Here is a 130,073-nt window from a genome sequence, read left to right as displayed (position 1 = left end):
CTGTGGTTCTCAAACTTCACCACGTGGTCGTTCTGAGGCACGACCTGAGGCAGGCGGTCCCAGGCACACTTTGAGAAACACTGACGCAGGTTCTCACAACCGCCCTATGAGACAAGTTGGTTGCCATTGTCCCCATTTTTCTGGTAGGGAGACTGAGGCTTGGGGAGCTTAAGAACACGTTCAAGGTCACAGATTACAAGAAGTAGCCTCAGGCTTCCTCACTCAGGGTCACCACACTGACAAGGATTCTAGGATCTAGGAAGGCATGAGTGGCAGAATGGACGAGCTAGCACCCCTGTCCACTTTGTTTCTCTGCCTAGACTACTCCTGCCTTCCAGACCCATCCCCCCAACCCCACCCCAGATGGTTTCCTTTCAAATCAACCAACTGCTTGTTGTCCAGGTTCTAAAACCCTCCTGTTAGTGAAGCAGCTCAGAGACCTTAATTCCTGGAAGGAAGGATTCAGGCTGCTGGTGTGTGGGCCTGAAGGTCAGGTGGGCAGGGCCACAGCAGAACTTTTGAGGGCCCTTCCTCCATAAAATAGAGTTTTAAAATTATACATTACAACTGCATTGGTGCAAAGATAAGTATACTAATATTATATATTAAAACATTTTCTTTAACTGAAAAGTTCATTTATTTCTTCTGGCATTGAAAGAAAACATTTTCGTGGTCCTCTATGGTGACAGAAAAGCAGCTTTCAAAGATGTCCACATCCTCCTGTCCCTAATGTGTCCCTCCTGCCACATTAGACTAACGTGGCAATGGGGAATCGGGGTTGCAGATGGAATTAAGATTGCTCATCATCTGACTTTAAAATACAGAGATTATCACAGATTATTTCGGGGGCTCAATGTCATCACACGGTCTTTACGTTCCTGGCTTTTAAGATGAGCAAGGAGTGGGGCAGTCTTTAGACGCTGGAAAAGGCAAGGGAACAGATTCCCGCTACAGCCCCGATAAAGGAACACATCTGCTGACACCTTGAATTTAGCCCATTGAGACCTTGCAGACTCAGAACTGCTAATAAATTTCTGTAAGTCTGTGGTAATTAAAGCAGCAATCGGAAACTGTCCCTAAAAGTATGGTGGTTCAGGCTCTGTGCCTCCTGGCCTGACGGATGGTGGCCCCTGGGCAGTCGGTGTGTATCCCCGCTCTGTTACTAAATGGCTGTTGACTGCACACGTTGCTTAATTTCTGGGCGCTGCGAGATAAGGATTGCTTTCCCCCAACTACCTACCCACCCAAGGCCGAGAAGTAAAGCAAGTCGCCAGTGAGCAGCTCCAGACCCCAGCGCCAGTGTGCTCCGCGACCCTCCAGATGGATGGAGGGCAGTTCTACACCTGAAATGAAAGGGCCGCAGTCACTGGTCCTAAGGCCGCCAGAAGGCAGCAGAGGCCCGGCCTCGCCCTCCCGGGATCCGACTGCGCCTGCGCGGCGGCCCCAGCGGCTGGGGACGGGAAGTGGGCGGGGTCGACCGGGAGCCGCTCCAGGGGCGCCGAGTGGCGGAGTGGCAGGTAAGGCCCACCGGGACTTGGGGGTGAGGGAGCCCGGGGCGCGGGACCGGGGGGTTGTCCGCGCCGTGGTGAGGCTCAGGTGAGGGCCCGAGGTGTGCAGGGATGAAGTGGGGCGCTGAAGATCTCGAGGGGGCAGAACATGGGGGCTGCGGAGACAGGGAGGCCGAGATGGGGAGACTCAAGGGGTTCCTGGCCAAGCGGAGAGCTGAATAACCAGGGGATCAGCTGGCGACCTGAGGAACCTGAGGCGGGGAGTTGGGGAGCTAGGGAGCCAAGGGCACAGAACTGGGGGGCCGTTGGCCCGGCGGGGGTGTGGCCGGCCAAGGCCAGGTGGGAACCGGAGGGCCCTGAAGCAGAATTGAGTGCTGAGGGGTGACGCGCCCCCATTTGCTCAGGGTTTGGCCCCTCCCACCCCCACCCCCAGGAGCATCTGGCGTGGCCCACTGCCCTGACCCCTACCCCACCAGCCCCGACCCCTACCCCACCAGCCCCTGCACCATTGCAGAACTGCATCTCTGCTGGAATGCCCCCACCCCTGGCCTGCTCCAACCCTTGGCCCTCCCCCAAGTATTAAGGTGAGTGTTTTAGTTAAAGCAAGTGCTTGGGCTGCAGCAGCTTTAGCGGGACATGTGTGAGATAGAACCTCAGGCAAAGAGGCCATGGGCTCCACCACTGCAGCTGTGTGACCTCAAGCAAGCCCCTTAACCTCTCTGTGCAATAGGAAGAGATGGCACCTGATTGTAGGGATTTTAATGCAGGGCCTAGCACATAGTGGGTTCTAATGAATGGTGATGGACTCCTCCCTCAAAGCTTTCCACCCAGCTGGACACATGTCCTGAGTGACACATATCCTCAGGGCATCCCCTGGCGCAAGTTCTGTGGGCCAAGCTGTGCTCCCACCATGGGCGATAGTCTGTGAGGCCTGCACTCTGAGGTCATCTCCAGCTCACTTCTGGTCTTTGTCCTTTTATCCGGCGTATTGTCAGATTTCACTCTTTTCCTCCTGCAATCAAGGTGGAACTGATAAAAGCACCTGAAGACCCCACTTGAGTCTGGCTTTGCCATTTCCTACCTTTGTGACCTTAGACAGCTTGTTTACTGTCCCTGAGCTTCTTTGTTTATCTGCAGTGTAACCTGATAGCTTGTACTTCTTGGCATAGTTGTGAGAGGTAAACAAAAGCAATACTACTTTGAAAGCTGTAAACCACACAAGTTCATTTGTAGAATTCCTTTGAGATATCTCCTGAAGCCAACCCTTAAAATCTTTCTCTGTTGATCTTCATGCTCCACAGTGCCTTAGCTTCCTCTTTGAAGGTTTCAGGCCTCAGGCTGCACATCTCAGCCCACACCACCCACCAGCGGTGGTAGAAGGCAGCTGGCACCTTCGCTCTGCCATTACACTTGCCAGTTGCCATGCACAAAGGCTGTGTTACGCCTGAGAGGACAGGGCTGGGCTCCCTGACCTGGTGAACTTGTAATCTAGTGAGAAAGTCAGCCTGTGAAAAGCGGTGGTTGCACAACAAAGCAACTGTGTTTAATGCTACGGAACTATACATTTACTTAAAAATGGGTTGAATGGTAAATTGTACGTTACATGTATTTTACCGTAAATTTTTTTTAAAGAAAAAATACATATATAGGAAGTGCTTATTCATGAATAAAGAAATAAGATTCTCCATTTGTAGAAAAAATTTTAACAATGCATACAATACTTTTGTAATAATGATGGTTTCCTTTTCTAAGGATTGCTCTTTTTTTTCTTGACTCGGATTCTGAAGTAAGCAAGACTCAACAAGTATTTTGTCCAGACCTAGAAAAATGCAGTTGTACAAATATGTGTTAGTTGAGCTTATGAGTCAAAACTAGTAAACTAGAGGAAAATAAATATTTTAAGTGGAAAAGAAATGGTCTTTTTACAAGTCAGGTGCCAGCAAAAGTGCCCTAGAGCCATGGCAAACAGAGGGCTGGGCCCCAAAGGTGTGATAATTTCAACAGAGCTTGGATCAGAGAAGTCTCAGGGGAAAACGGAATGCCACCAGCAATGCCCAGGAGCACGGAAGTGAGGGGCTGTGCCGGGGCAGGGGGTACAGAAATGAAAGACAGTGCCCATGAGAGGCCGCATTCCGGTTTGGTGACTGATACAGGATGGGTGGGGTTTCCATCGCAGTTAGGAGCGAGGCGTGAACTTAATGAACAGTGCAGAGGGGTGTCATTCCAGGAGCCGAGAGGATGTGGAGGCCACATTTAGCCAGACTAGTCATGCAGGTGTCTGTGGGGCCTGGGAGCCCAGTGTCCCTCCCATGTCCACCCCAGGTCCTTGGTGACTTGCACAGACTCGTGCACAAGCCCCCTTCTGAGCCCTTCACCAGCATTCCCAGTTGGGACACTCCTGCTCCTGGCTCAGCTCTGCCTCACCTGCATCCCCGGTCCTGCTGCCCACCTGCTGGCCACTGCATTGCTCCTGAGACTCTCTTCTCAGTTGGTCCTGTGAGAACTCAGAACCATGGCAGTCCTAGGGCTGCCTCTGGGTCCCCCTTTGGGTTAGGAATTCCTCCCTCCCACAGTCTTTGTGCCTTTATCTCTAGGCCTCAGGCTCCTGAGGGCAAGGATTATTTTGCTCATATCCATGTGGCTCCATCACAGAGTCAGGAGTTTGTTAAAAAAAAAGGAAAGGCAGGGAAGGAAATTACTTGTATGTCCTATACCAGCTGGGCCTCAGAGAATGGAAGCCATATCCTGGTTCTTCTTGTCCCTTGCCCCCTCCAGGTAATGCAGAAACAAGCCTGGTTGGTCCTCAGCAGGCAGGGTGGCCCTGGGCCACCCGCCTGACTCGTGAAGGTGGGTGGCTAGCCCTGAGGTCAGCCAACCCACAGGATGCAGGCTGAGCCTGCACACGCGCACCGTCTCACCTGTGCTGCCTTGCCCCTCCCCCGGCTCTCCCTCAGCACACGTCCAGGCCCACGCCAGATCCTGGGCTCGGGGCAGTGGGCACAGGGCACATGACTGCAGCCCCCTGCGTGGTGAGCAGGGGCATGGCAGAGACCAGGTCTGCAGTACTGCAGTGCAGAGAGAAGGGGCCCCCAACCATCAGGGAAATGGGCCCATTGGGGGCAAGGGGTCCCCAGACATAGGAAACAGCATCCCAAGGCCGGGAAGCAAGAAGGAGTCTCCTGCGTTCCAAATCGTCCAGCAGTGCCACCAGCAGCAAGTGAGGTTAAAGGTGAGGGGACTTGAACTCTGCCTTATGCTGTGAGCCAGGATTCTCAAACTGGGGCCCTCCTGTGCATTCTGGGGAGGTCAGGGAGTACACTGCTCTCTCGTTGGATCTAAGCACACGTGTACACGAGGCCAAGATTTCAGTGCATGTGGAGTGTTTCTGGACTCAGCATTTCTCAATGCGGGGGCACCCACTGTTGCTTGGGACAGCTCTGCATTATTCACATTTCTCTCCTCTAAGCAACAGGACGCCTGAGAGGTTTGAATGCAGAGGAGGAGAAAGCAGAGGAGGCCTCTTTCTCTGCCCAAGGGTATTCAAGCCTGCTGGGAAATTCTCATTCCCTTGTTGTTTTCATTGGCTTGATTCTTGTATCTTCTGGAGCTGGTGCGGCCTGGCCGGCCTTCTCCCCAGCTGACCCTCACCACCCCCATGGGGCTCCTGGCCTTTCGTGATTTCTCCATTTCATAGTCTTACCCTGGTGGTTATAATGCAGTTGTCTGTCCCGCTCACGTCTTGGTCTCCCTTCTTTATTTTATGTTCTTGACCTTTTTACCTGTTTGCCTGTGTAACCCAGGGCTGCATTGTATTCACTTCCAATGGTAAGTAAGTGGAAGGATAACAATAAAATTAAGTATGTTCCCATCACCTTCCAGCACCAGTGACCCCATTTCTGTACCATTTCTGTGTGTTTACTTTAAAAAATTAACTCTTGATTCCTGTCTTTGGAAGAAGAGAGGTTTTCTGGTTTTTTAATTGACGACTGTTTGCCCTTTGCCCTCGGAATCATCCTCTTATTAGACATTTAATTCTCCCTCTCTCCTTTACCCCCATCTGTTCTTATATTTTCCATCTTTATTCTTCCAGAAGACTTGTACTAAGTTAGCTCTTGACAAGGACAGCCCTTCCCCCGGCTCTGTTCTTCAGCGGGCTGTGAGCTGCCTTCATCCTCCAACTTCAAAACTGCCCACAGCTGCCCTTTGGCAGTTCGCAGATGTGGTCTGTAGATAAGACTGATGATTCCAGAAGATTCTCTCCTATGGTCCTGCCCTCTCTAGTCACTCATCAGAACCTGGAAAGCCTCAGGAAGGGGATGGGCTATTGTCCTCCTAGAACTTGGAGTGCTGTTTGGGCTTTCAAGTTAATTTGTTACTGTCAGTAAACACTTGATTTTCCTGGGAGATAAAATTATGGGATTTGTTCCTGAAGAAAGTTTCCCAGCCTGGATGCTGTGGAGAGAAAAAGAGGAAGGGGCAAGAGCGAGGGGCCTGTGTTGAACAGGTGGAGGGGAGGTGACGTACCCAGGTGTGTATGTTAGAAAGTGGGACCCAGAGAGGCCTGGGCTGCAGCCCTTCAGTGGGATTGGGGAGGTGGGTGTGGGGGGATGGTAGAGGCTAACCCTGAGGGGGGGATGGAAGGAAGACGTTATGGGACAGTTAGGTCTGGAGGGCTGAGTGGGAGCCGGGAGTCCAGTGGGCCCTTGGGACCATTGGGGTGTCTGACAGGGCTTTCACTAGCATACTAACGGAGGTGGAGAGTGTGGACTGGCAGTCCATCAGTGGTCCTGAGCTGGGGGAGAGGAGCTGGAGGCCCACCTTGTGTGGAGGATGGGGGTGAGTGACACTTTCCAGGTGTGAGAGGAGTAGAGTGGGGGGAGGGGTAATGACAAGTTTGGGCTCCAGAATCCCTCCAGTATCCCATCCATTCTCAGGCAAAGAGCTGCTTGTCTCCAAGCCTCAGTCTTCCCATCTGTGAAATGGGGGCGCGTCCTGGCTGCCAGGGGTGTTTCGGTTAATACACAGGGCCTGGTAGCTAGTAAGCCCTCGGCCATCCCAAGGTTGCAGGGTGGAAGAGCCTTCAGGCTGGAGCTGTGCCCAGGGCACTAGGTCAGTGACATGTGCCGTCCACAGCACCTGTGCTCTAGCTGGGTCTTAGGAGGCTCTGGGCTCCTCCTGTCAGAGAGGACTTACTAGGCATGGCCATGTCCCAAATGCCCCCTGACTATCCTGCCTTAACCCTCTGCTTCCCTCCTGCCCATATTCTGGGGTGCCCTTCCTGCTCCTCTTCTAGTCTGTTTCTGAAACAACCCAGGGCAGACCGTCTCCTGCATGTGGGCCCTGCCGCTGTCCCATCTAAGACTTCTCTTCCTTCCGCCAAGAGGTGTCCCTTCTTCCCCCTGGGCACCATTTGTAGGCTCACAGACCTGGTGGTATCACTTCCTCACCTCCTGGCTGCCCAGGTCCCAGGTCAGGTGGAACCCCTTCACCTGCCACATTCATCTACCTCAGTGGCCTGCTCCTGGGGTCCCTCTCCTGCCCACCCCCCATTGGCCACTCTGACCATCTCTGCCAGGAACCCGCCTTCTCCTTCAGGACATCCATGCAACCGCTGCTCCTTCCTCTGTCTCCTGAAGCCGCTTCTCCAGGCTCCCATGTCTCCTCTCAGACCTGCATGGGGACACCAGCGTTGTCCCTCCTGATTACTTGGGCCTCCTGAACTGTGTGTTAGGCCAGGAGGTCCTGCCCTTCTGCCGTGAGCCCTGGGCTTGGTGCAGCCCCTGCTGTGCGATGGTTGGAGGTGCCGAAGAGAGCAGGCACCGGGTACTCAGCACCGCAGGGCAAGGGCGTGGTGACCCCAGAGCTGGACACCGAGCACCTTAACGTTTTTACTCTTACATTTCTCCCCAGAGTGAAACCTGACTGGAACCCCGGCAGCAGGCCCGCCGTCCCCGGGATGCTCTGGGCATGGCCTCTGGAGCCCCACAGCAGAGCAGCCAGATGGCAGAGGAGACCCCCGGCTTCCTGGACGCGTTCCTCCATGACTTCCCAGCCCCACTGAGCCCAGAGAGCCCTTTGCCATGGAACGCCCCAGGGACAGTGCTGAGCCAGGAGGAGGTAGAGGGCGAGATGGCCGAGCTGGCCGTGGGCTTCCTGAACAGCAGGTAGGCCGTGCACCTACCGGGAGGGGACAGCACGGGCCATGAGCTTGGGGCACGGTATGTGCCACATGCTGACCTTGGCCCCGGCGTTTACCCTACACGTCCTGCCCTGTGCCAGTTATGTTCCCTACATGAATCCCCGTGACAGGACTGTGTTGGTTTCCCAGGGTGGCTGTAACAAAGCCCCACAAGCTGATGGCTTAGAGCAACAGTAATGTGTTGTCTCCTCTCAGGCTGGAAGTCAGAGATCAACGCGTAAGCAGGGCCATGCTCTCCAACAAAGGTTATTGTGGAGAATCTGTTGCAGGCCCTTCTCTTAGCTTCTGGTATAGTCAGCAGTCGTTAGTGAGCATTGGCCTAGAGACGAGGCAGGTAGAGCAGAGTGGGCCTGGGGCCTGACAACTCCACGTTGTGGGTGCTGGATGGGTGCTGGGGGGTAGAGGAGAGGGGAGAAGAGGGCTCCCAGAGCTCTGCTTGCCTCAGGGCCAGAAGCACGAAGAATGGGAGGACAGGGAGCTGGCCAAGCACAGCAGCAGCTCTCAGAAGGGAGAAGGAAAGTCGAGGGGCCTGGGCCACCAGGTCTGTCCTCCCTGCAGCCACTGGGCCTCCCATGGAGGCTCATGGGCTATGGGAAGAAAGGGAGGCCCGGGAGGCCTGGCACACCTGTTGGGGGAAGAATGCCGAAAAGGGACGTGTGAGAGGTGGGCGCTGATTTTGCTTCACAAGAGTGGAAATGGGAGGGGATGAGAAAGAGGAGGGAGGCTGCACAGGAGACGACCACCCTCCTACCCAGGGAGGGGCCTGAGCTGGAGAAGTCAAGGGTCAGTTGAAGGAACTGTGGGGCGCAGGGCTTTAGGGAGAGTGAGTTTTATGAAGGAGGGCAGGTGACTCAAACTAAATGTAGGGAAAAGCAGGACTTGTCTGGGGTGGAGTGGGGCCCCCTGAGGCCCTAGCAGCAGATGAGGCTGAGAGGGCGGGAGGAGGCCACAGGCCCTGGGCTCAGGTGTTAAATGGGCACTCGTTAATTAGCAGGACGACAGAACAGGCCTGAGACCATTAGTGACAGGAGAGACCAGGAGGGGGTGGCACAGGCCTCTCCAGAGCTCCCATGGCCACCTTAGGCCCCCGCCGCGACTCCACCTTAAAGCACCTTAAAATGTAGTATTTTAAAGTCTTAAATTTTTCAGCCATCTTACTGGATTTACTTTCAGTTACTTTTGTCCTTTTCTAGTAGTTCTTTCCTATGTAGACTCGGATATTCTACACTGTATCTGACTATCCGTACACGTTCCCACTGGGCGGCCTCCCATCCCTGGAGCTCAAGCTCGAGGGCTCTTGGGTGTAATGGGCCCAAGTATGTAGGTCCGTGGAGTTTTTCAGATCGTAATGGTATGTTTTATGAGACTGGAAGTCACATCACTGAGTTCAAGGGTGTGATGATTTGTGTCCTGTTTTTCCCCTTGTTAGCAGTTCCATGTCACATGTCAGGTCCCCAAGCAGTGCACACCTTACACTGTATTATTTATGTGCGTTTTCATCTCTGCTGCTAAACTGGGAACTCCTTGAAAACCCCCGAGGTGGGCGGGACTAGAGGGTGTCTCTGCTCCCTGGGCCTTACACACACCTTGTCCCATTCACTGCAGCATCTTCTGGCCACATTGGAAGCCCCAATGAGGCAGGGCCTGAATGCCTTGTGGGTGTATTGGGCGGGACCCCTGGATGAGGCGGGAGGGGCGTCCAGGAAGCAAGCCTGTGGCCCACAGCCAGGCATTGTGTGGGTCCCTACTGCCGGAAGCTGCTCCTTTGCCCTCAGTGGCCTCAGTGGCGGGGCTTCAGAGGGCCTTCAGGAAGCACAAAGCTTGACCTCACATGGAGCAAGGGGAACAGACACCCTTCTCTCCTGTGAAAAAGGAAAACCCAGCGATTGGCAGGAAATCCCCAAACGGCAGAGGAACTCATTTCTCATGTCTTGGCTGGTTGTTTTTCAAAGATAGTTCCAGAGGCTTCTCTGCTGAGTCACCCTCATTCATCGCTGTAGATTCCTAAGATCATAGACACACCACGAACGTGCAGCCCCAAAGGGACGTGACCCGTCCTCCGGGCTTTTGGGAGATCCTTGCCCTCTGGGTGAAGCTAAGAGTGTGAGCCCAGAAGAGAATCACTGGCCACCTGCCTTGAGCCTTGGCCCAGCCCTCAGTGAAAGGCACATGGGGGTGAACACACGTCCTCTGGCCTGCGAGGGGCTCCCACTGGTGGGGAGGCAGATTCTGGGGTCAGGATGCATCTTAGAGGCTGTAGGGGCGGAGGGAGTGACCCCTATTGCTGGGGGAGCCAGGGAGGGCTTCCCAGGGACATGGTGTGGGAGCCAGCCCCTGAGCCAGGCAGGTAGGCCTGGGAGCCCATGGAAAAGTGCGTGTGTGGCAGGATTTCCAGTATCCTTCTCCACTGGCCTCAGTCTGTCCTCAGGACTTCCTACTAGGAGCTCCTATTTCCTCCCTCCATTTGCTTCCCTACTCCTACCCATGCCCACCCCCAGCTCTATGCTGGGTGTCTGTGACCTTCAAAGCACTCAGCCAACTCCTGCTTCCTAGAATCGTTCCTCCACAGCTGCCTCTGGAGTCATCCCACTTTTCCAGCTGCTCCCGGCCCCCAGGCTACTCCGCCCAAGAGGGCTTCTTGGAGATACAGCCCCCACCCCCGTTCATTCCAAGGCCCCGTCTTCAGTCCAGACCACATGCCCACCAGCCGCAGACCTCTAGACCTCAGCAGAAGCTGAGACAGCTGAGACTCGCTGTGGACATGGAACCCGTCCGGCTCCTGCCCAGCTCCTGCTCTGTCCCCTCCTGTCCACCACCAGGCCCTGTTCTGCTCGGGCCTTGGCCTCCCCGCAGTGTTTACTCTTCAGTCCATCCTCCGCAGCGAGGCCAGAGAGACCAATCCCATCATGTCACGTCCCTCCTCAAAACACCAAGGTCATGGCACCCCACTGCCCTGACACCTGCCCCCCTCCTCCCAGTGTTCCCTTGTACCAGCTGCCCTGATGGACAGGGGACCCCCTGGGCTGTGCACAGCTCAACCTTCCAGATGCAGCCCAGGGGTCTCACACTCCCTTGATTTGTTTCTTGGGGTGGCTGTGATGAAGCACCTCAGGCTGGGTGCCTTAAACAACACAAATGTATTGTCCTAGGGTTCTGGAGGCTGGAAGTCCGAGATCCAGGGGCAGCAGGGCTGGTTCCCTCTGGTGGTTGTTGGCCTCCCTTGGCTTGTAGGCTCATCACTCTGGTCTCTGCCTTCATCCTTCCTCACCCATTCTCCCTGCATGTGTCTGTATTTCCCCTTTTGATAAGGACACCCGTGTTACTGGATTAGGGGATCACCCTACTCCAGAGTGACCTTTTCTTAACTGATTACATCTGCAACCAACCTATTTCCAAATAAGGGCACATCTGAGGCACTGAGGGTTAGAACTTCAACATACACATTTTTGGGGACATAATTCCACCCATAAGACTCCCCAACCCTCAGGGGTCCCCAGCCGGGATTGGTGACCAGATGCTGTCATCAGGCTGGACGTTAGGCAGTTTATTTGGCCTGGCCACTGAGGCCAGTGTACACAGCTCACACATCTGTGACGCCCCTTCCCCACCAGCCCCAGCACACGTCTGGTGCAGTGAAAGCCCTAGTAAATGGCATTGTGTGGACATCCATCCAGCTCCCCGTGAACCAGAGGTCAACCTACTTGTCAACCTACTTGTCGAGGCCCCATGTTGGGGTGTGAGCAATTATCACCACCTCGAGAAGGGCTTCCCTGGGTGAAGGGGGCCTGAAGTCTCCCTCTGGAGGATTTGGGCAGGCGCCGGGGCATTGGCTTCTGCCAAGGAGCCATCCCCAGTTCATTTCTTATTCCCATCCCAGGAACGCTCCACTACCACTTGCTTCATCGCTAGCCCACGAGGCAGTTTCCCAGCTGCTGCAGATGGACCTTTCTGAATTCAGGAAGTTGCCCAGGCAGGAGGAGGAGGACAATGAGGAAGAGGAGAAGGAGAAGGCCCCTGTGACCCGTGAGTTCTCGCTCTCGGGGCCCCAGACTTAGCCGGAGAGAGGCTTGCCAGCCAGGCAAGGGACAGGCCACCAGGGAGCAGCAGGGTGGGAGAAGGCGGGGCTCACTCGGTTTCCATCTCCTTTCCCGTTCTGCTGGTGGAAGGGCGGTTATGGCAGCATGTGGCTGATGGCTGTGAAGGGGCAGTGCCGGATATGCGTGCTCGTGACAGCGTGGCAGGATCACGATGCAGAGGATAGCACTCCGAGCATGAAGTTGGGGGGAGCGCAGCGGCCGCTCACGGCGCTGCAGAACAGCCAGGGGATGAATGACGCATATTCCATTTTACACAGAGGACACTGACCGAGGTGCTCCCCGTTGTACTCTTGCTCTTCTGCCTCAGGCAGCATCGCCCCATGGTGATGTGGGAGCGGGTTCCCCAAGGCAGCCTTGAGGTCCAGCTGGTATTAAATGCCAGAGCTGGCCCAGGGCCTGGGCTGACCCCATCCCATCAGGTGGAGAGTCCGTGGTGTCTGTGAGAGCTGGGGGAGGCAGCCTGCCTCTGGGACAGTGGTCAGCGGGGCGGCCCTGAGCCATGTGTCCAGAGGAACCCCGAAACAGAGAGTGAGCGTCATCCTAAAAAGGCCGGGCTCTTATTTTGCACGTCTTCCTGTTACTATGCTAGTAATTCCTTTCTATCGTATTTCAACAAAGTGTCCGTTCATGTCAGATCTGAACTACAGTGAGCAAGAGCCTCCGGAGTGTGGCCCATGGCAGAGTGTGTGGTGGGCCCAGGCTGGCAGCTGGCATTTATTCCACCCTCACTGGGGAAAAGTGGAGCTCAGGCCACAGGCAGGGCTGTGGGCCAGTCAGGATGCAGAGCACATCCGGGGTCCTGGGGCAGCCTGGCCCTGGAGGCAGTGGGAGGGAGTCTCAGCAGATTTCCCTTTCTTTGCCATTTCCTTTTTGACTATGTTACTTTATTATTCTTGTTTAATGGAGATATGTTGACATCTAACGTTGTGTAAGTTAAGGGTGTAGTGTGTTAATTTGGTTCACTTATATATTGCAGATGATTGCCACCATAGCGTTGCTCATGCCTCCCTCAGGTTACTTAATTACAGGCAGACCTCAGAGATATTGTGGGTTCGGTTCCAGGCCACCACAATAAAGCGAGTGGTGATCTTTTTGCTGGTGGGGGGTTTTGTCTTCAGTTTGTAATCAACGCAACATCTGTCAAGTACAATAAAGGAAAGCATAGTCAAACAAGGTATGCCTGTATTATCTGAGCATCTCAGCATTAGTGCAAGCATTGAGGGCAAAGTGAGGAACAGGTGGAGAAAATAGAAGAAAAACACGGAGCTTCTCCTTGCAGTAGGTGCAGGGCCCTTCTCATCCACGTCTCCTGCCCTTTTCCCTGGCTCCCTGCCTGTGCTCCATCCCAACACAGCCTCGTGTTTCCGCCTGGGAGGTGCAGATAGCGGCTCAGTGACAGGCAGCAGTGTCCTCTGCAGAGCCCGCTGGCTCTCCTCCTGGCCTGGCTAAGGGAGCACTCGTGGACCCCGCCCGGACCGCCGCCCCGCAGGAAACCAGCACCACCTGCTGGCGGGAATGAACAGTGCGTTGGCTGACAATGACGGAACCCTCCACTTGGGGGCTCCCGTTCGCTGCTGAAGGAGGGAAGGGCCCACGCAGGAGGAAGTTGCAGCCTGCTCCTGCCTTCCATGCTGGCCTGGGCTCCCCGCCTGGATAAGCTCGTCCTTGTCATGGGAGCAGAACGTAGTAAAGTTTATCGGTGGGTGTTAAGAGAATCACCACCCAAGGGCAGAAACGTGACTAAGACCTTTGTGCTGCCGGGTCAGGTGGAGCCACCAGCAGCTCCTCCCCAGGGAGCAGTTGCCAGGAAAGCAGGCGTGCCTTCTGAGTGGCATCAGGAGTGTGTGGGTCAGGTGATCGTCCCGCAGCTTATTCTCGTTGGTAATTGCCCTTTGCTGGAGCCCAGAGTCAAGCTTAAACACGTTGACAGGAACACAGTACTCTCTTAAGGCAAAAGAGTAAACACTACCGTGTACCTCCCTGGGTGTTTCAGGCCTGCCAAAACCCAGTTCTCACCAAATGCCTGAATGGCTGCCGAATGCTGGTGTGGTGGCAGCAGCCAATTCTAGAAACTCCTGCCTTGATGTGTGGATTCCCTCGGATGTGTCTTTCCAAGGGCTCCTGTGCTCGCAGACCCTCCATGCCTCCCCTGGCTTCCCCTCATTTTCTTCTGCAGCCACTGCCTTGGGCAGGAGCTTTACTCCAACTCCCCAAGTTGGCCTGTGGCCTGTGACACTCCTGAGTCTGCCCTGTTTCCCGTTACTTGCCTTGGGGCCCCCCTCCTATGTGACCAGCCCTGTACCTGCCGCTCACACCTGGGCCAGCAGGGTCCCAGGAGGGGTTTGTGCATCGAAATGAACTGAGTCTCTGAGGTGTAGCACCTGAGGTTTCCTTTGGACCTGTTCTTTGTTAATCTTTCCTTACCAGCCAGATTTAGGTAGAATTTGCTTTTTGTTTGTTTCGTTTTGTTTTAAATCCGTGTTGTGGGGCGTATTACCTGTTGCTGCACAACAAATTGCTCCAAAATTTAGTAGCTTAAGACAATCAACATTTATCAATGCCACAGTTTCTGTGAGTCTGGAATTTGGGAGCCTCTGACCTGGTGATTCTGGCCCAGGGTCTCTCATGAGTTCAGACAAAGGCCCGTGGGGCAGAGGCTCCACTTCCAAGATGGTTCAGTCACACAGGTATTGGCAGGAGGCTTATTTCCACACCATGTGGACTCTCCACAGGGCTGCTTGAGCTTCCTCCTGGCATGGGAGCTGGCTTCCCTCAGAGGCAGTGATTCATGAGGGAGACAGAGAGAGGGTGAGAAAGACGGAGGGCTCTCAAGGTGGAAGCCACAGCGTCTCTTAGGGCCTCGTGTCTGAAGCCACTCATGGTCACCTCCGGTTTCTTCTATTTATTAGAAGCAGGTCACTAAGTTCATTAAGTTGCACACTCAAGGGGAGGGAATTGAGCTCCCAGTCTTGAAGGGAAAAGTATCAAAGAATTTATGGATGTATTTTAAAACCATCACCTGGGACTAACACTTATAATGGAAAATTAAGAAAGCACTAAAAAGGTGTACTTAAGAAAAAACATCACCCATAAACCACCACCTGTAAATGCCCACTGCTGACTATGGTTTCGTGCCTTCCCTGCCTTTTATTTTCTGGGTCCAGGTGGTTGAAGGCTTTTTCACGTACTCATGATTAAACTGTATGTGGAATTTCCCAATTTCCTTTTTTCACATTTTTTCTTAATATCAGTGTTTTTCCTCAATATCATAACATAAGCATTTTACATGCTTGCCAGCTCTATAAAAGTCCATTTTTGTTTTATCCTTTAGTTTTCAAATTTAACTTTACTTTGAGAGAACCATAGCCTCAGTTACACAACACATTAGAATCCCAGGCATTCTTTACCCAGTTCCCTCCAATGGTAATGTCTTGCAAAACTATAGTGATAGATCATGACCAGGATCCTGACATAATCAAGATACAGAACAATTTCATCCCACAAGTTTCCGTCATGTGCCCCTGTGTGGTCACCCTAACACCCCCTCCCTCCCCACCCCCGCAACTCCTGACAGTCACTAATCTCTGTTTCTATAATTTCGTCATTTCAAGAATGCATAGAAATGGAATCACACAGTAGATAACTTTTGGGGATTGGCTTTTTTCACTCAGCATAATTTCCTGGAGAGACGTCAGTTTTCCGTGTGTGTCAATTGCTCCGTCCTTTCTCCTGCTGAGTGATGTTCTGTGGCTTGATGCACCCAAGTTTGTTTAAAGGCTCACGCGTTGAAGGACATCCGGGCCGATTCCTGTTTTCGGCTTTACAGATACAGTTGCTGTGTACATTCGGGCACAGCTTTTTGTGTGAACGTAGTCTTAACTTCTCTGGGATAACTCCCCAGGGGTGCCTGGCCGTATGGCAGTTACCTGTTGAGTTGCAAAAATCATTTTTAATAGCAGCTTAATTCTTCATCAAGAGAATAAACCATAATTTACTCTGTCATGGATATATGTTGTTTTTAATTAATTTACAATTATAAGTGATCCATTCCTTTGTCCTCAAATCATCTTTCCATTGGCATCTGTTTCCTTGGGGTGGCTCCCATGAGTGGAGGTGCTCCACTGGGGGGCAGGAAGCCGGTGGTGCATATTGCCATATCAGACATTTCTCACTGCTAGTGACGCAGCCTGTCACACGTAGTTTATTAGGCTGGTATGCCCAGAATGTGACAGGCTGGTGGGGCCTGTGCTGGCCTGTGAAAATTCAGAGGCCACAGGAATGGGGTGAGGGAGAGCGAGTGGATCGTCAGCTGGCCTGTGTTGGTGCTTCCCTAACGGTCCTCTGTCTTGCCCATCAGTGCTGGATGCCAAGGGCCTGGCACGCAGCTTCTTTAACCGGCTCTGGGAAGTATGCAGCCAGTGGCAGAAGCAGGTACCCTCAACTGCCCGGGCTCCACAGCAGCAGTGGCTGGTCTCCATCCATGCCATCCGGAACACTCGCCGCAAGATGGAGGACCGGCACGTGTGCCTTCCCACCTTCAACCAGCTCTTCGGCCTGTCTGTGAGTGTTCCTCCTCCAATGCTCCACCTCCCGGGCCCCGGGGTAGTGCGTGAGGCTAGTGACCCCAATCAGAACAGCCTAGAAGAGCTTGCACAGCTGGTGGGGTGCTGAGCAGAGCTTCCGGACAGAGCCGCTGCAGGAGTGATACCTGCAGCTGCTATCTGAAAGCCGAGGTGCGGGGCAGCTCTCAAAGCGCTTCCCAGAGGTCTAGGAGGCCCAATTCATCATTCTAGTGCTTCTGGGCCACTGGCCACCTTGCTTTCCTACCTGAGGGACTGAGACAAGAAGTGCTTTTCCCAAGTCTGTTAGAAGCGGAGGCCCCGAGCACCATGTTCGCCTGGACTCACGATTGCTGAGCCCTGCTCTGTCAAGCACTAGGAGCGACCTGGTGCCTCTTTCCTCAGCTTATGTTCCCAGCAACTCAGTATAGAAGGTGAAACCGAGGCTCCAGAGGGTTGTCTGATGGTAAAGGCCATGCTGAATCTTCCAGACCCTTCCAGTCAGTTCCTGAGCTCCACCCCCAGACAAGAGCCTCTGGCCAGGTCAAGGCCTAGGTCAGACGTGAGGCCAGCAGGGCGGTGACTCCCACTGCATTCCCCACCAGGACCCTGTGGACCGTGCCTACTTTGCTGTGTTTGATGGTCACGGAGGGGTGGATGCCGCAAAGTACGCCGCTGTGCATGTACATGCCAACACTGCCCGCCAGCCAGAGCTGCCCACAGACCCCGCAGGAGCCCTCAGAGAGGCTTTCCGGCACACCGATGAGATGTTCCTCTTGAAAGCCAAGCGAGAGGTGAGAACCGGCAGGTGAATCACATCCTGTATAGTTTGGGGATCAGTAGCCATTGGCATCGGAGAGGCCCGGCCCTGCAAAGGGATAGAAATTGAAGTGGTTAGTGGTGTTGGAAGGCCTTCACTAAATGCTGCTGGCAGTCGTGTGATTTCGTTCTTACAATCAGAGGGGGCTTGTTTTTCCTTTGAATAGAAGCAGCGTAAGCTTGCCCCTGATCCAGCATGCCTAGCCCTGCAACAATGTGGACCCGCCCTGAAGCAGAGGGTGTGCAGGCTTCATGGGGAAGGGCAGGCTGTGTGAAGATGTGCTCAGGATCTTATTTTAATCAAGCATAATAAGATGACAGACACAGTGATAACAGTTCCCAAGAGGAGCTGCCATGCCATGCAGGGCCACACAGGGAAGCACCATGTTGGTCAGGAGGCCAAGGGAGAGAGGAAAGCATGGCCAGAGCCTTCACTGTGGCCTCCACAGGGAGGCATGTGTGAGGCAGGACCAGCAAGTCACAGCAAGCTTAGAATTGGATAGTTGGAATCACCTCTATGGGCTCTGAGCTGCAGCGGTGGTCCCCATCCATCCAGGCCAGGGGAGCAATGGACTGGCACGAGAGACAAACGAAATAGTTGGGCACGTGGGCTTCCAACTGGCTGGCTTGTACAGGAAAGGTGCTGGTGGGGGAGACATTGGCTATCCTTAGGAATTAACTGGCCCTGGGGGTGCATTCTCTCCAAGATTAGCAAGGCCCCTGATTTGTCAAAGTATCACAAAATACAGAAAAGAAGACTCGTGATTAGTACACAGCCCCACCTGCCCTTGCTCTCCTGGGCAGGGTCTCGGCAGGTGCTGGAACCCATTGGGAGCTAGAGCCATGCAGGGAGGAGGCATCTGTTTCTGAAAGAAGAAAGAATGCATCCGGCCCCCACTGTGAACTTACTCCCAACTGAACCTTACCTGTGTTCTCTTCAGTGGGTCCTCCTGCAGCCCTGTGGGGTAGATACTAAGACTGCATCCACTTTATACATCAGAAAACAGAGGCTCAGAGAGTTTAAAAGACCTGCCCCTGTTAGACAGCTGATGAGGAGACTTGGGGTGGGGGCTGCACTGTCATCAGATGCTCTGAGCACAGAACACAAATCAGCAAAGCTGGACTTAACAGAAAACTGTACGGCATCTAAAACCATAAGCTGAGAACCAGAGAAAAGCTGCAATGCCTCAGCCCTCCGGGCCACGGTCATCCCTGGGAGGTAAGAAAGACCACCAGGCTCAGGGCGGCCTCTCAGAGTTGAGAATGGATTCTCTGATGCAGGTGTTTAGTTTAGTGTATTATTATTTTTAAACAGCTTTATTGCGATGAAATTGACACATAGTTAATTAATTGCACATGTTGAAAGTGTACAACTTGATAGGTTTGGGCACCTGTGGAACCCTCACAATAACGGACATATTCATCACCTCCAGGAGTTTCTTCCTGCCCTCCTGCCCACCTGCTCCTCAGACAACCACTCCTCTGCTTCCTGACACAATAGACGATTGGGTTTGCATTTCCCAGAGTTTGATATAAATGAGCTCACACAGGAGGTGCTCTCCTTCCACGCAGCGGAATCCTGTGACACTCACGGTGCCCATCGTGCATCCGCACTCCGTTCTTTTTTCTGGCTGAGCGCGTTTCCAGCAGTTGCTCAGTCTGGACCCCGTATGCCTGGGGGGCAGGTGCTCAGCCCACTCTCTCCCCTTGGGCCTTCTCTCCCCACAGCGGCTGCAGAGCGGCACCACAGGTGTGTGTGCGCTCATCACAGGAAAGACCCTGCACGTCGCCTGGCTCGGGGACTCCCAGGTCATCCTGGTGCAGCAGGGGCAGGTGGTGAAGCTGATGGAACCGCATAAACCCGAGCATCAGGTAAGGGGCTCCTCCCACCCCCACCTGGGACATCCCTGTCCCCATTGTGCTGGGCCCATGGGGGAAACAGATGGTCAGGGGAGCCCTGGCCAGGGGTTGCTGGGGCAGATTAGGAAGGAATAGGGCCTTTGGACCATCCTCTCAGAAAACTCCTGGCACTCCTCCATAGGGAGGGCTCCCTTGCCTGACTCGATTGGCCAGAGGGTCCCCTAGTGGCATGTTAACAGCCGGGGGTCCCAAGTGAGCCATTCCTTCCATGAGCGACAGGGGAGAGCTGGGCCATCTGCCCAGTAAGCAGCCCAGTAAATGGGATCAATGTGCAGGGTTCTGTTGTACACACAGGAAAGGAGAAGCCGGCCACCTGGGGGAGGAGGGCTGCAGGGAGGTGGTGACGCTGGGCTGGAAGGAAGCAGGCTTAGGGCTTCATTGAGCAGAGGCTGTGCTGGGACCCTGAGGTCAGTCCTGACCTGAACATTCCTATTTGGACCACATCACATTGAAGTGTCCAGTCTGTCTCCCAAGGGGGCGAGCGAGAGTTTGCACATCGGGAGAATGCCCATAGGTAGGCCCCCCACATGCTGCTCTGCACCAGCCTTTTTACCTAACTTGTGTCTGGTGGGTGTTCCACGTTGGCACGTAAAGTGTTCCCACCCTTTTACAGGGCTGCTGGAATTCCATTCATTCCCATCTCTCCTTGCTGGACGTTGAGATTTTCTTCAGTCTCTTGGCACTGAAAACAAGGCAGCAATAAATAACTTAGTACAGCAGTTCATTGTTCAGGGTCAGGTATAGCTATAGGGCACATTCCTAGAAGTGTGTGTGATAGCTGGATCAGAGTGTACAGATGTGCCAAACTGCCCCCTCAGGCTCTGTGGGCTCCTGCTATCTGAGAAGTGAGAAGGCCTTTGGTTAGTTTGTATTTCTCTTACAGAGCTAGCTTGAGCATCTTTTCAAAAGTCACCTTACCTGAGAACACTCCATTCCTGTCCTATGCCTAAGCTGTTGCTATTTTTCTTATCAATCTGTAGGCATTTCATATGTGTTAGGGAGCTTGGCTCCCTGTCTGTGTGGTGATTTGCAAATTCTCCTTTGTCTTTCTTTATGGGCTTTTCCACATGTAAGTGTTGGTTTTATGTAATCGTATGGAACTGTCTTCTCTTTTGTGGCTTCTGCAAAGCACTGCAGGGAGTATCAGGCAGTGATCGTAACAGCCAGGGTTGACAGCGTTCCCCGGCCCGCCGTGGCTCACAGCCTCCTACACGTGCTTTCCCCATTGTTTAGAGGAGAGAACTGAGGTCCAGAGAGGTTATGTAACTTGCCCAGAGCACATAGCCAGGAAGTGGCAGGTCTCCTCTGTCACTCTGAGGCCTTCCGTGCCTGCTCCCCGGTGGGCCCTCCTACCCCAGGACAAGCAGGCAGGTGAAGTTTGGCCCATGTGAGGACTAGATGCAAACCTCGGTTTCTGCTGGTTCTGCTCCTGCCTGCCCACAGCCATGTCAGCTCAGTGTCCAGCGCCTCCTCTGAGGCCCACTGTGGACTTTTCCCAGGCAGCATTTTCCAGACACTTTCGGAGCCTGGCAGTGTGGCAACGTGGCAAAGAGCAGCGACAGATGGCTGTGTTCAGTCCTGGCTCGGCCCCTTCCAAGCGTCGGGCTCATCATCTGTGAAACAGCAGACGCTGTTGTTACCACCCTTCAGGCAGCAGGCTCATACCTGGAAACCTCTCCTTCAGGGGAATTTATAGGACCAAAGACATTTTTAGGACTCATGGCAAGACGGGGCCTCTATCCGTTCTCTCCGGCCTGGAACATTGCAGTCCTGTGGGGAGCCAGGCAGTACCTGGGGGTAGAGGAGAAGGCCGAGGACCCAGGGGCACAGGGCCTGTCCAGGGCCTGGTTCAGGTTTCATCCAGCCCTGCCGAGTGGCTGCACATGGCACACCCTTGGTTTCACTGTCCCAGCAGTTTACAGGGAAGGGACAGTGTCCTGTGTGAAAGATGAGGCAACTGAGGGGCCTGCCGTCTGACTCCGGCCGGGGCTTATGCTCTTTCTGCTGCCTCGTGAGCATCTCCCTAACCCTGAAATGCTGCTTGGGAACTGGCTGTCAGTCGGTGCCCGTGGGTGGCCCGTCTGTATTTGCACCATAACCTATTTAGCCGTTCCAACAAATGAAGGACAGGTTATTTATAATTTCTCACCGTGCTACTAATGCCGCTTTTGGGCATCGTTCAAGAGCTGTGGCTTCCAGCGCTGTCTTAGAAACCAGCTTGTCTCCATCCAAGTGGCAGTGCTGGGCACCCTACCTCATCGGCTGGGCACCCTATGCCATCGGTGTGCCCAGGCCCCCACTCTGCTGTCTCCCACAGGAAGAAAAGGAGCGCATCGAAGCGCTGGGTGGCTTCGTGTCTCACATGGACTGCTGGAGAGTCAATGGGACCCTGGCCGTCTCCAGAGCCATTGGTAAGGAGGTGCGGGGCGGGAGAGAAAGGTCGCCCAGGGCCCAGGCCTCTAGACCCTTCATGGTCCACAGGCTCACCCAGCTGTTGGGGATGGCAGTGTCATGTGCTGAAAAGGCAGCTGTGGTCTGTGGGATTGTGTTATCGAGCAAGTTGTGCAGGGACTCTGGGGAACTTAGCGAGTGCAGGAACAGATACCTTAGAAACTTGCATTTCACACCAATAATTGTGATTCAAGTCGTATATCATTAGCTCTTCATTGAGACACGTAGAAAAATCTAGTAGGAAACCCATGGCTACCTAGAAGACAATTTTAAAATATTTTATAAGTGAGGTTTATTCCCCCCATTCATGCTAATGATTCTGTCTTAAAATCTGAAGTAAAAGCACCCCATTCTTGGCACCCGATCCTATTTTCTCAGCATCCCTTTACTGCCAGGCCAGTCTGGGGACTTGGCAGTCACACCTCTCCTCCAGGTACTTAGAAATTACCTGCTTTCTGCTAACCCCTGCGATGGGGCATCCATCCCTCCAGCCTCCTGAAACGCGTGTCCTTGCTAAACATACTGCCTCCTTTACAGCCCCTCTCCCTGCAGCTTCTGCTGTTGTGTCTCAGGACACACCAGGATATAGAGCTTGGGGAACCGGCTCCCTCCCCAGGGGAGGGGAGCTCTGGGCAGTTCCGTGTAAGGGGCAGCATGGTCTAGTTTAGGGTCCATGGAGATGTGACTGTCAGGACCAAAGCAGAAGGCGGGGACCATCTGGAAGCTCTGTGGGGCCTGGGTGAGGTGTGAGTCGTAGAAACAAGGCAGAGAGGTGGGTTCAAGCTACATTTGAAGGTAAAGCTGACAGGACTTCCTAACAGATTGGATGTGGGATGTGAGAGAGAATCAGAAGGAACCCCAGATTTGAGCATAAGGACCTGGGGATCTTGGTGCCGGTTTCCACGATGGGGAAACTGGAAGAACAGGTGTGACAGAGGAAAAGTGAGCATTTGAGCACGTTTAGTTGCGTGCCTGTCAGGTGTCCGAGGGGAGCTGTTGGGAGCTCAGGAGGGCCAGGGCCAGGGCCACAGCCTGTGTAACGTCCTGGGCCGCTCACGCTGGGCCTCACTCCACAGGGAGAAAGCTGCTTTGTGGAGCTGAGCCCTGGCCCCGCTAGATTTGGATCCTGTCCTCAGGGACATCAGAATAAATCTGTCACGTCACCCTCCATGTGAAGTTCTTTTTTCACCCTGTGTCCTCGTCCATGAGCGCGGGTGTTGGAGGACGGGTGACGTCAGTGAGGCCAGACCTGGTGGGATGGGATGGAGCAGCGAGCAGCGCAATCCTCTGACACAACGTGCTTCTCTCCCACGCTCAGGGGACATCTTCCAGAAGCCCTATGTGTCTGGGGAGGCGGATGTGGCCTCCCGGGAGCTGACCGGCTCCGAGGACTACCTGCTGCTGGCCTGCGATGGCTTCTTCGATGTTGTCCCTCACCAGGAGGTGGCTGGCCTCGTTCGGAGCCACCTGGTGAGGCAGCAGGGCAGCGGGCTGCAAGTGGCCGAGGAGCTGGTGGCTGCAGCCCGGGAGCGGGGCTCCCATGACAACATCACAGTCATGGTAGTCTTCCTCAGGGATCCCCAAGACCTACTGGAGGCTGAGGCCCAGGGGGCAAACGGGAAAAGCCGTGACTTGCCCTCTGACCTCTCAGAGCCAGAGAACAACACTCCACAGAGAAGCTAGGAGGCTCAGGCCCCCGGCCCCCACCTCGTGACCCTCCCCCTCAGATGCCTTAGGACCTGACAGGCAGCGGTGGGCAGGTGGGCGCCACCCGAGCCGTGCTTTCCTCTGGGACCCCCAAGCCTCTCGTGCTGCTTACATCATCAGCCCATCCTGGTGGCTGCGGAACTGCATTGGGCGGTGGGTGTTACACCTTGCTCGTGACAGGCAGTGGGATGGCCAGGTTCTCTGAAGGAAACCTCACCAAAGAGAAGATGACCCAAAAACTGGACCAGCTCTTGCTCCCACAGGCGCTGGCTGCAGCCAGACCAAAGATGCCGGCAGTGTGTGGGGGGCAGCAGGACACTGCGTGTGGGACCCTCGTGCAGACCCAGGAGCCATGGGCATTTGCAGGCATGCCCTGGGCGCCCAGTACAGGTTTCTCAGCCATTGCTCATGGGCCGCAGCTGGGAGGGCTCGTGTCCACAGATGCGCCTGGCACTTTCCAAAGAGGGGAGAGAATCTGGAGCTGGTCTGCAGTGCTCAACTGCCCGCTTCATAGCAGCAGGGACATATGTGGCCCTGGCCTCCCTGGTCCCCTCTTGTCCCCCAAGCACGAAGGTAGGGGATGCGCAGAAATGCCGTACTTGTTTGTGGTCTTTTTTCCCCAGGGAAAAGCCTAATGCAGAAGCAGTATTTCAGGTTTTTGTCTTTGTTCTGTCAGTGCCAAGGTAACCTGTTGTGTCATATAACTTAAGCAGAGCTTAGCATTTATTTTATTTCTTAGAAAAATTAAGTATTGATTTTTTTAGGGGCACTTCTTTTGCAGTATTACTGAATTTCTTTTCTTAAATCAAGATTGAAACTATCTTTCCAGGTAGTGTTTATAAGCCATTCAAGTGCCTTAAACAGCTTTAGGGAAGGCTAGATCTGCCTGGCCTATGGTGGGTTCTAATAGTCATGTTTCAGTTTTCCCAAAAGTAGGACTTATTTTGTTACAGTGGCATGACTTGGGCTAGAATTCTTCCTAGAAGAGGTCTTTCTGCCTCTTTGTGATGCACTGTTGACAGTCAGCATGGGCTGTGCCCTGTGGCCTGGGCCATGCCCAGGGCTCTGGGAGTTCAGGGTCACTGGCCCCTGCCTGCCTCCCTCTCCCTTTGACCCTGCTGTTCAGTGTCTGGCTGGACCCCAGGCTGAGGGCCTGAGCTCCATGAGCAGACAGGGCCTTGCTGCTGTTTGCAGTGTTCCAGAATGTCTTGTGTGTTGGTAGATGAACTGGTTTCATAGGGAAACACACATAAGAGGCTCTGGCAAGTCCAAGGTAGCCTGTGGGACTGTTTGAAGGCAGCGGGGATGCAGCTGGGAGTCTGTTCAACCTGCAGGGCCAAAGCCTTTTCTGCCCATGGATGGTGGGCTCTGATGCCTTGCTCTGCCCCCAGCCTGACTGCCTGTGAAAGAGCTCATGTCCCCTAGTGCCCTGGGAAGGTGAAACTCAGGTGGCTACACTTGTTCACATTGAGTGGAGCAGATCAAACTCCTGTGTGGAGTTGAACGTGGCAGAGCTGGGTGGGGGCCCCAGGTAGAGGTCAGGCCCCAGGTGAGAGGGGTCTCTGGTGGGAGGACCGGGGCTCACAGTGTGGGCAGTGCTGCTGCAGGCAGAGGCTGACAGGTCTGGGAAGGGCAGTGGGGAGCTTAATGGAGGCTTCAGGAGAAGGGGGAGGGGGCTGGGCAGTGGGAGGGAGCTTGGTGCCAGGTCCTTGAGGTCCTGTGGAGGCATTCAGAGTCCACCTGTGATAGAAGGAGCCCCGGAAGGTCTGCCCAGGGAGCCCACTGTACTTGAGGGCAGCCTGGGAAAAGGGAGGATGGTGAGAGCTGCCTCTCCTGAGGTGGGTGGGCTGTCCAGCAGGAAGGCAGGGAGCCATGGGCCGCCGCCTGCAGGCTCCACATTTACCCCAGTCCCACAGCAGGATGAAGATGCTGAGGCCATGCCGTTGATGCCTTGCTCAAGCCTTCACGATAGAAAGCCTCTGGAACATGGTCACTAATTCAGAGAATGTTTGGCAGCTAACATGACTAGGGCTTGCCCCATTTAACTAGAAAGCCCTGCTACCTTCTCTTCTGGGGCTAGAAGCCCTCTCATCAGCCTCTCCCAGCACAAGCTGGATGTGGTCCCTCCCTTCACTACCAGCCTGGCATCCCATGGGCAGGACCTTAGTGGAGGAGGGAGAGGTGGGCTTCTGTGTTTCTCTTTTCTTTGCTGATTTTATTCCGTCGGTTGCTGCCAAGAGCGGAGCTTCACCTCGTGGAGTCTGGATCACATCACTTGGTGGCCGGATTCGTGTCCTGGCCCGAGGCTCCCCCAGAACCTCTCTCCAGGCTTGTCCTGGCAGCCGAGGGAGCCCTTTTCTCCCGTTGCACAGGGACTGGCCTGTGCAAGCACCTAGGCACGGAGCAGGTCTCCTCCATCTTGACTTGGCTGCACAGGGAACTACTGGGCGACCTTTAACCTCTGAGCACCCTGGTCCACTTCCTCTTCAGGACAGTCCCGAGAGGGCCCCTACCAGGACGCTGGTCTGGAAAGCTCAGTCCCCTTCTCAAGTCCCACCTTTGCCACTAGGTCATTATGTGAGCTAAGTTGTTGTACCTTCTTGGGCCTCAGTTTCCCTTTGTAGGACACAGGGTTGCATTGAGTCTGTGCAGCAGCTCCTGGAATTCTGGAAGTGCCGGGGCCACTCAGGGTGAACCCAGCACATCCTGAGAAATGCTACCAGTGCTGCGGGCCCTTCCCCCTTTGCCAACGGGGAAGGGTGATTAAGTATTATTAGTGTCTATTCTTAAAATGAAGTGGGTTGGAAAAGAATCAAGCTACTGATACCAGCGCCTTATATGGAATACAAAAGATATAGCCATGCTTCAACAGGTAGGGCTGATCCCCAGTCAGCAGGGGTGGGAGAGGAGGCAAGGCAGCCAGCTCCCTCTGCAGTTGTGAGGTGGGAAGGCCTGGAAGGGGAGCTGGCGCAGCTGGATTCTCCAGGGCTGCTAGTCAAGCTCCCAACCCGCTGAAATCCCGGAGGCGAATGCATGGCCTCCCAGAACAGCCTGTCCTCAGCATCCAGGACTAGGAAATGGGTCTGTTTTAGGGAAAAAGCAATAGGGGGGGACCCCAGGGAGAAGCACAGGCTCTCTGCGGGCCGTCCCTGCCTTTGGCAGCAGTCCTATCTCCTGCCCTCCCCAGGCCAGAGAGTACTCCCCAGCCTCACCCCTTCCTCAGCTACTACAGCAGTATTCCCGGGGTGGGGTGGGAGGCACAGCTCTGACAGCTCCTAGGCCTCGCCCACAGGCCAGCTAGGCAGAAACCAGGTGGGCCTGTGCAAAATAAGCTGTTTTGCTTTGATTCTGGCGGTAGCCCAAAGTGGGCAGCCCCAGAGGCCTGCACTTTTCCAAGTCTCCATGGCTTTGCCAAATTCGCCAAGCTTTGCCATTCACACGCCGTGCCAGTCTTGCCAAGGGTTTATCTGCACACATCCCAGTGGGGTTCCTGGGAGTGAGGTTCTGCGAGAGGGGTCTTGTTCCAAGACAGGATGGCTGTTTCCCCTGTCTTTAGGGATAAGTCCCAGGGTGGGAGACCAGAAAGGTGGTTTCCTCCCAAGCCGCTGTGCTCAAGTATCAATAAACCATGAGTTCTGAAACCTGCCTCGAGTCCTGAGTCCTGCCGCCTCCTCTCACCTCTGAGCTCCTGGTTCCCCTGCGTGACCAGGATGTCTGGGAACTGCAAGGGTGCAGGGAGACCGTCTATGAATGTCCTTGCAAGGGGTATAGCCAAATTCTGGAGGGAGCCCTGCAGGCCCAGCCCTCGGGCCAGCCTGCCCAGCCTGGTTCTCAGTCCTGGGCTCCCAGCCCACCCACCCCAGCAGCAGGAGTGCGTGTTAACCGTGGGCCTGTACAGGGCTGACTGGAGAGTGGGGAGGCCCGTAGGGAGCCCGCAGGTGTCCTTGATGTTCTTGGGCCACCAAGAATGGAGAGCCTCTCCACACAACACTCAGCTGGGAGGTTCTCATGCTCCTGGCTGAACTCAGATCTCAAGGGAACGTGGACATCAAAAACGCCTCCGTGCAGAAGCTGCTGAGCCACAGCCCCAAAATGCTGCCTGGACTTCTCCCCAAAACATAGGGTGCGGTAGTTTGTACTTTAGGGTTAGTTGGGGCCAGCTAGCCGGGGATTGCTGCATCCTTCCTGCCCCAGATGCCAAGCCTTTGCCTGCTTTCCTTGTCTGTGGGACCCGCTTGTCCACTTTAGGGCCTTATTGGCCTGATTTCTCCTGCTCCTTCCAAAATCACCCCTGAGAGCTTTCAGTGCCCCCTCCTGCTCTAGGCAGTCTGGGGCCGTGGTCTCCCACCCTCCAGAGGGAGACAGCTTGATCTCTCTCCATCCTGTCACTGGGGGTTGGGGGAACTGGGGCTTCCCAACCAGGCCCTGCCCCCCCGCCCCACCTACTCACACATCTGCCTTCCCCTCCCCTGCCCTCTCTGCCTCTGAAGCTCCTGCTGAATCTGCCCAGCAGATTCTCAGTCTTAAGTATATGCTGTCTTGATTGTTCCTTAATGAGTTGCCTCACGTGTCTGAATCTCATCTCTAAAGCCAGATGGTAGCTCTGCACTCCCCCCACCACTACCAGGGAGGCAGCTTGGAGCCAGGGAGAGCATTCTCTCTGAGGCCACTGGATAGGGTTAAGGGGAGGCCTGAGGGACCGGGCTAACAGGGCAGGCAGGAGCTGAGTGGCCCCTTCCAGACCAGGCCATTGTGACGGCAGGCGGAGGGGGGAGGGAAGGGACATCAGCCAAGCACCCTGCCAGCAATAGGACAAACCTGCACCCAGAGGTCAAGTCTGGCACAGACATCTAAGGGCACATGGTCTGCCTGGGGGAGGGGTGGGAGCTGGGGCTGTGGGGACTGGGTCTTATGCCCACCAGATGGGGGCTTCAACCTGGGGAAGCAGCCAGGGCTGGGGAAACAGAGACAGGAAGCCGGGCTAGGAAAGCTGATGACTAGTTTATCCCCAGAGTTTCCCTCAGAGGGTCCCAGGCTCCCCAACCAGCTGCCTCTTTTGGGCCTACACAGCCCTCTGCCACCTCATCAGGCTGGTCTGGGGCAGAGGCAGATTCTGAACCAGTTAATGACGGAGCCTCAGCTGGGCCCACACGTGAAGCCACACTTCATCTTGGGATTGGGCTAGGGAGTCCTGGACATCTGGACACCCAAGGCCAAGGAGTGGGCATAGCCTCCGCAGAGCAGCTTTGAGGTTTGCTTCAACCCCAGGAGACAGCACGGGGTAGGTGCCAGCTCTAGGCACAGTGTAGGGGGCTCTGGGGGCTCCATGGCCCACCCCAGGCAGGCTTTCTCAGACCACTGTCTCCGTCAGTCGTTCTGGTTACGGCAGGGGAGACCACCTTTTCTTCCTCCTCCTTCACCACTTCACCCTCCCACCCCCCTTCACCTCCTTTCTTAAATTATAAAAGCAATATGACAACATGATAAAACTTGGAAAACAGAGAAGAGGAAAACAGTTTGATTTGCAGTATGGAACAAAATAACCAAGGTAAGTGTTTAGAAATTCAATTTAAAAAAAACGCCAAAAAAAAAGCAACCTCTTGAAATGAAAGGTACTTCTTGCCCAGAGAGATTAAAACAATGTAAAGTCGCTGAAGATGAAACAGGTTAAATATAAGAGTTATACATTTTAGAGTCAAAACTTATGAGTGTGTTTCATTGGCAAAAACGAGCTGCAATTTGGTGCATTTAACATCTGCTTGCATCGTCATGTTCGAGAATTAAAACCTTACTTCATGAAGCTGGTTCTCAGCAGCCGCCGCTAAAGCCCAGGAGGGCTGGGCCTCAGCGGGAGAACATTCCCCTTTCACAGCAGCCTCTCTTCAGCCTCCTGGCTCAGCCACGGTGGCAGACACAGGCTGCTGAGCCGTGCTGCGTGCCATCCATCTCTCCATGCCTGATCCCGACAGTGTGGCACACATAAGCGGGTTCTTCCATTTTTTAAATATGAAGTATTTGATATAAATACATTGAGAATCAATGTCAGAGATCTGATGTGAAGCATAATAATCACAGACCCACCAACCAACCTCAAACAGCATCTGGCCAACAATGTCGAACCTCTGGGTGCCCCTTTGAGAGCTCACCTTGTCTGTCACCTTTAAAGATGATTTCTTTATAGATTTACCACATGTGTATATCTCCTTACACACCATTATTCCTTTTTGCTTGTCTTTTTATGAAAAGATATAAAAAGAAGGAAAATGAAAAGACTTGATTGTTTGTTGTGTATATTCTACTTCATGTTTTCATCCCTCAGCGTTCTGTTTCTCAGATTCATCCATGTGTGCTGTGTGGGTTTCTGGCTTTTTGTAGAAACAGAACTGCCATGAACACTCTCAACAGGGCTCTCAGTGCTCCATATATACAGGTTTCTTGGGCATATACCAAGGAGTGAAACTGCTGGGAAAGATGGCTCTGGAATTTCCAGGGCCCAGTGCAAACCAAAACATGGACCCCTTGATACATTACTAGGAATTTCCAGACAGCAGCAGTAGAGCACTGTGCCAGGTGTGGGCACCTGTAACTCAGGTGCACCGCCAGGAGGCTACCTGCGTCTTCGCCCAGCCGGTGGAGTAATGCGAAGGGCTTGTGCCTTGGGGATGGCAGTGCAGAAAGTGTCTGCTGTTCTCCATCCTCAGCAGCATTTGCTGCCATCAGACTTTTTAATTTTTGTCAATGTAATGAATGTAAAATTCCATCTCCTTGAGATTGCACTTGGCATTTCCTTGGTCACCCTAGAAAGCAAGTAACTTAGGTGGGTATTGACCATTGGGTGACACTTTTTTAAGGAACGGGTCAGAGTCGGACGATTGTTCTGTTCTTGCCCCTAAATGACCATGTGGGCTTAGGTAGGTCACTCCCCTCCTGGGGCCTCATTTTTCTCATCTGAACAATAGAGACAAGCTGCTTTGTAGTTCTGCCATTACATTGTACCTCCTTTGGTCAAGGGCCATGTTCTTTTCATCTTTGTATCTTCAGCTCAGGGCCTGTCCCTGAGATGCTGTCATCATGCATCTGTGACATCTACTGAATGAAGGCTATCATTCACCAGGTGGTTCTGTGTCAACAAAGGTGCACAGGAGGGGGACTTGCCTCTAGAAGCAAGAGGTATGGCAGGCAGAGGAACAGAAAGCAAAGACCTGGTCAAAACCAGCCTCTGCCAACCCCTGCAACCTTGGGCAAGGCAACTTCACCTCTCTGAGCCTCTGTTTTCTCATCTGCAAATGGAGAGGATGGCATCCCCTTCCTACGGTTACCATGAGGATTGAATTAGATGTGAATCGGTGGTTATACTTTTCACCCTGAGTGCTAGGATGCATTCCATAAACCCAATCTTGACCTTGAGAAATAGCTCCTTTCTCTAGGCCCCAAGTCTTTTCTCTGTCAGTGAGGAGAGTGGGCCCATTACTGATGCCCCACTGATGGGCCCTGGAGCTACGGACCAAGACAGAGGTTCGAAGTTAGAAAATGAACTAGAGATCCAGCTGAGCGTTGATGGAACGCTTGGATGGCTTGATTCTTCCACCAAGTTTCTGAGTGACCCCAGGTAAGTGAGAATGAGGATCGCCAGCGCCTCACCCCATGCCGAGTGACCTGTGGTGGGCAAAGGCTGCATCTCCAGCTACCTCCCAGACAATGTCCCTGAAAGTCATGTAGACACTTCTGACACTGTGGGTCCAAAACTCACCACCCTCCCACCAAGTTCCACCTCATCTCAGGGATTGGCATCGCCATCCTTCACCCAGTTGCCCACAACAGAACCCAGGAGCCACCTCCGCCCTCCTCCCCCTATCTCATCAGCTCCAGGTACCACCGAACCTTCTTAAGGAGGGTTCATGTAATTTATTGTCCCAAGGGTAAACCTTTGAGAATGAGCAAGGGCTGACAGACCCTTAATGATTGACCTGGGACAACAGGCAATGACCAGGACATCTGGTCACTGTACATAACAAAAGGCATGGACAATGAATAACGAAAGTAGTAACTCCAGAAATGCCACAGTAGCCAAAAATGGAACACAGCCTAGCTCTCCACCAGCTGGAGTTGTTCCTAGGATGGAATCTTACTCAGCATTTAAAAATGCTATTCCTAAAGAATTTTAAGGAGCTTAAATAGAAAAATTAGGAAATATAAATAATTAGAAAAATGTAAAAATCAGGGGGAAAACTTAAAATAAATGATGTTAAATAACAAAAGCAAAATATGAAAACGTGTCTAATTATGTACATACATGTACAAATATACAAAGAAATGCATATATTCTACACACACATAGAAAATTGGAATCATAATTACCTCAGGGTGGTTGGATTTCTATTTTAGTTTTTGCATTTTCCAAATTTTTATGAGTATGTTTTACTTTTAAAATCAGAATTTAAATTTTAAAAAAAGAGCTTTAACGTTATTTCAAGATACCAAAGTGGTGCATTCCTTTACAAATGTTTGCTAGCCCTCTGGTCTGAACTTTGGGGTGGGGAACTGGCAAACAGAGGCCCCTTCTCCATGGAGCTCTGCTGCTGGCAGGGCAGTGTACCCAGGAGTGAGCGGGATGTGCCAGGAGGACCAAGCAGGTGGACGGAGGCCAGGTGGCCTGCCTAGTTGGCCACACCTTCTGATTAGAGGAAGGCAGGCCCAGAGAGACCTGGAGACGGGGTGGGGATCCTGAGCTTGAGGACAATGACCAGGTGGCCACAGAGGGAGGCCTAGTGACCTGTGATATTCTGAGTGCACCTGGAAGTTGCTGGATGGGTCTCGCCCTGACACTGGCTAGATCGATGCTTTTCAGAATTCCCTTTGGCTGCTGTTGGAGAACAGAGGGGGAAACCGGGGACCAGGGGGCTGCAGGGGTCAGAGTGGCCCACTGCCAGAAAGGGAATCCTGGAGCCTGGAACTGGACATGGGGTGGGGGCAGGTGGCAGGTGCATTTAGGAGTCCTGGGTGTACTAGGGCCAGGAGACATCTTTTCTTTTTTTTTTTTTAAAGATTTTATTGGGGGAAGGGGAACAGGACTTTATTGGGGAACAGTGTGCACTTCCAGGACTTTTTTCCAAGTCAAGTTGTTGTCCTTTCAATCTTAGTTGTGGAGGGCACAGCTCAGCTCCAGGTCCAGTTGCTGTTGCTAGTTGCTGGGGGCGCAGCTCACCATCCCTTGCGGGAGTCAAACCGGCAACCTTGTGGTTGAGAGGATGCGCTCCAACCAACTGAGCCATCCAGGAGCTCAGTGGCAGCTCAGTTCAAGGTGCCATGTTCAATCTTAGTTGCAGGGGGCGATGCCCACCATCCCTTGCGGGACACGAGGAATTGAACTAGCAACCTTATGGTGGAGAGCCCTCTCTCCAACCAACTGAGCCATCCCAGAGGCAGCTCAGCTCAAGGTGCCGTGTTCAATCCTAGCTGCAGGGGCGGAGCCCACCATCCCTTGCAGGACTCGAGGAATTGAACTGGCAACCCTGTGGTTGAATGGTCCCACTGGCCCATGTGGGAATTGAACCGGCAGCCTTCAGAGTTAGGAGCACGGAGCTCTAACTGCCTGAGCCACCGGGCCGGCCCCAGAAAAAATTTTTTTTCAATCTTTGAGTTTCCACAATTGGAACATAATGTGCCTCAGGGTGGATCTTTTTTAGTTTATCCTGCTTGGAATTCATCGACCTTCTTGGATGTGTATATTCATGTCTTTCAACAGATTTTGGAAATTTTCAACTATTATTCCTCAAATATCTTTACTGCCCCTTTCTCCCTTTCTTCTCCTTAGATTTCTAGGATGTACATGTTGGTATGCTTGATCGTATCCTACAAGTCTCTAGGCGTGTTTATATTTTTTCATTCTTTTTTCTTTCTGCTCTTCAGACTAGATACTTTCAAATATTTTCATGTTCACTGATCCTTTCTGCTGCCTGCTCAAATCTGTTCTTAAATCATTAAACTTTTCAGTTCCAGAATCACTGTTTGATTCCTTTTTATAATTTCTATATCTTTATTGATATTACCATTTTGTTCAGATACCATTTTTCTGATTTCCTTTATTTCTTTCTCATGGTTTCCTTTAGTTCACTGAACATATTTAAGGCAGTTTATTTAATATCTTTGAGTTATAATTTCAATGTCTGGGCTTCCTTGGTGATGGTTTCTGTCCATTTTATTCGCTGTGAATGGGCCATTTTCCTGTTTCTTTGTATGTTTTATAATTTTTTATTCAGAACTAGAAATTCTAAGTATTGTGTTATGGTAGCTCCAAAAATCTAATTCTCCCCCTCTAGTGATTGTTGGTTTTTGCTTGTTAATAACTGAAGTCATACTTTTGTGACTTTCCAAACTATTTTTACAAAAATGTGTATTCCTTGTCTGTGTTCACTGAAGTTTCTCTTCTATTGTTTCTAAGATCAGCTAGCGACCTGATGAAATTTCCTCAAATTTGGATCCCAAGAGGGGAAAAATAAATAAGGTCTAATAAATAGATCCTAAATAAAGAATTAAATCTTCTTATGGCTGGAAAGCTGCTTCAGCCTATGGGGGTAGAAACAATGGCCTACCTCTGTGCCTGTCAGTTATCAAAAGCAGCAATTAGCAATCAGAACTCACCACCTTAATTTTGGGAGGACAAGGTCCTTGTTGCTCACCCTGAGTCCAAAAAGCAGTATCAGTCCCTACAGCTGCCTGCCACCAGGAAAGGGGATAGGAATGGCAGCTGCTACCACATGAAAACTGAAATTGACCGTCTTCTTAATCAAGCCCTCCCTTTGTTGCTGCAAGTGTTCTACTAGTTCCAAAATATTTGCTTCAGTCAGTTCCTGACAGTTCAATTGTTGTTTCTAGTGATAGCTGGACTCCTAGCACTTCTTATTCTTCTCTCCTCCCTGATGTCACCTCTTTCCAATTGATTTTAGACAAAGCTGCAAAGGCAATTTAGTGGAGAAAGGATAATCTTTTCACCAAATGCTGTTGGAACTATTGGTACTCCAAGGGCAAAAAAAAAAAAAAAGAACCTCAATCTAATCCTCACATGTTATGCTTAACTCAAAATGGATCATAGATCTAAATGTAAAATGTAAAACTATAGAAATTTTAGAAGAAAACATAGTAGATACACCAATTAGAATAGTCAGAATTCAAAAATATATTGATAATACATGTGCTGATAAGGATGTGAAGTAACTGGAAATCTCACATACTGCTGGTGGGAATGTATAATGTAGTCACTCTGGAAAACAGGTTGGCAGTTTTTTATGTTTAAATATACACTTACCATATAGCTCAGCAATCCCACTACTGAGTATTTACTGTAGAAAAACGATAACTTATATTCATTCACACAAAAACCTAAACACAAATGATTACAGCAGCTCTATTCCTAAACACCCAAAACTGAGAAAAATAGTGTATTTCCACTGGTGAACAGATAAACAAACTGTGGTACATCCAGGCAATGGAATGAAATACTTGTCAGCAATCAAAATTAACAAACTATTGATACATGCAACAACCTAGATGACCCTTGGAGGCATTATGCTGAATGAAATAAGCCAGTTGGAAAAGATTATATACTTTATGATTCCATTTACATGACATTCTTAAAAAGACAAAACTATAACAATGGAAAAATCGATCATTGGGTTGGCAGGGATTAGAGATGAGGGAGTGTGGCTATAAAAAGACAGCACAAACTGAAGTGTAATATCGAATGTCAACTATAACTAAATATATAGGTATATATACAGTAGTCACAGGATGTGGAGTACAACATAGGGAAAATAGTTGATGGTATTGTAGCAGCTGTATAAGATGTCAGAGGGATAGTAGCCTGGGGGGTGGGTTATCACTTTATGAGGGGTTTAAATGTCTATTATGTTGCTTTGTTCACCTGAAACTAATAAAAATAAATTAATTAAAAAAAAGAGATAGTACATTGTGGGTGATGGAAGTGTTGTACAATTTTATATATGTGTTTATTTAACACACACACACACACACACATATATATTCATGTTAAAACTCATAGAACTATACATATAAAAGTTCAATGTTACTGTGTAATTTTAAAAATGAAAAAAATTTAAAACAGTTCACAAAAGACAAACAAAACAAAAAACACATGGTCGTGAAAGATGGGGAAAAAGACCAAGGAAGTGTTGCAGACTGAAAAAGACTAAAAAGGCACAACAACTAAATGCAACTCATGATCCTGGATTGAATCCTGGACCAGAAAAAGTAAAAGAGACGTTGTACAGCAGTTGGTGAAATTTGAATGGAGTCTGTGGATTGGATGGCAGTGTTGTACTGGTGTTGAGTTCCTGATTCCAATGATTGTAATGTGGGTATGTAGGAGACTTCTTGTTTTGGGAAATACAGGGGTATTTAGGGATAATGGGACATCAACTCTTTAACTTTCCCTCAAATGGTTCAAAAAAATTATAATGATCATATATATATATATATATATATATATATAAAATTCTCTCTCTCTCTCTCTCTCTCTCTCTATATATATATATATATATATATATATATATATATATATTTGAGGTTGGTGCAAAAGTAATTGCGGTTTAAAGGTTAAAATAATTGCAAAAACCACAATTACTTTTGCACCAACCTAATACATATATCATATGCATATATATATGTATATATATGGGATATATGTATGATTTGTATACTATTCTTGCAACTTTTAAGTTTGATGTTACTTCAAGATAAATTATAAAAATCGAACAAGATTAGAGATGGATCTCCCATGCGGAAAAATTCCAAACAATTTCTGTAAGATACACCACCCTCAAGAAGGTGGAGCATCATAACTCCCCACTCCATAAGAATGAGCAGCACACAGTAACTTCCTTCCAAAGAGTACAGTATGGAAACAGGCAAAAAAGAGTAACTTTATGGGGGAGAAATCTGACAAACACGAACTCAGCCAGGTGATCAAGATCAACATCAACAGTGTTGTCACATTGACAGTATGCAGCCTTGCTATTGTGTGATAAAAATAGCACTTTAACTCTGTGGTCTTCCTCCCCCAAATCCACAGATCCAGACGTATTATGAGAAAATCATTAGACAAATCCCAACTGAGGGGCAGTCTACAAAATACTTATCCAGAACTCTTCAACATTGTCAGGGACATCAAAAACATAGGAAGTCTGAGAAACTGTCACAACCAGGAGGAGCCTAGGGATGAGTACATGTAATGTAAGATCCTGAAACTGAAAAGAGACCTTAGGTAAAAACTAAGGAAATCTGAATAAGGTATGATTTTAGTTAATAACAAGATATTAATTCTGGTTCATTAATTGTACCAAATGTACCATACTAATGTAAGATGTTAATAATAAACCTAGGGGTCGGCCCGGTGGCTCAGGTGGTTGGATCTCCGTGCTCCTAACTCCGAAGGCTGCCGGTTCGATTCCCATATGGGTCAGTGGGCTCTGAAACACAAGGTTGCTGGTTTGACTCCTCAATTCCCCGCAAGGGATGGTGGGCTGTGCCCCTTGCAACTAACAATGGCAACTAGACCTGGAGCTGAGCTGCGCCCTCTACAACTAAGATTCAAAGGACAACTTGACTTGGAAAAAGTCCTGGAAGTACACACTGTTCCCCAATACAGTCCTGTTCCCCTTCCCCAATAAAATCTTTAAAATAATAATAATAATAATAAACCTAGTGTCGGGTATTGGGAACTCTCTGTACTATCTTTGCAATTTCTCTGCAAATCGAAAAAATAAAGTTTATTTTTAAAATATGCAATTCAGTGAGCAGGATCTGGGCATAAACTTGATGTCGGGATTGGTAAAGAGTGAGGTTGAGGAAGATGTTTACTTTTTGGCTTGGGGACCTGGGAAGATGGAGGGGCTCCTGAGTAAGAGAGGAAGCAAATAACGGGCAGGTGAGTAGTTCAGTGGAGATTTGTAATGAGGGGTTTATACTTGAGTATAAAGCTGATGCATGAGATTTGGGCTAGAGAGAAGACTTGGGCACCTGGATGGTGAAGACAATGAGCTCCCATGGGATGAGTGTGTCATGTGAGAAGTGTAGGACGGCCCTGTTGGTTGCCCATCCATTCTGTCTTGCTTCCTGGATGCTGGAGACCTGATTTGATCTGGGCCCACCCTTCCCTGATGTGACTAGGCGAGGGTCATCCTCTCCAAGGTTCCAGGGGTAAACCTTGATTGGCCTAAGATACTTATGGTAGTCTCATTCTTCTCAATGATGACTAGATGGGGTTGGCATGTGACCCCGTCTGCCAATGAGGCATGAGAGGGAGATTGCTGGGTTACTTCTGAAAAGTTTTTCACTCCTAAGAAGGAGATTCCCAAAGAGGCAATCCCTTTCTGCCTTTGAATAGTGTGGCACCTTGTGTGGTCTGGAACTGCTGCAGCCATCTCTCTACTTGTCTGAGGATGATGCCCAGAATAGGGCAGAGCCTAGAAAAGGGCGAGAAGAGGAGCAAGAGCCTTACCTGTGGCTCAGTATATATTAGGTGAGGAAGTATGGCTCCTCATCTAATACATGGCTCCTCACCTCAGTATATATTAGGCGAGGAAGTATGGCTCCTCACTGTTTATACCAATTTGGTTTGGCAGGGCCAGGACTAAGGTTAGGCAATTGAGGCACCTAGTATGCAATACTTAAGGAGACACTTGTTCTCAGATGTTAATACTGCATCTGCATGACCCTGAGAGTATTTCCTTAAATGTCACATCCTAGGTGCCTCACTCACCTTATCCTAATCCAGGTCCTGTTTGATTCAATGTTTTCTGGACCCACAGTTGAAAGTTTCTAACTGGCAAGTGGAGGACACTGAAATTTAAGGAATGAACAGATAAGAGGAACCCAGAAAAGGAGATGAGAAACAGTTGCTCTGTTTGGGTCAGAGTGATGACACAATGGTGTCAGCAGCCAGCCCAGCCTTCAACCTAATATTAAAGAAATTGCCTTCCAAGCTTTCAGTAGTAGTCATCTTATTTTCAAGATTTTCTAGAGTATTTTACTGTGTTCATGTTTCCTCCCTGACTGAAACATTATTAAGTAGAATGTTTGTTAATTTCCCACTGGTTGGAGATTTTGATATTTAAGTTTGTGTGATTATTTGTCAAATTGTACTGTGATCAGCGGATTTGACCCGAACAATATTTTGCTTATTTGAATTTACTAAAACTTTTTGTGGTCCAATGTAGGATACTTTTTTGTATTTTATGTAGGTGTAGATAGAATTCAGCATGTATTCTTATGCCTTACTAATTCTGTTGTTTAACTCATCTTCATTTTTTTTACTTTATATCTCTGTCTGGTAGTGGTGTGTAATATATTTTACTATCACTGTTACTATTGAAACTAACTGTATTTCTAAAGATTTTTGTTTCCTGTTTTGTGTTGCTGTGTTATTTGGTGCATTTGATTTCACAATGCTTTTTTACACAATATATATATTTTGGTACATCTTTTTTTAACAACAGTATATGTTCAGAGTTTGCTCTTTGAGCTGATCTGAGATTTTCATATAGAAATTTTGTTACTCATACTTTCTTCTTTATTTACATTTGCCTTATTTGTTACACCTAGTATCACTTTCCATCATCAAATTTTCTGGTCTTCTGATACTGTTTTTGTGATTCTTTGCCATTTCTTTTCCATTTACAATGTGAAGAAAGTGTCTAGTACACTTCTTGGAACAGAACTCTTGATTTTTGCTGTATAAATTAGATTTTCCCCTTCATCTCCTATAATAATTTATAAAGTAGACATAAAGATTTTTATGCCACAAAAAAGCTTTTTACACTGAAAAAATATATAAAATTATACTATTTTTTTAAAGTAACTTTTAGCTTTATTTATGTAAAACAAGACCTAGTGCCTTGCTTTTTCTACCTTCTTTCTCCCTCTTTGGTTTTCATTGCATTATTCTGAGGTTAAAAGCTCTTCTATTTTAAAAATTCCTCTTTCAATTTTTTTCTTTTGCATTTTATTTGTTACCATAGCAACAATTATTTCAACTTATCAGCATCAAACAGGCTATACTGAGTTGTGTTTTTATTCAGTTACCTCTCTATCTTTAGCTAGTTGCAAGGCTCATTGTCAGTTCTTTTCTCATTTCATCATTCATGAGTTTCTGATTCATATCTTGGTGATGTATTGTACAATTCTGAGCAATTTTTCCAGAAAAGGGAGTTAATTGGGTAGTGTATTAGTCAGAAACTCTGTGGTTTCAAGTGATAAGAATCTAACTCAAATTGACTTCAGTAAAAAAAGAGAATACATTGACTCATGAACCTGTAAAGTCCAGGCTCAGCTGAGTACAGCCTCAAACTATGTCATTAGAAAATTGTCCCCAAATCTGGATTCTGCTTTTCCTTCTCACCTACATTCTCAGAGAGCATTTCTCACTTTGTGGCATGTTTGACTCCAGACACATACTCACTGCCTCAGCATCCCAGCAGAAAGGGAGCACCCCCTTCCCAATTGTTTCTTAAAAGGCTGAGTGTCATTGTCTTGGATCAGGTCACACACCCATCCTTTGAACTAATATCTGTGACTCTGATTGGGGAGCCCTGGGTCACATGCTTACTCACGAGAGTGCAGAAGAGACAGAAGAGACAGTTCACCAACAGAAAATTTGGTTGTGCTACCAGAAGGAGGAGTTGATGCTGGGCAGACAAAAATAACAGATGGCCATTGTTTTCTAAAATCTGTGAATTGTTACCACTCTAGAGAGACAATAAGGAAGACATTCAGGTGGCCAGCTAGCCATCTGACTAGGGTCTTATGCTTTGATAGTAGTTTAGTTTTATTTCGGTGAGCCTAGTTCGCAGCTTCGTGCTTCCAAAAGTTTGTTATTGTCACTGAGGCTAGATAACCTTTCCCTCTGGGCCTGTATCATGCTGATCTGACTCAGTAGAGACTGATGTATAACTAAAGCCCATCTTAGAACGAATAGTAATCGCCAGAGGACCTGAATAGTGCTGTCCTCTGGTCAGTGCACTTTCCCTGTCAGAAAACCACAAGCGAAGCTAAACTCTAATTATAAGGTTGCTTAGTGCCCATGGAGCCAGGCAAGAGAAGTTCTCCGGAGAAAATTAGTGGTCAGGTGCATCATGCCATGATAGTGTGGTGGCTTTAAAAAGTCCACAAATGCTGGGAGGGTGGAGGGAGATTAGTATGGAACATGGAAGGCAGAGTAAAAGGAGTTGGGGTGGAGGGATGGTCAGCATAGACCTCAGTCTGAGTGCAGTGGGGAGCCATTGACTTGCTTTAAGAAGGGGAGTGACATGGTCAATTTTGTTATGGAAAGACTACCTGGGTATAAGGAGAAGCCATTGGAGATGGGCAACACTGAAGGCAGAAAAGTCAAGGTGAATGGCAGTGGGAATAAAGTGGATACATTTAAAACAGTGTTTTTCAAAGTTTAATGTGTATACGAACCACCTAGATCTTGTTAAAATGCAGATCCTGAATCACTAGGTCTGAAGAGGGACCTGAGATGCTGCTGGTCTGGAGACCATGTTTTGAGTAGTGATGATTTCAGAAATATTAAAGAAATAGAATTTACAGGAGTTTGTGATTGTTTGGATGGGGGGAAGGGATGAGAGGGAGGTAAAATGAGTCATTAAGGATCATACCCAAACTTCCAACTTGAGTATCTGGGCGAAGATGATGCTATCCACAGATACAAGATGAAGAACAGGTTTGGTGGGGTAGATAATAACATAACATGTATTGGATACTTACTATGTGCCAGGCTCTTTATATATGCTGTTTTATTTAGTCTGTACAACAAATTTATGAGGTTAATACTATTGTGATCTTCATTTGAAGAGTGAGGAAACTGAGGCCAAGGTCATACAGGTGGTATGTGGAGCAGCCAAGACTCAAACCCTCTGGAAGTGTGAGTGCAGAATGCGTGCAGTTAACCATAGGCAGTTTGGATATGTGAAATTGAAGCACCTGTGGGATGTCATGTGGACTGTCCAGGGGGATATGCTGACCTGGAATTCAGGACCGATATTTTGAGTAATGGTTAAAGATCTGGGAGGAATTAAAGCATTGGAGGGAATGAAACCATCCATGGAGGTTTATAACATACCCCCTCAGAGTGCGATTAATCTTATTCCATTTTCCGTGGAGCATTGAATTATTACAGAGGAGTCTGAAGACAACTAGTTTTTAGCTTTTTTGTAAATAATCTTTTTTCCCCCCTCTGATTGGATTCCATTACTGCTTGTTCTTTATCCCTGAAATTTAAGAATTTTTCCATATTTCCAGACTATGTCTTGAAGTTGTTTTCTGCTTATTAATTTTTCTGGATCCCAGTAAACTCACTCAATTTTCTACCTATACCTCAGATCTTTTTACACCTAAGGGAAGTTTTCTTTTATTATAACTTTAATTATTGATTTGCTATGCTTTCATTTGGGGGATGCCTATAGTTTGAATCTCCATGATATTCTTGTATCCATTTTCTTCTCTCTTACAGAATTCCATCACTTTGAATATTTCTTATGTTTATATTCAATATAGTTGATTTGTTCTGCATTGTCAAATCTGCTCTTTACTGCTTTGACCAATGAATTTTACTTTGGTTATTGTGGTTTTAGTTTCATATTACTCTCCATTTTTCTTGGCCTGTTTTTTTTTGTGTTTTTGTGTTGTTGTTTTTTTAATTTATTGGGGTGACAATTGTTACTAAAATTACATAGATTTCAGGTGTACAATTCTGTATTACATCATCTATAAATCCCATTGTGTGTTCACCAGCCAGAGTCAGTTCTCCTTCCATCACCATATATTTGATCCCCCTTATCTTGGCCTGTTTTTAAAAGATGCAATGTCCTCTTGAAACAGAGAATAAGAATTAGGTGTTTTCTAAAATTGGATTCTGCTTCATGAACTAAATGTATTTCAAAGTACTAATTTTTGGCTCTAGCACTTTCTTTTCTCATGTGCCACATAAGTTGTTTCCCACAGGGCTTTTAAAAAAAGTTGCTCATTCACCTTTGAGATAGACTAGTTGATCTTGGCTGATGTCTGGAAGTCCAGCATTGATGACTTTCAAGACCACAGTGTTGGACAATCAGGATGCAAGGTCTTCCACCCTTACTCTAGCCAAAGATGGTACAGGAAATGGTTCAGAAGCAGTGGCTGGATCATTTTGTCTCGTCTTAGTGATTCTTGGCATTCAACTGCTTCAGGATTCCAGTTTTTATTTTTCAACCTCTGTTGTTTGTGACTATTTTTTAGCCTCAGTGTGTATGTCTCATTTTCCCTAGATCTTGATGCTTTGGTTTAGCGTTTCCATCTTTGTATTTATCAGTATGTCCTCTAAGTTTCTGTCCCTCTGTACCAATCTAGGTGTCAGTCTCTGAATCTCTGTCTTTCTCTAAGCGTCTCAACCTACTTCAACAGGTCCTCAAACAACATGGATTGGCCGCCATGGGAACTTAACTCTTGTTTATATCAATTACCCTATAGTAAAATTGGTTTCCTTATAGCACCGTTTACTTAACATCTCAGACCTTTACCACACAACTTGAGTAATTAGTATATATATATATATATATATATATATATATATATATATATATATATATGTAAATTCGTCCATCTTCTCCCTCTAGAGTGTAACTTGTATGAGGGTGGATGCCCAGGAACTTGGTAGGTACCCAATGAACAACTTGTTGAGCCATCCTCTCTGTCTGATTAGCGGATCCTGCCACCTTTGTGTCTCACACTTTCTCAGTATGCAAATGTCTTTCTCGGTCCCGGTCATACCTTTTGGTTTCTGTCCTGGTCTCAAGGTCTCTAAGTTTGTGTGTGGGCCACAGATTAGCACAGGCCTGGCCCAGGCCTGCAGCTGGTGTGTGGCGGGTCGTTGTCCCTCACATGCTGCCCCGAGTCGCTCTCAGGCTTAATTCGGACCCCGTGCCGGGTCTTTCACTGCCCGTCTCTTAGGATCACTCCTCTGGGTTCTCTCCCGACAACTCGGATACCTCCAGCCTCTCAAGAGCCACCTTCTGCGCAGAACGCCCCCCCCCACACACACACACAAGAGCACGTGACCACGTACGGCAGTACCGCGGCCGCCGGGGCTGGCTCGGCCGCCGAGCTCCGCCCTGAGCTCTCCGCTTCCTTTGGCCCGCGCAGCCACGCCCCCTAGGCCGCGGAGAGCCAATCCTTGCGCACGCTGCTTGGCCCCGCCCGGCGCCCTCCTCGGCGCGCGCCCCTCCCTCCGCCCGCCGGCCCGCCCGTCAGTCAGTCAGGCAGTCAGTCGTTCTAGGCTGCTGTGTGTTCTCCAGGTCTTCTGAGCGGTTCCCTCCTTGCTTCTTCTCGGTCAGCAGCAGCGGCTGCACCAGCGGCGGCGCGGTCCCTCCGGGAGGCGCGGCGTAGGCCGAGCGGCGGCTGCGGAGCGTCGAGCTCAGCCCAGCGCGGCGGAGGCGGCTGCGGCGGCCCGGCAGCCAACATGGCGGCGGCGGCGGCGGCGGGCGCGGGCCCGGAGATGGTCCGCGGGCAGGTGTTCGACGTGGGGCCGCGCTACACCAATCTCTCGTACATCGGCGAGGGAGCCTACGGCATGGTGTGGTGAGTGTCCGCGCCCGCCCGTAGGCCTGGCCGCGCCTGCCCACCCCATCTTTTGGGGCCGCAGGGGACGCAACCGCGGCCTCGTCCGCGCCTGGGCCTCCCGCGCCGCCGCGCCCCCAACCTTGGGCTTCGCTGCGGCCGGCGCCCCTGGGGCTTCGGGCGGGGCCCTGGGGCCGGTGGAGTTTTGGGTGTTGCTCGCGGCACTTCGCGGGCTGGCCCTCGCTCGCCGTCGGGAGGGGCGCGGGGGGCGGAGGCCAGGATCCCGGGTGTTGCGGGCTCCGGCGCAGCGCGGATTTTGAGTCAGGACCCCCAGGAAGGGAACAGAAGCGCCTCCCCCACTTCCCCCTAATGCCAGCGTGGTGGTCTTCTTTTTGACATCCGATTGTAAAGCCGAGAATTCCTTTAGATGCTTGTGGGTCGGTGGTGGTGGCGGCTGGGATCGTGAAAGCGGTTCACCTCGTCTTGTGTGTAGAACACCGAAATGGATCTATTTTCCTTCTCTCGCCTGTTTTCCTCGGATGGCTTTCATTAAATATTTTCAGTGGTACTAATGGTGCTCTTCTGCGCAGGCTTTCTAAAAAGCATTAGTGGCACCAGTGTTGTGTAATATTTCAATCTTGAAGTTTTTAAATGGATTTTAATATCGTACTGTTTGTGTTTCTGGAAGGATAAGCCAACAACGTTCTCTTGATTTATTAAAGAGTCGTTTGGAATTGGGCCTAATTTGACTCTTTTTTTCTTTACCCCGAGTGAGCTCTCTTACCAGCATAAATGCATCCACACGTTGTAGAACAATTACTGTGGTCTTTTTCTGTTAATGTTTTAGTGGTTAGTATATATGCAGCCTTAATGGAGGTCTTGCAGTGTTACCTGCAGGGTTCCTCATCTTAATCTATATCCCTTAGAAACGGGGAACGAGGGTGACGATATTTTTATTAGAACCAACTAGCTAGTGTTTTATGCTGATGAAGACATGTGGAAGTGTAGATTCCCTTACACCTAAATCTTCTTGTGACTTGTCTTTTGTGTTGAATGAAGGAAGCAAACATATTTATTGAACACTAAGTGGCAGGTACTTTGTTAGGTACATTATCTCATTTTATTTGAACAACCACCTTGAGGGAGGAAAAGGTGGTGATATCTGTCTTTCAGGTGAGAAAGTATTTCGAGGTGAAGCGAATTTCTAAGGTCATACAATTAAAGAGTCACACTTGAGATTGTAGACTGAGATCCTAATTCAAATGCTGTAGCTCTTTCCATTACATCTTATCCTTAAATAGTGTTACTACCATTTCCCTGAAAATAAGACCTAGCTGGACAGTCAGCTCTATAAGACCCGGTCTTATATTACATTATATTATATAAGACCCGGTCTTATATGATAGTAAAATAAGACCGGGTCTTATATATTAATTTTTGCTCCAAAAGACGCATTAGAGCTGATTGTCTGGCTTGGTCTTATTTTTGGAGAAACATGGTATTAGTTTTAGAATTTGAGCATATTTTGTTGTTATGAGCAAATCTATTTCAGAAACACATTCAAATTTGAATTATCATAATTTTAGAAACATAGAGGGCATAGTTTACCAAATATGTTAGCTAGATAAAAAGACTAGTTTAAATTCTGGTTTTAAAGAAAGACTACTTGACTCTTGAGTATTCTCATTCTGTTCAGGAGCAAAATGCTGCACAGTATGCAACTACGAAAATGAACGTGAATTCAGAGGCTTATGAGCCAATAGAGAAATTAAATTAGGTCAGGCCTAAAAGAAATAAAAGCCTTAGGAAGTAATGGCGAAAAAGTACTGCCCACAACATCACTTCTCTGTCATACATCTGATTGCTGTTGCACCTGCTGGTTAAGTATGCCAGTAAAGATGTCTCACTATAAGAGGCTCAGAATTGCCCATCACATCCTTCTGCCCTTTTTAAAAAATTAGCATCCAAAATATGGACTGAAGGGCCGGCCCGGTGGCTCAGGCAGTTGGAGCTCCATGCTCCTAACTCCAAAGGCTGCCGGTTCGATTCCCACATGGGCCAGTGGGCTCTCAACCACAAGGTTGTGGGTTCAACTCCTTGAGTCCCACAAGGGATGGTGGGATCCGCCCCGTGCAACTAAGATTGAACACGGCACCTTGAGCTGAGCTGCCTCCCAGATGGCTCAGTTGGTTGGAGCACGGGCTCTCAGCCACAAGGTTGCCAGTTCGATTCCTGCAAGGGATGGTGGGCTGCGCCCTCCAGTAACTAAGACAGAAAGGACAACAACTTGAAGCTGAATGGCACCTTCCACAACTTGGGGAAAAAAAGTCCTGGAAGTACACACGGTTCCCCAATAAAATCCTGTTCCCCTTCCCCAATAAAATTTTAAAAAAAGAAATATGGACTGAAAAAATCTTAGGACATTTCATTGAAAGGTTTTTTTCCCCTTTCTGATAGGATTTTTACTAGTCTGAAGATGATTTTAGTGGTAACTTTTCTATCACTGCTGTAGACTTGTTTGACCTTCTAAATCTCTTATCAGATGAAAGGCCAAGTCTTCTTACTGTAATTTTCCTTTCCTAAATAAAATACAAATAACAATTGAAATTAGAATTCTGGGTCCAGATTATAGCTTTTGCTCTTCAGGTTGATGATATATGCTAGTAAGTATTTAATCTGCGTTGCACATTATTAGCATTTAATAAATGTTGATTAATAGTGCGGGGTTTATGGAGGGCTTCTTGATTAAAATGTTAATATTTGAATATCAATATTTTAAAAAGTGTAATGCTTCCAGAAGGATTTAAAGATTTTCTGGGTTTTGTTTCATTTTCATTTCCTGAATCAGTTCATTAGGAATTTTGCCTTTTCTATGCAGAGCTCTTTCCTAATCATTATGTGGAGGATATAAAGATGAAGAATGGAGTTTGAATTGAGCCTTTTATGAGTGGGTGTGATTTTGATAGATAATAGACAGAAGTGACAGTGTGAGCTGTGGAATCTAATCATGGCTAAGTACTTACGTGCCAAACTTTACAGGACTCTAAAGGGAAAACTAAATTTGATTGTATATTTGTGCAATGGAGAAGCATCAGTGTTTCTGGAAAGTTGCAGTCATATGGTCGATTTTGAAATTTTCGGGGACGCTAGATCATTGGTGGTGGAAATAATAAGAAAAAAACTGAGGTGAGGGAATCAGGCTATTGCTGCTATGTAGAGGCGAAGTAATACAGTGGCAGTGGAAGGTAGCAGGTGGAGGTGAGAGACCTTATAAAGAGAATGAGTAATGGGCTCTTGTCAAGAGTGGTAGAAAGACTTAATCATGGGAAGAAACAAATGATAATGCAATCTTAAAGGGTAAAAATCTGAGAGAGGTGGGATTTGGATCTGAGAGGAATTTCTGAGACAAGGCTTGGTGATTTGTTGGTTATAGACATTGTTATTACCGTGTTTCCCCGAAAACAAGACCTAGCCAGACTATCAACTCTAATGCGTCTTTTTTAACATAAGACTTGGTCTTATTTTACTGTAATATAAGGCCAGATCTTGTATAATATAATATAAGACCGGGTCTTATTTTAATTTTTTCTCCAAAAGACGCATTAGAGCTGATTGTCCAGCTAGGTCTTATTTTGGGGGAAACAGTAATTCCAAGGCTTCTATCTTGGGAGCCTGGGCAGATGGTTGTGCCATTATCTGAGAAGGAATACTGTATGCAGAGCAGGTTTGTTAGGAAGAAATACTGTGTTTCCCCGAAAATAAGACCTAGCTGGACTATCGGCTCTAATGCATCTTTTGGAGCAAAAATTAATATAAGACCAGGTCTTATTTTAATATAAGACCGGATCTTAATATAATATATGATTGGGTCTTATATTAATTTTTGCTCCAAAAGACGCATTAGAGCTGATGGTCCGGCGAGGTCTTACTTTTGGGGAAACAAGGTAATAAGCTCTGGTTCAGATTAAGTTTGTGGTGCCTGTAGGCCATTTAGACTGTTTCCGGAAGGTATCTTGAAACAGGGAAGTAGAACCTGGAGATGAAAATTTATGTAAGTGGTAGTCTTGCGTGGATGAGCACAGATTGTTTTTTGAGGTCATTGGTTAGGTGAAATTGCAAGCAGATGCTGTACGTCCATCTGTTTAGTAAACAATCCATATCATTCAATAGATTTTCAAAGGGGTCCATTACCCAGAAAAGTTAAGAGCCACTGAGGTAAAACAGAAAAATCAAAGCGGTATCTTTGGCAAATACTTTAAGATGTAAGCAAAGGAAGAAATCCTGAGGACTGGCAAGATGTGTAAGAATCCGGAAAGGAAAGGGGTATGAGAGGAGAAATCGAAGCTGTATGCTTGATCATCTAATTAACTAAGATAAGAAATAATCCGTGTTGTGTAAATTAGGTTTGAAATACTTTCTGAACGTGACTGACAGGTCATAGGATCATCTCCATAGAGATACTAATTGAAGCCTTGAGAGTGGGCAAGATGAGGAAAAAATGTGAGAACTGAGCCAAAGGAATGCCTGACTTTTAGGTGTCAATAGAGGGCAAGTTACTGAAGAGGACAGAGGAAGTGTGGTCAGAGAACCGGGAGTGTACCTTTCCAAAGGAGCCAAGGTTGATAGTGGTCATTAAGTGGTTGGTATTGAATAGTGGAGGGCAAATGAAGCAGCTTGAAGGAGACAAGCTAGCCATTGGATTTGTTGAGTTTCAGCTCTCCTAGAAAAACAGATGGTACCAACCAAAATTTCATTGTGATCATGTTCCTGATGGTATGGTATCCTGTCCTATTAAGGTTTTTGCGATTTTTGACAGCTTAGTAGAACTACCATTTAGTCAGTACTTTTTAAAAAAAACACCACACATTAATTAATCCTCATAACAACACTGCAAAGGAGGTTACTTTGTAAGTGAGGAAACTAGACACAGAGAGTTTAGTTAACTTGCCCTAGAACACACAGCTAGGAAGTGAGAGAGCATCCCAGTCCGTCTGGTACCGAAGTGACACTCAACCAAAGATCAGATTTGAGAAAATACATGCTTTCAATAACAGAAAATAACTGTTGTCTGTTTTTGCTGGTATCACTTTTTGGTCTTTTTGAAAACATTTCATGCAAGGCCATTCACTCGGAAAATATTTATTGAGCACCTTTTATGTGCCAGGATTCACATGGTCCCTGCCCTTTAGTAGCTCTTAGTCCAAATAGTGGGATTGTGTTGGACAATAATACAGAGAATATACCAGTGCTGTACAGAAGGAATGTGTGAAATGCTGTGAGAAAAGAAGAAGGCCTGAGTGGCATGGGCCTCTTTGTATGGTTTCACAGACTTTTGAGTTGGATGTTGATAATATGAATAGGAGTTTACTTTGAGGAAATTAGTTAGAGGAAAATGTACATGCAAAGGTACAGAATGTGAAAACAGCACATCAGATCAGGAAAACCACAAGTTGTTTGGGATGGCAGGAATATAGTTGCCTTAGGGAGAGAACTGGAGTTGAGACAGTTGGGATGGACAGGGTCAAATCCTGAAGGACATTGTTTACGAAGGAGTTTGGACTTGATTTTGTAGGTGAGAGTCATTAAAGGTTGGTGCTCTTTCTGCCAGTTCCTCATCTAATTTTGTGAGTTGTGTTCCCCTCTCATGCTTTCTACCCATTGTGCTTACTCTCTTTTCTTTCTGCTTATCTAGGGGTATGTTTTTACATCCTCTCCAGGGGTATTTTGAAATGTATGTGGGCTTTTTTTTTTGGCGGGGGGGTTACATTGATTGGGGGTTGTTATTGGCCTTTGGTGTGTATGTGGCAGAGGCAGGCGTTCTAAACAACTTGCAGTGCTTGGTACAGTCCCTCCACTGGAGAACCGTTCTTTCAAGATGCCAGTAGTACACCCCTCCAACACACCCCCAGGAGACACACTGAGCTCTATTCAAGTCCTACCTTCCTTCCTCTAAGGCTCATCTCCTCCATAAACTTGCCCTTATTACTCTCTGCTATAGCACTCCCTCCCTCCCTGGAAAGCTGCTACCCTGTTTCCCCGACAATAAGACCTAGCTGGACCATCAGCTCTAATGTGTCTTTTGGAGCAAAAATTAATATAAGACCAAGTCTTATATTAAAATAAGACCCGGTGTATTGTATTATTATATTATAGTATATTATACCTGGTTTTATATTATATTAAAATAAGACCGAGTCTTATGTTAATTTTTGCTCCAAAAGACACATTAGAGCTGATGGTCTGGCTAGGTCTTATTTTCAGGGAAACACGGTAGGTATTTGCACCACCAGCAGTAGTATGTCTCATCTATAAAAGCTCAAAACCTGGAAACATCTGGATTCAGATTCTTAGTTTTGCTTGTTAACTGTTAATTTAATTTTTGATAGTCTCTTATACGCTTTTTGGAGATGAAAGATGTGAGGAGACCAGCTTACATGAGCAAGAGAAAATCCAGTGCTTCTGAACAGAGTTTTGAGTCCAAATAAAATTCAGAACAAAATTAATTTTGACATTTATAACATTTCTAATAATGTACACCAGGTGGTTAGCTATAACTGATATACCATTCCTATGAATTTAATTTGTATGTTTTCAATTCTCAAGTATTTATAAAAAGAATTTTATGAAAAGCATCCAAGCTGAGTTTTCCCAGGAACCATATATAATTTATTCTTCACATTACTGTACTTACTAAGTAAAAAAAACAACCAGAGCTACCCACCCCGCTTCCAGCCTACTCCGCCTACCCATCTGCCTAACCCTGAGGTGCTGTTTTCCCTTTTTTGCTTGTCTTATTCACTTCTTAGGGCTCCTACACATTGAAAAGCAAGCAGGATAGATGTTTTCCAAGGTCCCTCTCAGATTCTCAGTCTTAGAGCAGGCTTTGGCCTCTAAATCCAAGGCCAGTAGAAGCTGAAAGGTGGTGTGTAGGGGTGGGAGTTTGCATAAGACTTGCCACGACCAGCTGACTAACATTTGTTGCAAGCTGCCGTGCTTTAGGTGCTATGGTGTGAAATTCATTTTCATCCTCATCTTTAAGGGTTTTTTTTTTTTGTTGTTCACTTTACAGACAAGGAAATCAGGTCTCAAGTAACTTGTCTAAGGTTCATAGCCAGTAAATACCTAGTAGAACTGAGATTTGTCTAGGTCCCAAAACTTGGGATTTTTTTTTTAAACTACTATACACTTTCCTGTTATGCCAAGCTACCTGGAAACATATTTCCTGCAGCCTGGGTTCCTGCATTGGCATCAAAATATAAAATGATGATTGTCATAGGCAACTTGGGCCTGTTGAAGTGAAAGAGGAAAAAACTGGATACCTGGAAGGGATGAAGGAGGTAGAGTCAAAGGAACTTAGTTTTTTTATCAGGAGGATAGTATTGATTTCTTCACACCCCTCCTACTTACCTCTACTAGTTTCTTGGTTTTCGTTTGTTTGCTAATGCTAAGCATGTACCTGACCTATGTGCTATGTCGTAGGGTCAAAGTGGTGAACAGAAGTGGTTTTTATTCTGGTATTTACAATCCAACGGGAAAGTAATAACTGAGAATGATGAGGTGCAGAGTGCTACCGGAGGATGTAAAAGGAGGGCTGAGATAGTCTGAGGAGTCTGGGAGGATTTCCTGGAGGAAGTGGTGCGTAAATTGGGACCTGGAGAATGACTTGGAGCTAGCTGAGTGAAAAGGAGGGTAGGCTGCTGGAGTGTTGCAAGCACTACCTTGGAGAAAATGGGTTGTAGACATTGAGGAGTTTATGATTGAGATCCAGGGGTCTTTCTCATGGTACCACAGCGACAGGAAATGGCAGTTACAGCTTCAGGTACCGTTGCAACTGGGAACTAGAAAATAGACCAAGGCAGCTACCTCCCTCCCTCTTTACATTTACAAAATCTTGCACCCTGCATCTCTGTACAGCTTGCTGGTTTTTTTTCCTTTGCTCTTTTACCACTTCCCCATGCATTTGGCAGAAGATAGCTGACCCTAGCTTCCCCAACGTACGTATCTTTAGTTCATTGACAACCAGGGGCTGAGAGTGCTATTAATCTGATTCCTGGAAGAGAGAATCTGATCCAGCTTGGGATAATGTCCATCTCAGGTCCAGTCAGCGAGGCCTAAGGTGGGGTCATTTGATATGGCTGGACATCCCTAAGGTATGAGCCATAGGGTTGGGGGTAGTCAAAAGATGTCTCTCGTTGACAGCTGACTTGCCAGGTTAAAGTACTTGGTTCTGCTTCCCCTGCTCTTCTCCAGGCTGGAATTGTTCCCTGCTGTTGGAGCCTGTGGGGACAGAGGGGAGGGGAGGAGAGGGAGAAGTAGTTGAGGCAGGAGAAGGGCTTTGGGCTGCTTTTAGGGTTCTTTTGCCTTCCTGTCCATGGCAGTATGGGGGTGGCAGCTAAACTGGGTGGCATCTTTAAAATTTATTTAATGTTTGATACATATGTAACATGTGACATATATGGGAGTTATGCAACCTAACAACAAATACCTAAGAACCTACCACCCACTGAGTGACTTCTTGACCTGATTGTCTGAGGTCAGTGTTCTGAAACCTGACCACAGCCCTCACCCCAGAGTTTTATCTTCTTTCTGGGAATCTGTACCATGGAGTGGGTGTAAGTGTGGGCTTTGACCCCTTATGTGTGACTTGGGCCTTGTTTTCCTCACCTGTAGAAAGGAGATAGTGACACAAACTTCAGTGTTGTGAAAATTAAGTGAGATACGTAGGGGAAGTGCTGAGCACACAATCTTTGGTTAATGCTCTAATTGTTGTTATTCCCTTGAAGTAAATGGTCCTGGTACAGCCTGATCCTCCCTCACCTCAGTCCCCCAGAATATCCTCTTGGAGTGTAAAGCAGAACGTGCAGAAATAAAAATTTTAGACTTGGGGTCACGTAGGTTATGTGTCGAGTTTCAATTGTGTGATCTTCTGCAACTCACTCTCGCATTCTTTGATTTAACAGTGAGAGCATCTTCTGTGCCAGGCCCTGGGCCATGTTCCTGTCCTCCCTCAAGATGTTGCAGTGTGGTGTTGGTGACAGGCTGATAAGGAAATAAATTACTGTGTAACATAGTAAAACCACTTAGGAGATCATTCTGGACAGAACAGCTAACTCCACCTGGGCTTTCCAGTTACTAATTAATTCAACAAATAGTGCATGTACTGGGGACATTTCAGTTGTGCAGATACATCAGTGAACAAAACACCTCAGGGAGCTACTGTCTGTCAGATCCCTGGCCCAATGGGAGCGGCTCAAAAAGGATTAGAAAGGCTTGCTCAGGTCTCCCTGGCTTTAAGTTCCTTCTAATGAGTTTCCTTCTTTTTCTCTTTATAGCACTTATCACAAACACAGGTCTAGAATACTTATTTCAAAGTCTACTGATACGTCATTTAATTTTAAGTGGCCCTCCGTGTTTTTTGTTTTGTTTTTTGCGTTTGGGAAACTGAAAAAGGTGGTTTATGCACAAAACAGTTTTTTGAGTGGATTATTCTTTCTGTTATTAAATGAACATAAAGCACCTCTGAGCAGTCTTCTATAGTAAGCAGGGATACTTGTTTTCCATTTTCTTACATATGTCCCCTAAAATCTTGACAATTTGAAGCCATATAAAATTCCGCTGCCCTCCCACCCCCCGCTTAAGAATAACATTCTAGTGCAAGAAATAAAACTGTGGTTCACAAATAAGTTGGTGGGACATCCTAACCATGAAAATTAGTAGTTTATTTCTTAGCCAATCAGGATCCTCTACACAAATTCAGACTTTGTTGCTCTGATTTGCAATGCTGTTTTAATTACTAGCGTTGGTGGGTTTGTGTTTCCAAACCCAGGTACTCTCAGAGACTCTTGTCTAGGTGCTGGAGGTGGATGGCTGATATATGAGTCTAATGCAGATTCTGAGAATTCCTTTTAAAGCCAACTTGAGGCGCCAAGTAAATGTAGAGAAAATGAAGACAACAGCTCCGATCAGTTATCAGAGTCCCACATTTTGCAGTTTGGACCTAATTTGGGTTAGCAAGCTATTTTGTTTTATTTTTTTTTAATTTATTTTACCCCCTATCTTCCGCCTCCCCACCCCCCACTCCGGTTCAAGCCGTTGTTTCTCAGTCTAGTTGTGTAGGACACAGCTCCCTGGCCCATGCTGGTGTTATGAGCCTTGCGCTCCCCCGGCTGAGGCAGCCAGTTGGCCATCGGTTGGCTGCTCACGCCGGCCACAGGCCGCTCTTGGTGGCACAAGGTAGCCCGCGGCAGCTCACACCAATCTGACTGCTCAGGGTAGCCCAACTCCAGGGAGAGCTGTTGTTCACAATCTTAGTTGTAGAGGGCGCAGCTCACTGGCCCATGTGGGAATCAAACTGGCAGCCTTTGGTATTTAGGAGCTAGGAGCGGGGCACTCCAACCACCTGAGCCACTGGGCCAGCCCAGGTTAGCAAGCTGTTTTAAAATGCTCATCCCCCTTATTGGGTGAAGCCTTATTCACCCCTTTATACTATACTAATTTTTTAAAAACTTAACCAAACGGCAGGCAAAAGGAAGCTGTCTTTAGTTTTCTTTTAAAACAGCTATATCAGCATAAATTCATAACATTTTAAGTTCAATAATTTTTAGTAAATTTACAAAACTGTACAACCATCACCACAGTCCAATTTTAGAACACCTCCATCATTCCAAAAAGTTTCCTCTTGTCATTTGCAGTCATTTTCCACTCCCATCCAGGCAACCCCCGATCTGCTTTCTGTTTTGCCTGTCCTAGATCTTTCATGAAAATGGAATCATGCAAGATGCAGGATTTTGTATCTGGTGTTTTCTTCACTTACAACGTTTTGAGATTCATCCATGTTGTTGTCAGGATCAGTAGTTTGTTGTTTTTTGTCATCAAGTAGTAATTAATTGGATGACTATACCAGATTATGGACATTTGGAGTGTTTCCAGTTTTTGCCTATTATGAATAATGCTGCTGTGAACATTCATCTGTAAGTTCTTGTGTGGACATATGTTTTCGTTTCTCTTGGGTACTTAGGAGTGGAGTTGCTGAGTCATAAGTGATGTGTGTTTTGGGGGAAGGGGATGGTAAAATTTTATTTTAAACCATAATAAGCCTGCAGATTAATTTATTGAGCAAATATAAATATACTGGCCACTATTCTAGGCACTGAGAATAGAGTGGTGAACATAGTTCATGCCCTTGAGGAGCTAACTTTGCAGTGGAGAAGGAAGACTAAGATGCACTTAACGTTTCACTTACTGGTAAGTGCTATGAAGAAAATTTAAATGGGATAAGGGTATAGAGTGGAAAGGGGAGGGCTTTTTCTGTAATAAGATTTAAAACATTTTAAATGCTACACATTTCTAAAACATACAGAAATATTACAAGGACAGTGCAAAAAAGGTTTTTTCCTGAATCATTTGAGAGTAAATTGCTGATAATCCCCATCTCACCAAAGCACTTCATTGTGTATTTTCACCAAACAAGGACTCTCTCCTACATAATCAGATCGCAGCCAACACCACCAGGAAGTTAATACTGACACCTTCCTACTTCCGACTCTTTCGACTCTGTTCAGCAATCACGTGTTGCATTTAGTTGTCCTGTCTCTTTGGTCTCCTTCAGGCTGGAGCAGTTCCTCAGACTTTCTTTGGCTTGCTAATGCCTTGACACTTGAAAATTGATGTCTTTTAATCTTGTAAGAAACCAGCAAACTATTTTCCAAAGTAGCTGTACCATTATTGACATTGTATGAGGCATTCAGTTCACGTTCTTACCGACTTGGTTTAGTCGGTCTTTTTAATTGTATCTCTCTAGTGAGTTGCACTTTGCATTTCCTTCATGACTAATGATGGTGAGCATCTTTTTATGTGATTGTTAACCAATTATTTTATCTTATTTGATGAAGTGTCTATTCATATTTTTGCCCATTTAAAAAATTCTCATCTCATTTGATTTTGATACAAATATTTCAGCATTCTCCAGGTTTTCCTTTAGAGTAGGAACACCGGGAATTTGAAGCACTGTTCAAATCTAATCATGACACAACATCAGATAAACCCGTTTAGGAATATTCTATAAAATAACTAGCCTGTGATGTTCAAAAATGTCAACATCATGAAATTTAGGGAAAGACTGAGGAATTGTTCCAGACTGAAGGAGTCTAAAGAGATGTGACAACTATTAATAAATGCGATCTGTGATTCTAAATTGGCACAATCAAATGGGGTCTGAAGATTAGATTGTAATAATGTATCAGTTAACAATTTTGATGGTTTCATTGTGTTTCTATAAGAGAATGCTCTTATTTTGTTTGTAGTAAATAAACTCTCAAGTATTAGGGGGTAATGAGGTATTATATTGGTGAATTTTAAAATGCTTCGGAGAGTAAAAGTTTGATGACCCGTATACAACGTTTCTGTAGTTTGAGATTTGGTTCCTTTTCACTAAAGAGTTATTGGTGAGTCTCAGTCTTGTTGGAAAGCACTTGTGTGAGGATGTGCCCAAATTTGGGGGAAGCCGGAAAAGGCATCTTTCAGCCAAGTGAAAGAGCACTAGCCTCGGAGTCAGGGGTCTTGGTCCCTGCCATCATTGACACGTTGTATGGGCTTGTGCTAGTCACTTTGCTTCTGAGGTTTTAGTTTTTCTTTTTTTTTACCCCTTTTTCCGCCTCCCCTCCCCACTCCGGTTCAAGCCGTTGCTTCTCAGTCTAGTTGTGTAGGACACAGCTCCCTGGCCCATGCTGGTGTTGTGAGCGTTGCGCTCCCCCACAGCTGAGGCAGTCGGTCACTAGTTGCCTGTTGGCCGCTCACGCTGGCTGCCGGCTGCTCATGGCAGCACATGGTAGTCCGCAGCAGCTCACGCTGACCTCTGGCTGCTCATGGCAGCCCAGCTCTAGGGAGAGCCATTGTTCACAATCTTAGCTGTAGAGGGTGCAGCTCACTGGCCCATGTGGGAATCGAACTGGCAACCTCAGTGTTAGGAGCACGGTGCTCCAACCACCTGAGCCACCGGGCCAGCCCAGTTTTAGTTTTTATTATCTGTAAAATTAAAGGATTACGGTCATCACTAGGGTTCCTTTCAGCTCTAATGTCACTGCCCTCAGAACATTACATATAATTTTTATTTATATATGTATGTATATATAGATATAGATATAGATATAGATATTTCCCCAAAATAAGTTTCCCTGAAAATAAGACCGAATCTTACGTATTAATTTTTGCTCCAAAAGACACTTATGTTTAGGGGATGTCATCCTGAAAAATCATGCTAGGGTTTATTTTCCGATTAGGTCTTATTTTTCGGGGAAATATATGCATGCATATATATATATATATATATATATGTATATGTATATATACATATACATACGTATATATATATATTTTTTTTTTAAGAGGACTCATGTATCTATTATGTGTTTCTCTGTAATTGGAGAGCTTTCTATTTTAGTGTAGTTTACCTGAGAAACCTCTGGATAATCATCATTGAGATATAACAAAATGGGAAAACTTCCTATTAAACACTGGAAAATGATTTACTTTAATGTTAAAAGCCCCAAATTAAACCCTTGAGGAAAATGACTATTTTGTATGATCTAAAGGTAAACTTGGGACTTATTACTACACTGTACCAGAGTACTTAACTAGTTTATCTCGAGTGATTACATTATTCATGTGTGTTTGAAGAGTTTTTAACCTAATGACTGGAATGCATATTAATGCTCTCATATTGTCATTGGGAAGAAATGTTTAATGAAAAATGTAGAGTTGCAGAAATAGGGAAATACTTAAATAGAACTGATTAAAAGCAATTCTGAAAAAAATTACTTGGTACAGTCTTATTTATAGGAGAAATAGTTTTTGGTGCACAGCTAAAGAAAATAAAGCAAAAATAATTCATTTCCCCAATTAATATGTAAATTGCCACTGAACACAGATCAGGCTTGTAGAGAGTAAAACCTACAGAATTTACCTTGGTTACAAAAATTTATCTCAAGTCAGCAACTAAGTTAAGTTCAGGGTACTGTTATTTATTGCTTCAATAGAAATGTGAAAATGTTTATTTAATTTTAAGGCTTATTTGAAGTTTTTCTTCCCCTTTCAGTTTAGCAGTGCTGAATCTATCCTCAAATAAACTTATATTTCCTTCATTAAATCATCATCGTTTCTGTTCCATGGTTGAAGCAGATGCCCTTTTGTAAGGATCAATGTAATCCTTTCACATAAGTTAATTTTTACTGCAGGACCATATAGGCATATAAAAATATTTGATGTTACATTTCAGACCAGTGAAAAACCAGTCGATAGTAATGCTAGATTAACCAAAGACTCAGTAGGAATGTTCATTCCGTTACTGAACCATTCTGTCTGTCATATGTTTTGCTAATGTTTTCAAGCATCCTTTCAGCGTAACTGATCCCGTACCATTTAGGTGATGATCAAAGTGATATTCTTTAGGACCGTTATAAATTCTTTCTTTAATACAAAAGGAGCTAGAAAGAAAAGACACTTGTGATTATCTGTCCACTCTGAAATAACTGCTAGGAAGGGCCATTTATTTCCTGCCACCAAGAAAGTACAAGACAGAAATAGTCATTAGAAGGCCAAAGTTTTATAGGAACTTTAGGAATGCTTCTGGCTACCCCAGCAGGCAGAATGTAGCATTCAAGAACTGGTAATTGTCTAGCATCTTACTGTGTTTTCCTGAAAGTAAGACCTACCTGGGCAATCAGCTGTAATGTATCTTTTGGAGCAAAAATTAATATAAAGACCCGGTCTTATTTTACTATAAGACTGGCTCTTATAATATAAATAATATAATATAGTATAATATAATACCAGGTCTTATATTAATTTTTGCTCCAAAAGACTCATTAGAGCTGATTGTCCGGCTAGGTCTTAATTTCGGGGAAACACGGTGGAATTTAGTGCTTACCTATAAAAATGTAAATTGGAAAATATTTTGGCCTTACATGGTTTCTGACTTCAGCAGGAAAGGCTCTAGTGTTTCCCTATTAAATAAAATTCTGACATTGGGCTGAGGTGTGTTTTATTTACTCAAGGAAGTGTCCATCACTTCCTGTTTTGGTTGTTTTTAACATAAAAGAGTGAATTTTGTCAAATGCATTTTCTGCCTCCCTGGAGATGATCATGTGATTTTTCTCCAGCATTATTAATAGGATTATATTAATGGACTTCCTTATATTGAGCCTCCTTTACATTCTTGGGATAAATTCTGCTTGGTTATTTTTTATAATGTGCTGTTGGATTCTGTTTGCTAATATTTGAAGATTTTGTGTCGATATTCACAAGTGATATTAATCTCTAGTAGTGTGTGTGTGTGTGTGTGTGTGTGTGTGTGTGTGTGTGTCTTTAAGTGATAGAATTTCCCCATGACATCATTGGCCTGGTGCTTTTTTTGTGTTTCCTTCCACTTTGGTTTCTGTCTGGTCTCTCTGCTTTCACTCTCTTGCCCCTCCAGGTTCTCCACAACCACCATGACTGCTGTTTCTTTGAGAGCTTATTATCCATTAAGCATCTTCATGTGTATTCCCTTATGTGATTATTCTTAAACAATATAGTATTTAGTGTTTCCTGATTTTGAATTTTATATAAGTATAATCATATTGTATGTATTCTTCAACTAGCTTGTTTTTACTCATCATTATTCTGTTTTTTAGTACATTTATTCATTTTGGCTGCTTTATAAATATCATGTATAAACATACTGCAATTTACCCATTCTAGTCTTAATGGACATTTGTATTGTTTCTTGTTATTACACTGTTTGCTGAGAATAACCTTGTACATCTTTCCTGACATACAAGAGTTTCTTTAGACCCATTGCCTGTAGCAGAGTTGCTGTGTGGTAGGGCATATCCACGTTCACTAGGTAGTGCCACCTTGTTTCCTAAGTAGTTTTTCCAGTAAAGTTTGTGCTATTACTCTTGTACATCTTTTGTTAAATTTATTCCTTGATATCTTACATTTGTTGTTGCTATTGTAATTTGTATCTGTTTGTAGCTGATTTACAGAATACATTTGACTTTTATTAATTTTATTTCTCACAACTTCAGTAAACTCTTATTCCAATAATCTGTTTAAATCTTTTTGGACAAGCATAATTGAAAATCATGACAATTTTATTTCTTTGCATTGCTTAGATTTCTTTTATCTTGCTGACTGATGTTTAACGGAAAGCTCTAATTGAATGGGGGACTGACAGTTTTAGTGTCGTTTTCCATATTAGATTTTTTTTTCTTCGGGTGTTTTGACAGTTTTCAAAAAAAAATGGAGCCACTTTAAAATGGAGCTGGAGCTGCCATGCCAGAGCAACTTCCATGCATGTCTTATGCCTCAAATCTTTGGAATGTTAAACAGGGCAAAATAATTTCTGGACTGGGACTTAAGCAACCTTTTTCTTGAAAGAACTGTTTGCAAAGATCAGGGCTGGCCCGGTGGCTCAGGTGGTTGGAGCACCGTGCTCCTAATACTGAGGCCACCGGTTCGATTCCCACATAGGCCAGTGAGCTGCGCCCTCCACAGCTAAGATTGTGGAGCTGGGCTGCCGTGAGTAGCTGGAGGTTGAGTGCTGCCACGGGGCTACCGTGTGCCACCATGAGCGGTGGGTGGCCAGCGTGAGCTGCTGGCAACCAACTGCCTCAGCTGCTGGCAACCAACTGCCTCAGCTGGGGTGGGGGGGTCTCATAATCCCATGGGCCAGGGAGCTGTGTCCTACACAACAACACTGCGAAACAGATGGGGTGGGGGGGCAGAAGAAGGGAGAAAAAAAAGAATTAGTAAAAAATAATAAAATAAAAAGAAAGCAGATATTTATGACTACTGATTGATGATTATGGGACTGAAAATTAAAAACATTGTTTAGAATTAGTGTCACTATGTTATACTATTATCAGCACCTATAGAAATGCCTGCCTTCAACTGATGTAATAGTTCCCCTTTCCTTTTCTCATAAATACCTATTGCCTTTGTCTCCTAATTGGAACACTTTGGGATTCTGCCAGAAATCAGTTTGCTTGTTATCTCTCACTTTGAAAGGCCTTTTATTTTTAGGTTAGACAAGTTTTGTTTTTGTTTTTTCTTCTCCAGAATGATTGTTGAATTTCCACAGGTGCTTTATTACTGCATCTATAAAGTTTTATGTGCTTTTTCTCCTTTAATCTGTTAAAAGTTTCAGGTTACATTAATAGATTTTTCTCATTCTGAACGAGTTTTTCATTCTTGGGATTAAACCCAGCTTGGTCATGATGTATTATCATTATTAGATATTGCTGGATTTGGTTTACTAATAACTAACTAGGGTTTCCTTGTTGTATTCATAAATGAAATTGGCCAGTAATTTTTTCCTTTCTAATTTGGTTTTAGTATCAAAGTTAGACCACCCTTACAAAAATTAGACCACCCTTACAAAATTAGTTAGGAAGTGTTCCTTTTTTTTCTGTTTTTCTACTTCTATTTCTGTTAAACTGGAATGATGGATTTCTTTAAAGTTTGGTAGAACTTGCCTATGAAGCAGTCTGGACCTGAGTGGTTTTATGTTTTGCTTTGTTTAGATGTTCCTTTGTTTTTGTTTTTGTTGGTAACGTGTTAAACTATTCATTCAAAGTTCTTTAAAAACTGGTTATTTAACTTTCCTTTTTCTATTTCTTTTTGATTAATTTATAGTTTTTAGGAATTTATTTTGTTTCTACATTTATTGGAGTATATTTTCGTACCTCTTTTAATTTTATTTTGAAATATTCAAACATATGTAAAATATATACTGTTTTAAAAAATAACGTTAAATACTGAATCATTGTATAAATGATGAACTAGAACATTGTGAGAACCTTACAAATGCCCCGTCATATCCCCTTCTAAAGTTAACTACTATCCTCAATTTCATGATATTGTTCTTTTCAGCTTCTCCCCCTCTTTTTATTTTTTACTTTTATTGAAGTATGAGATACATACAGAAAAGTACACATACCATAAGATTACAGCTTGATAAATTTTCGCAAACTAAACACATCTATGTAACTAACCAGTATCCAGATCAACCATCAGAACCTCACCACCTCAGACAGAAGCTGGTTATACCCTCTTTTCTAGTCCTCCTTCCAGAGGTAACCTCTATCCTGATGTCTAACAGCATAGATTCGTTTTGTTTTGTACTTTGCATGAATAGAATCCTGTTTGTTCTCTTTTGTATCTGGCTTCTCTTACTCAATATCATGTTTGCGTGGTTGTGGATTGTTTGTCCACCTTACTGTTAATGCGTTTGGATTGTTCCCAGTTTTTGATCATTATTAATAGAGCTACCATGAACATTCTAGTGCACGTGTTTTGGGGAACATGTACACATTTCTGTTGGGTATATACCTAGGAGCAGAATGGCGGCATTCCACTTCAGTGGATGTTGCCAAACAGTTTTCCAAAATGGTTAAATCATGTTCACACCCACTAGTAGTGTGTTAGAGTTCAGAGCGCTCCATATTCTCAGCACTTGGTATTTTCTATCTTTGTTTTTGCCATTCTAGTGGGTATGAAGAGGTAAATGTGGGTTTTGCTTGCATTTCCCTGACTATTTTAGCTCTTTTTCATATCAGCCTTTTGGCGATCTTCTTGTGAAGTGTTCAGGTTTTTTGCAAATCTTTTTCTATACTAGGAGTTATGTATAGATCCTGGACCATGAGTGTTTTTTTTAGATTTATGTATTGCAAGTATCTTTTCTATTCTGAGAGTTACCTTTTCGTGCTCTTAATGGAGTCTCTTTGATTCCATTTTATCATTTCAGTTCTCTAGTGAACTTTATCTTGTCATCTATTTTCTGCTGGCTGGATTGTCAATGTTAGAAGAAGGGATATTCATGGGAGGAAGCCCCAGGGAAGCAAAAAGAAACCAGCCTTTGGCCTATATTAAACTTCCAGTGTCTCTGGAGCAGTTACACATGTAGTGAGATTACAGATGTGGATAGAGGAGATCGTCCCCCTTGGCTCAAGAGAAGAAAATAAGGGTGCTGGAGGAACAGATGTCACTGTGGAAGCCGTGCCAAATTGAGTGTACGTAGGCATTTTTTTTGTCCAGTGGCCTTAGTTTCTGAGTCAAGTAGGAGGTAAGTTCAGGCATCTGCCAAGAGTGCATTGCATGAAGGATCAGAGGCTTGGAATGGGTGAAGAAAGTTTGAGGGAGCTGTTGTGTGCTTGAAAGTCAACTAGAGATGAATCAAAGGACTGGCCCTACTCCTTGAGAATGAGGAGTTTATTCCCTGCTGTATCCCCAGTACCTAGTACACGTATTTCACAGAGTAGGTGCTCAGCAAATATTTGTTGAATTAGGCAGATATATATGTAGTAGTACCAGTAATGGGTACATTGAGGCTGGCTAGATCTGTGCCGTCCCTGTTTTCATCTTCTCTTCACATTTACATTCACTTCCTTATATTATTTGAATACCTGAATGAAAGAAGAAATAAGTTCTTCACTTTTTTTTAGTATTATATTAGTTTCAGGTGTACAAAGCAACATAATGATTAGATGTTTATACCCCTCACAAAGTGATGACACCCCCCAAGACTACTATCTCTCTGACATCGTATATTGCTGTTACAATACCATTGACTGTATTACCTATGTTATACTTTACATCCCATGACCGTATACGTGTGTGTGTGTGTGTGTGTGTGTGTGTGTGTGTGTGAGATTATAGTTGACATTCAATATTATTCTACTTCACCTTCAGGTGTATAACGCAGTGGTCTGGCATCTACACAATCTATGAAGTGATCGCCCTGATAAGCCCAGTACCCATCTGGCACCTTACATACTCTTTACAACATTATTGATTATGTTACCCATACTGTATTTCACATTCCCGTGACTATTTTGTGACTATCAATTTGTACTTTCTAATCCCTTAACCACCTCCCCAAGTTCTTCACTCTTAAAAACTCTCTTTTTAAGAGCAGCAGGGAACATGTCTCATTTGTCAATGTAGAAACTGCATTTAAAATCTTAGCTCTGGCACTAATAGTTGGGTGACTTAGAACATGTCATTTAACTTCTGAGACTCATTTCACTCTTTGAAATAGATCGTGCTTTTTGAGTGTTAAAATGACTAAACTAAATCATTATGTAATCCTGAGAGCAATTTTTCTTGCATCCCAATACAGGGCTAGAGAATAAAGCATTGAAATGAATGACTTGGGTACAGACTGCACACCTGTGTAAACAGGTAACTTGTGGAGCTTGTTTGAGGTTTAAAAATTACTGTTTTTTAATGGTAATAAAATGCACGTGACAGAATTTACCATCTTAGGCATTTTTGAGTGTATGGTTCAGTAACGTATATTCATACTGTTGTATAGAAGATCTGTAGAACTTTTTCATCCTGCAAAACTGAAACTACCCATTGAACAACTCTCCGTTTTCCTCTCCTCAGCCCCTGGCAACTATCATTCTGCTTTCTGTCTCTCTGAATTTGACTACTCTTGGTACCTCAAATAAGTGAGCATGTGTCCTCAAGGTTCACCCATGTTGTTGCAAATGACAGGATTTCCTTCTTGGTTATCAATGGACAGTTGGATGACTTACACCTCTTGGTTACTGTGAATAATGTTGCTGTAAACACAGATGGACAAACATCTCTTTAAGGCTTTCAGGTCTTTTGGATAGAAACCCAGGAGTGGAATTACCAGGTCATATGTTAATTCTGTGTTTAGTATTTTGAGGAACCCCGATACTGTTTTTCAAAGCTGCTGCACTATTTTACATTCCCACCAACAGTGCACAAGTGTTCCAATTTCTCCATATCTTCACCCACACATATTTTTTTTGTTTTTGTTTTTTAATCGTAGGTATCCTAATGGGAGTGAGGTGGAAAGCTTGTTTTGCTGGATCTTGCACCCGTACATTTGGTGTGCTGTCAGCCAGCCGCGGATATTTGGCAGCTAAAGTGGGAGTGGTTCAATAAATAGTGTATTAAGTACTTGCTGACATAAAGCTGTGAATAAGACCACGACCCTCACCTCAGAGGAACCTGTATTAAATACAGTAGGAAGTTTACAACTTAGTCTGTGTGTGTATATACGTAGGTGTTTTCCCACCTATGCCCTTTGTTCCTAGACGATTATAAAAGAATTTCTTAAACCAAATGGTCATGTAGTATCACCATTGTTAATGAATTAATGACGTTAAACATTGAAAGTTAAGGAACATTTTATCTTTATTTCCTAGGTTTTTAATGGAATTTTAAAAGTCCTCATGATAAATTTTCCAGTTATTCAGATTAGACTTCATAAATACTCTGATACTCATATCCCACAGGTGACTGGGAGAATTTCCATTTTCCTCAGCCTTGTGATAGGGCCTTCAGCAGCAGGGTTGCAGACACTGAAAATGGAAATTCTCCCAAACTCACATGTGGGATTATGAGTATCAGAGTATTTATGAAGTCTGATCTGAATAACTGGAAAATTTATCATGAGGACTTTTAAAATTCCATTAAAAACCTAGGAAATAAAGATAAAATGTTCCTTAACTTTAAATGCATAATAAACCTTGCAGATGACAGGGTTTACAGCCTCCCTGAGGATGGGGAAGGTGAGCATCACCCTCAAGTTCTCCGTCATCACTTAATGGAGCAGAGGGAGGGGCGTACCCAGAGAATAGTATGTACCAGAGGTTAGCGGAAAGCCCAGCCTGCTTTATCTGTGGATGGGAGGTGGGGCTGGAGAGGTATTTTCCTCCCTACGTGGTCTCAGAGAGAATTTTCTGCATAGAAAGCATTCTTCTCTATGTTCCAGGAGTTAGTATGAACTTGATTTTTTTTTTTTATGATTTTAATGCATATGATGAGACTGCCAAATTGCTTTGTGGTAGTTTTTTTTATGAGAGGCCTGTAACTGAAGAAAAGCATTAATTATGGGGTTCAGTTATTCCTAATAGCAATAATAAATAACATTTTATCTGTTTAAAAATCTCTTATTGAAATATGCCAAGTACGTATATCTTAATTGTTCAGCCCAATGGGTTTTTGCAAACTGAACTTACCTAGGTAATTAGTACCCAGATCAAGAAACAGAACGTTGTTGGTATTCCAGAAACCTGCCTTGTGCTTCCTTTCAGCCACTACCCACCGTTTACCCACCTGAGTAGCCATTATCTTGACTTCTCACATGTAGATGAGTTCGCCTAGTTTTGTACTTCATATAAATGGAATCATAGAGTATGTATTCTTTGTGTCTGGTTTCGTTTACTCAACATTGTGAGAATCATCTATAGTGTGCATATTTGTAATTTAAAATTAGTTTTTAAAGCATACTGCTAACAACCTAGAAAAGGATTTTCCCCATTTTTCTGTAATTGATCCCATTGCTTTGCAGTGCTGTTGTTAATGGTCCAGTTTTGGAAGGAAGAAGTTTTTAAGTAATCTTCATAGTCTCTCTATTCCTTTTCCAGACCAAATGACATCTACAAAGTTTTCCATTATCTTATTTTCCTTCATTCCATTACTAATTATTGCTATATTACGAATCTGTTGCTGTGTAATAAATGCCTTACAACTCAGTAACTTAAAACAGCAATAAACATTTGTTATCTCACTTTCTGTGGGTCAGGAATTGAGGAGTGGGCCTAGCTGGGCGGTTCTGGCTCAGGGTCTCATGAGATTGCAGCCAAGATTCCAGCCAGGGTTGCAGCCATCTGAAGGCTTGCTTGGGGCTGGGGGATCTGCTTCCCAGGCAGCTCCTACTCACGTGTCTGGCAGGTTGATGCTGGTTGTGGGGGTAGGGGTTGGGGGACACAGGGCTAGGAGGCCTCAGTTTCTCCTCATGGACACCTCTTCATAGGCCGCTTGAGTATCCTCACTTCATCGTGGCTGGCCAGGCTCTCCCCGGAGAGAGTACCTTTTTATAACCTGTCCTCAGAAGACATATAGAGTAATTTCCACCCCATTTTATTTGTGAGAAGCTAAGTCTGGCCTATATTCCAGGGGGAAGGGAATTAGATTTTGAGGTTGAGGAAGTCATCTGTTATATCTCTGTCCTTGTGTCACTTCTACATTGTCTTGATTACTTGCTTTGCAATATGTTTTGAAATTGGGCAGTATGAGTCCTGTAACTTTGTTCTTTTGCAGGATTGTTTTTGTTATTTTGCTTCCCTTGAGTTTTCATATGAATTTTAGGATCAGCTATCAACTTCCACAAAGATACCAGCTGGGATTCTGATAAAGATTGTGTTGAATCTGTAGATCAATTTGGAAAGTATTGTCATCTTAACAATATTATGTCTCCTGATCCATGAGCATAGGATATTTTTCCATTTATTTAAATTGCCTTTAAATTCTTTCAACAGTGTTTTATAGTTTTCAGAGTGTAGATTTTACACTTCTTTTGTTACATTTATTCTTAAGTATATAGTTTGATGGCATTGTTTTCATTTTTGGATTGTTTGGAAATATATACAGTAATTTAAATATATATAATTGATTTTATATAGTGTATATTTTATATATTGATCTTATATTCTGCTACCTTGCTGAACTCGTTTATTTTTTTTATTGGATTCTTTAGGATTTTCTAATACCAAATTATGTCATCAACAAATAGAGATAATTTTACTACTTCTTTTTCACTGTGGATATCTTTTCTTTTCTTGCCTAATTGCCCTGGATAGAACCTCAAGCATAATGTTGAAGAGAAATAGTGAGATCAGATATCCTTTTTTTCTTCCCGATCTTAGAGGCCTCTAATTATTTTAAATAAAAAATATTGTACAATTCCCTAGTAACTTAGGGAATTGTACAATATTTTTTATTTAAAATAATTATTATTTAAAAATTATATTTTTATTTTTCTGAAGTTGTATTAGCCAGTTAATCTTATGGTAAAAGACTTTTAAAATCAACAAAACAAGCCTTTTGCTCTAAAACACTTGTTGAAAACGTCAGTTTTTGTTCCTCTATCCAGTACTTTTTCATTGTTTAATTTAGTCTTGAACTTTGCCCCAGAATCTGAAAGAGGGAGAAAGAGCCCCTTTTGCTCCTGTCCTTACAGCCAGAGTCTCTCAGGAATGGTCTGTACTGCTTCCTTTGCTGTCTAATACTCCTGCGCTTGCCTCTTGTGCTCAGACCCAGCACTGCACTCAGAACTGATGCTGTGCACGTAATGTGCAGTCTTTCTCAGTTTTGATCCTTCTGGATTGGTGGCTTTTTCCTGAACGTCCCCATAGCGCCCCTCCCCACGTACCCCCCCCCCAATTTGATCTTTCTGGAGATTTGATGTTATAAACCATTTTCTTTTTTTAAAATTTCTTCTACTTTGTTGAAACATACCGAATTCTCCAAGTCTTTGACCCGTTGTTCTTAGTTCTTGGGCTCTCTCACATTCCATGCAATTTCTCTGTGTGACCTCATCCAAATTCCTACCTCCTGATGACTCCCCTCCTTAAAAAAAAAAGGCCAACCCTTCCCACCACCACCCCCCCATACCCTTTCAGGCACTGATTTTCTTCTGTTTCCAGTTCTTGTTCACTGTTCTGCCCTTCAGCTCCCTCTGCTCTGTTGGACCTGTTCTCAGGAAGGTCGTTTTTCTCCCCCCCTTAAACCTGCTTAATACTTATACTATACTATTGTGTTCTATTTTTCTCCCTTTCCATGTATCTGAAACCAACATGGAATGTCAACATAACATTAAATTTTATTAAAATCAGGTACTTTATATAACAGTTCCCCATTCTATAGACACTTGGATTGTTTCAGGTTTTCACTGTTTTTAAGTGATACTTCTATAAACATTTGTAGAACAAACAGGCTCCCCACCCTTAACCCTTTGAGTAATTTTCTTGGAACCTATTTCTCAAAAATGAGATGACCAGGTCAAAGTATAGCTTTTGTAGTATGTGGCCAGATTGCTCTCCAGAAACAGCATTTGAATTTGTGCTGCTACTGTTATCTTTAAAAGTCCCTCTTTGCTATGACAACATGATATTCTTTTACTTATGATTGAATAGAGGTGAGATAGAACCTTATAGGTGCCTTGTTTTTGTTTTATTTGTAAAGCTAAACATTTTTTTTAAGTTTTACTCAAATTTGAACTGTATGCAAATTTTTGGACCATTTATGCACTGGGTATTTAATGTTTATTTTCTAAAAGCTTTAAAAATATGGGCACATTCATGAACTAATTATTTGCTGTGTCCTTTTATTGCTTCAGAATTGGTGAAATAACGCTAAGGCTTTTAATCTTTAAATTTAGCCTTTTAACCTATATGGAAATTATTGTTGAGAAGGATGCTGAATATAGATGCTTTATTTATCTTATTCCATATTAATAGTTTATTTTTATCAGTATAGTTTTCCACTTTGCCTAATTTTACATGAGTTTTCACATTAAATGTGTAGATATTTCTGGAATCTAGTTATTCCATTGGTCTAACTTACTATTTTTAACTTTTCCTGGCATTATAAGGCTTTTTACTCTTTTTTCCCAGAAGTCTACTTTTTAATTTTCTTTCTTTTTTTTTCGTTTGTAACTTTTTAATTTCTTAACAGAGTTCCTACCTGGAGTTCTTGTCAAATTCCCTACTCTGATGAAGTAGGTTGGCTAAGAGAAAAAGTGTCATCAGCATGTCTTTTCTCTCCTTCTTCCCTACCCTCAAAATTCAAAGCCAGTTTTTTTGCTCCAGGCTCTTGTGCCCTGTCTTGGTTGCTGTTAGCTCTCCAGAGTGAAGGGATCTCTCATACCAGGTTATCACCATACTTGCTTTAAAAAAAAAAAAAAAGAGAGAGAGAGACCATGTAAAAAGAAATTTAAAAAAATGAGACCAGGGCCGGCCCAGTGGCTCAGGCGGTTAGAGCTCTGTGCTCCTAACTCCGAAGGCTGCCGGTTCGATTCCCACATGGGCCAGTGGGCTCTCAACCACAAGGTTGCCAGTTCAATTCCTCGAGTCCCGCAAGGGATGGTGGGCTCCGCCCCCTGCAACTAAGATTGAACACGGCACCTTAAGCTGAGCTGCCGCTGAGCTCCCAGATGGCTCAGTTGGTTGGAGCGCCTCCTCTCAACCACAAGGTTGCCGGTTCGACTCCCGCAAGGGATGGTGGGCTGTGCCCCCTGCAACTAACAACGGCAACTGGACCTGGAGCTAAGCTGCACCCTCCACAACTAAGATTGAAAGGACAACAACTTGACTTGGAAAAAAGGCCTGGAAGTACACACTGTTCCCCAATAAAGTCCTGTTCCCCTTCCCCAATAAAATCTTAAAAAAAAAAAAAAAAGGAATCAAGGTAGTGTCTCTGTCAGAATGTTCTCTCTGGAACAGCAGGGCCTGTTTCTGTGGCTGTCTGCCTTACATTCCTCTGCAGAATAAACGGGGGCGGGGTGTGTGTGTGTGTGTGTGTGTGGCCTTCCAGACATTCCTGTACCGGCTTGGCCCCTCAGGTGTCCTAGAGTCTCTGTCCCAGCTCCAGGTTCTCTGAGAAGAGAAGCGAGTTGGCCCAGCTCAGCCTTGGGGTGGGTGCTCCCTGGGGTGGGTGCTCCTCTGTGCTGGATGTCAGCTCAGCAGCCGTGGCCAGGAGCAGTACTGTCAGGGGACCTGGATGAGGCAGTGGGGCCAGTTTCTGTGGGGGAGGGTGATGTGGGCTGGGCAGGTACCGGAAAAGGTACCTGTCACAGAAAGTTACCTGGGGAACTTTGTAAACAGAGTGCCAGGCTCTGCTCCTCACAAGTTTTGTTCAGTCAATAGATACGGAATAGAAACTGGGTGTCCACCCTTTTAAAAGCTCCTGCAATGATTCTGATGCCTACTCAGATTTGGAAATCACTTTACTCCAGTACATGTAAATAAATCAACACGTGCTTGCCTAGGGAAATAATGGAAGGATAAATAAACAAGTAAAATGCTTAACGGGTAGGGATGGGAGCAAGATAATGTATCTCTCTCGCTCTCAATTTTTAACCCTCTTAAAAATTTAAAGAAACACGTCAGCCTAACAATTAGAACACAAAAACTTCATTTAAAAAAATTGAGGATTCTGAGGTGTCACCCTGATTCTACGGCCATCTGCGACATAATTCCATTTTTTGGTAATAAATTTTTCCTCATCAGCATAATTCTGTAGAAGTCCGTGCTTGTGGGCAGGAGAAGAAGGGGATGATAGACGGTGACAGGAAAGGGAAGAATTTTTGTTCTCTTGTCTAGTTCTGTTCAGTAGGGAGGGCTCTTCCACAGTAGACTAAAAAAAGCCATGAGGTGCTGGCCCAGGACAAAGTGGGCTGAGAAGAGTTGGAACGATGATTCTCAGTCTTAGTTGTACATTAGAATTACCTGGGGTCCTTTAAAAAAATCCCAGTGCCCTGATTGCACCTTAGACCAATTCAATCAATTTCTGGGTATAAGAGCAAGCACTTTTTTTTTTTTAAGATGTAATTTGACTTAGAGTATGAGGTATTTTTTTGTTGTTATTGGGAAACAGTGTGTTTTTCCAGGGCTCATCAGCTCCAAGTCGTTGTCCTTCAATCTAGTTGTGGAGGGCGCAGCTCAGCTCCAAGTACAGTTGCCGTTTTCAATCTTTAGTTGCAGGGAACACAGCCCACCATCCCTTGGCCATCGAGAGCCCGTGCTCTAACCAATTGAGCCATCCAACCGCCCGGAGCAAGCACTTTTTAAAAGATCCACGGTTGTTTGTCCCAGTGTATAGCCAAGGTTAGAGCCCTGGTCTATAGCAACAAGAAACTTATCATTAAGTAAGTTGTGCCTTTCCTTTTTATTTATCTTTTTAATGTATGAATAAAAAAAATTTATTGAACATTTACTTTGTGCCCCACATACTATTCTGACTATTTTATGTCCTTTATTTAATTTATTCCTGCACATTTTTCTCTTTTTGTTACCTCTTTTTATTACTAGTTAACTTTGTTCCTTTTGAGTATAATCTAGTTTCCCTTTCTTTTCATATCCTTCTCTTTCTCTTTTCTTTTTAAATCTTTGTTACACCCTTGTACACACACATACACATATTTTCAACATAAGCATATATTTTTAAACTTTATTTTGAGATCACTTAACTTTTTTATTTCAAAAAGTTGCAAAAGTAGTCTAGGGCTCCCATATATCCACCCTTTCCTAATGTTAACATCTTATGTACCAATAGTAAAATTATCAAAACTGGGAAATTAAAACTGATAGAATACTATTCTAGATGCAGACCTTATTTGGACTTCTTTATTTTCCCACTAATGTCATTTTTTTCTTCCAGGATCCCATGTTGCATTTAATTATGGTTTCTCCTTAGTTTCTTCTAACTGACATTTCTTCAGCCTTTCCCTGTCTTTCATAACCATGACACTTTCAAAAAATACTGGACTGTTATTTTGTAGACTGTCCTTCAACTTGGCGTTTGTCTGATATTTTCTCATGAGTGGAATGAGACGATGCATTTTTGACAACAAGGGCACAGAATTGATGTGCCATTTTCAATGTATCATGTCAGAGAGTTCATGACGTCAGTATGTCTTATTCCTAGAGATATTAACTTGAATTACTTGGTTAAGATGATGTCCCCCTATTTAACCCTTTATAATTAATAAACATTTTAAGGGATGTACTTTGAGACTATGCGGATACCCTTTTTCGTCTCAGATTTTCACTCACTAATTTAAGCATCCATCCATGGATCTTATCTGGAAAAATTATCATGATATTTGTCTAATAATTTTTTTATTTCCCTCTTTCCTTCCATATTTATTGGAGTGCTTCTGTAAGAAAGAGCTGTCCTTTCTCCCGCATTTGTTTACTCAGTTATTTAATCAGCATGAACTCAGGTATATTTGTTTTATTCTGTGGGTTATAATTTAATATTGTCATTATTTGTTTTGTTGCTCAAATTGTTGCAGCTTCGACCTTTGTTTGTTCCTTCCAGTTGACTACTAGGTCCTTTCAACAAACCCCACCCTTTGTTGAGTGTCTTCTTAAGTGCAGTTTGCTTATTGCTCCTGGGGTGTAGGTGCTTCTAGGTCTTCTCAGCAAACAGAGCTAGGGAAATGTATATATACCAACCCACACTTACACGTGTGTTTCTATATCTGTCTGTGTATATTAAAAACTATGAGTTCATACTGATATCTCTGATTCTAATATAGCACCACATAGTTTATTTTAGCCTTTCTCCTTGCGTATAATTCTTTCACCAACCTGGCTTTTCCATTTGTTTACTTACGTGTTTAATCCCATCTATACATAGTTTCAGAATTGCTAACCAAATATTGTGAGAAACAAATTTACTAACTACATTACAGGATTTATTGACAGTTTTTTCTGAATTTAGCTTTACAGTTAGAATATTGTTTTCCAGAGTTGCTTAGGCTAGTTTCTTCCTCATGCTCTTCAGTGTGGTTATGTTATTCATTTGTAATACAGTTAAGTAGGTTCACTTCTTACTGTTTGTGTTCCAGTTTGGAGTCTTCTCACACTTTGGTTGTTTTTAATTGTTTAATTTTTTGAGTATGTGGTACATTACTATGATTCTCAGAGAGCTTAGAATATACAAAGGTATACTCTGAGAAGTACGACTCCCTCCTCATCCCTGCCAGCCTGTTCCCATCCTCCCCTTTACCTCTTTCCTCCCCACTCCCTGTCGGTAGCCAGTCTCTTTAGTTTCTGGTTTATCCTGTCTATACTGTTATACAAATAAGCACATAAATGTATATTTTCTTCTTAACCCTTCTTTCTTATATGAAGAATAACATAGTATAAACCTCTTTTATACCTGGCTTTTTTTTCACTTAACAGTTTATTTTGAAGATAACGCCATAGCAGTTCTTAGAAATCTTTCTCAGTCATTTTTATAGCTGCATAGTACTCCGTCGTGTGGAGGTACCATGTCTTATTCAACCTCCTTCCAATGTGGAACCATTTAGGTCGTTTCTAGTATTTTGCCATTGCAAGTAATGTTACAGTGAATAACCCTGTGCATATGTATTTTCATGTCATTGGGGGGTTTTCTTGAAGGTAGATTCCTACAAGTGGGATTGCTGGATCAAAAGATAGCAAATCTGTAATTTTGCTAGGTATTGCCAAATTCCCCTCCAGAAGGGTTATATAGTTTATATTCCCACCAGTAATATATGAGAGTTACTTGCATATATTTTATATTAGGTTGGTGCAAAAGTAATTGTTGTTTAAAAGGTTAAAAATAATTGCAAACACCGCAGTTACTTTTGTACCAACCTCATAACTTCACATACATATGAATGATTATCAAATTTTGTTCAAGGTCTTCCTTTCCTTGTCTATTTCCTCTTCTATGAAGGGCTGCAAAAAAAGAAAGAAAAAAACTTTAACTGCAGAAACTTTTTAATGGAAAGAAGTAAAAATAGTTTTGCAGAGCTGACTGGAGATTTTCTTACTGGCATTTTAGAATTATAATTATGTGCTACATTTTTCTTCTTTACCTAGTTTAGCATCTGTTATGTAATATCTCACCACCTGCTTAGTTGTGCAGGCAACTCTTTTGAGTTTAAATAATACTGTGTGCCTCAAGTTTAACCATTTCCCCCATCTCTTAGAGAGTCATTTTTCACATGTCTGAGGCAGGTGTTTAATATTTCTGACAGAGTGGTTCATAAGAAACTTGAATTTCTCAACTCCTTTGTGTTTTAGTAATGATGACAGTCATCTGAGCCTCTCACCCTTGCCCTGTTGGGGTGTAGCTTAAAAGGGGTGCAAAGGTCACCCTTACGAAGTCCATCGTCCTTGTTTTAGACTGTAGCTCCCTACCCTCCTGCGCTCTCTCCCCCGAACCCCCTGGCTTGACATCCTCACCTGTATGGTTTTCCCAGTCTAGTGGTCCTGTCTGGCCTTGATCCGGATTCCGTCTGCTGACCTTTTCTCTGAGCAGAGTGTCACTTCTCTTGATCTCCACGCCCATTCTATTAGGTTGGTGCAAAAGTAATTGCGGTTTTTGCAATGATTTTTAACCTGTTAAACCGTAATTACTTTTGCACCAACCTAATACAAGAACCCAGCAGTTTATTTTGTCTGATTGTGTTTTCAACCTGATGACACGTGCTGGAGAAAATCATTTAATTGTCATGGTTGGCATCAGTGAAAATCTCTGGATTCTAATTTCCACTGGTCTTCAACATGATCTTTTTACTTATCCTCATTCAGGTCCCTTTCTTACCTCCGTGAGTCCGATTTGCCTTTACATCTTCTGCCTTCAAATCTGCTCTCCCACCTTATTTACAGCACATATTTGCCTCCTGTTTTGGGGGAGACAGATTTTGGCTCATCTGAGAAAGAAGATCTAAATAGCCAGAGCCTTCAAAATGAGTAGGCTATTTTGAGAAGCAGAACATTTTCTGTATCGTGATCGTTATGATTATTTTTATTTTTGTCCTCACTTCAGTTTGGCCGTCTTCAGCTTCTTTTCAGTTGACCTGTCAGAATCTGACTCAATTATGAGCCTAATCTTAGTTCGTCACTACCAAGAGGGCATGGCCAGTGGAGGACTATTGGCCTGATATGGTGCAGTGGGTGAGAACATGGGTTTGGGGGGTCAGCACACCTGGGTTTGAATCCTAGTATGTGATCATAGACAAGTTCATTGACTCCTCCCCCTCTGCCTCAGTTTCTTCATCTATAAAATAGGGGTTATACTCCATACAGTTGTGGTAAAGACAGTATGTAAGGATTTTTCTAAAACTCTTAACACTGTGCTAAGTGCCCAGTAAACTATGGTCCTTGCTCATTTATGATTATGAGGTCCTTTCTCATTTCTTACTCTAGAGGCACTCGGAGCTGCCTGTGCTGCTGCCCTTGAATGCTTGGCATTGGTGGAGACGTGATGCTCTTAGTCTTTCATTACTTCTAGCTGTTGTAGCCCACTGCTCGCCTGCCTGACCTGGACCATTCTCACAAAGTCTTGCCCAGTGAAGGTGGGAGGGAATAACTGAGGAGGAAGGATATGTAGGGAAATGATCAAAAACTCAGTAACCCGTCTCCTTCATCAAGGTCTTTCTCATGACAGGTTCAGAGCACAGTCGAATGACAAATGTCACTTCTAAGTAATACTGCTTTGGATTAGAGTATCTGTTACAGACAAACTAACTGTGACGCTGTGCTACCCTAGCATACTTCAATAAAACTGAGTTTCTTGGTTGTGGGTTTTTCGGATGGTGATAGTCACAGTACTAAATCCTGGTAGGGTGTCTCAGCTCTAGTGATGGAGACTAATCTTTACTGTTCGTAGGAGGGAAATGTTAGGTTTTTATACTTTTTCCTTTAATAATTTACGTACTTCATTCAGTCCACCCGAAGTTTGGGGAACCTTTACTGAGTATTAGTTACTACAAGTCTTTGTCTTTCTATGTTTGTGTCTGTGTTTACATATGTGTGTATATTAAAGCATACAACTGGGTGTGAGGGTTTTTTTTCCCCATTCTCTTGTGTACATATTAAGTTTTGTTTGTTTTATTTTGTAACTCTAATGTTTGGCAGAAGCCGGACACAGAATAATAGAATCTTCTCCTTTTTATAACTTGGCTAACACTATCAGAGCAGACATGTAGGGTACAGCTGAGTTACGACTAAAACGCACACGTCCTGATTTGAAGTCTCATGTTACTTCCTTTTTAGGGTATCATGTGATAAATATAATTGATAATCATAATTAAAAACAATAATGGCTATACCACTTTTTTCTGGAAGTCTTACTATCTTTCAGGCTTTGTATCTGCTGTCTCTATTACACTCTTCACAACCCTTGAGCTTTCCTCATTTTTGAGCCAAACAAATGGTTTCTCACAGATGTTAGGTAATTCGGTGATGTCTCAGCTAGGAAGGGATAGAGCCCGAATTGTAATTCGTCTGACTCTTTGGCCCTTGTTTTATTACTGAAGAGAGTAAAAAATGCATCTGTAGACAACCAAATTTATTCAAGCTCTAGGCTGTCCAGAGCACTTTTTCTAGAGAGGTTGCATACATGTTAATGATATCAGATTTTAAGCTGTGATATCTATATATTGGAGCATTATACTCAATGTAAAATTATGTGGGTTTTACAGCTAAAATGACTTTAGCTTTTATTTGCTCACTTAATGATTTGCACCCTCTAAAAAAACCTTTGCACTGGCTTTCTTGGTTAGTAAATTATGAGAGAATCCAGCTAAAGTAAGGAATACGTTTTCTTTTAAAGCAGTCATTTGTATTATCTATCTAAGTGTATTTTTAGAATATTAATTTGGATCAGTCTAACTTACTTAGCATCTGATGACAAGTTAATTTTTATCTGTGGAAACGAAGTACTGTAGTTTTGTGTTCAGATAATTAAAGTTCACCAAGATGGTAGCTCAGAGAACAGCTTAATAGCTTTCTCTAAAAATAACCCATTCACGGGTGATAGGTAGCATTTTAGTTTGCTTAACACTGTGTACAGTATGCAGTGCTTGTGCATGATGAGATATCTACTTTATTTAGACAAACTTTATAATCCACAAATATTTTTGAGTTTCTGTCACGAAATGACTATAATGACAGAGGACTAGGAAAGATAGGGAGAAAATCTGAACATTCCAGAAATCTTCTATTTATGTAAAAGCTTTACAAAAGGCTGTGGAAGGCTGGGGATTTATTCTAATGATACCGCTGTTGCTCCAAACCTTTTCGACCGTTTCCCTTGGAGTTGACTTCAATGTGAGCATACGAATCATAAAAGCAAATCAACCCCATAATTGTAGAGCGCAGCTCAATTTTTATCACCTTTTGAGATACAATTTATATACAATAAAGCTCGGTGCACAGTTCAATGAATCTTGGCAAATGTGAAGACAGAACATCACGTAACCTCAGAAAGCCCCCCTGAGCCCCTCTGCAGTCGGTCAGGTAACCGAGGCTCAGCTATCACTGTAGATCAGCTTCAATTTTGCTAGAATTCCATATAAATGGAATGAAAAAGTCTGTACTCTTTTTGTGTCTGGCTCCTTTCACTTAGCATAGTGCTTTTCAGATTCATCCTTGGTGCTTATTTATATCAGTAGTTTCCTTTGTGCGCTGCCTACTGTTCCATTGTGTTGAAGTGCAGTTTGTTTACCCTTCCCTGTTGATGGATGTTTGGGTTCCATATTTGCAACTGTTAGGACTAAAGCACCTACAAACATTTGTATACAAGTCTCTGTGGACATATATTTTCATTTCTCTTGAGTAAATACTTTGGAGTGGAATTGCCAGGTTGTATAGTAAGTGTATGTTGCCTGTTCAAACCGTTTTCTGTAATGGTTGTATCATTTTACAGTGCCATCGTCAGAGTGTGAGTTAAGCTTTTGTACATCCTCATCAGCACTTGGTACGGTCAGTCTTTTTTATTTTAGCTGTTCTAATGGCTTGTGGTTTTCATTGCTATTTCCCTTATGACTCACCAGTCAGTTTTTTCATATGGTTATTGTTACACAGAAGTGTCTTGTTGTCTTTTACCTATTTTAAATATTGTGTTGGTTCGTCTTCTTGTTTTGAAGTTGTAAGAGTTCTTTATATGTTCTAAATAAAAGTACTATGTATTGCACAGCTCATGTTGACCTTGGTGGTATCTGGCTCGTTCCCCCAGCTCATCCGCAAGGTCCCACCCAGCACCTTTGCTTTTCAGTCCTGCTCAATCCTTCTGTCTCCGCTGTCATCACTCCTGTTCACTCCAAGGATTTTACTCCTCCCCTCAGAGGTGTGGTGCTTTTTCTTTTTTTACATTATTTTACTGACTTGAGCATGCTGCTAGTTCATCGTGCCCTCGGCCTGCTGTGCTAAGTGATACTAAACGTCCTGCAGTGGGTGGCTCGGTTTCAGACAATGAGCTGACCTGCTTAAAATGCCACTAGTGCGCTTGTTGCTTAGTCCCAGCCACTATCATCTCACTGGTACTATCGCAGTGCTTGAAATGGTTTCCTTTTTTCACTTTTTCCTTTTTCCAATTCATTCTTCATAACACAGCTGGAGAGATCATTAAAAAATATAAATCGGGCACTTTTAGTCCCCAACTTAAAGTGGAAATGCACTTAAGATAAATCTTAAATCCTTAGCACAACTGCCAGGTCACTGTCTGTTTCTTCGGCCTCATCCTGAGCCATTCTCATTCTGCTTGGTGCACTCCAGACACAGACTCAGCCCTAACGCCCTCCCCACTCCACACTAGAATACTTACCTGCTCTGCCGCTGTTCCCCCTGGCTAATCCCTGCTCATCCTTCAGGTCTCTGTTTTAAATGTCACTTCGTTAGAGACGAAGAACCTTCCCTAAACCCATAATTTAAATCAGGTTCTCAATGAGGGCCGGTTAGCTCAGTTGGTTAGAGCGTGGTGCTAATAACACCAGCGTTACTGGTTCGATCCCTGCATGGGCCACTGTGAGCTGCGCCCTCCTTAAAAAGAAAAAAAAAAATCAAGTTCTCTAGTTATCCATGGTAACATTTATTATATAATTTGCATTTTTTCTTAGCATCATCATCATTTATATATTTGTAATATAGCCATATATTAATATATAATATGTATTAATATGTTCATAATATATATTGTATGTCTCTATATTTCCCCCATATTATATAAAGTTCATGAGAGCGGGGAGCTTTCTATTTTTACACTGCTGTATCCATAGCACTTAATGCAATGTAGATGATTAATAAATACTTGATAAATTGATTTTAACATTTAAATGTTTTTGAAGTCATTCAGTATGCCTCCTTCAAGATCTAAAACTGACATTTCTTTGTCTTGAATACAAACTTCTGTACTAGTTTTCTGTCTGCCATTTCCTCTGAATCTGTAAACTGCCTAATAACGAGAGTTCTTAATCTTTTTCATACTGTGGATCTTTCAGGCAGTGAAACCTGTGGCTCCTTCTCAGATTAATGTTTTTAAATAATGAAATAAATTATATACAGTTACGAAGAGAATCAGTTATATTGAAATACCACTCTTTAAATATTGAGAAAGTACATTTTTAATGTATGTGCTGCTTTATTAATGCCTTAAATAGCAAGATCAAGCAGCAGGTCTAACAACTATTATAATGTCAAAGTAGTGAGGAGTATAAATATTTTGAGAATTATAACTGTAGTCTTCTCACTGGTCTTAATTCTAGTTTTAGCCTCCTTCAAAATTCTGACTGTGTCACTCTCATGGTCCGAGGATTCTTTCTATTATCAGAATAAAGTATAGATTTCTCGGCTTTCTCAGTCTGACGTCACTTTTTTTGTTTTTCCCTGGATGGGTTCTAAACTCCAGCCATACTGATCAATCCAGCACTTTTCCTGTATCTTCCATGCTTTAGCTCCTGCACCTCCTCCTTTCTCATAGGCTGCCTATTTTTAAATCTTATCTGCCAGCATTAAAATACCACTTTCTGAAAGACATCCACCAATAGGTACTAACACAGAGCAGTGCCTGATACATGATAAGTACTCAACAAATTGTAGCTATTATTAAATAAGAAATTTTCATGAAATTTGTTTTCATTATCAGCACAACTTAGTTCCCAGTAAACTATAAACATTTTGAGTGAAGTACATATAGGAAACGAGGCAAAGCAATATATCTGTAAGTGTAAGCAAACAATATAAAGTAAATGCATAAATGATTAATGTCAATGTTTAGAATTTTGTTTTGATCTCATTTTGAATGTTTATCACTTTTACATCAGAATACCATGAGAAAATAATTTAATAGACGTGGACATTTCTTATTCTTGATACTTAGTCACCACAAAACCACCAATAACCCTTATAGATATGATAGGTTGAGTGCTATCAATCATTTTTTATAAAAAACTCTCAAGCTCCTAAGAATTCTGTGTTACTTCTATTGTTACTGAGTACTCATCTGCTTCATAAATAATATACACCAAAAAAACCGAAGTCTTGACCTGGGGGAAACAAGACTTGAAAGTATGACATCAACCATATAAGTGTTGCCGTTTATACTAGTGGAGTCAATAAGACTTTGGAAGGAGGAGGTGTGATCAGGAGCAGACAGTATTCAAAGTTGGCAGTGTAGACCGGTTGTGTGGAGCAGCTCAAACCCCAAGCGCTGACAGCTTGTGGAAGAATGCCGTGGCTGTATTGGAAGTGTAGCTACAGGGATCAAGTCGGCTCTGAGCTTGTGAGGGTGGTAATCGTGGTACCACCCAGGTGGCAGTCCTGGAGCGTGGTAATCGTGCTGAGAGCCATACCTTCAGGGCCACGGCCAGACCCAGATGGACCTAGAAAAAGCAAGTACTTTCAGGATGGCAGGGGAAATATTAATATGAGGCACAGTCAAATAAATATCATTGAAAGGAACTATACCACAAGTAAAGCTATTCAAATTAATTCTTAAGAATAAATTCTGGTTCCTAAGCTCTAATAACCAAACAACTTGAAATCCTGAAATTTTGAAATAATGCTTTTCTTAAGTATGAAAGTTACAGTTTTTATACAGCAATTTGGAGAAGGCCTTTTTTCCTTCGCATTTCCCCCCCAAAAAAAGTCTGCTGCTGTCAGTCCTAGCCGGCAAATAGTAGATTTGAAATGGACCTTCTGTTTTTCACACTCCAGAATATGTAAAAATACTCCTGCCTGTCCAAGTGGGAATCTGAAAATAATTGCTTTTTTAATAATATAAAACATGATTATTGTAAGTTTCTATGAGAATAAGTTTTCACTCTGTTGTAATGACAATCTTTCTCAGCTATTAAGTTGTGTCTGTTACTTCGTTTTAAAACCAGTGTTAAGAGAGGACTTGTGTGTTTCTTTTTTCCTTGACGTTAATACTTTCCTAGAAATAAGTACTTACTTTCCCTCAGATTTTGTACATGTGAAGATGTTAGACTCCAATTAAACGTATGTGAAGCTACTTGATCTTGTCCCACAGTTCACTGAAGCTGTTTTCCCCCCATACCCAGTCTTTTTTCTCGTTACGGCTAGTTTCTATTGCTGTGTCTTCTAGGTCACCAGATTTTTCTTAAGTGCATAATCTGTTGCTGATTTCAACCATTGTTTTTTTTCCACCTCTAGAAGTTCAATTTGAGTCTTACAGCTATTTTGCTCCTTATGCTTTACTTTCTTAAACATGTGGAGTATATTTATTATAGCTACTTTAACATTCTTGTCTACTAATTCTATCATCTTTGTTGTAATTTCTGGATCTGTATTTTTTAATTGGCTATTCTGTTCATTATGGATCATATTTTTCTGCTTTTTTGGATATTGGTCATTTTTGTTTGGATGCATGACATTGTGGATTTTACATTATTTTACAGAGTGCTAGATTTTTTTGGGTATCCCTTTAAATATTTTTGGGCTTTTTTTCCCCCCAGGACACATTTAAGTTACCTGGAACAGTTTGATCCTTTCAAAGCTTGCTCCCCTTGCCCCACCCAAAGCTTGCTTTTAACTGTTTTTAGGCAGGTCTAGAATAGCCTTTAGTCAAAGATTAATTTGGCACCAGTACTGAGTCAGTACTCTTCTGAGGATGCAAATTTTTTTTTTTTTAAAGATTTTATTGGGGAAGGGGATAAGGACTTTATTGGAGAACAGTGTGTACTTCCAGGCCTTTTTTCCAAGTCAAGTTGTTGTCCTTTCAATCTTAGTTGTGGAGGGTGCCGTTCAGCTTCAAGTTGTCCTTTCAGTCATAGTTGTGGAGGGCGCAGCTCAGCTCCAGCTCCAGTTGCCGTTTCTAGTTGCAGGGGGCACAGCCCACCATCCCTTGCGAAACTCAAACCGGCAACTTGTGGTTGAGAGGACACGTTCCAACCAACTGAGCCATCCGGGAGCTCAGCGGCAGCTCAGCTCAAGGTGCCGTGTTCAATCTTAGTTGCAGGGGGCGGAGCCCACCATCCCTTGCAGGACTCGAGGAATCGAACTGGCAACCTTGTGGTTGAGAGCCCACTGGCCCATGTGGGAATCGAACCAGCAGCCTTCGGAGTTAGGAGCATGGAGCTCTAACCACCTGAGCCACTGGGCCGGCCCCAGGATGTGATTTTTTGCCTGGTGTGTAAAGAAGTCGTTACCCTCTGGGTGATAGGACAAGAGCCATTCCCAGCCGTGTTCCAGGGGGATTAGTCCATCTGTTCCTTTCTAGTGGTTCCTTCCCCCAGCCTTGGAATTGCATTATGCACGTGCTCTGATCATTATTCAGCTGAAGACTCAAAGGGAACCCTCTGCAGATCTTCCAGCCTTCTCTGAAGTCCTCTTTGCTGTACTCTGCCCCACAAATTCTGACTGACTTGGACTCTCCAAAACTGGAATTCTGTCCTCAACTCAGAGAGACTGCCAGCTCCATTTGGGTTTCCCTTCTCTGCACTGCAGACTGAAAACTCGAGGCGGTAAGCTTCGATAATCATAGGACTCACCTCGATGCCATGTGCTGCTGCTGTCAGGTGTCAGAAAGCTTGCTTCGTAGGTATGGTCTGGTTTCTGGAGTTATTTAAGGTAGGAAAGTAAACAGTACCTGTTCTTTCAGCATGGTTAGAAACAAAAACCTGTGAAGGTATTTAGAATTCATTTAAAACTCAAGTTATTTCCTTATTTTGAGGTGTCTTATCTTAGATAACCTACATACACTTCATTGGTTATTTTTGTCTTTCAGTAGAATAGACAGAACTGGTGTGACAAAAGACAATTTAAATTATGTCTTAAATCACTCATGATCTCATCATCTAGCTTGTTTTATAAATTTCTTCCTCTAGATAAATATTTTTAAGCTGCAGTCTGATTTTATTTTGAATCTTACCTTTAGTTAATATGATCTTCATGCTTAGTTTAATGGCTGCATAATCACGTCACCTACGAGGTCTGCCAATTAGGTTCACAAACTCATCCTAGAAAAAGTGCTACATACCTCATCGCTGAATATCACTATGGCCACCTGCGAAGTACTCCCCTTGGGAAGCTATGCACTGACGCCAGCGCCTAGTACACCCTTCAAAGCAGTTTTGGAACTGTTTCTGGAATGCCCATCAGATCTGTCATCGTATTACCCTTGATGGCCTGAATGTCATCAAAATGTCTTCCTTTCAATACTGCCTTTATTTTCGGGTAAAGAAAGAAGTCATTGGGGGTCCAGATCAGGTGAGTAGGGAGGGTGTTCCAATACATTTGTTTGTTAAAAACTCCCTCACAGACAGTGCTATGTGAGCTGGTGCATTGTTGTGATGCAAGAGCCATGGATTGTTGGCAAAAAGTTCAGGTTGCCTAACTTTTCCACGTAGCCTTTTCAGCACTTCCAAGTAGTAAACTTGGTTAACTGTTTGTCCAGTTGGTACAAATTCATAGTGTATAATCCCTCTGATATCAAAAAAGGTTAGCAACATCATTACAACAAGTTCACGGGCTTAATTGTCAAACCTCATATTATATTAACACTTCAAAATATATTAATCCATATGGTTGGCGATACAGGCTTTGTTCTTTTAGACAGTGATGTAGTAAATATCTTCATATATCACCCGTATTAAGGATGCTCAAAGGGAGAAAGGCAGGTGGGTTTTTTATTTTTTTATTTCAATGTGCAGTGCGTATTAGGCTATATTAGGTATTTAGTAAATGTCAAATGATTGAAGTGGAATTTCACTTATGAAATTCAGTTAGGTAGTTTTCAGTTAACCCTTTTAGGAATATTTTTTATTTCATCAAGCATTCACCTTTACTTTTATGGGAGATTAAAGTAGCTAATTATGAAATGTTTATGTTTGCATCTACTCATTAAATTAGCCCTCATTATCTACATTATTTCATCAATTTTGGAACTATTATTTAGTGGGAATGCCTGTTTCAGATAAACTTATCTTGGAATAATGTTATGTTTACAGAAAGTTGCAAAAATGGGACAGAGGTTCCAATATGCCCCACCCAATTTGTTTCCGCTGATGTTAATTAATGTCTTACATTACTGTCACACATTTATCAAAACTCAGAAACCAACATTAGTATGTTATAACTCCCGACTTTATTCAGATTTTGCTTTTCCACTGATTTCCTTTTTTCTGTTCCACTATCTAGTTAAGGATACCACATGCATTTAGTTGTCTTGTCTGCTTCGTCTCTGGTGTGTGACTTTCTTACTCTTTGTTTTGATGACCTTGACAGTTTTAAGGCGTACTGATCAAGTATTTTGTAGAATGTCCCAACTTGGGTTTGTCTGATGTTCTTCTCATTATTAGCCTGGAGTTAGCGGTTTGGGGAAAGAATATCACAGGAGAAATGCCCTTCTTATCTCATCCTATCAGCGTTCAGAATGTCACGTGACATCACTGGTGGTGGTAACTGATGACTTGGTGAGGTGATATTTGCCAGATTGCGCAGCTGTAAAGTTAGTTTTTCCCTTTCCAAATTCTATTCTTGGAAACAAGTCACTAAACTTAGCCCACCCTACAGGTGTGGGGGATGGGAGAGATCAGCTCCATCTGGAGGAGAGAGTATCTACATATTCGAAATTCTTCTGTCAATATGTCTCTTCTCCCCCATTTATTTATGTATTTAATCAATCATTCATGTTAATATGGACTTACACATATTTCTTTTAAGCTTTGGGTTATAATCTAATACTGCATTATTTTGTTACTCAAATTATTCCAGTTTTGACCATTGGGAGCGCTTTCTGGTTGATTGCTTTGGTCCTGTGATGTGCCCCCATTTTGTTTTTTTGAGCACTTCCTTCCTTTCTGGCATTACACCATGCTCTAGGCTCATCTTGTATTTTCCCTGCTCTCACCCCTAGAACCAGCCATTTCTCTAAGGAGCCCTGGTTCCTTTTATTGGAGGCAGATATTTAGAAACCAAGATCTGGGCATGGGATATAGTAGAATATTTTCAACCCTATGATACTAAATACAGTGTTTCCCTGAAAATAAGACCTAGTCGGACAGTCAGCTCTAATGCGTCTTTTGGAGCAAAAATTAATATAAAACCCGGTATTAGTAGAGTAGAGTGAAATAAGACCAGGTCTTATACTAATTTTTGCTCCACAAGACACATTAGAGCTGATTGTCTGACTAGGTCTTATCTTCGGGAAAACAGGGTAGCAGTAATACGTTAGTAAATTAACTTGAGCAGAACTGTAAGTATCCAAGTAGTTGTCAAAACCTTCTGAACACAAAACAGAATTAGCCTTTTCAGTCAAATGACATCCTTCACTTAGCAAATCTTAAATGCATCTCTGGTCCATGTTCATTATCAAACAGTGTAAGACAGGAAGCGCCAACTGGCCTATGTTGCAGCTTATACCATATTCCTTCCTGGCTTTGAACTCGGGCTCAAGACTACATTTGAAATATCCTTGGGCCACTAGGAAGGAGTTCATTGGTTTTCCAGGGATCTTGGCGCTAAGGGGCTAAGACAGGTAGAAGCTGAGTTGTCGGGACCTGAAGTGCTTGTGGCTAACAGTTTGTACCTCTTCCAGTTCCCATGTGGCATTTGTGGCTTAACTACAGAATTTTGTTAGCAGGTCTTCCTTTAAAGGAGGCATCAGATAAGAACAGTATTTTGTTTCTCCACACAAATTGGGTTAAGATGCTATAAAGAAGACACAAGTAATTTATAACATATAGTTCTGCCCTTTAGGAATTTAGTCTAATTGGATGGAGAGCATTTCAACAGGACTGAGCTGGGAAACAGGAGGTTTGTGAAATAGGACCCACTCCCTCTGAATCTGCCCATGGCCACTATATCCAGAGCTGTGGCTCCCACCATCATTGCCAGTTGCTAAAAGGGCTCCTGCCTCGTGCACTGCCCTCCCCAGACATTCTTTAGCAATCTGCTACCTGAGGGACCTTCATAAAAACGTCAGTGTTGCCGTTCTTAAAATCTCTGCCTAACATCCTTTGGTGGCTCCCCAGGATAAAATTGTAGATAATCTAAATGTGGCCTGGCTCCTGCTTACACCTCCATCTTTTTACCCTGCTGTGTCCCCATGTGTCCCACGCTGCATTGCCCAGGTTCCTACAGACCTGTGTACCTTTACATGTGCCATCTGCTTTGCCTGAAATGCACCCTGCCTTCTCATCCCCCTGGCTATCTCTTGGGAGCCTTCTCTTTTACCCCACGTCATCCCCCAGCCTTCAACCAGTCTCCTGCTTTCATAACACCCTGTGCCTCTCAGTTGTCCACATGGATCTGCCAGTCATTCTCCTCCTTCCCTTCTTAAACAGTTGTCGCCTATACCCTTTTCTGTCCCCATTCCCCTCCTTTTACTTACACCCTTGCTACCACAAATCATCTCATTGCAGATTCAGTGAGTGCTTTCCAGTTTTTGTCTTTCTCAATCTCTCCTGTTTGGAACTCTCTCCTTTGGCTTCTGAAGCACCACTTTATCCTGTTCTCCGTGGTTTAGCACATGGGCTTCAGAGTTGGACAGCCAGCGTTCTCACTCCCTTATTAGTTACCACCTTCTCACTCTCTTCAGCCAGTTCCTCTTCCTCTGACTGCTCTAGTTCTAGCCTCAGACCTCTGTTTTCGATATCGTCTCCCCTCAGGAGTGCTACCACTATGGCTTCTGTTAACGGTTCCCATATCTGATTCCTAACCTTGATCTCTCTCCTTAATGATGCTGGAAGTATAGGACCTTCGTTTCCTCCATCTGAATCACCCGCAAGCATCCTTACATTTTTTAATCCAGAAGTTCAAGACTGTCCTTGTTGTCTCCTGCCCCCATCTTCATTTGTACCTCCCAAACCCAGGCCTGCCCCTGTTTGCAAGGCCTGGGTCAAGAATACAAATGGAGCCCCATATACCATATAAATCAAACCAAGAAACATTAACTGTAATAAATTCCCTCCTCCTACCATGACTGATAAACCTTAAAGACCTGGAAGGTCAGGTTCAAATTGAAAATTCTTGGGCTTTTTAGAGTTTGGTGCCAACAATTTAAGGCAAGCAGGCCTCCGGCGTAGCCCTTCCTCTTCTCAGCCCCAGCGCTGTGCCCCACGTGAGCTGGAGCTTGTGTGCGTGGCCACCAGCCTGACATTCCAGGAGCGGTGCACAGCCTGCAAACCTTGTGCACGCACTGGAGCAGCGGTCTCCTCTCAACAGAGCCGCCATGCGGGAGGCCTGCAGGGCCTTGGAAGCAGACTCAGGAGACGGGGACTCAGGGGCTCCTGATGGGCATGTTCCCCGAACCCCATAAATCTCCTCATGAGGAGGGGCCTGGCTGGCTGACGGGCACCGGTCCCCACAGATGTCCTGCTCATTTTTCTCTCCCTCCTCTCATTTTTCCTCTTGCCTTTCTTTATAGCCTTGCTCCTCTTTCAAAAGCTTGCTCATCCTTTAGGATATGGTTTCTACAGGCCTCATCTTTTAATCCTCTCCTTAATACCTTTATTTGGACTTAATCTACCCAGGCTATTATGTTTCAGATGTGCTTTACTATGATAAAGGAAGTGTATGTTGTCTGTTCCTGTCTCCTTCCCTCATTCAATTACAAGCTTCTTAAAAGTGGGATCATTATGTGTTTTTGCCACCAGTCCTAACATGAAGTCTCACGAATGGGAAGTTCTTCACCAGTGTGGCCCGACTCCACCACAGCTCTGGCATCACTCTGTGTTGTTGTGGCAACTGTATCAAAACAGGAAATGAAGTTGGTTTAGCATGACTCGTCCATAATTGACTCATGTTGGTTCCCTTTCTTACCTAAGTGATCACAAAACATCTGTTAAATAATCTACTCCAGAATTTTGTGGGCTTTTACTTCCACATTTACTGGTTAGATACGGTTCTGGAATGTGTTCCCCCTCAACCCAGGCCCTGGAATCAGCCATGTATCCAAAGAGCCTTGGTTCCTTTTTTTTAAAATTGCTTTTAAAGAAGTAATTGATGCGCAATATATTGCACGTATTGGAAGTGTACGGTTTGATAGTTTCATGGCCATGTGTCAGAACTTATCAACGCAATCAAGAGACTGACATATTCATCACCTCCCAAAGTTACTGTTTCCATTTGTGTAGTCCCTTCCTCCCAGCAGCCCCAGGCAACCCTACTGATCTACTTTCTGACTTGTTTGTGTTTTATATGACTAGAAGTACTTTTCTTTTGGTCTGACTTCACTCAGCATAATTGTTTTAGGATCTGTGTGGTTTATATCAACAGTTGATTCCCTTTTATTGACGAATAGTAGAAAATTGTCTTGAGAATTAAGTATGCTCACTTTGACCCCTTCCCATTCTGCACAATTTATGGATCTCAGTATAGAATTCATCTGGGACTTGAGGCTGCATTTATATAATGTGACTGGGTGATCTCAATAGCTGGAGCTCCTTACTGGACAGAAGAGGAGCAGACGGTGGCTCAGTTGATTGGAGCGTGAACTCTGGGCAACAGGATTGCTGGTTTGATTCCCACATGGGCCAGCGAGCTGCGCCCTCCACAACTAGAATGAAAACAACGAGCTGGCCACTGAGCTCCCGGTCGACCAGGTGGCTCAGTTGGTTGGAGCGCGGGCTATCAACCGCAAGGTTACTGGTTCAATTACCCCAAGGGATAGTGGGCTGCACCCCCTGCAACTAAGATTGAACAATGGCAACTAGACTTGGAGCTGAGCTGCGCCCTCCACAACTAAGATTGAAAGGACAACAACTTGACTTGGAGCTGATGGGTCCTGGGAAAAACACACTGTTCCCCAATAAAGTCCTGTTCTCCTTCCCCAACAAAATCTTTTAAAAAAAGAGAGAATGTTATTTATAATCTTTGCATTCTGTTAGAAAAGCCCTCGGTACGTACTAACCCAGTGCTGGGTATAAGTTCCTCCCTTTATTCAGGTGTTTGTGCATGTCTCGTTTAAATAATATACCCAATTCCACTTTTAAAGATTATTCTCTCAGGTGGGAATGAGGTTAAATTAAGATACTTTGTACCTTTTCCCAATAATTCTTTATTTTTAAAATATTTTTGTGTTGGTCAAGAACTCTAAAGTAATTGTGCCTTTTCCTTTAAAGAGTATTCCGGTATTCCACTAGTACTCTGCTGTGTGTTTTTTGTTTTTTTGTTTTTCTCCCTTCTGCACCCTCCACCCCACTCCAGTTCAAGCCGTTGTTTCTCAGTCTAGTTGTATAGGACACAGCTCCCTGACCCACGCTGGTGTTATGAGCCTTGCGCTCCCCCTGCTGAGGCAGCCAGTCGCCGGTCATCAGTGGGCCGCTCATGGCAGCTCTCACAGGCTGCCAGCCGCTCATGGAAGCAAACGGCATCCCATGGAAGCTCTCGCCGATCTCCGGTTGTTCGCTGCAGCTCAGCTCCAGGGAGAGCTGTTGTTCACAATCTTAGCTGTAGAGGGCGCAGCTCACTGGCCCATGTGGGAATCGAACTGGCGACCTTGGCGTTAGGAGCACAGCGCTCCAACCACCTGAGCACCGGGCCGGCCGTGTGTGTTTTTTCTAATTAAAAATTTTTAGGGGCAGGCCCGGTGGCTCAGGCGGTTAGAGCTCCATGCACCTAACTCTGAAGGCTGCCGGTTTGATTCCCACATAGGCCAGTGGGCTCTCAACCACAAGGTTGCTGGTTCAACTCCTCGAGTCCCGCAAGGGATGGTGGGCAGCGCCCCCTGCAACTAAGATTGAACACAGCACCTTGAGCTGAGCTGCCTCCCGGATGGCTCAGTTGGTTGGAGCGCATCCTCTCAACCACAAGGTTGCCGGTTCAACTCCCGCAAGGGATGGTGGGCTGCGCCCCCTCCAACTAGCAACGGCAACTGGACCTGGAGCTAAGCTGCACCCTCCACAACTAAGACTGAAGGGACAGCAACTTGACTTGGAAAAAAGGCCTGGGAGTACACACTGTTCCCCAATAAAGTCCTGTTCCCCTTCCCCAATAAAAACTTTTTAAAAAAGTAAATTTTAAATATATTTTAAAGAGATTCACATGGCTCTTCGGTCAAAACAATATAAAAAGATATACAATAAAGATTTTTGTTCTCCTATCTGTCCCACTCCAGCTTGGTATTCTGTCCCTCCCTCTACCACCTCTCATATTAGTACTTTGTGTATGCTTCCAGACTTTCTTTTTGCAAACATAAACAAATGTTAATATGTATCTTTCATTCTTTATTAGAAAAAAGACAGCATGTTGTCTACTGCTAGGCCTTTTCTTCTTTTCACTTAATAGATCCTGAAGCGCTTTCCGTGTCACTCCTTTTTTCAGCTGCATAGTATTCCACTGTATGGATACCCACTCCCCTATTGATGGACCTCTTTTTAAGTGGTTTGTGTTTTTGTTTTTGTTTTTTTGTTGTTTTTTTGAGATGACTGTAGAGTCACATGCAGTTGTAAGAAATACAGAGAAATCCCAGTTTCCTCCAATGGTTACAGCTTGCATAACTACATTATAATACCTACAGCTGAGAGATTGACATTGACGAAATTTACAGAGCTCATTCATGTCACTAGTTTTATATGCACTCATTTGTGTAAGTGTGGGTTTAGTTCTGTACAGTTTTATCAGATGTGTAGATTCATGTAACTGCTACCATTCTTTTTGACATCTATTGAAATGTTTGATTTTTTTCTCCCTTTAAAAAATTTTTGTTTTCTAACTGTAGTAAAAAACATAATACAAAATTTACCATTTTTAAGTATACATTTGAGTAGTTCTAAGTATATGCAACGAATCTAGTAGAATTTTTTCATCTTGTAAAACTAAATGTGTTCCCTTGAACACCATCTCCTTGTATCTCCCTCCCCTCCCCAGTCCTTGGTAACCACCATTCTGCGCTCTGATTCTGAGTCAGACAACGTTACATGCTACATATGAGTGGAATCATGCAGTAGTTTCATTTTGTGACTGGCTTCTTTCACTTAGCATAATGTCTTCAAAGTTTATCTATGATGTAGCATGTGGTAGAATTTCCTTTTTTAAGGCTGAGTAATATTCCAGTGTATGTGTATAGCACATTTTCTTTATCCATTCGTCCATCAATGAATATTTGGGTTACTTCTTGGCTGTTATGAACAATGCTGTAGTGAACTTGGGTGTGCCAATATCTCTTTGAGATCCTGTTTTGAATTATTTTGGATATATACCCAGAAGTGGGATTGCTGGATCATATGGTAATTCTATGTCTGATTTTTTGACGAACTTTCATAGTTTTCCATAGTAGCTGGACTATTTCACATTCCGAACAGTACACAAGCATTCCAATTTCTCCACATTCTAACACTTATTTTGGGGTTTTTGCTTGTGGGATTTTTTTTATTGTTGTTTTGTTGTTTGTTTTTGATAGTGGCAGTCCTTATGGGTGTGAGGTGATAGTTTGATTTGCATTTCTCTAATTAATAATTGAGCAACTTTTTATGTGCTTGTTAGTCATTTGTGTATCATCTTTGGAGAAATGTCTGTTTCACATGATGTCTTATTTTTCATTGAACTATTCTTGAATTCATAAATATTGGCCATAATAGATTATTCTTTTAATGTTATCAAATTATATTTACTTCTTTACTTTTTGTTGATTTTAAAGCTTGTGCTTACAAATGAAATTGGCCTTTAGTTTTGGTTTTTGTTCTTTATCATCAATTATTCTTTATTTTTTGGATTTATTTTTATACTTGACATACAATATTATATTATTTTCAGGTGTACAACATAGTAATTCAACATTTATATACCTTTAACCGTCTGTTACCATACATAGTTTTTACGATATTACTGACTTTATAACCTACACTGTACATTATTATTACATCCTCGTGACTTATAACTGGAAGTTTGTACTTTTTAATCTCCTTCCCCTTTTCTACCCAGACCCCCACACTCCTCCCGTCTCCTCTGATAAGTATCAGTTTGTTCTCTGTATCTATGGGTTTGTTTCGTTTTGTTTGTTCATTTATTTTGTTTTTTTAGATTCCACATACAAGTGAGATCATACAATATTTATCTTCAGCTGTCCAACTTCACTTAACACAATACTCTCTAGGTCCATTCATGTTGTTGCAAATGGCAAGATTTCATTCTTTTTTATGGCTGAGTAAATTCCATTATATATGTATCACATCTTCTTGATTCATCCATCTATCAGTGGACACCTAGGTTGCTTCCATGTCTTAGCTGTTGTAAACAATGCTGTGAACATAGGGGTGCATGTGTCTTTTCAAATTATTGTTTTCCTTGGATAAACACCCAGATGTGGAATTGCTGGGTCATATGGTTGTTCTTTTTTTAATTTTTTGAGGAATCTTCATACTATTTTCCATGTTCGCTGCATTAATTTGCTATCCCACCACTAGTGCATGGGGGTTCCCTTTTCTCCACATCCTTGTCAGCACTTATTTGTTGTCTTTTGGATGACAGCCATTCTGACAGGTGTGAGGTGATACCTCATTGTGGTTTTGATTTGCATTTCTCTGATGATTAGTGATACTGAGCATCTTTTCATGTGTCTGTTGGCCATCTCTCTGTCTTCTTCAGAGAAATGTCTGTTCAGGTCCTTTTTTGAAATTGTATTTTTTTTTATGTTAAGTTGTATGAGTTCTTTGTATATTTTGCATATATTGACCCCTTATCAGATATATCACTTGCAAATATCCCATTCAGTTAGTTGCATTTTTGTCTTATTGATGGTTTCCTTCTCTGTGCAAAAATTTTTTAGTTTGATATAGTCCCGTGTGTTCATTTTTGCTTTCATTGTGTTTGCCCAAAGAGATAGATCCAAAAAAATACTGCGCAGACTGATATCAAAGAATTTACTACCTGTTTTCTTCTAGGAGTTTTATGGTTTAAGGTCTTATATTTAAGTCTTTAATCAGTTTCGAGTTTAATTTTGTATATGGTGTAAAAAAGTTGTGTTGCAGTTCCCTTCTCGTTTGGAGGTGCTCTAGGGTTAATAAATGGATGTTCTTCTGGCATAGTCTAGGTGCCCTTTAAACCGTTGGTTTTTCATTGTACCCCAGCATGGGCAAGTGCCTGCAGGCCCTGCAGTGACCCCTCCCTCCCACTGCGAGTCAGCGATGGTTGGCTGGGGTTCCCATGGCGCCTCGTCTCCATCTCCTACCCATTTCCGTGTGTGCGCTCTTATCTGATGTACAGAAGCTGTCCGGTCAGCCCTCATTTCTTCTTTAGGGACAACACCTCTGTCTGTAGGTGTAAATTTGATGCGTTTGTGGGAGGAGGTGAGTTGGGGGGTCTTCCTACTTTGCCATTTTGGTACCGGCGGCACTTACTTATTTATTTTTAATAATTATTCGCCTTATAGGGATGAGTTAGGAAATTCTTCATTCTTTTAACCTTGAACAATTTATTTAACCTTGAATTTTTATTTTTGAAAACAGCAAGTTTATCAGTTAAAAGAAAAATATGACTATCTAAAATGAACCCGTCCAAAGACTCTGTAGTCACAGATGGGTTTACAATCCCAAACTGCTACCATAAGTTGTTTACAGGAGACACATTTAAAGCAAAAGCTGTAGCGTGGCAGTGGTTGGGAGAAGGGAGATGAGCAAAGATTAAATTCTTAGAGAAAAAGAAAACGGGATCGGTAATGCCAAAGTGATTTTAAAACCAACACTATTAAAGACACCAAATAATTTATGGTAAAAGGTATGATAAAATATGTAAAACAGAACTGAGAAATCCAAGGAGAAATGAGCAAACAGAGTCATTGTAGAAGAGTGTAAACTTTCTGTGATCAGTTTTCAGCAGATGGTGTAAACCAAAAAGACAGCAGAATGGAGTTAGGAGAACAGACCCAACCCCACAGACAGGGTCACACCTTCTTTTCGGGTGGGAACCAAGGAGGAGGATCTCATGCTTTCTCACTTGGTTATTATTTCATCACTGAGTGTTGATACTGTTGGAGGGGCGCACTGACCATAAGCCCTTCCCCCCAACAGTCTTACTCTTGAAAGCAAATTTATTGCCATGTTTGATTACCACGTTTCAGTAAAACTAGAAATTTATAGTGTTAAGTTTAAACCAATATCTTACAGAGATTTTAACCTCTGTTTCTGTTGTACTCATGATCCTTCTATGATTTGAATTACTCACAAAATTCCTAAAAATGTTCCCAATATTGAATAAGCTTGCTTAAGCAGCATACCCTTTTATTTATTTATTTATTTATTTATTTGCCTACCTGAGAATGAGTAGTTTAGGCCTTCATTCAGCAAACCAAAGCTAAATAAGATTTGCATAATGATTCTTTTATTTAAGGAAATCTTTTTCATATTAAAATATTGGGGGTACCTGCGTACAGTATATTAATGGTGTTGTGGGAAAATTGAAGTTGAATAAGATAAGGTGCCTCCTACAGCATAGTTTTGTGATGGAGTCAGGCAAATGCATCAAATAATTCTCAGAATAAGTAGACTGATAAATATTATAGAAGCACAAACTGGAGAATAAACTTATTTTACTGTTTTATATTTCTAACAGTTATGAGGAAATAAGAGGTAATGTCTTATTGCCTGTCAGTGTTATTTCATTGCTTTAATCGATGGACCAGATAATACGGTAAGCTCTTATAGAAAAGATGCAATAGACTACTGATCATAATATAGATAGTAATATTCAAGATTCAAATTCATCATAAAATTAAAGATATAATTATTATTGCTTCTGCTTGGAATTCAGATTTTAAGGGCAACTTTGGAAGAACTTGACCTTTGTTACAGCTATAGAGAGTATTTTTTTGACGAATACTTACAGGTTTTGTTATAAAACTCCCCAGATACCTTGGTTAAATTTCTTTGGGGGTGAGGGGAAAGAAAGAGTCATGTCATTTTGCAAGTAAGACAGAGTTGGTGTGAGCATTCAAGGTGTCCTCTTGAGTCCATTTTTGTGAGAGATGAAGATGTAGTTGATGGTCATTGGGATGTTTGTGCTGAGTCAGAGGAATCCGGTACAACAGTAGGGAGTTGTTTTGGAGGCAGGAATGGTTCATCTCACCAGAACGCCATTGTTGTTAAAAGTCAATGGGAAAGTGGTTTTGCGTATATGTGGCATAAACCCATGTTGCTGGGTTTATGAAAATGGGCATCCACAGTTAGCAGGGCCAGGCAGGCCCTGGTAGGTTTGAGATTCAGTTTGTGCTATATGGTGCCAGCTGCGTCCTCCCTAGCTTGAGGCCTTTTTGTGGATAATGTACATACTGTCTTCATGTGTATGAAACAGGTATTTACCCAGAGTGCTAAACATTTACTACTTCACCAGTTTGCATTCTTTCTGCCAAGATGTTCTGACAACTGTTTTTAATGCCATCTCTTCCCCTCCTTTTTTTCTTTTTTTAGCTCTGCTTATGATAATGTCAACAAAGTTCGAGTAGCTATCAAGAAAATCAGTCCTTTTGAGCACCAGACCTACTGCCAGAGAACCCTGAGGGAGATAAAAATCTTACTGCGCTTCAGACACGAGAACATCATTGGAATCAATGATATTATTCGAGCGCCAACCATCGAGCAAATGAAAGATGTGTATCCTTTTCAGACAGCTGACTCCACTGTCTGGTCACCTTATTTAGTAAATGTAACTTGAAGTGTCCTGGACTTACCAGAACAAAGGAAAAGTATATAAAGCACTTTTAAAGGGAAATTGTAATCTGCTTGCCATTTACTATAACACTTGCATTATATAAAATTTTTCTCTGATTCCTTTTATCTGTTGTAACTATTTTTAGTGTCTTGGCAAATCTGATGTTTTTACTTGTCAGTTTCAGTAAAGATTTCTTTAAATGTAATTATGGAAAATCTTGGTTAATACTATTTTCAAGCATGTTTTCTCCATTCAAGATTTGGTTTGTAATGGTGAGAAGGAAAAGAAAGAGGGTACCCTGGATATTACCTGGTTAAATCGAGACTCTCCTGATCTTAAACAGAGTCATTTTGTTTCTAGGTCTCAGTTTTCTCATCTTTAAAATTCAGTTACTAGTCCTCATGATCTTAAGGCAATTCAGCTCTGAAATTGTTATTAACTGTGACCAGCATTTAGAAATACGGGCTAAGCAGGTCCAGAAAATACTGCCTGGGTAAAGACTACATTTGAAAGACAGAGAGGGGTATTATATGTACTGAAGAGGATCTGCCAGAAGAAAATTCCGATTTCTGTTAGTACAGCATTCCTACCACTTTGCTTAATTTGAATTCTGCCCCTCCCGGGAGAGGCAGCTCACTGTCTCTAGGCAGCCCTTTCCATTTTTAAACAGCTCTGGTAATAAATTGTAGTGATATTTTAAGTGAAATGCCTCCTGCTGCTACCACCTGTTGTCCTGCTTTACCTTTTGTCATAAAAATCAAATCTCTTTCAGATGACAAGTTTTCAAGTCAGTTTCCTTTGAATCCCATACTACCGTGTTTCCCCGAAAATAAGATCTAGCTAAGATCAGCTCTAATGTGTCTTTTGAAGCAAAAATTAATATAAGACCCGGTCTTATTTTACTATAATATAAGACCGGGTATAATGTAATGTAATGTAATGTAATGTAATGTAATGTAATGTAATGTAATGTAATGTAATGTAATGTAGTATAGTATAGTATAATACTGGGTCTTATATTAATTTTTGTTCCAAAAGACACATTAGAGGTGATTGTCTGGCTAGGTCTTACTTTCGGGGAAACACGGTGTGTCTCATCTAGCATGAATCTGTAGGAGACATAACAATAATATTTACACAGAAATGAATAAAAGAAATGCAAAAACATTGCTAATGAAATATTATTACGGTGAAGTTAAAAGCTAAAGGATTTTATGATTTAATTCCTATAAGAAAGAAGTTAGCCATAGCTAAAATTCTAGATACTTAGATACAAGGAGAGGCATGAAAGCAAGAGGGTCAAAACTAGCACAAGTTCCTTCTTAGCATGACTTTCCCATAGTCTTATTTATTTAGGATCTTAACATTAATTGAATAATCAAATAAACTGAGGGTTGAATTTAGTAGCAATATGTTTTAGGCCTGTATTTCCAAAAGTTGGTTGATTTTTAAGGAAAAGAAGGGGACAAGAAGGAAGGTAAAAGAACAGTGACATTACAAGTTACTGCTGGGCCAGAGAGAGAGGAGGAAATATATGATGCTTTCTCCCAGTCCTTTCCAACAAGCCTTCGAAGGGCTTTATTGTTGGTGAATAACTTGGAGAACAGGGAAGCCGAAACTTCAAGATTAGCCTATATTTCCATAACAGCCTGTTTCAGGTTTCAGTTTAGGCCCATAATCAGTCATACCACGCAGTTATAATGCCTCTTGTCTCAAGAGGAGTTAATTACTTCAGATACCTTCCATAAGAGCATACCAAGTTTTAGTTTCTCATTTCCCTCGTGGGCCTCATGATATAATAATGGACCTTTGGGGGAAGGGGTTCATTTTGTTTTCAGTGTTTTGCTAAGTGTGACTAGCTATTTGGTGTGTTACCTTAACCTGTCCAAATAGATATATAGTACAGGACCTCATGGAAACAGATCTCTACAAGCTCTTGAAGACACAACACCTCAGCAACGACCATATCTGCTATTTTCTTTACCAGATCCTCAGAGGGTTAAAGTATATCCATTCAGCTAACGTACTGCACCGTGACCTCAAACCTTCCAACCTGCTGCTCAACACCACCTGCGATCTCAAGGTCAGCCAGGTTATTTACTCTTAGGGTGATATATATGGAAAAAACTCTTTTACTGGGGCATGTTTCTATTTATTGTTACTCATATTTAAAGTTACACCAGAAATACATGAAAACATTCTTATGGCAAAAAGAAAAAAAGCTAGAGGAAATTCTCTTCCTTTCCATCCCCTTGCTCCTTCCTCTCCAGAGGTAACCACTGTAACAGATTGGTGTATTTTTTTCTTATGCTGCTAACATACATGTGTACTTCTATACTTCTATAAATAAATAGGATCATGTGCATTATGTGTGTAAGTTAAAAAATGATGTTTCATTGGTCGATTTTTTTCAATAAACTTTATACCAAGAATCCTCAAAAAACCTCAATGACTTTAATACCTAATAAGGCATTCCCAGTAAATATGGAAACTCTAGACCCTTTATAGTCCTGAGAATTCTCTTGAAAATGGGCAACAAATATATTTCTATTTTAATAGCAGAGCTAAATGAGTAAGGAGATCTACAGATTTCTTAGATATGATGAAGGGATGTGGATTCAGTCTGCTAAAAATGCATGTGAATTCAAGAAGACCTAGATAAATGGCAAGACATCCCATATTCATGGATTGGAAGACTTAGTATTGTTAAGGTAATAGTACTCCCCAATAATCTATAGATTCATTGTAGTCCCTGTCAAAGCCCCAGGTAGCTTTTTTGCAGAAATGGACAGGTGGTTCCTCAAATGCATGTGGCAATGCAAGAGGCTCTGAATAGCCAAAACAATCTTACAAAAGAATAAAGTTGGAGGACTCACACTTCCTGATTTCAAAACTTTACTACAAAGCTGTAGTAATCAAGACAGTGATATTGGCGTAAGAGTATTCATGTAGCTCAAGGGAATAGAACTGAGTCAATAAATAAATCCATGTTTATGATCAACTGATTTTCGATAAGAATGCCAGTATAATTCATTGGGGAAAGAATAGTCTTTTTAGTAAATGGTGCTAGAACAGTTGGATAGCAATATCCAAAAAAATAAGATTGGACCCCAGCTCACTCACATCATGTATAAAAATCAACTCAAAATGGATCAAAGACCTAAATTTAAGAGGTAAAACTAGAATATAGTTAGAAAACATAGGAGTAATCTTTGCAATCTTGCGTTAGATGTGACATCAAAAGTACAAGCAACAAAAGAAAAATTCTAACCTTGATTTCAAGGTTAGAAACTTGTGCTACAAAGTAAATGATCAAAAAAGTGAAAGATAACCCACAGAATTAGAAAGTATTTGAAAATCATAGACCTGATAAGAAACATCTAGAATATATGAAAAACTTACAACTCAACAATTTAAAAATAAATAACCCAATTTAAAAATGGGTAAAGGGAAGGGGTGGCCAGGCCAGTTAGCTCAGTTGGTTAGAGTGCCTTGCTACTAACACCAAGGTTGCTGGTTCGATTCCCGCATGGGCCACTTTGAGCTGCGCCCTCTTTAAAAAAACAAAACCAAACCAAAAAAACAGGCAAAGCTCCTGAATAGAAATTTATCTAAAGAACATATACAAATGGCCAATAAGTACATCATTAGTTAGTAGTAAATCAAAACGACAGTGAGATACCACTTCATACAAACTAGGATGGCTATAATCAAAAAGTCAAATGATAAATATTGGCAAGGAATTCACTCCTTCATGTATACCTAAGTGAAATGAAATGAAAACATGTCCACACAAAAGCTAGTACACAAATATTCATAGTAGCAAAATAGCCCAAAAGTTGAAACAGTTCGAATGTCCAGATGATGATGAATAAGTAAAATGTGGTAGATTCATACAATGGAATAAAAAAGAGTGAAGTACTAGTACATATTACAACACAGATGAATCTTGCAAACATTGTAATGTAAGTGAAAGAAGCCAATCATAAAGCGCCACATACTGTATAGTTCCATTCATATGAAATGTCTAGAACAGACAAATCTATAGTGACAGAAAGTAGATTAGTGGTTGCCTAGGACCGGTAGGATTAGAAAGAGACTGCTAATGGGTACAAGATTTCTTTCTGGGGTTATAAAAATGTTCTAAAATTGGATGGTGGTAATGGTTGTATAACCCTGTGATTATAATACCAAAATCCTTTGAATTGTATCCTTTAAATGGGTGAGTCTATGGTATGTGAATTATAGTTCAATAAAGCTGTTTAAAAAGTACATATAGATTTAAAGCAGTGATCATTTCTTGGACTTCAGTTCAACAGACATTCCTGTGAGAAGCCCAGTACAGTATACTTGGCAAGGGAGATGAGTGTCTGTCCCTGAAATCTGAAAACGGATAGGTCAGAAATCTGAAACGATAAATGATTGTAATATCTGCTGTAACTGAGATATTGAAAAGCATGGTGTACAAACGCAAAGACGAGAGGCGGGTTAGTTCTGGCTAGGGCTGTGAGAGGCATCAAGAAGAAGGAGGTATCCCTCTAAGGATGGAAAGGCTTTCAGTAGACGAGTGGCTATGTTGGGCATAGGATATTGGAAGCAGAAGGAACAACAGAAATAAAGGTAAGTAGTAAGGGACTAATGCACGAACTGAGACCTTCTCTGTGTGGCTGCAGCTTTGGATGAGTAACAGGGAGTCACTGACACTGAGCTGGAGAGGTTGGTTGGAAGTAATCATGGAGAGCCTTCTGGAACTATCTAAAAAAAAGGCAGTGGGTTCTGTCATTAGGTGGTCAGCTTATCTGCTGTCATTGGGGGTTTAAAACAGGGTGGCTGACATACTGTCAGCTTCCTACATCAGAAACGGTTGGATTGGACTCTGTTACCTCTTAGGATCCTTCCAAATTAGATTCATGTATTTTCCACATGGGATGTAACCAGATCCTTTCTGATGGATCTGTGCAATTAAAAGCCAGGTGAGAACAAAAGGAATGAAGGTCCTTTTAGGATTGGCCACACTTTGTTGGCTCTTAGTGATTTTCTTGAAAAATTACAATGAATATTTTTCTGTCTCCTAGTGTTCTTTTTTCTTTCTGTTTCTTTCTGCCACAGTGTTATTATGGCAGTTTGCTTTTGTTTGTTTTTGGAGAGAGATTTTCAGTGTTTAAAGTATATAATATTTCTGGGGAAAGTTGACTTACTTTTGCATGAAGATGCTCATCTTTAAGAAGACGAATGGCGGGGAAGGGAGGGAAATAAAAAAGACGACAAATAGAATCACACTTCTTTGTTTTCTCTATACTGTGGACTTCTCTTTATGTAGGGCCATTTTATTCACTACTCACCAAAATTTACACCTACACTGCTAGGTGTATTCTTGGTCATCTGCACTATTCCAGGCATTGTTTTTAAAACCCAATTTAATACACAGACTCAGAAACACAATAGGAGGGTCTAGATATTTACGGCAGCATAATTCACCCGTTTCAAAAATGTACATGTAGGCTGTGCACTGTTCACATGGGCATAAATATTCCAGAGAGAATCTCATTCCAAAGATGAGTGTGGTATGTCACTAAGTCACAGATTTGTCATGGTGAGCATGTCCAAAAGGCAGGTCAGGGTATGGTGGCAGTTCAGGTGATCTGGGTTGAGAAAACACCGATAGGGAAAAAGTCTTCTCCGCTTGAGCTCTGGAGTCACTGTACACCCATCACATCCTCAGTACCTTGGGGTCATCCTGCTGCTCATCCCACAGGCCCCTGTGCCTAGAAAGTTTGTAACCTGTGGCCTTACTCACCTCTTATTATTTAGGGTCTTTTGAATTTTCAAATAGGTAATTACGTCATTTCTTCCTTTTTCCTTTGCCTTATGTGTTACTGAAGTGTTTCCTACTCTTGAGCCCTCAGATTATCAGCTCTTCTCAGTGTCTTAGGCCTTTAACTATGAACCCTGGTATCAGTTAAGGCCAATAGCAATGAGCTTTCTTTTTGGTTTCCATAAACATGCTTTGCATTTTTTATCTGAAGCCCTGAGACCCAGCAGATGCTGGCCTCTCAGGGCCCTCCTGGCTTCCTCTCTTGTAGACTTTCCCTTTATGTCTCAGGACCACAGACACAAGAGATTGGAAAGTCTGCTAACTTCTTTTTGGTGAACTGCCACGGAGATGTGTTCTCCAGCAGTCTGTGTCCTTGCTTTTTGCTAGGCTGAGCCCACAAAAATCCCATTAGTCTTGGGATGCTGGGATCGCAGCATGTGTGGTTCTGGGTGTGCCTGGACTCTGGAAGATACGAAATGAAACCTGTCTTTGGAGCTTCCTTTGTTTCATGAAAATTTGAATTTACATTGCCCAAAGAGTAGCCAGGTAGGAGGACTATAGGTCATTTTATGTTTCTTGTACCATACGCTTGTCTGTCTCCTTTCTATTGTCTTATCTCCTTATGACAAGGAATTGTCATAAATATTACTGCTTTTTTTATTGAGAGAGAGAAAGAGAGATGGGAGAGACACGATCAGGAAGATGGCTTGGTGGCAGTTTGTAAATGGTCTTGAAACTCGTGCTTAAAGAATGTGGACTTCATTCAGTAGGTAGAGGTGATTGGTTAAAAGATTTTTGAGCCAGAGAGGTGACTTGTATTTTAGAAGTAACACATAGGCAACAATTTAGCTTTCGTCTAAGTCAAGAGGAGTGTGGAGACATCAGCCTCAATATTTGTCCTCATTGACCTGTGAATTTATTTTATTCTGATTTCTAAAAATATCTATGTGGGATTCGTTTTGTGATTCAACTGATCCACAAAAAAATGGATCAAGTCTAGACCCAGCCAGTCTGTGTGACACGGTGCCTAGAGAACAGTGAAGGGTCTGTGGCCGTGGTCTGGGGCTTGTGCTCGTTTCTTTCTGCTGACAAGACACAGTATTTCTTCTCTGCATGATTCAGAATGTGGCTTCAAGTGTCCGTTTATACTACAGAAGGCACACTGAGTGGTTAGCTCTGTTTGAACTTGAATCAGAAAATAAAGTGTTAGCCCTGAAGAAAAGAGAAACTACGGATCACAGATAGTGAAAAGTTCAGGCCACACAGAATTGAAATGTATCCATGGTAGTCCAACATAGCAGGTGAGGGCTCTGAATGGCAGAGATGTAAGAAGAAATCAATCATTCATTGCTTCTCTAAGTTGGAAATCGTGCCAGATGGGATCATGTTGCTGGTGAACCTCCTGGGCACAAGTACTTAGAAGGCTTCCTGCAGTTTACTTCAGGAATTGGTACAAAAGATTCTAAAGAAACAAATAGGGTGCAGGTACATGAAAGCCTCAAGATAAAGTAAGCCAAACTTAGAACTCACGGTGATCCCCCTTAAAAGCTTATGGCCATACATCAACCAGATCCTCTGACAGGCCCATGGGTGTCAGGGGTGTACTGGCATTGGCAAGCAAGCCAGCTTTGAAAGGTGAGACCAGTGCCTGTGGTGGAGGTTATGTAGACTGAACGAGTACAGGGGCTAGAGTTAGCTGTCAGAGCCATGGAGCGGGACTCAGGATTGCCTCACTGCACCTCTGTGAGAGTACACATAGAAAGTGGCCTTTGAAATAGTGACTGGGGAAGCAGATGTGCTATTTGCTTCTTTTGAAGGTACAGTGACAATATGTCAAAAGAAGGAAATTATGCAACACAGATATGTAACTTCTTGAATGCTACAGTTTAAGCAAACAGCAGGGCCTGTGGGATCCGAGGGACTACATGATGATGCCAGTGTCCAAGGCGGGAGGAAGACATTTGTGAGGTCGATGGGAGCATTCCTGAATCTTGCTGACTGATGGAGGCACTCAGCTATGAGATACCTAAGCAGAGATTGCTGTCCATTTAAGTGCTATGACTATCGCTTAGGCATGGCCCTTCCTCTCGCCTCCACTTATGGCCTGAGTTCTGGCCCTGATCATTTCTTAGCTGAATTAAAGCAGGAAGCCTGCAAACTAGTCTGTCTTCCAAGCTGTCTTCTGTACTCTGGCCTATCTTTGTCAACATACTTCTCTCTTTCTCGGGTTCGTTCCCCAGGAACCAAGGACTTAAAATATCCTGCAATTATATTGAACTAAGTATATTGTGGTTATATTTTATATATGTTGAAGTCTGGAGTAGCACCGAAGTATTAGATGGCCAGATAATGAAAGGCCAGCAGTACTTTTGTGAGTCAGGAGAAATTAGAAACTGGGTATTTAATTTAAAAAAAAGATTTGTCTTCAGTTTAAGAAACATCTTTTAAAGCTTTGGGAGTGGATTTGACTACAAGGAAGGGGAAAAATCTTTGGAAATACCTACACTCGTGGAACAGGTGGAAGAACAACAGTCAGTGAAGTCTGAGAAGTAGAATTGCCAGTTGAGGAGCTGGTCCTAGCACTCATGATCCTGGGGGTGCCAGTAGGTGAGGGCCCTAGAAAGGCTCCTGGGCACCAGAGGCTCCTTGGAGACTTTAGTTTTGCACAGAACAGTTTTTGTCAAGCGACCTAAATGAGATTGATGTGGGATAAAAGATAATGAAAGGTGGGATGTGCCTCTTCAAATGTGTCCTGATACAGACTCCTCCAGCCTGTTCCTCGGCTCTCACATGTAGATGGTCATCACTGCCTTTCAGGTTGTTGTGAGTATTAAGTAAGAATGAGCGTGTAGAATTCCCAGCAAAATATCTGCCACATCGTAATAGTAGCAACTACTTATTACCATAATTATTACTGTCTTTTTTTATGTTTATGATGTTTTGATATTAAATTGGGTAGAATCCCTAAGTTGTCACCTTTCTTTCTCTCTCAGATCTGTGATTTTGGCTTGGCCCGTGTTGCAGACCCAGACCATGATCACACAGGGTTCCTGACGGAGTACGTAGCCACACGTTGGTACAGGGCTCCAGAAATTATGTTGAATTCCAAGGTAAGGGCCAAATTTGCATAAAAAGAAAACCAGGAAGAAAAAGCCTCCCTCTCGGTAAGCCTGTTTCTACCTGGGTTGAGTCTTGGCCTGTCTGGCCCGCCTGTTTGGCCAGAACCAAGGTGCGGTCATAATCTCCTGTTGCACTGAACTTCTGGGCCTTGGGTTTTGGCCTCTCCACCTCAGCTGGAGTAGTACCTGGTGTGTTATATAGAGTTGGAGGGTGTGCCTCTGTGGTCACTGTTAAAATAAATGGTCTTTGTCCCACCCCTTGGTCAGCTCTCCTGACCTTATACCGGTGGCAGCTTTTACACCTGCTGCTACTACTGCTGCGGGAGGCTGGGTTTTTGTTAGAGGTTATCTGTTAGTGAGTCTTCTGTGAACGTGGACCAGGGCTGTTCTGTAAAGATCAGGTTTATCTGATCATAAGAATCTCTTCAAAATTATAATAGAATTTGGAGAAAACATAAGTGTGGAAAGAAGGAACTGCTGTGGGTTCTTCTAAAATTATATGGTAATCCAAATGACATGTGTTCCTCTGATCTCCAAGTGGGTGTGAAGAGTGCATCCAGGTCCCAGGCAAACTCTTCTAACAAGGTCTGTGTCTTGGTCAGAAGAAATGATTAAATAAATACATAAAAGCAAGAAAAAGTGAAGTATGACATCTTTGTTAGGCTTTTTAGGTGGCAAGCTTTGAGGGCTTCTGTGGAGATTCAATATTTCTAATGTATCATTTGCAAATAGTATGTGAATAAGGTGCCATATTTGGAGGATTTAAGTGAGCCTGATATACTTCCTGTATCTAATATCTCAAGATTATAAGATTCTTGAACTTAATTCCATTTACCGTAATGTAACGTTAAGATTACATGAAGAAAAGCAATAAAAATATACATTGGGCCTCGTGTGAGGTCTAAGAACCAGAAATTGGATTCTCTTCATCCATTATGAGTAGAAGGGTTTGGGAAGAACATTAACTTGCTTATGTGAGGAAATGGAATATGTTTAAAGCAGTTAGTTATTCTTGAGATCATAATTTGTTCAGTTCAGTTATAAAAGTAAAATTCCATTAAAATAAATTCCATTGTAAAGAAGGATTTGGCATAACAGATGTTTTAAAGAAGAAAATGCTATGTCAATTCTCATAATTCTGTATTACAAATAATCCTGCACACCTGGCTCTTTCTTTGGACTGACCACGTGACAGCCATTCCAAACCAGTGGCAATGAAATGCATGTGTCTGGTGCCTGCTAGTTGTAAAGGAGAGCTGTCAGTGCGCTTTTTATCCTGGTTAGCTTCAAGGTCTTGTATCCTCCTTCGCGGCATGCCGCCGCTGTCTTCACTTCTCAGTCACCCTCCAGGGGGCAGTAGCCAGGAAGGGTGGCCTCTGTTCTTCAAGGTGCCCAGCTCTCCTTTCTCCTTCCGAGTTAACTGTAGTGTATAGTGAAATTCTTTTTTATTGGCAGCCTGCGAATGTTACTTCTGGCAGTGTATTTATTAATTGAGAGCCTTTTCAAACACTAGAAGAACTGAGAGTACAGTGAACAGCCATATACCCTTTACCTAGGTTCACCCGCTAGTAACATCTCCCTGTCTGTCTCTGCCTCCCTCCTTTCCTTTCTCTTTTTTGTCAAACTCTCTGACACTTCACCAACATAAACTAACACTTTCTTTCTAGATCCTTTGGGCATACTAATACTTCTAGAAAGCGGGGGTGTTCTCTCCCCACAGCCACAATACCCTTAGCACACCTAAGATCGGCAGTATTAATGCAGTGACATGCCAGTTGCCCTCCACAAAAGTTCTGTACAGCTATTTTTGTTTTCAATGCATTAGTTCAAGTTTCACACAGTGTACTCAGTCTAGAAACAGTCCTCCTGCCCTTCTTGTCTTCTTGACGTTGGAATACTTTGCAGAGTACAGACGAGTTGTTTTGCAGAATAGTTTACATTCTGAATTCTTCGGACTGGTTCCGCATGGCTAGGTTTAGGTCATACCTTTCCCGCACGTTAAACCCCACAAATTCTTGGAACCCATATATGTGGATCTTCTGTTTCCCAGCAGCCTTTCCCCTAGAGGTTTACCCCTTGATGACCCTTGCTTCTATTAGTTACAATATTGGGCTTTGCAAAATGGTGATTTTTCTAAATTTATTTTTCCTTTTACATTTATTACCTAGTCAGACCATCCGCTCTAATGCATCTTTTGAAGCAAAAATTAATATAAGACCTGGTATTATATCATATCATATTATATTATACCCAGTTTTACATTATACATTATAAGACCCGGTCTTATATTAAAATAATTATATTATATTAAAATAAGACTGGCTCTTATATTAATTTTTGCTCCAAAAGACGCATTTGAGCTGGTGGTCCGGCCAGGTTTTATTTTCGGGGAAACAACAGTAGCTGGCACTCTTCTATGAAAAAGTTTTCCCTTTTTTCTCTTTCTCTTCCTCTGTCTCCCACCTTTGTTTTTAAAACATTACTGTGGACTCATGGATTTTCTTTTCAATGTGCTGTCCATTTTTTTTTTTTTTTAATACTCATATTGTCCCAGTTTGAGCAGCTAGAGTGCTGTGTGCATGTGTATGAATTTGTAACATTTCATTTTGACAGAATTTTCGACTTGCAGAAACATATTAAGAAAATTACAAGGCAGTGGTTCTCAGCCATTCTAGCCTTAAGACCCTGGGTCCTTCAATCTCTTAAGAATTATCGAAGACGCTGAGCAGGTTTTGTTTACATGGGTTTTATCTCTCAATGTTTACTATATAGGAATTAAAACTGAAACTTTAAAAAAGTATTAATTTTAAAACAACAATAATAAACCTATTACATGTTATAGCATAAATTAGATATTTGTCATTTATTTTCAAATATTTGTCATTTATTTTTCCACAATAAAAACATTTTAGTAAGAAGAGTGGCATTTTCATTTTTGCAAATCTCTTCATTGTCTGGCTTAATAGAATCCTGCTGGATTCTCATCTGGATCTACACTCAAGTCTGTTAAGTATGTTGTTTGGGTGTAAGTTAATAGAGAAAAGTCTTCACATAGACAGATACATAGTTGGGGAAAGGGAGTAGGTTAGTAGTCTTTTCAGTTACTTGTTGCTATTCTTCTTTGATATTACTACCACAACTCAACCAATGAAAAGTTATTAGGGTTGGTGCAAAAGAATTGCAAAAACTGCCATTACTTTTGCACCAACCTAAAATTGCAACATGGAATCTGAAACCATGTCAGTGAACCTTTTGTACTGTTTTATTACAATCCATTGATCTAGCTTACATTTATTCCCATGCATGATTTTGTAATGTTAAGCATTTGGAAAGTACTGGTTCACTTTATTATGCAGGTTTTCTGAATATTGTTACATTTCATGTATCATATCACATGTATATCATGTATAGCATCACATAGCCTCTGGAAAAATCTCCTGTGAGGGGTTTGACTTGTGAGAGAAGGGTGAAAAGAAAACATTAATAGTAGTCGTATAAAAGTAGTGTCACCTCTCCGATCCTTAGAAGCCATGTGGGCCTCTGGCCCACCCTTGGATTGCTGCTGGATAAAACTTGTGCATACCCTTCACTCCAGAATCAACTCAACAATTCTTTATCCTTTGTCCTGTTTGCTTTTTCATTTTGTGTGTGTGTGTGTTTTGAGTCATTTGCGAATAACTTACAGGTGTGTCCTTTACCATTTACATTTCAGTGTTTATTTCCTTAGAACAGTGGCTCTAGTGTTTTCCGATGACACTTAGCAGTATTTAGAGACATTTTTGGTTTCACAGCTGAAAGGGGAATGCTACTGACATCAAGTGGTTAGAGGGCAGAGAGGCTGCTAGGCATCCTCCGGGGCACAGAAGAGCCTCAGAACAAAAACTTGTCCAGCCCAAATGTCAGTAGTGCCAAGGGTGAGAAACCCTGCCTTAGTAGGATATTCTCTAACGTGACCATAGTACACTAATCAAAAATAGGAAATTTAACACTGGTCTAATACCTAATGCACAATTTAGATTCAAATTTCTGATATTTTTCCTATAATAATCTTTATACCTTTTCTCACCACCTCCCGTCCTGTTCTAAGCTCACATATTGCATTGTTTCTTTAGTCTCCTTTAATCTGAAATAATTTATCAGCCTTTCTTGACCTTGACATTTTCAAAGGGTTGCAAGTCAGCTATTTTGTAGAATACACCTCAGTTTTGTGTTATGCATTTTGAGCATGAATACCACAGACACAATGTTTTCCTCTTCTCAGTGCATTATATTGGGGCATATCTGGTTTATGACGATATCAGTGGAGTGCATGTTGATCTTTTGGTTAGGATGGTGTCCTCCAAGTCTCCACCATAATTATGGTTAATTATAGTGATAATTATATTAATAACTAATAAGAATTTGTTAGAAATATTTGAAGTATTTGAAGAAATACTTCAAGACTGTGTAAGTTACCTTCATCAAACTTTCACGAACTAGTATTACCATCCATTGATGATTTCATAACTCTATCATTTTTTAGTTCTCTTCATTAATTAATTCATGGTTAATATTCAATTCATGGTTAATTATTCATGGTTAATTATTCAATGGCTTATAATCCTTATCTGCCATTCTGTATTTTGATGGTTGTATTGTCCCACATTTTCCCCTGGGAGCCACTTTTGATGTGTCCCCACTGTACTTCCTTGCTTTTAGGTACCTATGCCCCAGGTTTACCTTATAGTATTTCCCTGTCCCAGAGTTGGAGCAGCCATTTCTCCAGGGAGCCCTGAGTCCTTTTACTTATTTATTTTTTGTGTTTTTAAAATGTTCCTCTTTGTTTTCTTTTGGCTCAAAGCAAAATTTATTTTGGATTATAAGAATTTTGGAAAGAATTATTTTGAAATTCAACGCCATTTTATCATAGCTTTTGATCTGATCATTAATTCCTTATTTGATTTTCCAAAAAATGTTGCTGAGTTTCCCTAAGCTTTAATATTTAATTGATTTTATTTTTCTCCAGCTGTTCTCTACATTTCTTCTGCAATTTATTAGTACACCTAGCATTTTCCATAAAATTCAGCTTACACCCTTTGGAGAAACATCTTTTTCCATTGTTGTATGATTTAGAAAGATAATTCTTCCTTGTCTTTCCATAGAATTTCTTTAAAAGAAAAATTATACCTGAAAAATAAATAGAAAAAGAAGACAAGAAATAGGGATTGGTAAAATATGATGGAACCAGCATATACCTTTTTTTTTTTGCAGAGATCAACTGTTTTCAGCTTGACTTTTTAAAAAACAATTTGCAAAATGTATAAAGATATTCTGGAAGTGTAACAGTGCCCCTTCTCTTGAGTTGGTTTCCAGGTTTCCAAAACGAGTGAGTAGGCCACAAATGTTTTAAAGCAGTGGGTGTTACTGCTTTTTCCTTTATCTAGCTTCAGCTTATAAGGATTTTAATTCTTTTCTTCAAATCATGTGAAAAGAAGAATGAAGTATACTTTGGAAATTCTAATTTAATAAGTTAATCAACTTTGAAGATACAAATAGAATCAAGTGATCTTGGTTGTTCAACATCTCCTAAGAAAGCCAAGTTATTATTGGTTTCTCCATGCTCTTTTTTTATTATTTATTTCTGAATTATAGAGCTAAAGGAGAAGCTAAAACTCCTGTCAGCCATGTGCCTGTCATATAGGAAGATCTCCTGTGTTATGTAACACCAGATAGCATTCTCCATTTTTCCTCTCTTTCTACTGCAGGGCTATACCAAGTCCATTGATATTTGGTCTGTAGGCTGCATTCTGGCAGAGATGCTCTCCAACAGGCCCATCTTCCCAGGGAAGCATTATCTCGACCAGCTGAACCACATTCTGGGTAAGGGTTCTCGGCACATTAGGGGCTAGATTTACTCAGTTTACTTGCCCACTATTTACATCAGAGTCACTTCATTAAATTAAGAGTTCTCACAACTCTGTAACCTACGAAAGACATGAATTTGTAATCTTTCTTGATATAAAATGTTAAGGACCCTGGTAAAAATTTGTTAATAAGAAAAGTAAACATTGGGAGGTGGTGTGAGAAGACATTAATTATCAGGATCCATTCTGCCCTATAGCTGATGGTGTGTGGTCAATTTACATTGGCCTTGATAATTAACAGCTAATTATTTTATCTGATAGGTATTCTTGGATCCCCATCACAGGAAGACCTGAATTGCATAATCAATTTAAAAGCTAGAAACTATTTGCTTTCTCTTCCACACAAAAATAAGGTGCCATGGAACAGGCTGTTCCCAAATGCTGACTCCAAAGGTAAATATTATTTCATTGATTACTTTTCTTAGGCTTAGCTTTTTGTTTGTTTTGTTAAATCTTTAGGTCACTAGCCTGAAAAATTAGCCTATAGCTATTGGATAATGCCTATTTCGTGTTCACTCTTTATTGCTTTCTTCCCTTTTTATTTGGGAGCAGTGGTAGAAGGCTGAGGGAGTCTGGGAGTGTCTTGTCTAGCTTTCTGCCTTTTAGTTGCTTTTCTTTTTATTTTTTTTAAGATTTTATTGGGGAAGGGGAACAGGACTTTATTGGAGAACAGTGTGTACTTCTAGGCCTTTTTTTCCAAGTCAAGTTGTTGTCCTTTCAGTCTTAGTTGTGGAGGGCACAGCTCAGCTCCAGGTCCAGTTGCCATTGCTAGTTGTAGGGGGCAGATCCCACCATTGAACTGGCAACCTTGTGGTTGAGAGCCCACTGGCCCATGTGGGAATCGAACCGGCAGCCTTTGGAGTTAGGAGCATGGAGCTCTAACCACCTGAGCCACCGGGCCGGCCCCCGCTTTGCTACTTTTTAACTTGGATTAAGTTCACATTTTTGGAGTTCAGAAAGTCTAGTATTCTGCAAAACAAATTACTCCTTTTTTTATCTTGTCATTTGATCATTTTTAGTGAGGTTTATTGAAGAATAATTTATGTAGAGTAAAATTCACCCTTTTTTAGTTGTGTAAGTCTTTGAATTTTGACAAATACAGACAGTCATGTACCACCACATTCAAGATAATGGACTATTTCCATCAACCCCAAAAGGTGCCTTGTGCTCCTTTGTACTCAGTTCCCTCCGCCGAGTCTTTGGCGATCTCTGATATGACTTCTGTTCCCATAGTCGTGCTCTTTCCAGAATGTCATATAAATGTAATTATGCAGTATGCAGCCTTTTATGTCTAGGTTCTTCCACTTGAGATTTATCCATATTGTTGCTTGTGTCAGTCTCTTCAATAAATGGTGTTGGAATATTTAGACATCCATATGCAAAAAATGAAAAAGGGAACAAAGACCTAAGTATAAGACCTAAAACTTAAACTTTGAGAAGAAAACAGGAAAGAATCTTCATGACCTTAGCTTAGATGAAGATTTCTTAGGACACCAGGAGCACAATTCATAAAAGAAAAAGGTGATACATTGGATTTTATTCTTTGCTTTTTTTTGTTTAAGTTAACTAATAATTGTATTTTCCTTTATTCCTATTTAACGTGTGTCTTTTAAATATATTAGGCAACTACTTTTTAAAAACTGTATACTATTATATAAAGCTATGGTAGGCAGAATAATGGTCCCTCCCCCAAAGATGTCCAGGTCCTAATTCCCAGATTCTAAATATGTTAGATTACCTGGCAAAAGGGAGTTAAGATTGCTTAAAGTCAGCTGACTTTAAGATAGGAAGATTATTCTGGATTATCTAGGTAGGCTCAGGGTCCTTGAAAGTGGAAGAGGGATTCAGAATAAGGAACCAGAGAGAGAGATAGTGGCTTGCCAGCAGCACCTTGGTGTTTGTCCTTCCATATTTTTCTCTGTCTCCTTACACAGGCATATTTTTACCTAAAATGCAGTTTTTAAAAATTATTATAAAAGTTAACATTTTTGTAAAAATTCAATAATTATCAGAATATTTTTACTAAGAAGGCGAAATTCTTTTTATAATTATTCCCTAAAGATCACTGTTAATAGAATTGTGTTTTGAGTATTTTTCCATTTAAGTACATACATATGGTTTATCTTTAATGATTTTACAATAAATTTCATTCAATTTTCTGTTGAAAGTTTAGCTTTTTCTAATTTTTGCGTGTGTGTGTCTGTGTGTGTGTTTCTGTATTTTTAACTTTAATAGCTGTCTACTTAGATGTTGAATTTATTTCATGTATTGACCTGAGTCAGTACATGACTCAGGTCATGTATGGTGGTTTAAAATTGACTTTATTTTGGATATAGGAGGAATTATCTTTTAAAATCTGATATAAAGGTGGTATATTATAGTAAATAGTTTGGAAGAAAGAATAGGTAAGAGAATAAGAAATACTCTTAATTACCAGAATCCCAAGATAACCTTTAACATTTTGCTGTACCAATGAGTGCACAACTTCTACCTATTTAGTTATAATTATGTAATGTATTCTAATTGTAGGATTTTTAAAATTTAGAACATCACATGCATTGTACATGTTACTGATTAGATTGGCTTGTATACAGTCATGCACCATTAATGACAGGACTACATTCTGAGAAATGCACTGTTAGGCAATTTCATTGTTGTGCGAACATCATAGAGTGTGTACTTAACACAAAGCCTACTACACACCTAGGCTGGATAGTGGTAGGTAGACCATCGTTGTATATCTGGTCTGTCCTGAAACATTATTCAGCGCCTGACTGTGTTATATTGTCCCAAGCATGTTACCTAAATCTTATTTCCTGAGTTGCCTTTTTAAAGAGGTGTGTACATAACAAAAGTACATAATTAAGACTTTCCGACAAACAAACCACCCAGGCTTCCCTCCTGTTTATATCCTTAATCTTTTCTATAGTTAGTCATGGGTTTTGTTACCAGATTTTTTCTAAGATTTTTCTTAGCTTATTTTCCTTATGTTAAGATTATGAACTTTGAAATTGCTCTATTCAGATAATAATTAACACTGCTAAAATCCAGGAAGTTAATTTTAAAACGTAGGTTTTAGGTAAATATAATGAAGAAGCAGGGAAGGAGTATAAATAGAGCGAAGTGGAGAAATAGAGTGGGCGGTGCTAGAGTGAGTGGTACGGCCTCGTGTGTTAGAATCATAGGCTTTGCAGCCAGACCGCTCCTGGGTTCACGCCACAGCTCAGAGACTTACTAGTTGTATGAACTTTGGACAAACCACTTAACCTCTCTGGGCCTCAGTTTTCCCATTTATAAAGTAGTGTTAGTAATAATAGCTGCATCACAGGGTTGTGTGAATGTCCAGACCACTGGCATTTGTAGGTCTAGATTCTGAGCTCTCAGGACTGAAACTTTTCCATTTATATGCCTTGGACATCTTTCCAAATCTGTGGTTCTTAAGAGAGACTGCAGTGTCCCCTGGTAGGTAGGGCTGACCCACCGTGTCTTTAGCTGGTCTCATATGGGACGTTGAAGTCCAAATCAGTCATTTCTTGCTGCATAACAAGCCACTCCACAACTCGACAGCCACCACATATTTGTCCATAAGAACATTGGGCTGGGCGCAACTGGATGGGTCTGCTCAGCTCTCCTCAAGTCGCATGATCTAAGGTGGCCTCACATCATCTTGCAGTTGGTTCTCCGTGCTGTTGCTGCTCGTCCTACAGTAGACCAGGCTGGGCTTCTCATGATGGAAATATTCCAAAGGAGCCAGAGCAGAAGCTACAAGGTCTCTCAAGGCCAGATCTCAGAAATGCAGATACTTCTGCCACAATCTGTTGGTCAGAGCAAATCACAAGTCAGCCCAGATTCAAGAGGTGAAGAAATAAATCCACCCATCAATGGGGAGGAGCTCTAAAGAATTTAATCTGTCACCAGGTTGTTTGTAGTTTTTAACTGTAACATACATAAATTCATTCATGTAATAGTTCTCAGTGTCTGGTTCTGTGCCATCAAGGGGGTTCTAAGGCCTTGGACATAGAAGGCAATAAGACAGATTAAGAGCTTGCCTACAAAACAGCCAGTAGTCTAGATTTATATGAAAATGACATAAAGAAATGAATGGAAGAACTCCAGGAACTCAAGAGATTAAAACTTTCAAGCTGAAACGTTAATGCTTTGAAGTCTGGTTAATGATAGTTCACAGAAAAGGAAATGTGGATGTCTCTTAGATATAGGGAAAGGTACTCAATTTTGTTCATTGTATGAGGTATGACCATTGAAAAGTAAGAAATTCCCTTTATTTTCCACTCGTCACAGTTGCAAGCGTCAAAAAGTTTGAAAATCCACTGTGTGGTCAAGGCTGTCGGGAAACGGATGTTCTCAAAGACAGCTGGTGGGGTGTAAATTGGTTGAGTCTCTCTGGAGGACAATTTGGCAATTCTGTCACATGTCTTTTGTTCCAGCAATTCTGGGTATTGAACTTTTGGAGTTGCCAACCCAATGGGGGAGAAGTGGCATTTTAATTGTTTTTCTTTTATGAAAAATGAGATTGAATATTTTTGTACATGTTTGTTGGAAATTTCTGTCTGCTGAGTCCCTTTAACCAGTAGTATTGTAGCTTTTTCTTCAGAGGAGTCTAGCTTAAGAGTCCAAAATTATTCAACAGATGGTGCTGGGCTAGTTGAATAGCTATTTGGAAGAAAATCAGTTGAAATCATTACTCACGCATCAAAGTAAATTCCAAAAGAATTAATGATTAAATACTTTTTAAAAATCATACCATTAAAAATTAACAATATTTAGGCCGGCCCGGTGGCTCAGGCGGTTAGAGCTCTATGTTCCTAACTCCAAAGGCTACTGGTTCGATTCCCACATGGGCCAGTGGGCTCTCAACCACAAGGTTGCCAGTTCAATTCCTCGACTCCCGCAAGGGATGGTGGCCTGTGCCCCCCGCAACTAGCAATGGCAACTGGACCTGGAGCTGAGCTGCGCCCTCCACAACTAAGACTGAAAGGACAACAACTTGACTTGGAAAAAAGGCCTGGAAGTACACACTGTTCCCCAATAAAGTCCTGTTCCCCTTCCCCAATAAAATCTTTAAAAAAAAAAAAGATCAGCTATGTGATGCCACGAGAACCTACTGCTGACTGGCTTAGGCCTGGAGAAGGATTTTACTGGCTCCGTTAACTGAAAAAGCTCAGTAGTCTAGGGGTTCCTGGGCGCAGTCACTTTGACCAGAATTTGGGTTTCTGTTTCTTTCAGCATTGCTATCTTTATTGTTAGTCTTTTTTTCTCATGGTGTGGCCACCAGTAGCTCCAGGCTCACACTGACTGGTTTCCTGATAGCTTCAGCCCAAGTATGGGACTGACACTCACTGCCTCTTTGTCCCCATCCCTGACTAGTCATGGTAGCAAAGAGAACCCACCCAGGTGACTGTGGCCCAGCCAGTGTCACCATTTCCGCAGCACAGGCAAGGGAGTGTGGGCAAGCCTGAGCGCTCCCCCATGGCAAGCGCTGCTCCATATGATTAGAGGGCAGTGGGCACTGGCAAGTAAAACCAACAGATGAAAAAAGATGAGGAATCCTCTTCTTTCTCTCCCACTTTTGTTTATTTTTTAAAATTAAAGAAAATAGTTCATGTAAGAAGTCTGTCTCCATTTCTCAGATAACCTACTGTTTGAAAAGCTTTAGGCTTTGTTATTGCCCTTTAAATACATATATTAGTTGTAAATAGGATCATAAGCTATATCCTTTTGTTAGAGATTTGTATATATTAATCTGAAGGTTGGGTGAGAGATGTCTTGGTGTAGAATTGACCCCTGGTTGTTCGCAGAATGTAAAAGAATTTACGAGACTCTACAAGAGTATCTAAAGAAAAATCTTTTAAAAGTCAAAAAGAGAGAGACAGAGAGAGAGATACTGGCGAAATGGAGTCTAGCCAGGGCAGAGTCCCATGGGGGAGAGCTGCCGATGAGGAGTGCTGGGGTTTTATATTTTTCCATGCAAGATGTAGGGTGTTTGTCAGCTTGCAGGGGGGCTGCTGTTGTAATTGTCTTCTTGGAACTGTCCTGTTGCCATCTATGATGGATGTTATAATAGCTTGCAGGGGTTGCTGTTGTGATTGGAAACTGTTCTGTTCTCATCTGTGATGGGTGATTGTTAGTTTGCAGGGGGTTACCGTTGCAGTTGGGAACTGTTCGGTTCTCACCTATGATGGATGTAAGATGCTGTCAGCTTGCAGGGGTAGTGCTAGCCAGGGGATTCAGACCCAAGCGGTTAATGTTTAGCTTGTTCCTGTTAGCCCACAAGCTCGCTCCTGTTAATTCTTTGCCTGTCCCCTCCTACCAGCTCACAAGGCCGCTCCTGGTAACTGTTTACTTGTCTCATCAAGAGATCTAGGCTAAAGATAGATTTGGGAGTTATTTAACACATGGCATTTGAAATCAAGCAAGAGATTGAGACGATAGAAGAATGAGATGAGTAAAAAGCTGGAGAACGTGAACTTACAGTGGGCAATGAAATAGGAACTCTTGAGAACTGTCGAAAGAATGGACAAAGAAAATAACTAAAACAATATGTCACAGAAACAGAAAGAGGACATGTTCAGCATTCTCCATAGAGCAGAGAGTCTTCCAATTAAAAGGTCATTGGTGACCACATAGGAGTAGTTAAAACATTGAGTGTGAGTGTGAAGTTTGAAATGAAAAGGAGACAGAAATGACTGGTCCAGATGAGGGGGAAGTGGTTGTGATCAGGCCACACGTCAGGGTGGATTGATTTTAAATAGGGAGAGCGTCTCAAGGTCCTTTCAGGGTGTCCATGAGGATAAAACTATTTTCATACCAACACTAAGGCATTCTTAACCAGCTCTGTGCTGCCACCTGCACTCTTGGTGCAGAAGCAGTCGACACAGTGCCATGCCCCCGCGGCTGGAAACCAACGCCAACTGCAGTAAGAATGAAGCAGGAATAAGCAATCTCTAGTTAAATCCCATCTTTCATGTGTGTCTTTTTAATGTTCTATGTGACAAAATGGGAAGTACACGTAGAACCTGTCTGTACACTGAATGTAGTGGTTTTTCGCAAGGAAAAGCACTTGTGCAGTTGTTTGAATTAGAAGCCGGATCAGCTGCTTTTTGAAATTGATCCTCAGTTTTTAAAAGTCGGGTTCTGAGGTCAGAAAGTTTGAGAAGCACAGTTTACACAGCTAGGTCTTTCTTCCGGCCCCACTCAGAAATTCAGGTTGAGGATGGAGGTGATCTAGGATCCAAGTTTCTCTAGGTAGATGAGACGGACTCGAAGTGGTGCGATGGAGAGCCAGTCAGATGACCCACCCTGGGATCTGCCCTAGAGGGGAAGGACAGAAGGCTGAACCACAAGGGTTGGGTCATGTTGCTAAGCACCCACTGAAGCTAAAGAGAAAGTGTGTTCTGGGAGGGCATCAGGGAGAGTCTGAAATCATGGTCAGCCTCAGAGGGACTTCAGTCTTTTTAGGGGAAATAAAACCTGTATCCAGGGAAGCATGCACACAAGCGGTGTGATTCGTGCCATCGGAGTGGTGCCAGTGGATTGTTGTCTAGTGTGGGAGGAGGGAGGCCGGGCACTGACTGTGGGCTCAGCACCTGCCAGCTGCTTCCCATTTCTCTTCTTTTCCCCTTCTGTAACTGTGAGTAGTGCAGAAAGAGCACTTGCTATAAAGGGGGGCTAAAGATCCAGTTATTTTTCAAGTAACAAAAAGATTAAAAAAAAAAATCTTCCTTTGAAATTGTTCCTGGAAGGTTAAGGGCCTAGGATTTTTTAACCTGAAGGAACTAACATCTCTTTTAGAAAAGCTTAAGCTTCAGAACATCTAGGTGCCTTGAGGTACTTCCCTATTTAATACTGTCAAGATTTGGAGGGGGGAAGTACCCCCCAAATGATTTAGAAATGCTCTTAGATTGTGGCCAGGCCCTCCTGAACCTTTCCCGACACAGACAGTATATAATTGGGCAAACGGACAAATGACTTCTAATCTCAAGAAATTTCTTGGGTAAATGTCTGTGAGCAATTTTGCCAGGGGGCGGGGGGGTTAGGAGCAGGAAATGCGATAGGTTACCTCTATCACTGATAAGACTCTAAAACTCACTCAGCAAAAGGTGTGTCATGTATTTACACATCTGCCAGGCATTCCGTGGGACTCAGATTTGAACCGGAAGTGCCTGAGTTCTTGACCATCATGCTACATTGTCCTGACCCTTGAGAGAGCGTCCTCTGAAACCTGTCCCGTTTGTGGGCCCAAGACCCCCTGTCACAGCCACAGGAATGAACACTTCTGCTGCCCAGACAGAGCTTCCGTCAAATCCCAACAGGTCTAGATTCCAAGCTGCTCTGCTCTGCTCTGAAAAGTTGTCTAGCCTGTAAAGCAAAATGTTATTGTTCCCTAATTTCCTAAGGTACACTTATGTGTATTAAAAAGATTATTTGATATGGCCAAACATAAATTTGAAAACGTACTGTTTGTAGAAATGTATTCGGTGTGCTTTTTAAAAAAATCTTTTTTACAGTTCACTTCATGGACATGAGAAAAGTTCTTTGTGATGTGGAATTTCTCTTTCTATCCAACATGTGGTTTGCCACATTATTACGACATGCAACATGGGGAGTCACAAGTAGGAATCAGAGCAGAGCATGCAAACACGTGCGCGCACACATGCACAGACACACCGTTTAGAGACCTCAGGCAGTAAGGTGCTTCCCCAGCCTCCACCTGCGCTCGAGGTGACTTCCTGGCACACAGGCAGTCACTTCAGAAAGTGCACTGGCGTGCTGTTCTCAAGGGTTGAAAACATTTTTTAGTAATTAAATGACTAAAATGATTTTCCTTTATCATTCTACTCTTAGGGCTTAGGTGGCATTTGCTAATTTGCAGATGGATGAGGTTGATATCCTAATAAATTATAACTGCTTCATTAAGTAGATACCAGTGATTTTTTATTTTAGTGTCACTGTGTTCTGTAAAAATGTGTGTTCTTTTTCAGACTTGTAATAGATTTTCAGATTGATTTCTTGGGGCCCTTGGATTTCTCAGGGATGGCTCGGGGCTGTGAGCGAGGACTTAAGAGAGGCTGGGGTAGCTGCTTACCTGCTGTTTGTCTTGAGGCTCCTCTTAGGATTTAATTTGAAGAAAGGACCGGCTGCTTAAATTAAAAGTCACTGGTCTGAGCATCATTAAATGAAAGACATTTTTTTAAAAAGCCCCTTTTGCTATCTCTTTACTTAATGTCTTTTCTAACATGTATTGTTTCTCATGGAACCCTACTCCTGATGCTAAATACGGGAAAAGTATTCTGTCACATTTTCCTTAGCCCTTGTCCCAGCCGCAGTTAGCCCTTTGGCCATCCTCATGGCTTCAGGTGATGCCTGGACACTAGTTACAGAGCCAGTGTGGTGAGCTGTTCATTGGCTGCCCCTCTGTCTCCTTCCTGTTGATCCCATACTCACTTCCTGCTGCCGCAATCTCAACATAAAAAAACGTTCGGCTGCTGACTACTGGCCAGGTCAAGAAAATACTTTTCATTTTGGGCCTTGGAGAAAGATGCCAAGCTGCAGAGCACACCAGGTTGTCTGTGCTTCACACATGACTCTCAGCCAGGACTTGGAAAGAAGGGCTGAAACCACATAGAAGAACAAGTGATTGTTTTCTTCTGTGACCTTGGAGGTCTTCTGTTGAAAGATAAATTGACCATTGCAGAAATCACTTTGAAGTTGACTTAAGAGAAGTACATATGCAAAACCTTTGCTTTTGACACCGGCAAAGCAGAGTAGTGATTTAGGAAAAGTCCAGGTTTGGTAAGAAGACTTGCGTTTGAATTCTGATCTTCCACTTTCACTTTTCTGAGTCTGGGTCTGCGAATGTTAGATGGTCACAGTGACGGGAAGCTCAGAGGTGTTAGGCACTCAGTATGCCGGCTGTTCCCCCCACGCAGGCCTAGCTCAGTTGTTCTCGGGTCACTTTACTTAAACAGGAAATGGAAAGTATTTCAGTGACTATTCCTTTGGCTTCTCACCACTGCAAAACCTTTCTCTTTGTAGCTCTGGATTTACTGGACAAAATGTTGACCTTCAACCCTCACAAGAGGATTGAAGTAGAACAGGCACTGGCCCACCCATATCTGGAGCAGTATTATGACCCAAGTGATGAGGTAAGAGCCTGTACTCCTGGCTGCTTCTGCAGGGATGTCTGTCAGCCAGCAGCAGGCCCAACCAGGATGGGCCCAGATACCATGCTGAGATTGTCCTGAGAAGGACATGGTGCCATACCTGGTCCTCCCACCAAGCACATGTCTGCCTCAAGGACTAGTGCTGTCAGCACAGCTCGAAACCCCTCCCCATCTCGCAAGTCCCTTCCCTCAGAAAACTTCCTCCAGGCCATCTGCAGCAGGTATGGCTAAACAGGAGCACAGATAAGGAAGGGGTCCGAGGCTGGAGACCATTGTCATGGTCTTTGGCAGGAAGAGATACCTGAAACAGAGTGCCCACCCTGAGGATGGAGAAGAGATCCACTGCCTGCTGGGGGAGGGGTGTTGTAGAGTCAGGGGGAGAGGTCAGCCTGGACAGTCCCCATGATGGCTTGGTGACGCCACATCTGGTGTCCCTCCCTGGAGATGGGGGCACGAGCCTATTGTGAGAAAGGGTGAGTCCAAAGGTGGGTGTGGCGGGTCTCCAAAGCATTCTGGGCATCCAAGCAAAGGTAAGAAAAATGCAATATGAACCAAAGTTGGGACCTTTCTAGTTGAGACTCATATGCATAGAAAACAAGCCTTTAAACTCCTGTTTTTAAAAGAGGGCGAGCCAAGTGGAGTGTATTAAATTAAAGGGGAAATGGAAGCGAAGAAAAACTAAGCTAATAAAGAGAAAGAAGAAACCAAAAAGAGGAAGTATTTATTAATCGCCTTTCCCTCTCACCTCTATCCCCTCCTCTAAAAACAACTGAGGCATCTTGCAAAGATACCTACAACGTAGTAAATCACAGGGAACTTGGTGAAAGTATAAGGTTTGAGGCCATTACCGGCCCTGTGAGCTAGAGATTTCCAAAGTCTCTGTGTCCTATTCACAAGCTGGGGTGGTACTCCATACCCAGTAGGGGGTTGGAAGGATTGGAAGAATGGCGTAGGTAGGACACATAGTGTCATCCCACAGAGAGCCACCCTTGAGGGAGGGCTAGCTAGCTTCTTGTTTTTTTCTCGTGGACATGAATACTTTTCCCCTTTTCAAGAGGTCAAAGCTTAGTGCAGATTGTGGGGTCCATGTCTGCTTCCCCTAAAGGCCCTAAAGGCTTCCCCTAAAGGTGTGACGAATACGTGGATAAGATTTGGGAGTGCATTATAACTACCAGGCGTTCAATGATTGACATCTGGTATCATCATTAGGTCAATTCTATAACGTTGCATTTGTTGGGAGTACTTAAAATCAAAATATAAATAATATTGACTAATTTCATTTTTTGTAATTTAGTACATATGAAAGAGGCTTCTTTTACATAAATAGTTTAAAAATGTACTTAAACAGCTTTCTGGTTATAGACTCTCTGTGTGCTAAAAAATAGAAATGAAAACTTGCAGAGAAAATACAAGAAAGATCACTTTGTAGTCTTGTTACAGTTATTAAAATCTTGGAGTTTTCCTTCCCAGTCCTACATTTCTGTATCTAAAATTTAAAAAGTAAAATAGGGTTCCTTCTGTTTAATACAAACATGGACATTTTCCCATGATATTAATCTTTCTTGCAGCTTCATTTTTAACAGCTCCATATTTCTTCATGTAAATACTGTAATAATGTATTTAATCAAATGCTTTTATATGAGTACCATGGGTTTTAACTGTATAAACATACTGCCACCACCCCTATAAAACAAGTTTCTGTGATTTCAAGTTTCTGTGATTTCAACTTTCAGTGCCTTAAAACATTGGAAAATTTATTCTGGAATAAGTTCAGGTGAATACTTGAAATGGATTCCATTGCTCCCCATCCGTTTATTAAGTACTCACAAGAAGTGCGCTTTCAGGAGTGTTGGCACAAGTATATACATACACACCATAGCTCTCATTTTTCAGTAGACATCAATCTTATATAAATTTCAGAATCTAAGCCATAGTTATTTTATGAATCAGTAAGCAATTGCCTTGACCATAAATGCCGTTGTCTTACCAAATGTTTTATTTTCTCTTACAGCCCATCGCTGAAGCACCATTCAAGTTTGACATGGAATTGGATGACTTGCCTAAGGAGAAGCTCAAGGAACTCATTTTTGAAGAGACCGCTAGATTCCAGCCAGGATACAGATCTTAAATTTGTCAGGTACCTGGAACTTTAACCGTACAATAAACAAACCCTACTGGGGGAGAGAAAATATCAATTAAAAGTTATTTAAAAGAAAGGTGTTTCCATTTGCTTGCGTGGAAGCTTCATGAGCTTAGATTGTAAGGTGTGGTGCACAATGCAGTGATACTGGTAGATTTTTAAAAACAAGTGCTCAAAGTAAAGAAATGCAAATCTCGATTTTAGAGAATGTGTAGGAGAGAGAACAGGGCTTCCTTTAGAACTCTGTAGAAGTGAACACTGAAGTAAAGACAACCGAGGGTTGAAGCGTTTGCTGGGGAAATGCTTTGGACAGACTGGCGTGAGGGGCTGGAGGTGTCGTTCGGCAGGCAGTGATGTCCTATGCAGAGCACAGCAAGAGGCGAGGGAGTGCTGTGATTGTGTTGGAATAGGAGGCTACCCTGCCAGCATTATGGAGGAGTGGATTCTGCAGTGGTACACACTCGGGGGTTTCCTCACTGGATCTCTATTCCATTCTCTCATGCCCTGTCCTTTTTATTTGCATATATCAGGGTCTGGGGCAATGGCTCAGGCTGAGGTCCTGGTTGACTCTGTTGGGCAACATCCAGGCTTGAAAGCAGAAGCTGCTCAAGGTGTTTGCAACTGTGGGCATGTGATCTGTCAGAAGGCATTCGAAGGGCTGGAGGGCAGGGCAAAAGGGTAGGCAGGGTGACCTGCAAATCGGTAACTGCAGGAGGCTGTCCCCAGTCTCCAGCAAAAGGTGCAAAAGAAAAATGGTGTGAGCCAGGGTCCTTGATCGCCATGGAAGGGAGGGCGCTTGGTCCCCACTGTGGCTGCAGCTGTTAGAGCATCACCATCCCTGAGGAGGGGTCAGCAGCCTGTACTGCCACTGATGTCAGAGGTCTGGAGGGCCTGAAATCGCCATCACTGTCCAGTGCTTCTAAAACCCAGGAGGCACCCCTCTTCCTGAAAAGCCATGTCGCTGGAAGTGGAAAAAGGAAGGAAACATGGCTTTTCCTCTCAGTGCCTGCCTGCATTGGCAGAATCTCCCCAGAAGCCAGCCGCCAAGGAAGTCCAGTGCAGTTGATAGGTTTCCAGCCCTGTCATTAAGAATAAAGGACAAGAGAAGGGTAGAAAGGAGCTGAGAACAGACATGGCCAGCTCAGCCACAGCCAGGCGGAGTAAGAGGGCTGGGAGCAGTGCTTTCAGAAGTCTGATACCAAAGCAGAAAGGGTTGGAGAAGAGCCTGGGTGGGAGATAAGCTCAAAACACATCTACGAGACCAAAGGGTCTGTAGGTTTGGACTAGGGCTGTGTGGTGAGAAGCAGTGAATTCAGGAGAAGGGAGGAAAGGCAAGTCTGAAAGACTCCAGATTTTCTAAACCTAGCAACTGGGGATCGGGGAGGTGCTGGCACTGCTAAGCCGTTGCTTAGCCTGATGTTTACACTGGAAACACCCTAAAAAGACAAACTCGAAGCAAGTGAAGTGTTGAGGAAGCCCGTGCCTGGGCAGAGTCTGGATGAGAAAGAGTGAGATTGGCAGGGGCTGAGGAGGACGGAATCCAGCTGGAGTTGGATTCACTTCTCTTCCAACCTCACAGGCATGACAGTGTATTGAGGTGATCTGCGCGGTCACTCACTGACCGGACCCAGCCAGGTTCATATCTTGAGTCCCCGGGGACTTCCTTCCTGGCCCCTCTGCTCAGTGTTCACAGTGGAAAGGATCGGCCCTCTCTCGCAAGAGCCTTCTCTTCCCTCCCTGTGTCTGCACAGGGTCGGCTGCCACCAGGTTTTGTAAGTCAAGTTGTATCTGGCCCTTTACAGAGCAGGTTTGCTGACCTTCGGCCTAGAAGGTGGAGCTGAGCAATATCTGTTGCTCTTCTTCCTCCACAATCCCTTTCATAGGTCATTTTCCTGAAGCCAGCTGGTGGCCTCCGTTTCCCCGCTCTTCTTTCAGTGCACACATACTGCATGCTTACTCCGGGCCAGGCTCAGATACTTGGGTGAGCAGAACAAACAAGACCTGAACGTGGCCTCAAAGGAACACCCGGTCCCGTAGGAGACAGAGATACACAGAAGTGTCATCCCCGTTTTTAGTGTAAAAGAACATCTGGGGTTGACATAGTTATCAGTTCGTCAGCATTCGTTGAATCACCCTTGAGCACTTCCTGACGCCAGGGCAGAGGGAAACAGAGGAATGAGACCCAGGCTTCGCTTTCCCGCAGCTTGATGGCTGGACATGGGAGACGCAAGGAGCCGGGTGCAGTACCGTGAGTGCGGTACCAGGGGTGGGTACGGGCCCCAAAGCCTGAGGAGGGCCTGCATTGCAGAGTGCTGGGAGGGGGCACTCCGCTGATGGAGGAGGGGCACGGCGGTGCGGAGCCAGGGAGTCAGGCTCTGCCTGGGAGCCCCAGGAGAGCCCGCTGTGAAGAGGCCACAGCCCAGGCTTGCCAAGGATCCCGCCTCTCCCTTGAAGGTAGTTTCAGATCCTGAAGCATTGGGGCAGGTGATTCTGGGGGCAGTAAGGATGTTGGGGAACTTAGGAGAGCAGGGACCCATGGGACCTGCTGGCCTGGCTGCTGGAGGAGAAGGACGGTGCAGTGAGCACAGGGAACGAGAAAGACGCGGGTGCTCCTGGGGCCGCAGGACATGGCTGCTGGCTAGACGCCTCCTGCAGTCTGAGGTAGCAGGTGGGGACCAGGGTCCACCCCAATCCTGAGAGCCCAGGACTGGGGCTGTTATCAGTGGAGAGAGGGGGCAAAGGCAGGCGCTGTGTTTAGTTCACATCCTCCAGAGACACAGAAGGTGCAGTACATACTTATACCTGATTTTTTCCAGTGCTTTTTAAAATGGCAATTTTCAAGTATTCTGAAACATGGAGAGTTTTATAGTGGAATCCACATTCCCACCGCCTAGGTTTCTATGATGAACATTTCACTTTATTTGCTGTCTCACATATCTGTCCATCCTCCACCTACCCATCAATCCATCTTATTCTTTTCATGCATTTCAAAGGAAGTTGCCAAGATCTCAACTGATTTACATTTAGTCAGTAGGTTTGGCTGCAGTTCTAAGTGATGTCCCTCTAAATAGAGGTCATTTCCCGTTTCTGAGCCAGTCTCCTCGTCACAGTTGGGCCGTCACACCCGTACTTCCTCCCCCGACTCTTGTAGTCAGAAGCCCCCCACCTGAAAGTGCTTTGTGAAATACCGAGGTGACGTTCTGCTACATCGTCATACTAGCAAACATTTCACACCAGTAAGCGTCGCCAAGGAGAAGATCGATTGTTTCTGCGTTTTGACACACGTGGTTACCCTCCCAGACATCCTAACCAGGCTTCCTCATCGGAACCAAGAGCATAGAACATGGCTTGAGTGGTAGTGTTTTCTCTTCTCCCAAAGATAATACAAAACTAATGCAGACCTAGGGGTGAAGTTAATTCATTCCATACAGTGGATGCTTTAGGCAGTGGTTCTAAAGTGTGGTTTGTCTGTGCCCCACCCCCCAGCAATCTGTGTTTTAACAAGCCCTCAAATGCTCACATTTGAAAACTACTAGCCTATAAATTAATGGTTAGAGTAGATTTAACTCAGAATATAATTTCTCCAAGTAAAATAGACACATTGGGATAATGAAGGGGGAAATATGCTTCTTGTACTTTATATAGTGTGGCGCTCCTGGTGGACCTCTAGAGGTGGCCCATTTGCAAACATCTGGAGAGCCAGGTGAATGCTGTCAAGTGCAGAAAACGAGTGAAGGCTGTCATCAGGTTGCCACCTGCTGCCTGTCAGGGTGCTGTCTTGGAGGCCTGGCAGGAAAACAGATGCCAGACCATCTTCTGCCCTGGGAACCATGCCATAGTTCCCTGCCTTTCCAGAATCCAAGCCTGCCGACCTCACACTTCAACCAGCACTTGGTTTTGCTGTTCTCCTGTGTCAAAGTCAGAAAACTTGAGGATTAATAACAACATGCTTTCTGCTGCGTGTGTCGTTGATTTTGTCCTACCTGATCATCCAGGGAGAGGGAGACTTTATTAAGGCTAGGAGGAGGGAGAAGAGTTTTTTGCATATAGATGTCTGTTTTACAAAGGCCCTCAGGTTCTGATCTTGACCATTGGAGTGGTGGGTATTGTGTGGTTAGTAAAAGGCATCTTGTGAACACAAGCCAGCTAGGCTATGAGTCTTCCCTAGGAGGGTTATGGAAACACCCTCTGAGAACTGTCTGAGAAGAGGTGCCTGCAAAGGGAAGGCGAGCCCCGCCCCTTCAGAACTGCCATGTGCTCTGCATGCCCAAGTGCTTCCAAGTGAAGTTACTTTTTTGCAGGTTTTTTCCTTTGCTTTGTCACTTCCGTTTTTCATGATGTTGCTGTTGGTGATGTTTTAATGCAGTTCATTCTTTTCACTTTAACCTTTTCCTGATGCTGCTGCTGATGTTGTTTTAATGTGATTCATTCTTAACTCATAGGTTTATTTGTTGGTTTTTCAATAGGACGAGGGCTCAGCGGACTGGACGTGCTCGGACATCGGTGTTCTTCTTCCCAGTTCTTGACCCTGGTCCTGTCTCCAGCCCGTCTCGGCTTTTCCACCTTGACTCCTTTGAGCCGTTCGGAGGGGCGGTTTCTGGTAGTTGTGGCTTTTATGCTTTCAAAGAATTCCTTCAGTCCAGAGAACTGTTCCTGGCACCCCTGTGTGTGTCACCCACTGGTGACCTGTGGCAGTATGTACTTTCAGTGCACCTACTGCTTACCGTTGCTTTAGTCACTAATCGCTTTCTGGTTTGAAAGATGCAGTGGTTCCTCCTCCTGAATCCGTTCTTACATGACACCCGCTGACCCATGCAGTCACACCAGAGATAGTTCTTTCCAAATTGGCTTGTGTCACTGGCATCTCACTTTATGATAAGGGAAGGCTACTACCTAGGGCACTTTAAGTCAGTGACAGCCTCTTATTTGCACTTCACCTTTTCACCGTAACTGTTTCCCTGAGCAGGAACTCTTGGAAACACCTGCGACGACGTTGCAGCCTGCAGCAAGTGCTCCCATCCTGGGACTCTTTGGGGGTGCTGGTCAGCGTCTTTTCTCTATCATGTTAGTCACTAACATATTTAAGGTATGTGCATTTGCCCAGCTGTTAGAAAACTCAATCATTTTTCTAAATAAAAAAAAGATGTACTGCACAGCAGTTTACTCTGTAGATTTACTATGGTTACTTGTACCATTTATAGAGGTATAACACTTGCCCACATGTGTTATATGCAGTACTGAGTGTTTGTAAGACTTATGCAAAAAGCTTTAAAGTGGCAGCTTCACTCGCGATTTAATGAGAGAGGTACAAAGGTCACAGCAGGTGCTCAGGAAAGTGTCTGGAGAAGTAGCCAGCAGGACGCCCGCTGTCCCAGGGCAGAGCTCCACCTGCCAGGGTGTATCCACCCCGAGCTGCCTCACATGGTGTGCCGCATTCAGTGCAACCACACTCAGTGCCAGAGGATTTAGCAGCGAGGATAAACACTGCGTCTTTAAATGAGAAAGTGTACAATTCTTTTTCTTCCTACAGCATGTCAGCATCTCAAGCTCATTTTTCAACCTACGATATAACAGTTTGTAAAAGAGCCTTCATGAGCTCATGACGTGAAGCACTGTTCTGTCGTCAAGTACTCAGCCATTTCTGATGGCCGCTGAGCTAACACCATCAGGAAGAGCTAGCACTAAGTCACGTTTGGAGCTCTCCCCTCTTCCCCGATCTCTAAGTATTTGTTCCCGCCACTGCACACGGTGGCGTGGACTCGGTGTTCTGTCCCAGTGCGGTGCCTCCTCCTAACTCCCCCACTGCTCTCTGTGGTGAGAAATTTGCCTTGTTCAATAATTACTGTACCCTCGCATGACTGTTACAGCTTTCTGTGCAGAGATGACTGTCCAAGTGCCACATGCCTATGATTGAAACGAAAAATCTATTGTTACCTCTTGAGTTGTGTTCCACGGAAAATGCTATCCAGCAGATCACTTAGGAAAAATCATTCTATTTTTAGCTTTTCATTTCTCAGCTGTCCTTTTTTTTCTTGTTTGATTTTTGACAGCAATGGAGAATGGGTTATATAAAGACTGCCTGCTAATATGAACAGAAATGCACTTGTAATTCATGGAAATAAATGTACATCTTCTATCTTCATATTCATGTTAAGATTCAGTGTCGATTTCCTCTGGATCGGCGTGTCCGAATGGACAGTCAGGTTCAGTTTGTGCGTAGAGCAGAAATGCGTACAGGCCTCGGCTTCCCACCTAGGCACTACCCCAACACTTTGGTTTACATGAAATGATTTAGAAAGCATTTCTGTACGGTCCTTTTTTTCCCCTCTGCACAGCAGAGATCTTTTCTGACGTGTTCCTTTATTCAAATCATAGGTCTAAAATATTATGTCAGACTCTGATGAAGAAGCCCAAACGTCTCAGGTTGGATTCTCTGGTTCTTTCTAAAGAGGGCCTGCCTGTGCCCCAGAGCTGCGGCCAGGCATGGCTGAGCAGTGGGAAGGGCTGCCCACACCACCCGGCCCGGCGTGCTGATGCTCACAGCACACAGGCTGAAGAAGGATGGCTGCCGCATCCTCAGAAATCAGAGCCACATCTAGATTC

The 130,073-nt window shown here is 43.6% G+C and overlaps 2 protein-coding genes across 4 annotated transcripts; both read left to right on the top strand.

Moving 5' to 3' along the window:
- The first annotated feature begins 1,383 nt into the window (after positions 1 to 1,383).
- On the top strand, positions 1,384 to 26,901 carry PPM1F (protein phosphatase, Mg2+/Mn2+ dependent 1F). Of its 3 annotated transcripts, none has more exons than XM_019710168.3 (8): positions 1,384 to 1,517; positions 7,419 to 7,672; positions 11,585 to 11,730; positions 16,162 to 16,364; positions 16,969 to 17,157; positions 18,911 to 19,054; positions 21,420 to 21,513; positions 22,872 to 26,901. In XM_019710168.3, exons 2-8 carry the CDS (start codon positions 7,476 to 7,478, stop codon positions 23,234 to 23,236), a joined length of 1,338 nt encoding a protein of 445 aa, XP_019565727.3. In that variant the 5' UTR covers positions 1,384 to 1,517; positions 7,419 to 7,475; the 3' UTR covers positions 23,237 to 26,901. The 3 variants fall into 3 exon arrangements, with proteins under 3 accessions (XP_019565727.3, XP_074177104.2, XP_019565728.3); XM_074321003.2 differs by lacking the exon at positions 1,384 to 1,517 and adding an exon at positions 4,323 to 4,737; XM_019710169.3 differs by lacking the exon at positions 1,384 to 1,517 and adding an exon at positions 5,891 to 6,036.
- Positions 26,902 to 43,512: 16,611 nt separating this feature from the next.
- On the top strand, positions 43,513 to 129,612 carry MAPK1 (mitogen-activated protein kinase 1). Its single transcript, XM_019710145.3, has 9 exons — positions 43,513 to 43,888; positions 96,072 to 96,254; positions 98,206 to 98,395; positions 105,121 to 105,237; positions 110,991 to 111,105; positions 111,411 to 111,542; positions 121,203 to 121,312; positions 123,342 to 123,467; positions 127,937 to 129,612. The coding sequence occupies exons 1-8, from the start codon at positions 43,770 to 43,772 to the stop codon at positions 123,456 to 123,458; spliced, it is 1,083 nt and encodes a 360-aa protein (XP_019565704.2). The 5' UTR covers positions 43,513 to 43,769; the 3' UTR covers positions 123,459 to 123,467; positions 127,937 to 129,612.
- The last annotated feature ends 461 nt before the right edge of the window (positions 129,613 to 130,073 follow it).

The sequence above is a fragment of the Rhinolophus sinicus genome, chromosome 9 (assembly GCF_057876585.1).
Source record: "Rhinolophus sinicus isolate RSI-liver-muscle chromosome 9, RSI-T2T, whole genome shotgun sequence".
Taxonomy (NCBI): domain Eukaryota; kingdom Metazoa; phylum Chordata; class Mammalia; order Chiroptera; family Rhinolophidae; genus Rhinolophus; species Rhinolophus sinicus.
The sequence above is the reverse complement of the archived record's forward strand: the minus strand, read 5'-3'. Positions and strand labels throughout refer to the sequence as shown.

Excerpts from the sequence above, each read along its gene's own strand:
- PPM1F (XM_019710168.3), top strand. The coding sequence starts at position 7,476 with ATGGCCTCTGGAGCCCCACAGCAGAGCAGCCAGATGGCAGAGGAGACC. Across the intron at positions 16,365-16,968 it reads ACCAGCTCTTCGGCCTGTCT|GACCCTGTGGACCGTGCCTA; the intron begins GTGAGTGTTCCT and ends ATTCCCCACCAG. Across the intron at positions 21,514-22,871 it reads GGCCGTCTCCAGAGCCATTG|GGGACATCTTCCAGAAGCCC; the intron begins GTAAGGAGGTGC and ends TCCCACGCTCAG.
- MAPK1 (XM_019710145.3), top strand. The coding sequence starts at position 43,770 with ATGGCGGCGGCGGCGGCGGCGGGCGCGGGCCCGGAGATGGTCCGCGGG. Across the intron at positions 96,255-98,205 it reads ATCGAGCAAATGAAAGATGT|ATATATAGTACAGGACCTCA; the intron begins GTATCCTTTTCA and ends CTGTCCAAATAG. Across the intron at positions 105,238-110,990 it reads AAATTATGTTGAATTCCAAG|GGCTATACCAAGTCCATTGA; the intron begins GTAAGGGCCAAA and ends TTTCTACTGCAG.